Source organism: Ipomoea nil, unplaced genomic scaffold (genome assembly GCF_001879475.1).
Source record: "Ipomoea nil cultivar Tokyo-kokei standard unplaced genomic scaffold, Asagao_1.1 scaffold2939, whole genome shotgun sequence".
NCBI classification, from domain to species: Eukaryota; Viridiplantae; Streptophyta; class Magnoliopsida; order Solanales; family Convolvulaceae; genus Ipomoea; species Ipomoea nil.
Genome location: NW_017619367.1, coordinates 240,409 through 384,587, shown reverse-complemented (window position 1 = coordinate 384,587; position 144,179 = coordinate 240,409). Strand labels below are relative to the sequence as shown.

Sequence of the window (144,179 nt, the reverse complement as noted above, 5' to 3'; positions counted from 1 at the left end):
ATGTTTTGTTATACGCTTTCTCCCCTTCCCAATGTGTTAACGTGGGTTGCATGTGCTTGCTATGTGTTATGTGTGCATGATACCCCAATTCGGTTGCGATCGGATTGGTTATTCCTGAGCTGCGGTTCAGAAGCTGGCTGCGGTCAGATTTACACTCTCGGGCTGCGGTCCACCGTTTGGTTGCGATCAAACGTTTCTACATGAGCTGCGGTTCATACTTTCCTGGCTGCGGTCAGATGACATACTCTTGGGCTGCGGTCCACTGTTTGGTTGCGATCAAACTATGATGAGCTGCGGTTCATCGGTCGGTTGCGATCGACCCCTCCGTGTTGCGATACGGGGCAGGGTGCTTCGGGGCCGTGTCAGAGCTATATGCGCTGACCATCATGTATGGGCATGCGATTGGTCCTGTGGCGCCAACAAAGTGTGCTATGTGATGAGATATGGATGAGTTGTGATTATGAGTATCTTGGGGGATGTGACTATGGGATTTATGCTGGGGATTGTTTATGTTGGGTTATGATTATTAATTGTGCTCAGCTTTATCTGTCTTGCCTGTTGTGGATTGTATACGCTTGTTATAACTGTTGCTTGTGTCTAGCCTTATCTGTCGAGTCATTCCCGGTTTTAAAAGCTAGAGTTCGTAGGATATATCTTCATGCTTAAAATGGTTTTCGTATATCTATATATATCTCTATATGTATTGTATTTCAACGCGTTGGAGTGGGTTACCAGCATCTCTCGCTGAACAGATATATTTGGCTTTCAGGCACAGAAGAATAAGTCACTGGAGCGCGCTAGAAATTGGAGCGTAGAAGTAGATAGTCTCCCTTTCGGCCTGCGTGCCATGCTTATGCATTTACATTATCAAGGATATTAGTTAGTTAGCATGTGCACCTGAGTTCTCTAGCTCAGGTGTGGCATAGCACCCCGTACTCTTGTATTACGTTTTGGGATTTAATGAGATTTCGCCTTTATTCTATAAGTTTTAAATGTCTTGAAATTTTCGGGGTGTTACAGTGGTGCAGCGAGCGGTGCGTGTCCTGCTGCTGTTCGGTCGAGCCTTCGCTGGCTGTGGTTGTGATCTGGCGTGGCGTCGTGGTGGCAGCGGACGGTCGGGCGTGTAAAAAAAAAACGGTTTTGGACCAAACTGTTGTCTTTTATACAAAAGAAGACAACACTTTTGTTAAAAACTGTTGTCTTTAGAGAACAGCTCCTAATCTACGGGGCCACGCCCAAAACTTTTTCACTAAAGATCAACCCGTGGTTTTTACAATTACAAGGCTCAATGAATTACAAAATTAGGTTTACCACTTATTTATACATTGACCATATAAAAACAACTCTATGAAAAAGTATAGAATACAGTTTGAACTAATTCTACCAATTAAACAAACTGTAACCAACTTGGATTTTAACACAGCATGTACTGAATAAAGTGGAGCTAAATTCTCCAGATAGTACACCAATCCTTCCTGTCTGAAGTTCCCTAGTAGGTTGTATCGTCTTTCAAATACTCATTTGTAGCACCTTCCAAAATGACATTGCTCTTTTTCTAATTTTGGAAACTTCAATTTTTTTCATTACATGAATCCCAATTTATAGCAAATGTCACCATGAAATTACGCAATTTAATTTCCCAATTTCATGCCTTATACGTCCACGTACAGCACACATGCATACACGTTCCACATATATTCCACAAATCATGCTTTATTCCATTTCTTCCACAACTCACGCACAATTTCTCATGCATGCAATTTCCATTTCTTCCCCCCCTCACGTTTGTTCACTAATTTCATACATGCATTAATTACCATTGTTTTCTTTTCCACATTCCACGCACATAGACATGCATTCCTTAATTTCCTTAATTCATTTGTAGGTTTAACATATGCCAATACATATATACTAGTAAGTACAGTACGTAATATATATATATATATATATATATATATATATATATATATATATGGAATTAGAATCATATGAGAACATGTGCTTAGGTGAAAACGTGAAAACACATCATGTGCATCCATCTAATATTTTTAATAGTCTAGATTAGGTTAAGTGTGTGCAAATGCGCATTAAATGTGTGCAAACAGGATGTGTTTGCACACATTTAATCCGCGTTCGCACACACTGGATCTAATCTAGAACATTAAAAAATATTAGATGGATACACATGATGTGTTCTCACGTTCTCACCTAAGCACATGTTCTCACTGGAACTCTACCATATATATATATATATATATATATATTTAGTACTAACAATCTCCCCATTTGGCATATGTTAATCAAACACCTATACAACGACTTCTCCCCCTCAGCTTTTACTTTCTCTCCCCCTCAAATCATAAACACATCAATTTCTCCCCCTTTGTGCATTCATTCTCCCCCTTTTGAGAAACATTAGCCAAAGGTAATTATTGATGCCATAGCAATTAGTATTGAACAATGCAAGACCAGTCTAATAAGAGAATTCTAGTGATAGAATGTAGATAGAGTTTAACGTTGGAGAAGGGTAGTGGTGTATCAACACTGGAAAGCTTGCACACCGGACTCTTTTTTGGCCCTTGTGGATCCATATTAAGTACCGGGTAGCCCTCTTCCAGGTAACGGGTGTACAGGAGAGGTATATCAACACTGGAAAGCTTTCACACCAGATTCTACTTAGGTCTTTGTGGAACCATAGTAAGTACCGGGTAGCCCTCTTCCAGGTGAGCAACTTGAGGAACATCGAACACTTGGTAGCTTTCACTCCTGGTCGTTCTAGGGTTCTGTAAAACCGTAGTAAACACTGGGTAGCTTTCTTCTAGTTAATGAGGCAGATTACTGACACAGCTTTCACTCCGGGCTATTCTAGGGTTCAGTAGAACCGTAGCAGACACCGGGTAGCCCTTCTCTAGTTAAACAAGATAAGCTTGCATTGGTTCAAAAATGACATATAAATCTAAAGTGTAGTGCGTAGTCGGAGTGGAGAACCAAGAATAAGAGATTTTTATTTATAGTCGAATGTGGAGGGAGAATAAATGGGCAACAGGCATTTCAATCGTGTTTAGAGTGAAGCTAACCAGATGAACTATTCACAAACTATCAAAACAATGCTATAAAGAAAGACTTGCAAAGAGAACAACACCATTGCGTAAAGCTAAACATTACCAATGAGCAAAATCTTAATAGAATTGTTCTAACGATGAACTTGTGGATCCAGAAGACGTGTTGACGGGACCAGGGTTGTGCTCATCATTTTCCACCCATCCCTTCAGCTTTAGTAGAATACTTCGAACTTGAATCTCTCGATCGACTACCTCCCATCTTTGATGAGAAAGAAGACATAGTTCCTTTTATAAGAACTTGACTGCCAATTCTGTAGCATTAGCAGTGGAAGAGGGTCCCGCTTGATCAGAAAATTCGGGGACATCCAGGTCATCAAAGTGTGAACCTCTGAGAAGGCGCTGATCTACCTTTATCATGGACGACTCGGCTTCGTAAAATCCAGACAGATTCTTTTTAAAACCCTGCATCACTAATAAGCCATAGATAAGGTTAGGTAGAATAAGATCCTTCCTACCAGCGCTGCCAGTCCTCGCTCCAAGGATCTGATCAAATAGGAGCTGACCGAGATTAATTTTCATGCCACAGTCAATCTTGAACAACAAAATCGCCATCGATCTCTTGACATACCCACGCTGAGTAGTAGGCATCCAATTTGAGCAGGCAATCTTATGCAGAAACATGAAAGTTGAAGTCAATTCTACAACCTTGATGGAGTCCTTAGACACCCAATGGGTCTTGTTCCCACCAGTCAGTCTATAAAGTATCCATGTTTTCTGTAAAGCCATCATCATAATCAAATGATCCAAAATAATCATTAATCATTTTAGGATTAAACTCGTAAAATCGACCTCGTATATAAACTTTCCCTTGACTTGTTAATTCTGGCACAAGATTAGCATAAAAATCAAACACCACAGTCCTAACAAAATGATTAACTTTGGCAACAGTATGCAAAAGCTTAGTCTTTTCAAGAGTTTGAATTAATAAGCCAGTTCTAGCATTGAATTCTTCAACATGCAATTTCCGTTGCATATGAACTGTTTCGTAAACATATCATCCCAAACAAATTTCAAAGTAGCATAATAGAAAAGATACAAGAAGGGATGTTGTAACTCGTCTGACAAAGAGCGGGAGCCCGAAGAGTCATTAATGTCATCAACATGATCATGATGTCCATAATATAACGGAGAAGCTGAAGTGTACATCGGAGTGGAATTTTTCGGCGACCTCGACGGAGTCCGAACAGCCACAACTTGGTGTCCTTTCGAGCGTGTCACGACACGGTTACGGGCAGCGACGGTAGAGGCAATTTGAGGCAATTTTCCGGCAGCTCTAGTTGTCGGTGATGTTTCACGAGTTCGGTGAGGAGGCATCCTGGCGATGGCGGTTGGGCGCGGTGGTCGACGGCTTGTGGTTCGAAGACTACAATGGTGGTTTACAGTAGTGAGGCAATGAGGATGGAGGGTGGTGTTAGCTGGTTGACAGGGGTGGCGCTGGGCTTGGTAGTGGAGGGCGGCGGCAGTATTTGTAGTGGAGGACGGCGGCGGTAACAGCATTGGAGGAAGGCGGTGATATTTGATGGTGGTGAAGGCAGGTTGAGGGAGTAGCTTGTGATCGGAGATGATAGCAGTATGAGGAAGGTGATGAAGAAATACAAACGAGCGGGGAGTATATATATACACAGTACGCAAGATTGGTTAGGAAAAATGGGAATTTTAAAACAAAGAGACGTTGAGCTGAGAAAAAAAAAACAAAGAATAAAATGCAAAAAAATGACAGAGTCAAAGGTTTATAGGAAAACAAAAATTATGTTTGATTTTCTTTTTCGTCTTTGTTTTTATTTTATTTTAAACAAAAAATAAAAGTGGTACAAAAATACGGAAGGTATAAGATAGATTACTGTAATGCACACAAACCAAGTTTTTGTCGTAATCCTCAACTTGTTCCCATCCAGTGCTTTCATGAAAATATCTGCAATTTGACTTCCCTTAGGCACATAATCTAAGCACACGACGTTATCTTCTACCAGTTGTCTAATAAAATGATGTCGAATATCTATGTGCTTTGTTCGAGAGTGTAAGACAAGATTTTTTTTTATGCTTATGGCACTAGAGTTGTCACAGGAAAGAGTGATTACCTGTTGTGCAATTCCATAGTTTGCCAGCATTTGTTTCATCCATAACAGTTGAGCACAACTGCTTCCTGTAGCTTTGTATTCAGCTTCGGCTGTCGACAGGGATATCGAGTTCTGGTTTTTGCTTAACCAGGATACAAGATTTGATCCTAGATATAAGCAGCCTCCGGAAGTGCTTTTCCGGTCATCAACATTGCCTGCCCAGTACGCATCAGTGAATCCTACAAGTTGTGTACTTGACTCCTTTGAGTACCAAATTCCAAAATCCATGGTCCTTTTTATGTATTTTATGATTCTTTTCATCGTAGTGAAATGCGATTCTTTTGGATTTTCCTGGTACCTTGCACGTGCCCCTACACTGGAACTTATGTCAGGTCTACTGGCAGTTAGGTACAGTAAGCTTCCGATCATGCTCCTGTATAGGCTTTGATCGACAGGTTTTCCATCATCATCTCTATGCAGTTTCATGTGAGTGGGAAATGGGGTACGAACACTCTTGCTAGTGTCAAGGCCAAATCTTTTCACAAGATTTTTAGCATATTTTGTTTGGGAAACAAACATACCTTCTTCTAATTGTCTAATTTGTAGACCAAGAAAGTGCGTTAGTTCACCAACCATACTCATTTCAAATTCTTCTTTCATCAAGTCGACAAAATTGTTAGCATAATGATCTGAGGTGGAACCAAACACTATATCATCTACATAGATTTGAGAAAATAATGAGATCAGTGTCATACCTTTTGATGAACAGAGTTTTGTCAACACTCCCTCTTGAGTAACCCTTTTTGATGAGATACTCTATTAATCTTTCGTACCATGCTCTTGGAGCTTGTTTCAATCCATATACCGTCTTCTTCAGTCTGTATACATGATCTGGTTGTTTGGGATCTTTGAACCCTTTTGGTTGTGTGACATAAGCTTCTTCTTTCAGATATCCATTCAAGAATACAGTTTTGACATCCATTTGTTGCAGTTTGATGTTCATTGTACACGCAACTGAGATTAGAAGTCTAATTGATTCCAGTCGTGCAACATGTGCGAAAGTCTCCTCAAAATCAATTCCTTCCATTTGATTGTATCCTTGAGCTACCAACCTTTCTTTGTTCCTTATAACAACCCCATTTTCGTTGGACTTTTTCCCGAAGATCCACTTCGTGCCAATTATGTTCACATTCTCCGGTTTTGGCACTAAGTCCCAGACTTGATTCCTCTCAAATTGGAGTAACTCATCTTCCATGGCCTTGATCCAACATTCGTCTTGTAGCGCCCCATTCACATTCTTCAGTTTTATCAGTGAGATGTAGCAGGAGTATCCCAACATTTCACGATAGTTTTTCTTCTCCTTTACTCTGGTTTGAATTCTTTTGCACTCATATCTCCGATCACATTCTCTGGTGGATGGGTTTTCCAAGTCCGGGTTGATGTAGTTTTTGTGATATCGGCATGTCCTTGTGCGTCACCTTCTTGATTTGATGGGTTACAGTTTGTACTTGCTAGTTCGTCATCCTCTCTCTTTTGTGGTTTGGATATTGCATCATCGATAGTAACATTTGCTGACTCCATGATGGTGTTGGTTCTTTTGTTGAATGCTCGATATGCCTTGCTATTCACCGAATATCCAAGGAATATTCCTTCATCACTCTTGGCCTCGAACTTTCCTCTCGGATCTCTGTCATTCAAGATGTAACAGACACTTCCAAATATGTGAAAGTATTTCAGGTTTGGGGTCTTGCCTTTCCATATCTCATAAGAAGTTTTCTCAATGTCTGTTCTCAAGAAAATCCTGTTAGTGATGTGACAAGCAGTGTTCATGGCTTCTGCCCAAAATCTTTGAGACAAATTTTTCGCAACTAGCATAACTCTAGCCATTTCCTGTAAAGTTCTGTTTTTCCTTTCCACAACCCCATTTTGTTGTGGAGTTTTTGGAGCACAAAACTCATGCAATATGCCACGTGTATCACAAAAACTACTGAAATATGCATTTTCAAACTCACGCCCATGATCACTTTTAGTTCTAACAATTCTTCCTATAGATCTGTTTTTTTTCTTTTTGTAACCTTAGGCATAGTTTTATAAAAAACACTAAAAGTGTCAGATTTTTCCCTTAAAAAATCAATCCATGTAAATCTAGAAAAATCATCTATACAGACAAACACATACCTTTTTCCTCCAAGACTCTCAACTTGAGTAGGTCCTATGATGTCCATATGAAGAAGTTCAAGAACATTAGTGGTTGGAATGTGTACTGGCCTTTTGTGAGAAGCTCTTGTTTGCTTACTGTAACACCCCACTTTTCTTAATCTAAATTCCCAAATACTTATCCTAATAAGATAAGCTAAGCAAGAAATAAAAGAAAGATTTAATACTTAAATCAACTAAAACCAACCAAAGGGTGTTACCACCACAGTCACCACCCACGGTGACTGCACAAGCTAAAAGAGAGGATAAACTAAACAAGTCACTTCATAAAATAAAACATAAAGCTTGGGGTTCAACCCCGGTGTCCAGCACCAACAAAAGTTCGAACTAAGTCATGAGTCAACAACAACTATCATCAAACATCAGTATCTAGATAATAACATCCAAGCAGATACTAACTAGAATCTAACAACTCATCTACGCACTACAGCTACTCGTGCGCGCTCAATAACTGGGCCCACCTGAAAGGGGTTACAAAAACAATTTGAAAATAAACCTGTTAGCACGAAGCTAAGTATAAAACCACTCAACCCTGTAAAGTATAGAATATAGGTTTTGAAAATCATTTGGCAAACACACATAGTTACAAGTATTTCAACACTTAAACAACTCAACAACTCATAAATAAATCTATATACTTGCAACCTAGTCAACATATAATCAACACAATAGTCATGCTTTAACAATTACAAGTAGACATAGCTCAATATATAAACTCGTGTTATCATGCCAAACAATAAGCAATAATAAGATATACAACTCGTCATAATCTAAATGCAACACATGCAAAACAAGTGAAAGGAAAAGCCAAGATGCAATAAGTACAAATATATAATCTCACGCTCAAAATGTATACTTTTTCATTGGAGGTTCCTGTTGAGTCACAATAACCCACTTTTCTCTTCTTTATCTTCGAGTCACATAGACTTGCTTTCTCTTCTTTCTCTTTGGGCCACACAGACTCACTTTCTCAACTTTCACTTTGAGCCACACAGTCATGGGTGAGGCAGGAACTTCACCACGTGTGAATGGACCTGTCCGGGCTCGGCATCTAGCCGACCTAATAACCATCTCGCCAACGGAACCACTTTCTCGGGTTCTATGCTCAATCTCGGTGGAATCAGGTATCGTACTTGTTAGTGTGCACACCCCCTAACCGGGATACCAAGCCCGGTGGGTAGTATCCAACCTAGTAACGTGGGAATACGCTTCGTTACTCACATCGGACCGCAATGTCCATTTCCTTCTCAAACTTCCTTTCTTTCACTTCTCCTCCGAAAGGACATAGTACTAACGGGCCTCCAAAACCAATTTGCCTCACAATAGATACATATAGGGATATGTCTCATGCAACAACTTTCTCCCAACTTTGAAAATCAAATAACGTGCAACTCTCAATGCAAAAATGATATGATTTTCCAAAATAGATATAGGTTTTTGAAATAGAACCTAGGCTTACTTAGAGCCAATGATGCACTTGAAATCAATGAAATGGACTAACACAAACTCTTCACTATAAACCAACTCAAATCTCATCCACTGGAATTTCATGAAACAAGCATTGGAAATGTAAAATCTCAACATATGGCAAAACTTCTCAATAAAATGCCAACAAGTGTTTAGGCATGCTTCTTAATCAAACAACAAGTATTGAACATGCTTCTCAACTCATAAAATATAATCAGATGCTTTGACACACTTACTGGAAAGGTTTAAAGGCAATATCAACAATATCAGCATACTCAAACTTGGCAAATTCAGCTATAAATCATGCTTTACAACTCCAAATTCAACGAAACGAACTTCTACGAGTGTGTTGCAATGAGCCCGAGTGTCCGAGCCTCAAGGGCCCACGAGTCCCGGTCCGAATAACGCATAGTGGAGCCTCAAAGGGCCCAACCAGTACTGAGAAAAGCCTGGCAGAGCTTGGTGGCGGGGCTTGGGAGTAGCGGTGACTGGCAACGGACCATTTCATGGTTCGTTGCCATGGACCGTCCATCAACGAGGCTGGCAAACGGACCATGGCGCAGTCCGTTGCCTAGCTCCGTTGAGTCCACTAGTGCACCATCTGTGTAACACCCCACTTTTCTAACTCTTAATTATAGCTCTAAACAGTCATTAACAACATTAAGCAGCGGAAACAACAAATAAACAATTAGTGGGAGTGTCACCGCCACAACCACCACTCCGTGGTGATTGCACATGCTAAGGGGTAAAACTATAAATAAAGTAAAAGTCTGGCATCCATCATAAAAACCGAAATATTAGGGGGAAAAACATCACCCCAATAGTTTACATCATCCTCGAAACCATAATATCAAAATACGTCTAAATCCATAACAAAGATCCAAAATAAACTAGAGTTTAGATATCTCTATCTACGAGACTAATCTAACTCGATCTCGTCACACTGCTGGGTCCACCTGAAAGGGATTTTGCAAGCAACAAATAGACAAATAGGAAAAACACCCGTTAGCACGAAGCTAAGTATAACCACACCCAACCATGTAAAGTACTATAGAGTATACTTTGAAAACATTTGATTTCACCGGTATACATCAAACCCATCTCATATACATCTTTAGATCTATCAAGTACTTTCTAAATGCTTGCACCCTATAATATCAACTAGCATGCTCATAGACATAAGACTATTCACTTAGGTTCACAACATTATAATTCCTCAAATACTTATCAAACAATTCATACTTACAGATAGGATCATGCTAATAAACCATATAACGGGTATGCTCATGCTCATATGCAATCTCGTGCAACTATATACTCATACTCATAAGCAATCTCGTGCAACAATATAGTCATGGATACATACATACATACATATATATATATATATATATATATATATATATATATATATACATATATATATATATACTCATGTACACTCGTTGTAAAAATAGAGTACTTTCTGTGGAGGTCTAGTGAGTCTCTACTCACTTTCTTTCTCTTGAGTATCTACTCAATTTCTTTCTCTTGAGTTTATCTAGACTCGCTTTCTTTCTCATGAAAATCTACTCAATTTCATTCTCTTTAGTCTATCTAGACTCGCTTTCTTTCTCGTGAGAATCTACTCACTTTCTTTCTCTTTTCGCTCGTAGACGGCTCAGGGTTTCACCGTAGCGTGAGTTGCCCCCATCGGGAACGGAGTAAATCCGACCCGATATCTTCTACCGTCTACGGAACTAATCTCGTGGTTCGCGCGCTGTGGAATCAGGTATCGAACTTTCAATGTGCACACCCCCTACCAGGATTCCAAGCCTGGCGGGCAGTTTCCAACCTCGTAACGTGGGAATACGCCGGGTTACATACATCTGGGATCGCAATGTCCATAAATATCTCCCGAGAGGACATAGTCCAAATGGTATCCTCCAAAACCTCACCAATATATGTAATACATAATATATCTCTCATGCATCAAATAATGCTAATCTCCACTAAAACCATCATAACATACTCATTTTAGATTCAAATTCAACGAAATCAAAGCCAAAACGTGCGTCAAGACGGTCCCGAAGAGCCGAGCCACAAGGGCCCGTAAAACTCGGCCCGAAATGACACGTAGCTGAGCCACAAGGACCCGACCACTACACAGATTCTCCTCAGAACCAAAGTCAGGGACCTGGGACGGGACTCCTCATGGTCCGCCCATTGTATCCCGTGATTCCACCAGGACTAGGCGGTGGCCCTCCTCTAGGGCCGTGCCCTAGTCCCCTGCCACCACGGCTCCAGCCGGCGGCCGTCCTGATGGGCCGCGGCTAGGGCCGTGACACTGATCTGGTGCACACTGTGTTGTGCACTAGAAGGTTTTTCATCTACCAAAAACAATCCAAACAAGTCCAAAACAATCTCAACAACTCATAGACAAATACTAAATCACTTCTAAGCATAAACACAACAAAATCTCATAGTTTCTACTCATTTCTACTCAAAGCTAATACTTCACAGAGCCAAATTTTAAAGAGGAATCCATGGGGTTATACCTCTTGTAGCCTTTCTTCTAGCTTGGATCTCTTCTTCCGCTCTATCTAGCTTGGGTCTCCTTCACCACCTATACTTCCAATACATCATACAACCTTAGCCTAGAGTCTCAAAGATTAAAAGAAACTAGAAGAGAAATGAAAGCTTGGATTGAAGAAGGAGATGAACTTACTGTGATGTTGTTTTCTCCCCTTTTCTTGGCAGACAAAATGCGTGGAGAGGCAAAGAAAGAGATCAGGGAATCAAGATGGAATAATGGAGTTTATATAAGGTTCAAAACCCTAGGTTGATCATCGATGATTGGTTGAGGGCAAAGGAGTAATTTCATAAGCTAGAAGATGAATCAGGAAAGGGATTTGGATGTCTTGTGGTCCACCATGCAACATGAACCATAGGCTAGAAATGCTATTTTAAATACTTTGGGGTTGAAAATGAATTTTCTCAAAATTCTATTTAGATGAACCCTTGTTTAAAAATCTTTTCAAATACTCCCGATCTCACTCAGATAAATCTCTCAATTAAAATCTTGGTACGCGAAGTACCCGAAATTTAGGAATTCTCGAAATAGAATAAATTTTTGGTGTCGAATTAATTCAAAATGTGACGAAAATATTTTATTCAAGCACCGATTGATCGTGAGAATTTTTTAGTGGAGTGAAAAAGGCTGTTTTGAAATTTCTTAATACCGGATTATAAAATGAAATTTTGGGTTGTTACACTCTATCCCCCTTAAAAGGAGTTTCGTCCCGAAACTTAGAAGAAACGGGTGGCTTAAGATCTTAAAAGAAAGGGTGATATACTCGAAAGGTTGAAATTTTCTGTTGGAACGCTTGGGAAAGATTTAGGAATCGTTGAGTTCTTATCTAGCTCTACAAGCCTCTAAACATCTACTCAAACAAAACTGCTGATTAACTCAAAGCTTAACTAGTTACCTTGATCAAAGCTTCCAGATGAATCACCTAGCGGCATGTAGCTCGGATCCCAACCGTAGGGAGTCCATCTTTGCACATTCTCGATCCCCATCCTTTGCTCTATGACTGATGCCAGTTGATCAAAGTTGGAAAATCCGTAGCACACTTGGGCACTCAAACTGTCGAAACGGTTGTTGTTCACAGCATATAAATCTTCATAAGTAAGTCCTTGAGGCCCACTCATGTAACCCTGTGATACTCTCGGTTGAGTAGCGGTAACTGGTGCTCCTTTCTGACTCATACCAACTCCCGAATCAGTTCCCATGGCAACCCCTTCTCTACTAGCCTCAGCCATGTGTCCGGCTTCAATTCCAACATTCGACCACTTTCTTTGGGGTACATTCAAACTAACCACCAAAGTCATTCTCTCATCTAAGGGCTTCTTAGTAATGTCAGCTAGGGACAGGTACTTGTTCTCAGCAATCTGATACAACTCATAATATTTCAAATTCGCGGCATTCAAAGCCGACCTAGTGGTTCTTTGTATCCTTTCTCCCAACTTGGGTAAATTCATCTTTTTGAAAACCCAGCTTAACATCATGCCATAGGGTAGATTCTTCCTGTTCTTTGCCTTAAAGTAAGCCATGTGCTTAAGTATCAAAACTGGAAAATTAATAGCACGACCAAACCTCAACATAAAGGCAATGGTACACGTCCAACTACCAATTTCCGTAGAGTTGTTCCTACACGGGAACAAGCACTCTTCTATCAACAACACTAGCAATTTCTTCTCTCCAGTCAAAGTAAGTCTTTCGGGGCGATATTCTTTAGGGAACTCTTCCCTACTCCCGGTCATGTATCTCAAATACTCTTGATAAGTCAACCCTGCGTGGGCAATCCAATCATCCCTGTCATACATATCCAATCCATCCAACGGCAAGTCAAACCAATTTGACAATTTTTGTGGTGTCAATTCTACTTTCGTACCTCTCACATTAGAGACAATCAAAGTCACTCCCTTCTTATGTTTTGTGGATAAATTCTCATAAAATTCAATCACCAAATCAGGATAAATTTCTTCATGAATTCTTAGGAATTTCCTCAACAAACCTCGATTTTCCAATATGCTATTAAAATCTTCAGAAAAGAATTCGGGAAAATAGGTTTTACCTCCTATTACAGAGTAGGTAGGTGCTTCCTGACTCGTTCCTTCTACTTGTTGTTTTCCTTCACCATTGTTGTTCAAGCTTGTTGTTTTGATCTCGTTAAAATAGCAGTGGGTGACCCAACTAGTATTTTTCTTGTACATAGAATGACTTGGGGAAAACACTCTTGAAGTTCCCTTGATGAAAGACGTTGATTTGGAGAAGATAGGTTTTTGGTTGGGGTTGAGGCAGTGAGCAGCGAAGAAGAGGAGAAGAAGAAGATGGTGCAAATTGGTCTTTGCTTTGGAAGAATCAGCACAAGGGTTTTAGGGGGGTAGGGCTTGGCAGAGGCCCTCTCAATGGGTCGTGCCACGGTCCGTTGTCAGCATTGCTGACACGGCCCCCAGGTCACGGACCATTACGTGGTCCGTGACCACGCTCCGTCGCACGGAACAGGTTCCGTTCCGGCCCGTAGCTTAGACCCACCACTGGGTCGGGTAACCGGGTCGGATCCGGTTCGATCCCAAATTAAAATCGATCCTCCGACTTTGTCAAATCTTTAAATCGGGTCAAAATTGAACGTAGTCCTCGACTTTAATTAATCCCGATTTCGTTGTCAATCCTTTGACTTTCAAATTCCTCCCGGGGATTGCTTAAGTTGAATTCTTACCCACATTCTTTCCTCGTCATATACTTCTTTTCTCGTTTTCACTTTTATTTCGGTACACATTTCTCTTATTTAAATCTCAATTGCTTCTTAACGATATCTCATTCTTATTCGTGTCCACCTTCATTCTTCTAATTCTCCTGTTCGTTAATTCATACCACTCAAGTCTAAGCTTTTTCCCCAAAACTAACTTAGTTAATTTCTAAATTCCCAAAATCCTTAGATTGACACATCTTTTAACATTTTGCAAAGACTTGTAACAACTTCTCAAGCATGCACCTCTAATTAAGCATTCAAGCAAAATCAACACACTCATTCCAAGTTAGAGTGTTTCCTTTCTCGAGATTGCGATCTCCGGCCTGAGTCTGCCCCATGACCATGATCCTTCCTGGTCCCGCTCTACCGGTACGTCCTTGCTGCGCTTCGCCCCGTCCGTGATTCCCATTTCTGTGCGGACCTCCTCTCGGTGGATAGCCATATCCCATAGCTTGATTTGGCGCCTGGTTGATCGGACCTCTGGGTGGCTGGCTTGGGATCATACCATGGGATCCCTCCATCCTTGGGGAATGGCACATAGCAATTCTGTGACCCGGCTTCCCACACCGGAAGCAAACTATAGGCGATCCTCCACAAGTGGTCTTAGGATGATCCTTGCTACATCTCGGACATACCCATGTCCCCTCTCTCGGTGGTCCTCCAGATCCAGCTGCCTATCTCATGGTCATGTTCCTCCTTTCCCCACCTCTATGGTCAAACCTGCTCGTCGGATTGAACCTGTGTCCGTTGTTCGACTGTGCTTCCATTCCTTCATTCTTTTTCTTCATCCCTTGCATGGCGTCACGGTGCAACTGTTGAATCCTGGAGTAACCAGTAGCTGCCTCATAAGCTTCATTAAATGTAGCAAATCTCACCACGGAGAAGGATTTCTGAGCATCAAATTGCAATCCTCGGATGAACTTACGAGCCCTACTCGCCTCATCTGGTACCAAGGTAGGAGCAAATCGAGACAGTGCCACAAAGCAGGAATGATACTCCTGAACGGTCAAGCTCCCTTGCTCGAGATGTAAAAATTCCTCATACTTGGCAGCTTTGACATGCTCTGGGTAGAATCTTTCTCTCAACACCATCTTGAACATTCCCCAGTCAAAACCTTCCCTTGCCTGGACAGCCGGTCCCTCCATGACCCACCAATGGTCAGCCTCTCCCTGTAGATAGTATACGGCAGCCTCTACTCGCCGATCCTCTAGGCATCCTACCACGTTAAACAACTTGTCGAACGTGCGGATCCAACTCTCAAGAACTTCCGGATCCTCCTGACCCAAGAAACATGGTGGATTGCGCCCTGTGATTTTTCTTGACACATCACCGCCACCGTTATTCCTGTTGAGTACGGCAGCTCCTATGGTCTGGGTCAACTGGGTGAGCTGGCGCAGACTCTCAGTCAAATCCGTAGATGACGACGCTCCAGGTCCTGAGGAGCGAGGAGATTCTTCTCTGACTCTTCGCGGCGGCATCGCAAAACCCTTAGTACATGACCAGAACAGATCATTCTTGTTAGCACGACTAATAAGTTAGCTGACTCTAACTTCTCTATTCTTGACAAACTTGCAACAAGCAAATCACGCAAGGCAACAAGGCATCTCTTCTCATCTACTTTAACCGCTTAACAAAACGACTTCTCTTCTAAGCTTTAAATCGCAAACTCTTGGTTTTTCTCTTGTAACTTCTCACTTTAGTTATCTACTTTACTCGAAACAGATAACAAGGCATAACAAGCACATTGATAAATCACATAAGCAAGGCACAAGTATAAACTCTTATACTCTTTACAAGGCTTTCATTTTCAAACTTTCAACTTTCACCTTAACTCTTCACTGAAAACCTCTCTACTTCACTTTCAAAAGATCTATAAAAACACTTTAAACACATTGATAAAGCACAAAAAATATAAGCAAACACAAAGGAACTCACGAGCTCATCGCGTTCCTAACCGTTACTTAGAGTTTCTCTTAACTCTGATTCTCATACTTAGCCACTGAACTTAGAGTCTTTCTTATCTCAATCTTCTTAACTTAGGGAACTTTCCCTAACCTTACCCTTCTTAGGATTTCCACTTAAAGTTCTATTTTAACTAGTCTTCCTTAAGACTTCAACTTAGAGATCTTTCCTTAAATTATCCTTTCAAGGACCTTTACTTAGAGCTTTTATACTCAATCTTAAGTGTCGAACTTCCTAAGACTCCCGCGGTTCGTACCGCTCTGATACCAATTTGTAACACCCCACTTTTCTAACTCTTAATTATAACTCTAAACAGTCATTAACAACACTAAACAGCGGAAACAACAAATAAACAATTAGTGGGAGTGTCACCGCCACAACCACCACTCCGTGGTGATTGCACAGGCTAAGGGGTAAAACTAGAAATAAAGTAAAAGTCTGGCATCCATCATAAAAACCGAAACATAAGGAGGAAAAGCATCACCCCAATAGTCTACATCATCCTCAAAACCATAATATCAAAATACATCTAAATCCATAACAAATATCCAAAATAAACTAGAGTTTAGATATCTCTATCTACGAGACTAATCTAACTCGATCTCGTCACACTGCTGGGTCCACCTGAAAGGGGTTTTGCAAGCAACAAATAGACAAATAGGAAAAACACCCGTTAGCACGAAGCTAAGTATAACCACACTCAACCCTGTAAAGTACTATAGAGTATACTTTGAAAACATTTGATTTCACAGGTATACAACAAACCCATCTCATATACATCTTTAGATCTATCAAGTACTTTCTAGATGCTTGCACCCGATAATATCAACTAGCATGCTCATAGACATAAGACTATTCACTTAGGTTCACAACATTATAATTCCTCAAATACTTATCAAACAATTCATACTTACAGATAGGATCATGCTAATAAACCATATAACGGGTATGCTCATGCTCATATGCAATCTCGTGCAACAATATAGTCATGCATATATATATATATATATATATATATATATATATATATATATATATATATATATATATATATATATATATATATATATATATATATATACTCATGTACACTCGTTGTAAAAATAGAGTACTTTATGTGGAGGTCTAGTGAGTCTCTACTCACTTTCTTTCTCTTGAGTCTATCTAGACTCGCTTTCTTTCTCGTGAGAATCTACTCACTTTCTTTCTCTTTAGTCTATCTAGACTCGCTTTCTTTCTCGTGAGAATCTACTCACTTTCTTTCTCTTTTCGCTCGTAGACGGCTCAGGGTTTCACCGTAGCGTGAGTTGCCCCCATCGAGAACGGCGTAAATCCGACCCGATATCTTCTATCGTCTACGGAACCAATCTCGTGGTTCGCGCGCTGTGGAATCAGGTATCGAACTTTCAGTGTGCACACCCCCTACCAGGATTCCAAGTCTGGCGGGCAGTTTCCAACCCCGTAACGTGGGAATACGACGCGTTACATACATCTGGGACCGCAATGTCCATAAATATCTCCCGGGAGGACATAGTCCAAACGGTATCCTCCAAAACCTCACCAATATAGATAATACATATATATCTCTCATGCATCAAATAATGCTATATACATGCTCATGATTTTCAAAAATAATACTCGGACTCACGTTGGCCCTTATGCATTTTTGAAATATGACTTATGTGAAATGCCAAAATGCTCTATAACATGCTTCTAAATCATGTATAAAAACCATGAAATACTCCAGAATATATCATCATGCTCGGTTTGCAACTTAGCAAATTCTATTCATTCTATAAACAAAATGTACTCCATTTCACCTTGATCAAGTATTCATAATCTAGTCATGCTTTCATAATAAAACATATTCTCAAATGATCATGATTCTTTACTCAACAAAAACATCATCAGAACACTTAGTCAAATAACTCATCATACACAGTGAACTAGCAAGCGTATACTCTGTGTAGCAAATCTCCATTAAAACCTTCATAACATACTCATTTTAGATCCAAATTCAACGAAATCAAAGCTAAAACGTGCGTCGGTACCGAAGAGCCGAGCCACAAGGGCTCGTAACACTCGACCTGAAACGACACGTAGCTGAGCCACAATGGCCCGGCCACTGCACAGATTCTCCTCAGAACCAAAGTCAGGGACCTGGGGTGGGACTCCTCATGGTCCACCCCATGTATCCCGTCACTCCACCGGGACTAGGCGGCAGCCCTCCTCTAGGGCCGTACCCTAGTTCCGTGCCACCACAGCTCCAGCCGGCGGCCCTCCTGATGGGCCGCGGCTAGGGCCGTGATTGATCTGGTGCACACTGTGTTGTGCACCAGAAGGTTTTTCATCTGCCAAAAACAATCTCAACAACTCACAAACAAATACTAAATCACTTCTAAGCATAAACACAACAAAATCTCATAGTTTCTACTCATTTCTACTCAAAGCTAAGGCTTCACATAGCCAAATTTTAAAGAGGAATCCATGGGGTTATACCTCTTGTAGCCTTTCTTCTAGCTTGGATCTCTTCTTCCTCTCTATCTAGCTTGGGCCTCCTTCACCACCTATACTTCCCATACACCATACAACCTTAGCCTAGAGTCTCAAAGATTAAAAGAAACTAGAAAGAGAAATGAAAGCTTGGATTGAAGAAGGAGATGAGCTTACTGTGATGTTGTTTTCTCCCCTTTTCTTGGCAGACAAAATGTGTGGAGAGGCAAAGAAAGAGATCAGGGAATCAAGATGGAATAATGGAGTTTATATAGGGTTCAAAAACCTAGGTTGATCATCAATGATTGGTTGAGGGCAAAGGAGTAATTTCATAAGCTAGAAGATGAATCAGGAAAGGGATTTGGATGTCTAGTGGTCCATCATGCAACATGAACCATAGGCTAGAAATGCTATTTTAAATACTTTGGGGTTAAAAATGAATTTTCTCAAAAAGCTATTTAAATGAACCCTTGTTTAAAAATCTTTTCAAATACTCACGGTCTCACTCAGATAAATCTCTCAATTAAAATCTTGGTACACGAAGTACCCGAAATTTAGGAATTCTCGAAATAGAATAAAATTTTGGTGTCAAATTAATTCAAAATGTGACGAAAATATTTTATTCAAGCATCGATTGATCGTGAAAACTTTTTAATGGAGTGAAAAAAGCTGTTTTGAAATTTCTTAATACCAATTTATAAAATGAAATTTTGGGTTGTTACAATCTTTGTGCACCAGTTAGCAACTTCTTCCTTGAAAATGCAAAACCAGTGCAAAGCAACACTTCTAAACCACCACAAACCATCCATAAATCAACCACAACACACAAATGGCTCAACCACAACAAGTATTTAGCATTTCTACACAACTAAGTCTCAAAATAACACTTAACAGAGAATGAAAATGGTAGTTTGGGAGTCCTTGGTTTATACCTCTTCTTGTTCTTCCTTCTTGCTTGGATCTCAGCCTCCTCTCCACTCAACTTCCACCACTTCCTTCACCACTTAAACGCCCCAAACATACAATACAAACTAAGGCTAAGAAATCCTAGAGATTGGAGGTCAAAAGAAAACACTAGAAGCAAAAAGAAATGAATGGTGAAGGATGAAAACATACTGTGAATGTTTCTCTCCTCTAACAGACAAGGTTTGGGAGAGGCAAGGAGCGAGATCAGGGAATGAGAAATGAATAGTGTGGGTTTTATAGGGTGCAAAACCCTAGGTAAATCTCCAATGATTGGTTGAGGGTGGAAATGGAAATCTTGGCTTGTTTTTAACAAGATCAGACAAAGGTTGAAAGGTTCATGGTCCACCTTGCATCATGGACCATAGTCTAAAAAGTAACTTTTGAGTAACTTTGGGGTCAAATGTTTTGTAATTAAACACTTGGTTCAGGTTTCTCAGATTCCTTTCCAGTTTCACTCAGATTGGCTTCTCGTGTCACAACATGGTACATAAATGTACCCGGAAATTTAGGATTTCTGAAATAAAATAAATCTCGGCGTTGAATTTATTTAAACACTTGGCTCAAAATATTTAATTCAAACACCTTTTTCGAAATAAATTTTGGAAGAGTGAAAAATGGCTATTTAGGAATTTTTTTTAAAAGAATTTGGAAAATTAAATTTTGGGTTGTCACACTTACCACGTTGGCATGGTCCACAGACGTGTGTATCACCTTTAAAGTCCAACCGAGGTACACCCCTCACAGCTTCAGAACTTATGAGCTTATGCATGTCTTGGTAGTTCAAATGACCAAGTTTATAATGCCACACCTCACTCTCACCTGTTACAGAACTATTGCATACAATAGCATATTCGATTATGTAACAGTTTTCAGAGGTTCTGACGCCTTCCATAACATGTCTTTGAACTATACACTTTACACTTCTCCTTAGTGAATCTAACTAGCAAATTTTGATCACACGACTGACTAATACTAATCAGATTAGCTTTCAATCCTTTAACTAAATAAACATTATCAAGTTTATGCATACATTCTGTGTCCAGTGTTCCACGTCCAACAATTTTGCCTTTTTCAACATCACCAAATGTGACATGTCCAGCATGTTCTTCAACTACATCTTTTAGAAAACCTTTGTTACCTGTCATGTGTCGGGAGCAACCGCTGTCAAAGTACCATGATGATGCCACATTTGCTGACATCGCTATCTTCGTTGTCAGACAGGTTTGCTTGGGTCGCCACACTTTTCGTGGTTTGTGTTGTTTGCATTGCCTCCAAGCATGTCCTTTTTTGTTACACCTAAAACAAATCTTGTGAAAGAACCTGTTAGTATACCTTGTGACGTCTAAGTTTCGTCATTGCATCTTTCCTGACACCCATGCTTGTTATTGATTTCCTTGCCCGCATGTGAAGCTAGACCTGCTTTGTTATGATTATTTCCTCCTACATGAAGAATTTCATATAGACTCTTGGTGCCTTTGTTTAACATTCTCACACGTTTTTTGAAATTCTCCAATTCATTCTGTAGGTATTTTTCATTTGACACTCTAGCAACCAAGTCAGCCTCGAGTTTTTCTACTATGACTTTTAGAGCAAAGTTTTCCAATTCTAAGGATTCAACATTCTTAGTTAATATGAGATTCAGCTTACTTACCTTATACCAGTTCTTGTACATATCTTCATATGCTTCAATAAGGTCAGCATCCTCATTTTTAGATTGTACTGCACTATTTTTCACTCCTTCATCTGCATTTGTGAAGAACTTCTCCTAGTTCGCACGTTCTTCAATATCATCAGGATGATACATGCTTCCGTGGAATGCAACAAAATTACTTGTCTGGTGTTCATCATTGTCAGAATCTTCATCACTTCAGGTAAGTATATAGGATTTCTTTCCTTTGTGGTTTCCACAATATGCTTGCATGTGTCCATAGCCTCCACATTCATAGCACTGGACACCCTTGAGTTTAAAGTCTTGACCTGGAACTTTTGGCTTCTGAACATTTCCAGTCCCATCTCCTTATTACTCATTTTCATCTTACCTTGTCCCTTGGCTTTCTTTAGCATTTTGCCAAATTTCTTTGACAGCATAGCCATGACTTCATTCATTTCTATATCTGAGTCATCTCCTGTTGGTACCGCGTCGCCGAATACAACTCCTTTGTTATCCTTGTTTAGGTACCTGTCTTCCTCTTCCATTTCTAACTCAAAAGTCTACAAATTTCCCATTAGAGCATCTAGAGTTAGAGTTTTTAGATCTGCTGATTGCTTGATAGCGACAACTTACATCTTGAACTTTGGAGGCAGGGATCTCAGAACTTTGCGAACCAGTTTTTCTTCTTCAAATGGTTCACCCAAGTTCTGTGTGCTATTTTCGAGGTTCTTTATCCTTGCACTGAACTCAGAGACTGACTCAGTTTCTTCCATCCTTAGACTTTCATACCTAGACATGTGCAACTGCAGCTTTGAGACTTTGATGGAGATGAGCTAGGAGTTGTGAACTCCAAAGGTGTGAAAGTCTAAGACGATGGATGGTAACTTTGGGCTATGAAAGATATAAAGATAGTAAGAAGCGTTGTCAGTAAGTTGTGGGTCCCCATGAGGTGTGAAGAAGTTAAGGAAAGAACTAAGCAAAAAGGGACAAGTAAAAGAATGTAAATTTAAAGGAGGATAAGTTATGTGAGAACTTAAAGAAGAATGTTGGTAATGAGAATGAAACAAGAAGCAGTTGAACTTATGATAGAATGATTGGGTAATTGAAGGAATGAGATTGGCAGAAGTAAATCTAAACGATTAGCACAATCGTTTAACTTTCTTGAAGAAGAATGAGACTTTGCATCGAAGGACTTCTGAAAGGATGAACGTGGCTAAGGCAAAGAAGAAAGTAATGTTAAGAGTTTGGTATAAAAGCAACCATGTTGGGATTGAGTTGAGCGCTTCCTAGAGGCATAGTGTGCGGAGGACACTAGTACAAACTCCACTGTTAGATAGTAACTTCCGAAGCTGTTCCCGAGCCAGGTTCCATGGATCCACGTGTTTGCGATGGTAAATATTAGTAAGAAGGGGAATAATCAAGTCGGAGTTTATCGAACTATAATGAGTTTTGGAAAAATCTTAGTAAAAGAGACTTATAAGTTGGCACTGATGACTAATGTAGACAAAGATTTAAAGTGTAGAGGGGTGTATGATTGTATTTCTTGTGTGGGAATCCCTTGAGGTAGAGAAGGTGAACAAGGCTAGCAAGAGATAAGTAACAAGTTGAGAAAAGTAACAAGGATAGTTAAGTAGTATCAAGAAGTTTTATATCGAAGTGCTTGGTAAAGGGATAAGTTATACCATGGAATTAGTAAGGAAGCCGTAAAGGAATACACCGAACCAGATTGAAAGAGAATTTCTACATTTTGGTCTACAATAAAGAGAACTAAGAGTGAGTTGGATCACATTACGTGGTCAGGAGGGTTGATATATCCTTAAGATGAGTACCCATGTATGGTATGAAAGAAGGACTACGACATTAGGTCTAGTATAATAATAGAAATCGAATGATGAACTTGAGAAGTGAAAGCGGTAATGAAGGTTGATTTTGTTTGCTATCAATAGTTAAAGGATTAAGTAAACGATGAGGAAGTGATGACGTCAAATGAAAGGAGCGAGGTAGTTGAAGTTTATCAACTACGATCAGAGTGAACGTAGTAGTGTTATGAGAATTAGATCTCATTACGTGTAACCTATCCTTGAGGGGTGAGAACAGTAAACAGTATGTAAGGAAGTATATAGTAGTTCAAGCAAGAGAGGTTGAGATCAGTTTTAGTTCGAACTTTGTCGGTATCTGACCCTAGTAAAGACGAGCAAGATGCTACTGAATAAGAAAGAAAAGTGTTTGTGAAACACTCTCAGTTTTCATGAGAGAAAACATAGAAGTTCAAATGTGGAGACCAAAGAAGTGGTAAGAACGATAAGAATAAGAGAAGTAACAAAGAAACTTTGAGTTAGTGAATTCTAGCAGTTAGATTAAGTTTAGCGCCTTAGTTGCTTCGGTGCTTGTTTGGAACTCAGAGATTCCATTTCTTCTTAGTATTCCAAGAGAAACTTCTAAGCCAATTCTTGAGATCCTTACCATTTTTTTGAAAGCTTCCATTTTGAGAAAATTGATCCGTTCCTTCTAAGTTTCGGGACGAAACTTCTTTTAAGGGGGATAGAGTGTAACAACCCAAAATTTTATTTTATAAATCCAGTATTAAGAAATTCCAAAATAGCTTTTTCACTCCATTAAAAATTTTTGCGATCAATCGGTGGTGGAATAAAATAATTTCGTCGCATTTTAAAATTAATTCGACATCGAAGAGAATGAATTCTATTTAAAAATCTCTTAATTTTCGGGTACTTCGCGTACCAAGATTTAAATTGAGAATTTTATCTGAGTGAGACCGGGAGAATTCAAAAAGGATTTTTGAACAAGTGTTCATCCAAATAGCTTTTGGGAAAATTCACTTTCAACCCCAAAGTAATAAAAGATAGCATTTCTAGCCTATGGTTCATGTTGCATGGTGGACCACAAGACATCCAAAATCCCTTATTGATTCATCTTTTAGCTTGTGAAATTACCCCTTTGCCCTCAACCAATCTTTGTGAATCATCCTAGGGTTCTGAACCCTATATAACCCACCTTATTTCATCTTATTTTCCTGATTTCATTCTTTGCCTCTTCCTCACCATTTGTCTGCCAAGAACAAGACGAGAAACAACATCATAGTAAGCTTGTTCATCCTTCATTTCTAGTCTCTTTTCTCTTCTAGTTTCCTTTAGTCTTTGAGGTTCTAGGCTAAGGATAGAAGGTGTGTTTGGGAAGTGTAGGTGGTGAAGGAGGCTCAAGCTAGGTAAAGAGGAAGAAGAGATCCAAGCAAGAAGATTAGACTACAAGAGGTATAACCCCATGGATTCCTTCTTGAAATTTGGCTCCGTGAAGCCTTTGTATTGAGTAGAAATGAGTAGAAACCATGAGATTTGTTGTGTTTATGCTTAGGAGTGATCTAGTATTTGTTTGTGAGTTGTTGAGATTGTTTTGGACTTGTTGGGTTTAAGTTTTGCAGATGAGAAAGCCTTCTGGTGCACACACAGTGTGCACCAGATCAGACCAGCAGCCCTAGAGGAGGGCCGCCGGCTAGAGCCGTGGTTACACAGCCTAGGGCATGGCCCTAGAGGAGGGCCGTCGCCTAGACCCGTTAGAGTAACGAGGCTCATGGGGCGGACCATGAGGAGTCCCGCCCCAGGTCCCTGAGTATTGTTCTAATGAGATTTTGTGCAGTGGCCGGGCCCTTGTGGCTCAGCTACGTGTCGTTTCGGGCCAAGTGTTACGGGCCCTGTGGCTTGGCTCTTCGGTATCGTCTCGACGCACGTTTTTCCTTTGATTTCGTTGATTTTGGATCAAAAATGAGTAAGATATGAATGATTTATTGAAGAATTGCTACACAGTGCATATTATGCTAAGTTCTCTGTGTTTGAGAAATTGTTGACTATGTGATCTGATGATTTTTTTCTTGAGTAATGAAGCATGAGCCTTTGAGAATATGATTTATTATGAAAGCATGACTAGATTGTGTTATTTGATAAATATGAATAGAAGCATATTTATTGAGTAAAATGTATAGAATTTGCTATGTTACAAACCGAGCATGATGTTAATTTCTTGAGTACTTCATGATATTTCATAAATGGTTTAAAAGCATGCTATAGAGAATTTGGCATCTCACATATTTCATATTTCTAAAATGCATAAGGGGCCAACGTGAGCCCAAGTATTATTTTCAAAAACCATAAGCATGTGGTATATCGTTCTTTGATGTGTCGAGAAGTAGTAGAGTTGTTTGCAAGCATGAGATTGATGCATGAGAGATATATTTATGTATTATCTATATCGGTGAGGTTTTGGAGGATACCGTTTGGACTATGTTCCTCTCGGGAGATATTTATGGACATTGCGGTCCCAGTATATGTAACGCGGCGTATTCCCACGTTACGAGATTGGAAACTTCCCGCCAGGCTTGGAATCCTGGTTAGGGGGTGTGCACACTAATAGTTCGATACCTGATTCCACAGATGTAACACCCCAGATTTTCAAGAATTTTAAAACTTATATAATAAAGGTAGAATCTCCTTAAAATCCAAAATACGATACAAAGAGTACGGGGTGCTATGCCACACCCGAGCTAGAGAACTCAGGTGCACAGGCTAAATTCTAAAACCTCAATCAGTATCAATACAAAATCATGGCACGCAGGCCAAAAGGGAAAACTATCTAAGCTATGCCCCAAGCTTCTAGCGCGCTCCAGTGATCTACTCTTCTGTGCCTGAAAGCCAAATATATCTGTTCAGCGAGAGATGCTGGTAACCCACTCCAACGCGTTGAAATACAATACATATAGACATATATATAGATATACGAAAACCATTTTGAAGCATGAAGATATATCCTACGAGACTCTAGCTTTTAAAACAGGGATAGACTCGACAGATAGAGCTAAGCACAGACAACAGTCATAGCAAGCATATACAGTTTACAACAAGCAATACAGGTAAAGATAAGCACAATTAATAATCATAACCCAACATATACGATTCCCAGTATAAATCCCAGAGTCACATCCCCAAGACACTCGTAACAACAACTCATCCATATTTCATCACATAGCACACTTTGTTGGCGCCACAGGACCAATCGCATGCCCATACATGAGGGTCAGCGCATATAGCTCTGACACGGCCCCGTAGCACCCTGCCCCGTATCGCAACACGGAGGGGTCGATCGCAACCGACCGATGAACCGCAGCTCATCATAGTTTGATCGCAACCAAACAGTGGACCGCAGTCCAAGAGTATGTCATCTGACCGCAGCCAGGAAATATGAACCGCAGCTCATGTAGAAACGTTTGATCGCAACCAAACGGTGGACCGTAGCCCGAGAGTGTAAATCTGACCGCAGCCAGCTTCTGAACCGCAGCTCAGGAATAACCATTCCGATCGCAACCGGATTGGGGTATCATGCACACATAACACATAGCAAGCACATGCAACCCACATTAACACATTGGGAAGGGGGGGAAAACGTATAACAAAACCTACGCGTGATCCTTCACATACTAAGAATAGTCCTAAGGGGTACATACTTCTTTCACCTAGGTCAACGGGATACCAATTCAACTAGCATGCAATATATAAGACTCATACAACCTACGAACGGTACCCGAAATATCAAACTAGACATAGGCACGATAGACGGAGTCCGTTGGGACACCACTGGGGTCGGGGGAACATCAAACGGGGAAGCCAAAATCCCAAGGGTGGGGTACCAACCAGCGGGTAGCCGGTGGGTGAGAGTTCACTCGCCGGCGGCAGCCTTCTCGGGCATCGGGTACCCGGCGGGCAGCTGCCCGCTGCCGGCGACGCCATCTTTAGCCGTGGGTAGGTGGCGGGTCCCCTACCCCCCACTGACTCTTTCATCACCAAAAACGCCCCGGGAACCTTTGTGGAACCCGGAACCATGCTTAGACACTTTTAAACATAATTGACAACAACATGTAGACAATTACGGATCAAAGCGGGGAACATACGGCACATAACCTATCATGCTTTTCTAAACATAATTAACACCCAAACATGCGATTTCCCACCCAATACACCAAGAATAATATCATACGATACAACCTAGGGTTCTAATTACTTTTAAATCAACAAGGACACAATTCATCTTCTAATATCAAGATTCGGTAAGAATATCACATAAACATCAAGAATATCCTACAATCATCAAGAACATCATATAATCATCAAGAATGTCATATAATCATCAAGAACACCATAATTATCAAGAACCTCTCATCATCAAGATCACCCATGGAATCATCTCACCAATCATCAATAATAATATCACAAATCATCAATACACAATAATATGGGGAAATCCTAAGAGGGGAATCATAGCTATGAAAATAGGTTTTGTTGAGACATGGGTTACCTCTTAGCCTTAATTAATTCCTTGGCTATGAAGGGTCTTTCTTTAAGCTTTCTTCTTTCTTGATTTCTCCTAGGGGAATTCTTGGAATTCTTGGTGTGGTGAGAGATTGTTGTGGTGGGAGTTCTAGGTGCCTCCTTATGTTCCCTATTTATATATCTAAGAGTATTACTTAGGGCCTAATTACTATAGGTTTGCTAACTCTATTCCTTTTAGGACTAAGGATTGGGCTTAGGGATAAGGGCCCATGGACTATGGTGGGCCTCTCCTAATTAATTATTGTGATTTAATTCTTTCTTTTGGGTAATTGGTTAAATGATTAATTGGTTTTAGGGATCGTAACACGGGGTGTTACAACAGAGTTGAGCCACGAGATTGGTTCCGTAGACGGTAGGAGATATTGGGTCGGAAATTATGCCGTTCCCGATGGGGTAATTCACACTTCTGTGAAACCCTAAGCCGTCTACGAGTATAAGAGAAAGAAAGAGATTCAACAGAGACTCAAGAAAGTGAGTCAATAAAGACTCGAGAGAAAGAAAGAGAGTCAAGAGAGACTCGAGAAAGTAACAAAGAGACCTCCAAAGAAAGTACTCTAATTTATAAAAGAGTGTAAGAGTATATTATTGCACTAGAATGCATATGAGTATGAGTATATTGTTGCACTAGATTGCATAAGAGTGTATGAGTATATTATTGCACTAGATTGCATATGAGTATGAGTATATTGTTGCACTAGATTGCATAAGAGTATGATTATATTATTGCACTAGATTGCATATGAGTATGAGTATATTGTTGCACTAGATTGCATAAGAGTATGATTATATTGTTGCACGAGATTGCTAATGAGTACGAGTATATTATTGTTGCACTAGATTGCATAAGAGTATGATTATATTGTTGCACGAGATTGCATATGAGTACGAGTATATTATTGCACTAGATTGCATATGAGTATGAGTATGAGTATATTGTTGCACTAGATTGCATAAGAGTATGATTATATAATTGCACGAGATTGCACATGAGTATGAATATAATGTTGCACTAGATTGCATAAGAAGTATGATCATAATGTTATACGTGATTGCATGCGAATAGAGCATCGTAAGAGATTGTATAACGAGAAGTTTGACTTAAGATATTCCTTTGAGCAAGATTATCGTGTTGTAGTAGAAGCTCTACTTATCAAGGTATAAGATAAGAATGTGAAAGCATGTAATTACCTGTTATATGGTCTTTTAACATGATTAAATCCGTAAGCATGAATTGCTTGTTAAGTTACTTAAGAAGTTTATAAGCTGTTGAATCTATGTGAACAGTCTTGTACATACATGAGCATGCCAGCTGATATTATAGGGTGCATGCATCTAGAAAGAATGTGATAAATCTTAAGATGATTTGAGATTAGCTTATTGTTATAAAGATATCAAATGTTTTCAAAGTATATGCTAGAATGCTTTACAGGGTTGAGTGTGGTTATACTTAGCTTCGTGCTAACGGGTGTTTTCCTATTTGTCTATGTGTTGCTTGCAAAACCCCTTTCAGGTGGGCCTAGCTGTGTGAAGAAGTCGAGTTAGATTAGTCTCGTAGATAAAGATATCTAAACTCTAGTACCTTTGATCTTATGTATGGATTTTAGTTTTATCGACTTTATGTTTGAGGATTGATGTAGACTATTTGGGGTGACGTTTTTCCCCCTTAAGTTTCCAGTATTTATTTTTAATACCCGGACTTAATCTTATTTCTAGTTTTACCCCTTTTAGCCTGTGCAATCCCCAAAGAGTGGTGGTTGTGGCGGTGACCCTCCCACTACTTATCTTCTAGTTTTCCGCTGCTTAGTTTATGTTAATGACTGTTTAGAGATGTACTTAAGAGTTAGAAAAGTGGGGTGTTACACACTGTGAATCACATTCATAGCTCTATTGTTTGATGATGCTTGCTTCTTCTCATCATGTGTCCATTGGGCCAGTGGTTTTTTCTTCTCTTCATCTACATCCATCATCGTTGGTGGGGTCCACACATTTTCCACTGCATCCCAACATTCTTCATCCAACGATTTTATAAAGGCTTACATCCTAGCCTTCCAATAGGCATAGTCGCTTACTCCTTTCAACAACGGTGGTCTTGTAAATGAGGAACCCTCTTCCATTGTGCAAAACAATACTCGAGTATCCCTAGGATCTCGCTAGCAAATTGAGTGACACTGCTCTGATACCAATTGAAATTATGTAATGCAGATATGTAACACAATATGTAAAAATATATGAAGCGCCAAATTAAGTACACAGCTGAATTTTTTAACGTAGTTGGAGAACACCTCTTAATCTGCGAGGCCACGCCCAAAACTTTTTCACTAAAGATCAACCCGCGGTTTTTACAATTACAAGGCTCAATGAATTACAAAACTTGGTCTACCACCTATTTATACATTGACCGTATAAAAACAACTCTATGAAAAATTATACAATACAATTTGAACTAATTCTACCAATTAAACAAATTGTAACCAACCTGAATTTTAACACAACTTGTACTGAATAAAGTAGAGCTAAATTCTCCTGATAGTACACCAATCCTTTCCTATCTAAAGTTCTCCTTTTAGAGTATTTCAAATACTAATTTGTAGCACCTTCCAAAATGACATTGCTCTTTTCCTAATTTTGAAAAATTCAATTTTTTCATTACATGAATCTCAATTTATAGCAAATGTCACCATGAAATTAGGCAATTTAATTTCCTAATTTCATGCCTTATACATCCACGTACAGCACACATGCGTACACGTTCCACATATATTCCAGAAAGCATGCTTTATTCCATTTCTTCCACAACTCACGCACACTTTTTCATGCATGCATTTTCCATTTCTTTCACACCTCACGTTTCTTCACTAATTACATGCATGCATTAATCACGATTGTTTTCTTTTCCACATTCCACGCACATACACATGCATTCCTTAATTTCCTTAATTCATTTGTAGGTTTAACATATACCAATACATATATACTAGTAAGTACGGTACGTAATATATATATTTAGTACTAACATCCAATGTTGCAAAACACGTTAGGCGCCCCCTAGATGTCGTGGGGGCGCCTCCTAGGCGTCGTGGGGGCGCCCCCTAGACACCGAGGGGGTGCATAGCCGCCGATTTTTTTATTTTATTTTTTATTTGTTTTTTATTATTTTTTATTTTTTTAATAAAAAAATTAAAAATTAAAAATTAAAAATTATCAAAATTCACTTATGAAACATAAGGTTCCCATAGTTATTTCTTACAAACTATTTATGTAAGTGGTTATAAAATTGTTCGCAAGATTGTTTAAACCGTCTAAATACATAAAAAACTAAAATTAAGAGCTAAAGAAGTTTTTTTTTTTTGAGAAATTAGTGGGAAAAAATCGCCTTCTCGGTTGTTTGCGGTGTATAGATCTCGAAAAAATACGCGATTTGAAAAAAAAATTTATCCAAAACAGACAACCGAGTCAAAAGATATGCCTCGACAAAGTTTTAAACCCTAAACCTTAAAAAAAAAAAAAAAAAAAAAAAATCGATCGAACCGGCCGGCTAGGCGGTCTAGGCGGCCGCCTAGACAACCTAGCCGGCCGGCCGTGGAGGAGGTCGATTCCGACATTCCTCGCGGCGGCCGGGGGCCGCCTAGCGCCTAGCCGCAATTTTTGCAACACTGCTAAAATCTTCTCTGCGTCAAATATACTTGCGTCTAAGTGGAAAATGAGAAAGAAGAAAGCAAGATAATGAAAAGATCATTTTGCCCCCTAAACTAACGGATAAGAGACGGATGAATAACATAAGGACAATTGTAGGAACAAATTAGAAAGTCAAGTGTATTTTTCGTCCAAATTAAAAGTTGATGACCAATTTTGAAAAATCACAATAGTCGGAGGACCATTGCTGGAAATAATTCGTGAATAAACTGTGGTGATGACCTTTTTTGTGCAAAAAAACAAGAAAGAGAGATAAAATTATACAGATTTAAAAAGTTGGATATTTATGTGTAAAGTACCATTTTTATGGTAATCATTTTTTTAAAAGGGCAATGGCACAATTGTTATGTCGTGGAACCTTGTCCACCTTATAAGGTGGACACAGTTTCACTACGAAGCTTTTTGGCAATTTTGGAATAAAGGTGCCGTTAGCGGTCACGGTGACACCATTTTCCTCCACCAATCAGATTTTTTTAAAAAAAAATTGTCAAAAGAATTCAGCGACATAAAAAATTGTGAATATAGAGTTCTGCAGTTGTGAATATAGAGTTCAAAAATTATTAACATAGAGTTCAAAAATTATGAACATAGAGTTTTATAATTATAAATATAGAGTTCTGTAATTGTGAATATAGAGTTCAATAATTGTGAATATGGAGTTCAAAAATTACGAACATAGAGTTCAGTAATTGTGAACATAGACTTCTAAAAGTTCAAAAATTATGAACATAGAGTTCTATAATTATGAACATAGAGTTCTATAATTATGAACATAGAGTTCTATAATTATGAATATAGAGTTCAATAATTGTGAATATGGAGTTCAAAAATTATGAACATAGAGTTCAGTAATTATGAACATAGACTTTTGAAGACAAACGCTGTTAACGGTAACGGCGAAAGAAAGTAATTTCGGTTTCGAAAAAATGAAACCATTCAATTTCAAATTTTAGTTCGGTTCGGTTTAAAAGTTCCGTTTCGGCTCGAATTTGAATAGTAACATTCCCTAGTTATCTTGCGAATATAACTATTTTTTTTTTGAATACTATTGACTCTATTACAATATAGTATGTGTTCTATCCTATGAGCTTCCCCCAAGGGGAGTCACAGAAGCGCCATTTGAGCACAAGATGTTTGACGTACATATAATTATATATACTTTTAAAGCCAACAACTCATAATGCATTAGCCATACCAGGCTCAAGAAAAGGAGGAGGAACATCCCTCCATTGTGTTCGTGCCAAAGAGGCAGTTACATGCTTTGCCATAACGTGGGCAGCCTGTAAAGCATCCCTACGAACATGATTTACTACTGATCTAGTCATAGTGGAAAGCAAATGATTACAAGAAAGCAAAAACATAACCAAGATAAGTACGAAAGGAACTAGCATGCGTAAGACTAGAAACCAAAACCAAGCTATCCGTGTAAACTGAGACCATTGAGAAGCCATTATTCCTTAGCCACGATAATGCCTCACACAAAGCTAAAGCTTCCGCCAAGAGGGGGTCATACGGGCAAATAAGAAGTCCATTCCCTGCCGCCACAAAGGTTCCATCGACCTCCTGTACAACAAAACCAAAAGCTGGAGCATGATTCGATCCATGGAAGCCCGCATCTACACGACAAATCACGCCACCATCCAAAGCCGAACTCGGCCCTTGGGGCGCATGTGATACACGAGTGATGCTGCGGTGATGCTCGCTTGCAATCCAAGAATCCCACCTAGTCGTGAACCGCTGAACCACCACAAACGGCACCGGCAAACGACCATCCCAAACCGCCTCATTCCTGGCAGTCCAAATATCATATAACAAACCACAAATCCTCCCCTGTGCTTCTGAATTGTAAGTGGCCGAGGTGCCAAGCCATAGCTCCGTCCATTGACCAAAACTCCTGCCGTTAAAAGAAGGAATAAGCAGTTGAGATATGTTCCATACACGTGTAGCAAAAAAACAAGAACATAAAATATGCATATCATTCTCCTCCTCCAATCCACAAGCTGGGTAAATATTAACCAACTCAACCCTTCTATTAATCAAATTGTTGAGAGTTGGCAAGTTGTCAGACAGAGCTCTCCACAGAAAGTTCTTCCATTTCGGAGGGACCTGTAATTTCCATAGATTACCCCACACAGGCAAACAAGGTCCATTAACTTCTCCCAACCTCCTGTAACCATCCTTAACCGAGTAGCAACCTCTCAAACCCCTGCCCCAAAACCATACATCATCACACTCCATACTAACAGGAAGTTGTTTAATGAGCAGCACATCGCGTGGGGCAAACAGATGCTGAATAAGATCATCAGTCCACCCATTGGTGGTATTATCAATCAAGTCTGAAACCAGTAGATCCTGATTCAAACCCGGGTGATTAGAGGCCACATAGGGATCATTAGCATCAGGTAGTTAAGGATGAAACAAAACCCTTGTGGTCCTGCCATTGCCAATTCTTCGCCTGCATCCTGATTTTAGCAATGCCTGACCTGCGAAAATACTCCTCCAAGCATAACTCGGGTTACCACCCATTGTAGCTTCAAAAAACGTAGATGTAGGATAATGCCTGGCCTTAAATACCTGAGCCACAAGGGACCCAGGACTGGTTAATAACCACCACCCCTGCTTAGCTAAAAGTGCGATATTGAACTCATGCAGGCGCTTAAAACCCATACCTCCAAACTTCTTAGGCACGCACATTCGGTCCCAGGACATCCAGTGAATGCTACCCTGTGAGCCTTTTTGTCCCCACCAGTACCTATTCATCAATCTTTCTAGAGCATTACACAAAGTAAAAGGGAGTAAATAAATGCTCATTGTATATAGGTAGGCATCGCCTGAGCCACACTCTTCAGAAGCACCTCCTTCCCTGCCTTGGATAACAGTCTCTTGTTCCATGAACCAAACCTCTGCCTCAACTTCTGCTCAACATATGCGAAAACCGCTCTCCTATTCCGGCCTACAACAGAAGGCAAACCAAGGTACTTGCCGAAATCATCAGCTTGGGCCACCCCCAAAGCATTCGCGACCAGGTCCCTATCCTCCACAATTGTATCACGGCTAAACGTAATACTTGATTTCTGGAAATTAACTGCCTGACCCGAGAAAGACTCATAAATTCCCAGACATTTCCTCACCTCCAATGCCTCCTGCAAGTTAGCCTTAAAGAAAAGCAAACTGTCATCTGCAAAAAACAAGTGTGAGATAGATGGTGCCCCCCTGGCCACTCTACAACCATGTAATAGCCCTTTAGCCTGTGAGTCCTGCAACAACAACGATAAACCCTCGGCACAAATTATAAACAGATAAGGAGACAAAGGGTCTCCTTTCCTGAGCCCCCTCGTGGGCACTATTTCCTTAGAAGGTTTCCCACTGACTAGCACCCTGTACCGCACTGTCTGCACACACATCATTACCAACTGGACCCATCTGTCATCAAAACCCAAACCAGTCATCATCTGCCGCACAAAAGGCCATTCCATCCTATCATAATCTTTCGCCATATCAAGCTTTAAGACCGCCCAACCAACCTGCCCCAACTGTTTCCTCCTCAAATAATGACCCACCTCAGACGCAATTAGTATATTATCTGAGATCAGCCTTCCAGGTAAAAAGGCACTTTGAGAAACAGAAATCATACCCTCAAGAAACGGTTTCATCCGGTTAGCAATTATCTTATACAGCACATTACATAAAGCTATTGGTCTTAAGTCAGACACAGATACAGGGGAGCATTTTTTGGGTATCAATACAATATTGGCATCATTCAAATTAGCAGGAAAAGACTTCTCAAATAAGCAATGAAACACAAAATCAGAAACATCCTTACCAATAACATCCCAGAAGGACTAATAGAAGCCTGGGTTCATGCCATCCGGTCCCGGTGATTTATCCTTTCCCATAGAAAATAAAGCACTCCGTACCTCATCCGGCTCAAAGGGTCATAACAAATCATCATTTTGTTCCCTGGTTATACAAGACCGCATGGTATCCACATTGAAAACCCTTGGACTCCCGCCCGAAGCAAAGATTTGCTTATAATAACTGGTAACCACCGGTCCAAAGCACTACCCTCCCTCCAAACACCACCATCATCTTTAAGCCTCTGGATCACATTCTTTTTCTTCCGGTACGAAGCATACTTGTGGAAAAACTTAGTATTCTTGTCAGTCCCCTAGAGCCAGTGCTGCTTAGCACGCTGCCTCCAGAATGCCTCCTCCTAGGCTAGAACAACACCCAACTGCTCATCAAGCTACCTAAACCGAGCCAAAGAAACAGGGTCACGGCTACCCCGCAAGCCATTCATCTCCTTCTTGATACCCTCTATCCGTTTTCCATACTTATGATGCCGATCACCACCCCACCTCCTCAGACCCCGACCACATACACCAAGTCTAGCCTGCAACGTCAAACCCGGGGTACTAGCCCACTCCCTCTCCACCACTTCCCTGTAACCACCATCCAGGAGCCATGCATTCTCGAACTGGAAACCCCGGGACCTCGGCACATGTACCACCCCAACTATATCCAGAAAGAGCGCTGTATGATCTGACGAGTCAGTTCGAATATTAAAAAACCTCGCCCTATCATACTCCTGTAGCCAGTCCATATTCGCCACCACCCTATCCAAGCGCTCCTCAACCTAGCAAGCAGTCCCTTTTCCACGCTCCCACGTGTAAGGGTATCCAATCATGGGCAATGTCATCAAACCACAGTCTTCCAATGCTTCACCGAACCCCTCAATCAAACCAACAGGATGTGACAACCTACCCCTCTTATCTGACTGCATCAACAAATCATTGAAGTCCCCCAAAACCACCCAAGGAAGATCATAAACCCCCTTGAGAAATCTTTGAAAATCCCATGCAGCCCTCCTCCTGTCCCTCTGTGGATACCCATAATAACATGTTAATCTCCAAAGAGGCTTATCTGGCAATGACACCTCCAAATCAATGTGGTTGTGCGAATACTTAATCAAACGTGTACCATTATTCTTTGCCCATAAAAAACACATTCCACCCCTCTGACCATCACTATCAATCGCAAAACACCCCTCAAATACCAGTTTTACACGGAGCCTCTCAGCATGACTCCTATCTACCATTGTTTCCATCAAAAAAATGAACTCGGCCTTCTTCTTGGACACTAAGTCCACCACCTCCTGAACCGTCCGTGGATTACCCAAGCCACGGCAGTTCCAGAATAAAGTACTCATCGAGAGCGGCGGGCCTGGTCCCCAGGTCCCACCATATTGTTATGAACTGTTTCCACCTGCATCCCCCTCCCCTCACTCACCACCTCACCCCCCGGCCCCCTCCGCCGCTTTGGATCAACCCGTAAACCCAACTCCTCCCCCTCGGGTCCCTCAACCATAGCAACAACCAGAGACACCAGCACCGGCACCACTCCCGAACCCGAACCTTCAACCCTGGCGTGCCCCGCCACCAAACCGCAATCCTCCCCCCTCACGGCACCCCTAACCCGCAAGCCCCGAGCTTGGCCACCACCCACCGTAACTCCCCCATAACCAATCTCCCTTCTCCTCTCTTGACCGAGCTGGAACCACTTATCCCCCAACACTTTAGCTGCACCCATACCCCCGCCTTCAACCTAGAGCCGTACAGATATTGCGCCGGCGACATAGAGGACCTACGAGCCTCCAAACAGAACTTGTCAATATGCCCCAGCTTGCCGCAAAAGAAGCAGAAAACATTCAACCATTCATATTTGAACTCAATCCACACCCACGACCCGTCGCGCAAAATCATCTTCATGCGCCGTTTAATAGGATTTGCTATATTAAGACGTACACGAATCCTATAGAACACAGACCATGACCTTACAAAATTTCGATCATCAACTCGCAGGAATACACCAACGAAAGTCCCCCACCTTCTCCAACACTTTTTCCGTCCGATATCCCGTTGGGAGCTGAAACACTTGCACCCAAAGGTCGACTGTATTCAACTCCACCGTAGCCGGATTATCATCACCTTCTAACGGCTGACAGAGAAACATAGAATTCTCAAAAGCCCAGGGCCCCTCCTCCAGAACACGCCGTCGATCAGCCTCATCAAAGAAAATAAACAGATAAAGCCCCGGCTGAACATCAGTGATTTCTATCCCCATCAACGGGCGCCATGCAGACGCCATAACCATCTTCATCATCTCCACCTTCAGATTACAGTCAGTCAAGAACCGTCCAACGATAGACCACGTGTAACACCCCCCAAACAAGCTAGATAAAAAGCCTTAACACATGCAGATCAAACAACAAAACTAGCACAGCAGAAGATAAAACGAGAACTGGATAAAAGAAATCCAAATGGGGTGTTACGCCACGTCTACCAAACACGGTAAACGCTACGACGGTCAATCTGCAAGTGTATACATCTATCCCAAAGACATCAGTCTAAAACTACATTTGGCGCACCCCCACAAAACAAGGATCAAGGTACTAAGCTACCAGGCACTAGACATCACGCTCATCTAAACTTCACCGGTTTTCCTTCCTTCCTTCTCCGGTTTTCCTCATTGTCCGAATCACTTTCTTCAGCTTCGACGGCCTCCGGTACTTCCACTTCCTCTTCTTGGTCTGCTTCCTCCTCAACTTCTTCGTCACCACCCAAACTTTGGACTGCGAGGCTCAACTTCCCGGCATGGATTCCAAGCTCAGCAGCTAACTCCGCCCGTTCATCAGGTGCTTTCCTTGCAACCTCTTCAAGCGTGATGTACTCATCATCATCCAACTGAAAAAGATTACAACTCCGGAGATTGGTGATATCCAACACCATCTTTCCCACGGCCTTCGGGAGGCAACCGTCCACACTAACACCTTTCTTAACCAAGATCCAACTCAGCACCATCTCATATGGTAAGCTCTTCCGATTGTGATCCCGGCAAAACACCATGTGTTGCATCATCAAAGCAGGCAGGTTAAACTTAACCATGTTCTTGAGGCAAAAGGCAAAGGTGCACTCCAACTTACCCAACAAACTGCTTTTGTTGTTATTAGGCAACAAACAATCCGACACCAACATCACCAAGATCCTTTGCTCCGCAGACAACCACTTCTTCTCCGGCCTAGAGGCTTGAGTGAAACCACTCGTACGGCCCAACAGGTAGCTCAAATAGTCACGGTACCCCATGGTATCCGTACTAATTCAAGAATGACCACTGTACTGAGCCACTCCGGTAGCTGGCAAACTCAACAACTGAGCCAACCTCTTTTCAGATAACACAACCTTCACACCCCTCACCTTAGAGGTGATCTCCAACTTATCACCCTTCTTTGTCACAACCATGTGAAGATAAAACTCTTTCACCAAACTCGGGTAAGTCTCGGCCCTTATGGCGAGAAACCCATCCAACAAACCTTGATACCTATGCATATCCAACAAGGAACTAGGAAAAGATTCCGGATCAAAAGCTTTACCTTCAATGACAAGGTAATGGGTATCCACCCATTCCGCTTTTCTTGCAAAACTTGACCTTCTAGGCATGATTGAAGATGACCCAAAGCTCAACAAAAAGGACCCAAGGCTTTTCCTCTTTCTCCTCTCTCTCTCGCTGCTCTCTCTCGCTCTCTCGCTCGGCTTCCCTCTCTCGGCGGCACAGCTCCGGCGACGGAGATCGACAGCGACGACTCGGCGGCGAAGGGCGGTGGCTCGGCGACGAGTAGGTGGTGGTGGCGGGTTGCAGGTGAAGCTACGGGGGGTGGGGTTCGGCTACACACACAGGTGGAGAGGGAAGAAAGGAAAGGGAGTTTGGAGATTTTAGGGATTTGGGAGAAATTGGGGAAAAAGATTATTTAATTTGGGGATTTGGGTAAGGTGGAAATTTGTGGTTTAAATGGAATTAAAATTGGTTAGGTTTCAAGAAAGACAATTGGCTCAAGTGGTTTAGAGGTTGGGTTGACAAAGATTAGGCTCGGGTTTGAAACTCTTAAGTTACAATTAAACATTAGGCTTGGCTTTAAAGCTACACAAGGAAAGGTTTTTGGTATGAATTTTGCTATTTCCAAATTCAAAGAATACTTGGAAAATTTAGGGAGTTCACAAGGAATTGTTGTAAGAACAACCAAGTATAAAGATTGTAGAATTGGCCCAAATCGCAAAACATGACAAGGATGGATTGCTAACTTCACAACGAAGCTTATATACCAAACTAAAGGAATCACTTAGCAAGAAGAGTCTACACTAAACCCCAAAAGAGTTGCTATCAAAGAAAGGCATACCAAAGATTGCCAAGCAAAAGACAACTACGAAACACAAGGTAACACTCAAGACACAACGAACACGATGATTTTGGAAAAAGAAACAAGGATAGGCTAGAAGAAAGGGGTTACCTGCCACTTCATCCTCCATCAAGCCCTCTGACTCAGCCTGAGAACGCGCCATCACGAAAACCCTTCCAGGTGGCCTAGCTCCGACTGCTCCGCGACCCGAGCTCCCTCCCGATGCTCCTCCGGCTCTCGGGGGTAGCGGCAACGCTCTCTGACCGACAAGCTGGGGACACTCCGCGACTTTGTAACCACGATCCCCGCATCGGAAACACCTAAACGCCTGGCCATGACAATCTTGGCCTGCGTGCACCTTCCCACATCTTCGACAAACAACCGACTTAGCTTGATCCCGATGCTCCACCCTGATAGGTCCTTGAGAAGAAGATGACACGGCCTTGACTTGAAAACTCGATCGGGGCTTCTTGAAGGTGGAAGAACCTCCGCTCTCAACCCTCTTCCTAGCTAGCTCATATGATCATTTCTGAAGCTGCTGAACACGATACAGATCCGGGACACTCAGATACGCATCCTTAAGGGAACTTGGCCTACTCACCGTCAACACTTTTCTTGCCTCATTATTCAGACCGGCAACGAAACTCTCAACCTTAGCAAGCTCCGTAGGCACAAGAATCCTCGCGAAGCGCGCCAACTCCAAGAACTTCTTGTGGTATTCGACCACAGATAAGGACCCTTGCTGCATATGAAGGAACTCATTAAACATGGCGGCTCGCACATGCGCTAGGTAGAACCTCTTGCGCATTCTGTCCTTGAGCGCGGTCCAATCAAACCCAGGCTCTTCAAGGAAGGTCGGACCTTCGTGGACCCACCACAAATCAGCTTCTTGGCAGAAGTAGAACGTTGCCAGTTCTACTCTTCTCTCCTCGGGGCAACCCACAACGGTGTAGATCTTATCAAACACCCATAGCCACTCTTCCAAGACTACCGGGTCTTCTTCGCCAGCGAAGGTTGGCGGTCGATGACCCGACACCAAACGTCTTACATCTCAGTGCCCAGCAGGGGGAGGAGGCGGCACAGCTTGGTTGTTGTTCAGCAAGGCTTCACTGAGCGTCTACATCGTCTGCGTCAGCTGATGGAGATTCTGAGCGAGCTGCTCGTTCGTCGGGGTCTCCGGGGTGCGAGCGCGGGGACGAGGAGGCATCGCAAACTTCTACAACAACAACGAGGTTACCAAAAGAGAGCAAACAAGCAAGACAGAAAGCAACACATAACTCACCGCGCAACCTAGAGTCCTAAGCCTAACACTTAGCTTCTTAAGGTCGCATAAAGGTCTCAAAACACACTTAACCACTTAGAAAGTCTAGACTTAACCCTTTCTAGGCTCAAAACCAAAGCTCTGATACCAACTGTAACACCCCACAAACAAGCTAGATAAAAAGCCTTAACACATGCAGATCAAACAACAAAACTAGCACAGCGGAAGATAAAACGAGAACTGGATAAAAGAAATCCAAACGAGGTGTTACGCCACGTCTACCAAACACGGTAAACGCTACAGCGGTCAATCTGCAAGTGTATACATCTATCCCAAAGACATCAGTCTAAAACTACATTTGGCGCACCCCCACAAAACAAGGATCAAGGTAATAAGCTACCAGGCACTAGACATCGCGCTCGTCTAAACTTCACCTGAAAGATACAAAGATAAACATTGGGACGACGTCCGGTCAGCGATAATTGCTGGTAACCCACCAATACATGTGAAATATCATACATAGATAGATATAAGTGGTAAAACCATTTTCGAAACGGAATACATAAGTATATAAGTCAAAAACCAAGATCAACAGTCAACACAAGACTCATCACTCACAAGGATAACACGGGAACACAACCCAAACCACAAAGGTTAACCACAACGCAAAGGATAAAGACAAGACCGATGGCAACACATGGCAAAGCAACACATGCCTCCGTGACTACACACGTCACGAGAGAAGAACACACAACACCGACTACACAAGCCCTCGCAACATCACCCATCACAAGTTGTTATGCCTTCCTTATGCTCTGTTCCAACCTTATGGCCACCCCCAACCTTATATCTTCTTCCAACCATTACCTCCAGGACCCCTGTACTTCTTAGTCCAACCTTATTCCCCCGGGACCGTCGTCCCCCACCAACGACCACCAACGAGACCACCAATTCATAGTACACAAGGTACCGTACACGGCAACACATGCCCGGATAACACATGTTATCCCCCAAAAACGTGAACCTTACACAAAGGCCACAACTCCATAATCACGTCACGGCCACCACGAGGACCGCTGCAATACCTTGGTGACTAGTGTCCCATACCACTAATCGTGCAATCCAGGTAAAGCCACACACGCACCACAACTCACCAAGAGTCAAACAATGGATCACAACGAAGGTATGAAACATACTCAATCAAGGAACGGGTCACAGCCCAACAACATCGACGATGAATAACACAAGTTATCATCAACCAATCGGAAGGTACAAACCACACACACGCTAGCATTAAGACAATAAACTAGCATGCTTAACAACAGAGAAACTCAAGATAGTTCCGAGGAACACACAAGACACCTCTTGGTCCAACGAAACATAATGTTGAACACTTAGCACGATTCAAGACACCAAAGTCCTACATGGATACCTACCATATAGTTCTAGACATACGAAACATCAAGAAGACACTCAAATAGTTCCACAAAAGAACATTGGGAAGTCAAAAGACCAAATACCGAGTCAAACGGATCACGCGGAACAAATCCCGAACAAACTCCGCCATGTACCCGCGGGTGGACCCACGGGTAGTGCCCCACCCGTGGTTCCGCCCGCGGGAACATATTCCCACAGGGCTTTGTACCCGCGGGTAGGCCGGCGGGTGGTGCCCCGCCCGCCGTTCCGCCCGCGGGAACACTCCTGTTCCACAACAAATCCCTTCGGGGATTTTCTTCTCCAAACACAAATTCAAGTCCAAAACATGCCAAATCTCACCCAACACAACAAAATGACTTGAATCATGGAAAATACCAAGCAATGGCACAAAGGAACCCTAAACACAAGCTCTAGATATGCAATATCACAAGACAAATGCATAAACCCTCACATTTCATAGCAAAACACAAGTAGAATCCAAGAAATCACATATAGGTAAGCAAAATAGGTTTTGTAGAGCATGGGTTACCTCTTGTAGACCAAAAGACTTCACTTTACACCACAACAAGCTCCCCACAAGGCTTACTTTCCAAACCCACGTCAAGATTAAACCAAAAGATCATAAAGATCCTACCTTTAAGAAAAAGACAACTAAGATGGAACCAAAAACACAAGATGGACTTAGATCTTACCCTCCTAGATGCCCAAATAGGTGAAAGATTGAATCTTGGTAGCAAATATTGGAATCTTGACAAGGGTCTCAACTTGGCTTGGAGAATAAGCTACACTTCTTTTCTAGAGAGAAGGTAGAGCTAATTTCTAAGAATTGTAAGGAATGAAATGAAGAAGTCTTCTAGGTTAGGTTACAATACTAACTCTTGGTGAAAAGTCAAGAATACCCTTACTAACCTTTAGAAAGTGTAAGGAACAAGGGAACTCCCCTCAAAGCTCAAGGTACAACACAACTTTAAGGTTGACTACTCAAATACTAGTCCTTGAGTATTAAAAATCAGGATTTTAGGAATTAATTCTTCAAATAAAATAGGATTAATTACTCAATTAATCCATGGATTGAATGTGGATTTGTGGGGTGTCACACCACGTTCGACGAACATCGCCGTGATCAACCCCTCCCGCCGGCTCAACCTCAAAACGAACCCCCAAATCTTCGTCCTCCAGCGTTATTTCTGCCGTGCCGTTGATTAAGCCTTGGACGTCCATGCCACACTGATGCAGACAGTACGCGAGAAGCAGTCACCGTTGAATGCTGCCGAAAACCCTAGAAATCAGGGATGGAACGTCGGAAACCCTAAAACGCAGGGATAGAGACATATAATTATATTTATTTTCACTAAAATTTTTTATTTGGAAAAGGTGAACAACAAGTCCACAATGTATACTTCAAATTTCTAAAATTAAAATAAGTCCAAACTAAACCAATATCTCTCCACCTACGTCTGTTGTCATTAGCTATTATCATACCAACTTTTCCTTTCGACAATGCTACAGCGAGCATGAAAATTTCACTCTTTGGTATAGCCCAACAAAAAAGGTTTTAGAGGCTGGGATGGTATTTGATGACTACGAGGAATTGAAAAAAGTTGTGACCCTAGTCACTATGAGTCAAAGAAAACACTTTAAACACTGTACTACTAATAACTAATTAAAAATGAAAAATATGTTTTTGATATTATTTAATAATTAATATAATTAATTTAAAATATAAGATAATTGTAAGTTTTGTCCATACTTGTTGGTCATGCTTTTCGTCCCAAAGTTATAACTAACGTTGCAAAATTCATCCCTTTTCTAACAAAATATTAGGGACAAAATTTACAATGTTAGTATAGCTTAGGGACGAAAAGTGAGCATGACCTATTAGAAAAATGATGAAATTTACAACGTCAATTATAATTTATGGACAAGAAGTGCACGACCAATGTCAATTATAGTTTCAATTGTGATATGTCATATGTTCTTCTTCTTGGTTTCTTCGTTAATTTTTTATAATTCATAGCACTCGCCATTGTATTCTTCGTTAGGACTTGTGTTTACAATAGACTAGAACTCTGTTCCTTTACATGATAGACTAGGACTCTACCTCTTCTTATCATATATATCCTTTGTACTGCTATTCACGTTATTATCAACGAATACAATCACATTCATCTAGTATCAGCAATCCCGGGTTCTTTCTCTGTTATTTTCTTCCCGATAGACAGTCAATCTAGCAACGCTGGTGTCTCCTCTGAGCGTACCCTCACGGCTCCGGGAGTCTCGACTACTACGGCAAACCTTACCCTCTCAGCTGCTCACCATTTTGTTTCGGTGAAGCTTACATCTCGCAATTTTTTGTTCTGGAAGACTCAGTTAGTTCCATTTCTCAGTGGCCAGGGTTTACTTGGCTTTGTTGATGGCACATACCCCTGTCTGTCTGTCGTTGCTGCCCCTTCGGCTGCTGCCCCTTCAGGGTCGGCCGAGGTTTACTCCGGCGTGACTGACTCCTCGGGCTCTCGTGTGGCGTGGATTCAGCAAGGCCAGACAGTCCTTTTCAATGCTGATCTCTTCTCTCTCGGAGGAGGTCATGCATCTTGCTGTGGGGCGGTCTACTTCTCGCCAGGTTTGGCAGGCGGTGGAGCGTGCTCTTGGGTCAACCACTCGTGCTCGGAACCACCAGCAAGGCAACGAGTCCGTCGCTGATTACATCAGCCGTGCGCAGGTCATTGTCGAGGATCTGGCCTTGGAGAGTCGTCATGTTACATTGGACGACCAGAATTTATATGTGTTTCGTGGCTTGCGATCGGAGTATCGGCCTCTTGCAGTGACTCTCACGACCGGCGAACTGGTCACTCTCACCTAGCTTGCAGATTTTTTTATTGTGCACGATTTTGTCTGTGCGGATGATGGTGCTGTTGGGGGGAATCCGTCTGGTCCGGCAGCAATGGCCGTGCAGCGTGGAGGCCGGACTGGTAGACAGAACGGACGTGGCAATCGCGGCGGCCGTCGGCAGCGCGGTCGTGGTCGCGGTCGATGAGAGTTTACGGTTCAAGATTTTGATTGATTATTTGAAACAGTTACAATAGAAGAGACCTATAGGAATAGCTAACCTGGTAAGTCTCCTATACAATAGGCTAAGCTAAGTCAACTAAAGCTATATCTACTAATATATTAACTATACAATATAACATTATTAACACGGCCAAGGTCGTGGTAGCGGCCGTTATATTCCGCGTTGTCAGTTTTGCAACGCTCAAGATCACACCGCTCACACCTATTTTCAGAGATATGCTCAGGATCCGGCTCCTCAGGCTCACGTGGCTTTTCAAGCAGGTGATGCTGGTTTCCCGGGTCCTCATGGTTGGTTTCCCGACACTGGTGCTACAGACCACTCCACCCCATGCGCCTCGGTGATGTCCTTTGTGGCTGAGTATAACAGCCCAGACACGCTATGTGTTGGAAATGGTGCAGGTTTGCTTATTTCTGGTTTTGGTCATGTTTCGTTAACCATAGGGTCTCGTTCGTTTCAATTATCTAATGTTTTACATGTTCCTAATCTTTCTGCCTCATTATTATATGTTCGTAAATTTGCTGCTGATAATAATGTCTTTTTCGAGTTTCATCCCGATGTTTTCTTTGTGAATGATCCTATATCCAAGGCGGTTCTGGTTGAATTGGAATTGGTCAAATCCTTTAATCTATAAGCATTATGTATTATAGTGTTTTTGCATTCTGTGTGTTTTTGCATTCTGTTCATATGTGTACCCGTAGGCACATGAATGTGCAATCGTAGACAAAATATTGTGCATCTAAAGGCACAACATTGTGGAATCGAAGGCAAAACATTGTGCACCCGTAGGCAGAACATTATGCACTCGTAGGCACAACATTATGCACCCAGTTACCCGTAGGCAAAACATTATGCAGTAGTAGGCACAACAATGTGCACAATTTTAAACCTTATGATGCACAAGTTTGCACTTTAGGATGCATAACTTTAAACATTTGAGTGGATAACTTTGAACCTATTAGTGCAAAACTTTACATGTATAACTTTAAACCTTCAGGAGCATGACTTTGAACTTTCAAGTACATAACGTTAAATCTTGAAGTGCATAACTTTGAACATACATGTGCATAACTTTTAACCTACGGGTGTGTGCATAACTTTAGACCTTCAAGTGCATTACTTTAAACATTCAGGTGCATAACTTTGAACCTAGTTTGGCCGACATCAGTTGCAGGCTTGCAGCGATTGGGTTACATTCTCTTTGGACGCCATTGATTATATGTATTGGTGCACAAGATACACTCACGAGTCACGCATGATGATTATCTTATGTGTTCTTCTCGCCTGTGAGTGATCAATTGAGATGCAAAGACATTAGAGAGGGTGTAGTGGAGAAAATGACAGTGGTGAAGATACGTTGTTCTGTTTTGTTTTTTTTTTTTCTTTTCTTTAACCCCTTAGTCCCGCTAATTAAAAGTGAATCAACTGCCTAACAAATTTTCAATCCATCAACTGAGATTGATACGCACGTTTCACCTTGGAGAAGCTGCCCTTGATCTCTTATATATATATATATATATATATATATATATATATATATATATATATATATATATATATATATATATATATATATTCTAGCAAACACCAATGTTGATCCCACGAATATTAACAAAATGACATTTTTAGTCCACATGTATAATTTCTACAAATTTTCATCCACGACTATTATTTTAGTACCAATTTTCATCCATGACTATTGTTTAGTGCCAAAATTCATCACGTCGGTCACTCATTCGCAGTTTTCTTCCTCATCCTACCTTAATTTGAGCATGTGAACTGTAAATTGAGATAGATCTTATGGCTTAAAATCCATTATTCATGCTCAAATTGGGATCTTAATTTGTAAAAAACGAAAATACCCTTAATAATTTCATATTTCGACATATATTAAACAGATGGGTGACCGGTGTGTTGAATTTTGGCACTAAAACAATAGTTGTGGATGAAAATTAGTACTAAAACAATAGTCGTGAATGAAATTAGTAAGAAGAGTTAATTCCAGCAATAGTCCTAGACTATTGTGATTTTCCAAATTTGGTCCTCGTCTTTTAATTTGGACAAAATAAAACCTTGACTATTAGAATTGTTCCATCATTGGTCCTTCCGTTAACCAACCGTTAAATAGATGTTAGTGAAGGGCTAAAAAAGTAATTTCCCTTGCTGGGTCATTTCCTCACCCGTCCAAATCCCCCCTAGCCAATCTGGAGCATGAAGCATTTACTAAAGATGAGAGCACTAGCAGGTGAGAGCATGAAAAATCCAATCTGGAATTCTTCTCTCTTGAAAATGAAACATTTACTCCAGAAACTTCACATCGACGGTGGCGTAATCGATCACCATCATCACCGCACCACCGCCCACCACCGTTTGATCTGCCGCGGTTTAGGGAACCGGACTCCGCTTTGGAAGAACACAATGTTTTGAGATCAAAGAAGAGTGGGTTTTGCGTGTACGACACGAGGGGATTGGACTGCGACAGAATGGATGAGGGAATGGAGGATGTTTGGTCATGGATGTCGGATGGTGTTCGACATAACCAGCCATGTTGCAAGGGGAGTGATGATGATCGTGGGATTAGCAACTATGGAGAGATGATTATGGAATCCATGGGGCGTTGTGCCAAGTCTTATTGTAAGATGAGAGTTAATTGTGTGCTGGTGGTGGCTGACATGGAAGAAGCTTGTAAAGATTTCAGTTATGGTGATTTGAAGCATGTTGAAGCTATAAAGATGATCTTTCACTCCCCCATCCATTAGGAGATCAAGTGAGTTCATCTTCTTCTTCACTCCATTTTATAAACTTTTCATTAATGTAACAAAAGCAATAAGTGCATGCAGGGGCCAGAAGTAATTAAAACAACTAACGTAAGTAATCTGTTATCTATGGTGTAAAATGGTGGTAGATGAGAACCCAATGTTGATACTGACACATAGCGACATGTTAACACGGAGGAGAGGGTGGAAACCAGGCTGAAGCTATGCAAATGTGTGGGCATGTCGAAGACGACCACGACATAGCGTGTCTGTCGGAGGGTGGGATTCTGCGGGAAGAAGGCAATCCGGTGTCGGCATTTGTATGGTGAGAGGTGTTCATTGTAACACCCCGTGTTACGGCCTTCAATCCCGGATTAATTATTTAATTAATCCCGTTAATAATAATTAAATATGATTTAATTCGGTTAGGTTTCCCTTTAATTAATTAATAAAGGCCCACCATGAACCGTGGACCCTTGCCTAAATTAGAGTCTTAAGCCTACTAGGAATAAAGAAAGTAAACCTTTTACTATTCAGATTATGATTAGGATTCTCTTTAATTAATTAATATGGTCCACTATGGACCATGGACCTTTATCCCTAAAACAAGCCCTTAGTCCTATAAGGAATAGAATTAGTAAACCCATACCATTCAGGCCCTAATTAGGAGTCTTAAATATATAAATAGGGATATAGGAGGCACCTAGATCTTTCACCACAATAATCTCTCACCACACAAGAAGTTCCAAGAATCCCCTTAGGAGAAATCAAGAAAGAAGAAAGCTTAAAGAAAGATCCTTCATAGCCAAGGAATTAATTAAGGCTAAGAGGTAACCCATGTCTCAACAAAACCTATTTTCATAGCTATGATTCCCCCTCTTAGGATTTCCCCATATTATTGTGTATTGATGAATTGTGATATTATTATTGATGATTGGTGGGATGATTCCATGGGTGATCTTGATGATGAGAGGTTCTTGATAATTATGGTGTTCTTGATGATTATATGACGTTCTTGATAATTATATGGTGTTCTTTATGCTCTTAATGATTATATGAGGTTCTTGATAGTTATATGATATTCCTACTGAATCTTGATTTTGGAAGATGAATTGTGTTCTTGTTGATTTAAAAATAATTAGAACCCTAGGTTATATCGTGGAATTCGTATGGTATTATTCTTAGTATATTGGGTGGGAATTCGCATGATTGGGTGTTGATTATGTTTAGAAAAGCATGATAGGTTATGTGCCATATGTTTCTTGATTTTGATCCGTTAATTGTCTACGTGTGTTATCAATTGCGTTTGAAAGTGTCTAAGCATGGTTTCGGGTTCCACAAAGGTTCCCGGGGCGTTTTTGGTGAAAAAGAGTCAGTGGGGGGTAGGTGGGGGTAGGGGACCCGCCACCTACCCGCAGCCTATTTGGGCAACGCCGGCAGCGGGCGGGCAGCTGCCCGACGGGCACCCGCTGCCCGGAACAGTGCCGCCGGCGGGTGACCCCTCACCCACCGGCTACCCGCTGGTTTGTACCCCACCTTGGGATTTTGGCTTCCCCGTTTGATGTTCCCCCGACCCCCGTGGTGTCCCAACGGACTCCGTCTATCGTGCCTATGTCTAGTTTGATATTTCGGGTACCGTTCGTAGGTTGTATGAGTCTTATATATTGCATGCTAGTTGAATTGGTATCCCGTTGACCTAGGTGAAAGAAGTATGAACCCCTTAGGATTATTCTTAGTATGTGAAGGATCACGCATAGGTTTTGTTATACGTTTTCTCCCCCTTCCCAATGTGTTAATGTGGGTTGCATGTGCTTGCTATGTGTTATGTGTGCATGTTACCCCAATTCGGTTGCGATCGGATTGGTTATTCCTGAGCTGCGGTTCAGAAGCTGGCTGCGGTCAGATTTACACTCTTCGGCTGCGGTCCACCGTTTGGTTGCGATCAAACGTTTCTACATGAGCTGCGGTTCATATTTCCTGGCTGCGGTCAGATGACATACTCTTGGGCTGCGGACCACTGTTTGGTTGCGATCAAACTATGATGAGCTGCGGTTCATCGGTCGGTTGCGATCGACCCCTCCGTGTTGCGATACGGGGCAGGGTGCTGCGGGGCCGTGTCAGAGCTATACGCACTGACCCTCATGTATGGGCATGCGATTGGTCTTGTGGCGCCAACAAAGTGTGCTTGTGTGATGAGATATGGGCGAGTTGTTGTTATGAGTGTCTTGGGGATGTGACTATGGGATTTATACTGGGAATCGTATATGTTGGGTTATGGTTATTAATTGTGCTTATCTTTATCTGTCTTGCCTGTTTGTAAACTGTATATGCTTGGTATAACTGTTGTCTGTGCTTAGCTCTATCTGTCGAGTCCATCCCTGTTTTAAAAGCTAGAGTCTCGTAGGATATATCCTCATGCTTCAAAATGGTTTTCGTATATCTATATATATGTCTATATGTATTGTATTTCAATGCGTTGGAGTGGGTTACCAGCATCTCTCGCTGAACAGATATATTTGGCTTTCAGGCACAGAGGAGTAGACACTGGAGCGCGCTAGAATCTTGGAGCGTAGAAGTAGATAGTTTCTCTTTCGGCCTGCGTGCCATGTTTATGCATTTACATTGTTGAGGATATTAGTTAGTTAGCCTGTGCACCTGAGTTCTCTAGCTCAGGTGTGGCATAGCACCCTGTACTATTTATATTATGTTTTGGGATTTAATGAGAACTTACTTGTATTATATAAGCTTCAAAAGTTTAAAAATTTCGGGGTGTTACAGTTGGTATCAGAGCCTAAGTTTGACCCTAGGATAAGACTATTAAGACAGACCTTAGGACATTAGGCTTGAACTCTAGGTACTTAGGAACATAGGATTCAGGAACCTTAGGACGCGCGGTGAGACTGTGAAACCTACACATAACCTCCCCTCACTTTATCCCTCTCTAACTTAAAAGAACTTCCCCTACGCTTACCACACCAAGGTAAGGGTGCAGCACACTGACTCATCATTACAATAAATATTGGCCCTGAAAACCAGTAGCATGGCACCAACAAGAAGACAATCAAGGATCCCACACTCCTCGAAGAATGAATCCGAACCTTCAACAAAATCCTCGGGTTAGTGGAATGCCCAGAGGAACGCCGCGTAGAGATAGCCTCATTCTACTTCAAGACACGAGGCTAATCTTTGATAAATCCATGAAGAACCTACTTATGGGCAACAACCGGGGGTTCAACTAGGAGTGCCTAGGGGCACGGCTACGAGGACAATTCCACCCCGCACCCATAAGGGCAACCATGTACGAGGAAATTCTCCACCTAAAACAAGGGATGGCCACCATCAGGGAATACCACAAACAATTCCTCCAGCTGGCTCGTTTCGCGCCTGAATTAGATCCTACAGAGACAACCAAGATAAAGAAGTCGGTGACAGACCCCAAACAACGAAACCCAGAAGGCCCTAATTGTAAGCAAACCCCGAACACCCAACGAAGCCTAGACCAGTAAACGCCAACTTCTACGAACGGGGAAATTCAGGAACAAATCCGAAAGAAGAAGTAACAGAAGTGGGAGACCGCTCCCTCCAGCATGAGCAAACCCTTTCGGAACTGGTTAAGAATGGGCGCAACTATCCCAGCCTGGAGACTGGGAACGCCAATTAAATGCAAGAAAGTAAAGTAGTACGTAAACAACATCTTTCCTTAATCGTTAGCACGAATTGTCGAAAAGGGCTCAATATGACAAGAAGAGGCAACAGACACATGGAAAGTATCATACAACTAGAGCCTCCCGGCGATAAGGGTCTTACCTTGGAACAAGGACCTTGATGGTTTTAAGGCACCGTAAGAAGTACATGTAACACACAAAATCGCCAAAACACCATGCGCCGTCAAGGGCAGTCAATCAAATGCATTCCAAGGAAGAGAAATGCATCGCCAAGCACTTGGTCACCAAAGGATTGAACAAAGGACGAGCGACAAGCCGAACACCAAGAAAAACCAAGAAGGCTTAACATTAATCAAACAAGGAAAAGACAAAGTTGGCTTATAACCAACTACCCGATGAAGATGACGAGGTCGCTAAATTGGAAACCGGACCCGACCTACTGAAGGGAAAGAACATACGAGAGTCTTGACTCATCTAGAACTCGTACTTAAGGATCAATAACACTGTACGATGGGTCATCCTATGTATTCGAGTCCCTTTTATTATGCACATGGGCATGGGGCTTGTCGGGACTGGAATCTGTGTATTCTTGGGATTTTTCCCGAAGGAATTCACCCTTCATAGTCACCTTCCCACGGGTCCCCAACGGGACCTTGATGGGACCCCAACGGGTCCTTGACGGGACCTTGACGGGGCCCTGACAGGAGCTTGGCAGGCGGACGACCGCCCACCTCGCGCCCACTGGTATAATGTGCTGATTTCTTAACTCCTCATTTTATTGATTCATGGCGCACTTGTGTGCCTCGATTGATGAACGCGAGTCTTGGGTAAGGAACCATGGGTCGCCCAAACATGGTGTCATCGGTAAAAGACCTTGACACACAAGACACCGTCGGAAAAGCACAACTGATTGCATTACACGTGGAGTTGAAGTTGGACTCTACGATGCAACCGACTAGGGATGATTGGCATAAAAGATTGTGCAAACCAAGGAGGCGAGTTGGGAACTCGTGCTAAGGACTCACAAAGGCCTTACAAGTCAAAATGCTAAGGATGGACTGGGACTCCTTCAAACCATGGATATCGTTCAAGCAAATCAGAGGACTCCTTACAAGTTGTATGGAATCAAGAGCGACGTAGTCCGTGGTGCTAGGCAAAAAGTAAAGAGCACATTTGTGCCAAGATCTCAAGGGTCATTAAGGACCCACAAGGAAATGAGATGACTCGTAAACTCATCGTGTCATTCCACAACGAGATTAGGTAACCAACTGCGCTTCAAGAAGAAAAAGATCATGCAAGGACACCTTCATCATTAAAAGTAACACAAAAGGGCACAACAAGCCGAACCTCGGGGAAGACATGAAGTCTTACTAAGAATTTCATTCCCTAAAGAGGAGATGAAATTCAATAAGGAGAGCAAGTCAACCCAAAGTTTATCAACTCCCAAGAAACTTTGGGAAGAATTTGGGAAGTGCGCCCTAAGAGATTGGCTTGGTTGACCAAGCTTGGTCAAGACCTTGGACGCATTAAAGAAGTAAGTGTTAAATCATCACGGGAGATTCCCTCAAGATAGGAGAGAAGGACGAAACTTTAGCCTGGGAAGCAAGGTCTAACAAGGATCTTAAAGTCAAGCAAGTGCCAACACCAAGGAAGAAGGATCATCAATTCGTCAAATACGTCGTGATCAAAGAATCAAACCAGAATAGTCACTTAAGATCGAGAACCCTTAACCCATCCTAGCCGAATTCCTTTCCCTCCCTCGGAAAATCGGCCCCCCTCCTTATTTCAAAACCCTTTCTACCCTTCAAACCACATTCTTGATTCCCTATTTTAACGATTCCATACAAGGTGGCAACCTCACACCCTAAGTTGCAACCTTGAAAACTTTGATCCTAATTCCTGAATCCACTTTATCCTCAAGTTTGAAACTCACTCTCTTAATCCATTTAACCCAATCGTTCCCAAAAACCCAGTACACATAGATATACTATTATATATTCTCCCCATAGAAAACATTCTCTCTATATGATCACCATATTACTTTTGACTCGTTATCCCTGAAATGATTTCTAAGCTTCGGGGACGAAGCTTCTCGTAAGGGGGGAGAGTGTAACACCCCGTGTTACGGCCTTCAATCTCGGATTAATTATTTAATTAATCCCGTTAATAATAATTAAATATGATTTAATTCGGTTAGGTTTCCCTTTAATTAATTAATAAAGGCCCACCATGAACCGTGGACCGTTGCCTAAATTAGAGTCTTAAGCCTACTAGGAATAAAGAAAGTAAACCTTTTACTATTCAGATTAAGATTAGGATTCTCTTTAATTAATTAATATGGTCCACTATGGACCATGGACCCTTATCCCTAAAACAAGCCCTTAGTCCTATAAGGAATAGAATTAGTAAACCCATACCATTCAGGCCCTAATTAGGAGTCTTAAATATATAAATAGGGATATAGGAGGCACCTAGATCTTTCACCACAATAATCTCTCACCACACAAGAAGTTCCAAGAATCCCCTTAGGAGAAATCAAGAAAGAAGAAAGCTTAAAGAAAGATCCTTCATAGCCAAGGAATTAATTAAGGCTAAGAGGTAACCCATGTCTCAACAAAACCTATTTTCATAGCTATGATTCCCATCTTAGGATTTCCCCATATTATTGTGTATTGATGAATTGTGATAATATTATTGATGATTGGTGGGATGATTCCATGGGTGATCTTGATGATGAGAGGTTCTTGATAATTATGGGGTTCTTGATGATTATATGACGTTCTTGATAATTATATGGTGTTCTTGATGCTCTTAATGATTATATGAGGTTCTTGATAATTATATGATATTCCTACCGAATCTTGATTTTGGAAGATGAATTGTGTTCTTGTTGATTTAAAAATAATTAGAACCCTAGGTTATATCGTGGAATTCGTATGGTATTATTCTTGGTATATTGGGTGGGAATTCGCATGATTGGGTGTTGATTATGTTTAGAAAAGCATGATAGGTTATGTGCCATATGTTTCTTGATTTTGATCCGTTAATTGTCTACGTGTGTTATCAATTGCGTTTGAAAGTGTCTAAGCATGGTTTCGGGTTCCACAAAGGTTCCCGGGGCGTTTTTGGTGAAAAAGAGTCAGTGGGGGGTAGGGGACCCGCCACCTACCCGCGGCCTATTTGGGCAACGCCGGCAGCGGGCAGCCGGGCACCCGCTGCCCGGAACAGTGCCGCCGGCGGGTAACCCCTCACCCACCGGCTACCCGCTGGTTTGTACCCCACCTTGGGATTTTGGCTTCCCCGTTTGATGTTCCCCCGACCCCCGTGGTGTCCCAACGGACTCCGTCTATCGTGCCTATGTCTAGTTTGATATTTCGGGTACCGTTCGTAGGTTGTATGAGTCTTATATATTGCATGCTAGTTGAATTGGTATCCCGTTGACCTAGGTGAAAGAAGTATGAACCCCTTAGGATTATTCTTAGTATGTGAAGGATCACGCATAGGTTTTGTTATACGTTTTCTCCCCCTTCCCAATGTGTTAATGTGGGTTGCATGTGCTTGCTATGTGTTATGTGTGCATGTTACCCCAATTCGGTTGCGATCGGATTAGTTATTCCTGAGCTGTGGTTCAGAAGCTGGCTGTGGTCAGATTTATACTCTTGGGTTGCGGTCCACCGTTTGGTTGCGATCAAACGTTTCTACATGAGCTGCGGTTAATATTTCCTGGCTGCGGTCAGATTACATACTCTTGGGCTGCGGTCCACTGTTTGGTTGCGATCAAACTATGATGAACTACGGTTCATCGGTCGGTTGCGATCGACCCCTCCGTGTTGCGATACGGGGCAGGGTGCTGCGGGGTCGTGTCAGAGCTATATGCGCTGACCCTCATGTATGGGCATGCGATTGGTCCTGTGGCGCCAACAAAGTGTGCTTGTGTGATGAGATATGGGCGAGTTGTTGTTATGAGTGTCTTGGGGATGTGACTATGGGATTTAAACTGGGAATCGTATATGTTGGGTTATGGTTATTAATTGTGCTTATCTTTATCTGTCTTGCCTGTTTGTAAACTGTATATGCTTGGTATAACTGTTGTCTGTGCTTAGCTCTATCTGTCAAGTCCATCCCTGTTTTAAAAGCTAGAGTCTCGTAGGATATATCCTCATGCTTCAAAATGGTTTTCGTATATCTATATATATGTCTATATGTATTGTATTTCAACGCGTTGGAGTGGGTTACCAACATCTCTCGCTGAACAGATATATTTGGTTTTCAGGCACAGAGGAGTAGACACTGGAGCGCTAGAATCTTGGAGCGTAGAAGTAGATAGTTTCCCTTTCGGCTTGGGTGCCATGTTTATGCATTTACATTGTTGAGGATATTAGTTAGTTAGCCTGTGCACCTGAGTTCTCTAGCTCAGGTGTGGCATAGCACCCTGTACTATTTATATTATGTTTTGGGATTTAATGAGAGCTTACCTCTATTATATAAGCTTCAAAAGTTTAAAAATTTCGGGGTGTTACATTCATGTTTGATGGTGTTTGCGAGAGTGACCGCCAGAGAAAGGAGGAAGAAGAAGCTAACGAAAAGATCATTTTAGCCCCTATATTAACACCTAACAAACTGTTCTTTTAATGGAAGGACTAATGCTGGAACAAATCTGATAGTTAAGGGTCTATTTTGTCCAAATTAATAGACGAGGATTAATTTTAAAAAATCGCAATCATCGGAGGACCATTACTGGAATTAACTCTTACAGGGCGCTTAGTTGGGAGTAAGGAATTAGGGTGGAAAGGAATTGCAATTTGGTGGGAAAAGAATAAGGTGGAAATAAAGTAGGAATTCAAATTACATTGTTCGGTAGGGATGAATAGAATTATTGGGTAGGGAATGAAAGAAGTGATATAAAGACTAAAATGTTCTTGTGTAATAATAATAGTAGTAATAATTAAGGGTACTTTTGTCATTTCATTCCTTTTTCCTTTTCCCACAACCACCGAATTGCAATTCATAGGAAGGTGTCCATGAATTACAATTCAGCAAAAGGAAGGAATTGTAATTCTGTGGAATTACAACTCCTTCCAACCAAACAGTGTAATTGTGACTTCCAGTGAATTACAATTCAACTATAGTCAAATTACGCTCAACCAAACAGGCTATTAGTAAGAATTAGACATACAGACCAAAATTATCATTTTGGCTTATACTCTGTGACCAAAACTGGTATTTGCTCATTCTGGAAACACCAAAAAATCAATCACACTCTCTTAAAATTCATATTCTCGAGAATCAAGAACTATACGCAACAAGAGACAATTAGTGTAGTAGTGTAGTTGTCCCCTACATGATCTCATCGTCATCGACGAAGAAAAAGTCAGACAATACAGCAGGAGTCGCTAATCCAAACGGACAGCCATGGAAGCCATTCTGCGAAATCCAGACCCATCTTCGCTCGCTTCAGTCTCTGGCGTTAATCCTCGACGCTGCTGCAACCGCCTCGCCCATGTCCGGGTTCCCACTGAGGGTTGGGTTAGCCGAAGGAGGAGTAGGAGTAGGTTCTCCGTGTCCTTGACTATCAGGGCGGTTCAAGATTCGACTACGATAGAGGAACTGGATCCTTTTGAGTTGAAGCTGAAAAACCCGGCCATCTCAACTTCGTATCGGAATCCCGAGCTTCACGAGCCGAATCAGACCGTGTTGGATGCTCAGGCTAAGGTCTGCACCGGCCCGACCCAAACCAGACCTCTCAACGAAGACCAAGCATTCAAAGTCTTCCAAACCATTCTAAAATCAGGTAATTCCACTGAATGTTAGTAATTATTTTCTCCAATTTTTCTTGAATTTGTAACTGCAAAGTCTGTCTTTTGATTTGAACAATTATATAGAATAGGGAAAATTGCATATTTTGTCCTTCTTATACCCATTGTACAAATATATGCTTGATCATCTTTTATGCATGAAGTGGCGATTTAAGTCTCTTGGGGCTATTTTTACCACCAATTTGTCAAGTGGCTGATTTGGTCCTTCAACTACTAAAATCACCATATGCATAACTTAACTTAGGGGTTAAAGACGGTCACACATATAACTTAGGACTAAGTCTGTAGCACGGGTATAACTAGAGGATCAAAAAATGCAATTTTATTTTCCCTATCGAATATGCAAAAGTAGTTTTGAAGTTGTTTTAAAATGGTAGCTAAGGGAGGGCTGAAAGATGAAGAGGCAGTATCAAAAGCACAACTTGGGGCTTTTTTTGCTGGAATGACTATTAGAGCAAATACCTTTCCGGAGGCAACACAATGGAGTGATGGGGAAAGGCGAGCTATGGATGTTTTTTGGCCCCAGTTGATTCGGGTGCTCCCTCCGGATATTATCTTTATAGCTGATCCGGAAGGTTCATTAATGGGAATTGGCAGCTCAATAGGTCCCCGGTTTGTTGGGAATAACACTTCTGAAATGAGACTAGTGGGCGCCTTAAGGGAAGTTTTGGCTGGAGGTCATCTTGGATATGAGGAGGTTCAGGGTGTTCTGAAAGATGTTCTTCCCCTGCAAATGGAAGAGGGTGCATTGTCGGGTGTGAGAGAGTCATTGCTTTCAGCATTTCTGATAGGGCAACGCATGAACAGGGAGTCGGATCGTGAGCTGAAAGCTTACTGTCTTGCATTTGATGATGAACTAGGTAATGCCTTTCTGTAGCAAGGACTTGGTATTGGCTTCTTACTCGAGTTTTGATAATTGACATGTATGTATCGAGTTAATTTAACTTATGAAAAATGCCAGGCCCTGCACCTGTTGCTGATGTTAACTCACTCACCCATTACGGTGAACCTTATGATGGAAACACCCGCTATTTCAGAAGCACACTATTTGTTGCTGCTGTTAGATCCTGCTATGGTGAATCTTGCTTGCTCCATGGTGTGGATTGGATGCCACCAAAGGTAATTTTTCTTTGAACAGTTTATTTTGAATGCTTTACCCTTTTACCTTTACACATGCCATTCTTAAAATTTTCTTATAATAAAATTAGTCCTTGATTGTGACAGGAGACAGGAACTAATTTCATTAGAAAGAGAAATAATTCTTTGAAAATGGGGCATAGCTTTGAGTTGTTGCTATTGTTGAAAGAGAAATAAGACTGACTAAAGTTCTAGACATAGGAAAGCATCTTAGGGTGTTTATGTATATTGTTCATCGTAATCTGAAATTTGTTGCTATATTCAGGGTGGTGTCACTGAAGAACAAATGCTGAAGTTCATGGGTGCATATACCCAGTTATCACCATTGCAAGCCAAAAAGCTTCTCGAGGTTGTTTTCCAGGGTGTTTATGTCTATTATTCAAACAATCTGAAAGTTGCTATATTCAGTATTTGTCCTCCAAAAATTTTGGCTTTTTTGACCTCTTCTCTCTCCCACCCTTTTGTATGTAAACATTCAGTACTAGCGTTTAATGCATCGAAGTTGTTTTCCAGGACGACAAGGTTGGTTTTGCTTACGTAAGTCAGCGTGAAGCCCGTCCATCTTTGTGCGTAAACTTAATACTATCTCAGCAATCAATTTTATTTCTCTTCCTTAATGGAAATTATTCTGATTTGGCTTATCTAATTAGATGTGAATTGCCTATTTGTTTCTTGTTGCTTAATCTCCTAATAATGCAGCAAATAATATCACTCATATTATCTCGCAGACATTCTTTAGTTGGATTGAGGGAACATATAAAGAAGCGCCCACCATTGGCAACTTCAGAAAAGGTTCAACAAATTGTAAGGGTAAGATGAATCTTAAATCATTGAATTCCAGTACATTTGAATCTCAGTTAAACTGTAGTTTTGAGTTCTCAAACAATATATTGGCATTCCAGAATTCAGTAGCTTCAGGAAAAGCATTGTGTTGTGATAGAATATATTATTATTGATGAAAACTCTTGTACGGAGTACATAACAATGACTCATAAAGACCCTTTTTATATGGATTGCATGTAATCATATTCTAACTAGAACTCTAACACATAGTTCTACTCACACTCCACCGGTGGAATTGTAATTTCAAGGTGAATTACTATTTTTCCCTCTTTATTATTATTATTATATTATTACTATTATTATACAAGGGCATTTTAGTCTTTATTTACTTCTTCCTTTTCAATTCTCAATCATTCTATTCCTGCCTACCAAACAGTGTAATTTGAATTCCTACTTTATTCTTTTCCCATGGAATTACAATTCCTTTTCCACCCTAATTCCCTCCTTCCAACCAAATGCCCTGTAAAACTGCTTTGTGAAAGGACTTGGTTGGGAGATTGCCCAATCCAAAACCACCCTCCTGACTGTCTTTACTACTTTTTATCAGTTGTTTTAAGAACTCTTCTAAGATTTGCTACTGTGATTTATCTTCTTATTAGGCACAAGGAAAGGAAGCAATTGTTGCCAGCTTTTATCATGAAGGTTATGAAGAGCCACTACTAATGCTTATGAGAAGGAGAGGTGTTCATTCTGGTTTAGTGGTGAAGGTATGTAAATCTCCGAAGCTCCGTTACCCGACTCCCTTGTTCCAGGGGCTGTGTTGCCCTTCTTAGTTCTCAAAGGCCAAAGCTTCCAGCTTCTGTTATTAATATATCTGACTTGGAAAATATAACCATGGCAGATTTGGACTTCTAAATATGTCCTTTCACTAAGATGATTGATTAGTTGAGCAACTTCAGAAATGGAATTTGAAAAAACATACATAACTTATCGTGATGATTCAATATTCAGGGAGAGGAAGGTGCACTGTCAATGACCACTAAATCACGATCAGTAAATGCATCAAAGGGTTTACCGGTGAATTACTGTTCAGGATTTCGTTCAGCAAATAGGACACCTGCTAATGTAGCTGATGGTATGTGCTTGTTACTAATTTTATTACTTTTTATTTATTTATTTTTATTATTTTTTTTTTTTTACGACTACAATCTAACCCTATCTAGGGTAACTGTTCCACAATATGCCAACCCTTGAACTGTGATGGGACTCAACCCTGTGACCTTCCATTTGAAATGGTAACAGTGATGCCATCAAACCACAAAGTACTTGGCTCTAGTTTATTAAGAGCGAAGTGATAAGTTTTCCTAATTGATTATCTATAAAACAGATCTGTATCCTTAATGACTGAGATTTTATCTTCTCAAAGTATGTTGAAATGTTGTATCTGAACTAAAAAAATTTGTAAACTGATTGTATCTTGGTTATCTCGATGCACTCCTGATCTTATAGTTCGTGTTATGTTATTGCAGGTGTATCACGTGAGAGTTTTAAATTTGTGGTGAACGCAGAGAATTATGGCTTTGAACCCACTGATACTCCAAGAACTGATAGATCGGTATGGCTCCATGTATTTCTCATTTTGAATGTTTTACATGTTGCCTATGTTTGGTGAAACTTTGCTGTTGACTTCAAAGTTTTTTGGAGTATTTAATACAAGTTTTATCTGCTTCAGTGATATCTTAAACTATGATTATCTGCTTTCTTTAATTTTTATATATCTTATTTTCTCCAGTTATTAGTACGTGATATATTTTGCCTTTGAAAGAGTGGAATTTGTTCTAGTTGGAGAAAAGGTTTGATTTGGTTGTGATGGTTGAGCACAACGATGCACATTTGAACTTATCTATGGAAAATGTTAATTGTATTCCCAAGAGTATTGATTGGATGGAACTAACAGCATGTTTGGTTCACGGAATGAATTTTGAGGGAATAGGATTGTTATTCCATAGGGAATGGAATAGGCAAGGAATAGAACATGAATTGTATTCCCGGGAATAGCTCATTCCCACGAACAAAACAAATTACCAAACAACGGAATAGGCTTGTTCCTGGGAATGTCATTCCATTCCACTATTCCAGGGCTATTCCGTGAACCAAACATGCTATTAGAACTAAAAGAAAATAAAGCGAGCCATTCCTTAGAGCCAATAATCAATTAACAGATTAGGGGATAGGGAGGTAAACGGGAACATGTGTAGTACAACTCCTTACCAATAGTAATTTGCCAATTTGGGGTGGGAACTAATAAGTTTTGAACAGCGGCAATTAAACACATATAACTTTCCAGCAGCTTAAAGACAAAAATCTAAAGGTGAATGATAGTAAGGTTTACACACTTGCGAAACATTTCAGGTTGCAAGGAATGTAGAACTGGGTTTAGCTGCTTTACGAGGTGAGAAAGGTCCAGCATATGATCGAATCGTCTTGAATGCTGGAATGGTTGACCATTTCCTTGGATGTGAAGGTGCCGAAGACATGTCTGCAGCCCTGGATAGAGCAAGAGAGGCCATAGATAGCGGTAATGCCTTAAAGCGACTCTTGAGGTACATACAGATATCTAATAGAGTGCGATGAAAGTTGATGCATACAGTGGTGAACATTCTTCCGGTTTTTTGCTGCACCTTATGTTCCATTCATAAACCATGTACACTTTGTTTCACAACTATGAAAATGAGAAAATCATAGTTACATATTTTGTTTTTTTTGTAAAGTAGGTTCTCTCCACTTTGTTGTCAACCTACAAACACGTTTCTGAGTTTTTGACAAAGATGTAAGTTGTTTCAGGACAGGTTGAATGCAATTGTTACACCATGGCCATGGTTCATATTGCATTGTGAATCTTGATACAAAAATTCTGCACTTTTAGTTAACACATTCTGTATCTATAGTTAACAGTTTTTGTACATGTAAACAAATAACTTGATAATTGCTGACACATAATATGATAGCTACAGATACAGAAACTATCAACTGCAAGTACAGAATGCGTCAACTATAAATATAGAATCTTAAGGTTATTTTTGGACCAGTGTGTACAATGCAAGGTAGACTCTGCCGGTTGAATGGCGTAGAGCTTATGTTATTGTTATCATGCTTAAGTCCCGGTTTCATTCTTTAGTGAATACAGTGTCTGCAGTTGCTAAAGAAATTTTTATGAAACATTTACAAGCATCAATTTATTTTACTATTGAATTGATGATTACAGTGAATATCATTTTAATATTTTAGTATTTTCACCCGTGCGATGCACGGAATTGATTTGTTATAATATATTAAAAATATATGGGTCGTTATATAATTATTTAAATTATAACATCAAATATTATATAGTGCAATTGAAGATATGGTATGGATCGTTTATGTTTGTTGATGTTATCATTGTTTGAATTCGAGCAAATAATTGTTCAAATTAATAGCTAATGTGTAGAAGTACGCATGCGGTGTTATAACTTTAAAGATTTTATATATTATTGTTTAAGATTTTTATAAATTAGACAAATGTGCTCGTTATCTCGCAACTTAGTTATAGTAATCAATTGTTATCCTAGTTCATTTGCATAGAGGATATATTTTTGTCAAGATATATAGCAATTTTTTCATTTTAGAAAAACAAAACATAATATCAACAATTGTATTTACACATTATTGAAAATCTCTTTGTAGACGAAATTGGTTATCGCAACACAATCTTGTCCATCCTCGTCTAGAGCTAACACTTTCAGGCCATCAGGATGGGTGACTAGGGGGAAAGTCACGTACAATTGTCCGTGATTAAAGACCGTTTTTTTAACAAATAACCCTACGTGAGTTAGTGTTTGGCCTTGTTTTTTGCTGATAGTCATGGCATATGCAAGTATCAACGGGAATTGTTTACGCTGGAACTTGAAGGGCAATCTCGTATCAGAAGGAGTGAGAAATAATCTGGGAATAAGGACTTTGGTTCCTTCATGAGTCTCATTAACTATTCTGCTTCGACAATGTGATCTGCCAATCTTGTGATGATGAGCCGCGTCCCGTTACAAACATCAAGAGAGTGGACTATGTTCCGCAATAACATAACAGGTACACTAACCTTTAATGTCAATGAATGATTAGGAAGACCCGACAATCTCAAACTATTTAAGAATTTATAAGTGTGTATTCTAATAGATTTTCATTGTCTGATTCTGCCTTACACAAAGAGTCACAACTTAAATATGTTTTCCTTCTGCAGTATTTATGTCGCACATGTACTGATTAATTTGATCAATGATATCTAAAGTCAGCGAGAGGATCGCTCGGCCTTCTAGCTGTGATCATCAAGCATGTCATATCTCGAGCTTGGTAATGTGCTTTCCACTATAGTTGCTATGGGATCATGTCCACACTTCAACAAAAACCGTGCCGAAATATCGATCTCAAATGAACCGCCGTTTACAACCTCTGCAATCCCATCTCCGATGTCTGTAATCCATTTTAAAAACTAATCAATCGTTTGTCTATCTTCCTCTTAAGCTAATGTCCGTAGTCTCAAGTTCTTTGTGAGCCTTAATACCTTGCAATTTGTCCACGGGTATGAAGAATTAATAGTTGCTCCGACAACTACTGGTCTTGTTACTTTCGGAATAACAGGTAGGATATATCTAAAATTGCCGCCCAAAACTATTGTCTTTCCACCAAAAGTCTTTTTAGCACTACCCAGTATGGCGAACCTCAATAGATCACTCATGGTTTTGTCAAAAGCCTCAAAACAGTGTTTGTGTCATTAGTGTTTCATCCCATATTATAAATTTGCTCATTATTATAAGCTCAGCAAGGTCAACGTCTTGCGATATATTGCACGTGGAATCTTCATCCAAAGAGAGTGGTATAGCAAATATGAAATGCGTTGTCCTGTCTCCCAACAAAAGCAAAGATGCTATTCCACTGGAAGCAACATTCAGAACTATATATATATATATATATATATATATATATATATATATATATATATATATATATATATAACATCCCAGACTATTACTTTTTGGACACTTTTAGTCCTTCTCATATTTTTTTCTATTTTTAGTAAGGGCATTTTAGTATTTTTATATTTTTCGTTTGTTATTTTTTTGATTTCAACTGGTTTAATTGGTTTAAAACTTTAGGTAATCTCTGATTTTTAGTAACCATATTTTTTAACCGGTTTTTAGTAAAGTCCTAAATCAATTAAAACGTTTGAAATTGAAAAAAATAACAAAAGAAAAATATGAAGAGACTAAAATGTCCTTACTAAAAATAGAAAAAATCATAAAAAGGACTAAAAGTGTCCAAAAAGTAATAGTATGGGATGTTAAAGGGCAAAAACGATAGTCTGGTACTAAATTTGAAATTGCCACCAAAGACAAGGGACCTCTGGTGGAATTAACTCTAATTAGTAATATACTTTTTAAAGTTTAGAGTACATATTCTCAATACTTTACAATACAACTCAAACCTATAATAGTCTATTAATAGTCAATATTCCCTCTTATGTTAGACAGTTATGTGGTTTTGGTTGTAGCGAGACTACAGTTATATTTTTTATGGTGCGTAGATACCGGGGATTGCTTCCCCTTTTGATGTTTTATGAGCTTAGAATCCAGTATTAGTAGTTTTTGTTTAGCCTGTGCAGTTATTCATGAGCGGGTAACTGTGGCGATAACATTTTCCCTCAGTTTATGTTTTGGATTCTATCATAGTGTATGTTAATCCTTTGACTTTATCCTAATTAGAATGTTTAATTTATGGGCTTTAGAGTTTAGAAAACGAGGTGTTACAGACATAGTTCTACATCATAATTTGCCACCAAAATGGGCAAATTATATCGTGCACCAGGGTGTACAATGCATTGTGCGTCCTGACCCAAAACGACGTCGTTTTGTTTTTTTTTTTTTTTTAGAAATTCCGTTTTCCGTTTCGGCAGTTAAATTCTAAAAAAAAAAAAAAAAAAAAAAAAAAAAAAAAAATCTTTGTTCCGTATGTACAGAATTGTATAATAGAATACACACAAGGTTGAAAAAATCGCAAGGCTCCCTCTATGCGCCTAGCGCCTAGGGTAATCGGTGCCCGTTTTATTTTTTGGAAAAATCACACTTTTGGTCCCTCAATTGTTCCCCAATCTGCAATGTGGTCCCTCACTGTCAAATTTATTCAATTGAGTCCTTCAAATCTTTAAACTGTAGTCAATTTGACCCTCCGGTCAAATTTCTCTCAAACTAGGGTTAAATCTTAGGACAAAATGGTAATTTCGCTTTACCCTCCTTACCACCATTCTTATTTACACGCGAGCAACAGCAGCGAGCAATCCAGCGAGGTCTGGGTCTCCTCCGGCAGCTTCCTTTTTCGTGAGCTGTGGCGACGACGGTGAGAGGTCGGGATAGCGGCTCCTCCGGCGAGCTGTGGCTACGACGGTGAGCAAACAACGCAACTCTCCTTCCGGCGACGAACGAGTAGCAGCGAAGATCAGAGACCATAGGTGGATGGATTCCTCGTCGATTTAGCCATTGCATGGAAGATCAGAGACCATAAGTGGTGTAGGCCTCAGACGATCAGGGCCGTGCGACGATGGATCCGATCATCGACGAAGTTATCCCGATTATCAGGGCCGCCGCCGATGGCTCTAACGAGAACGGAGTAGAAGTACTGGAAACCATCGCTGCAGCCGATGCGGCAGGGATGCTACTTCCAGGGCCGGTCCTATAGTTTTATAGGCCCGGGGCAAGTGAAATAAAGGGGCCCCAATACGATATTTAGAAGTTAATATAAATTTTTATAACTAAATTTTAAATGTTAGATACAAGTACAAAAATACTATTGTCAACTAAATTGAAATAAAATTTAAAAAATTTTAACATTTTACAAATACAATACTAATACAAAATTAATTATGACAAAAAACTTCTATGAGCTTTCCTAGATGCAAAGTCATTAATGACCTCTTCAAGACTAATATTGTCTAAGATATCATTCTCAATACACAATATTGCCAATCCATTTAATCTTTCTTGTGACATTGAAGATCTGAGGTATGTTTTCAATAATTTTAATTTTGAGAAACTCCTTTCAGCAGAAGCTACCGTCACGGGTATAGTCAATAGAATCCGATAAGCAATAAAAACCGTTGGGTAGCAATCTGCAACTTTAACAAATTCAAGAATCTCAATTGCTGACATCAACTTTTCTGGCAAAGTCATCTGTAACACTTTTAATTCAGAAAAAAAAAATCATTTGAATCAACATCGGACACATTGTTATGAGAAAAAGTAATTGCAAAATTATTACAACATTCAATTAATTCATTATTATCTAATGACTTCAATGTTTTTGAATCATACAAGAATCCAAAAATATTTTCAAATGTCTTTAATTGCTCAAATCTAGTATTCAATGAAGCAATTGTCATATCCACAACAATTAGAAAATAATTAACTCTAAAGGATTCCTCAGGTGATTGCATTTCTTCTTCATGATCATTTTCGTCAAATTGTTTTTTCCTAATAATACGATGTTTAATTGGAAATGTAGGATCTATATTCATCTCACATGCAATACCTTTGGCAATATCTATACTAGAAACAAATCCTTCATTTCTATACTTTTCAAAAAAATCTAGTACACCTTTAATTTGATTTTTAGTAGTTTCAATGCACATAGATTTTGATTGTAACATTTTACTTACCATGTTAATAGCAAATAAAATTTCATACCAAATAACAATTCCAAGTAAAAATTCAAAACTCTCAAGTGCACTAACCAAGCTATCCGCTTCACTCTTTGACTTGGCATCATCACAAGATTTAGTTAATTCTAACAAAGCTAACCTTATCTGAGGAGCTTGAAATCTAATAGCTTTGACACTTTTTATTCCATTCTCCCAACGTGTATTGCACAAAGATTTTACAGTTAGGTTTGAAACATTATCAAGTAAAACTTTCCATCTTTTAGGTGAACTTGAAAATAAAACATATATGTGTTGCATAACTCCAAAAAAATGAAACTGCTTTAATACAAGAATGTGTCATATCACTAACAGTAAGATTAAGACTATGACAAGCACATGGCATATACAATGCTCTCGGATTTATTTATAGTAATCGTTTTTAAACACCTCGGTGTTTTCCTTTCATATTAGAACCATTACCATAACCTTGACCTCTCACATCATCAATATTAAGACCTAGATCTTTAATTGAATCTAACAATTCATTAAAAAGTCCTAAACCAGATGTATTGTTTACTTTTAAAAACTCTAAAAAGTACTCTTCTATTTTTATTTTATTACTAGACATATTAACACATCGTACTACTAAACTCATTTGTTCTTGATGACTCACATCTGGGGTACAATCAAGAATTATAGAAAAATATTTAGCCTCTTTAATAATATTTATAATAGAACTTTTAACACATTGGGCCAAAATAGAAATTAACTCATTTTGAATTTTGTGACCAAGATAATGATGATGAATTTCATGATTTTGAATACGTCTAATATGATCTTGCATTATCAAATCAAATTCTGCAATTATCTCAATTAATCCCAAAAAATTACCATTATTATCATAGTAAATTTTTTCATTAGATCCTCGAAAAGCCAAATTATGTTTTGAAAGACATTTTACAACAGAAACTATGCGCAGCAAAACTTGTCTCCTTTTGAGATTTCATGTTGTAAATCTTTATCAATAGTTTGATTATTATTTAATCTTATTTTTAGTTCATTCAAATTTGTCATATTAGTCATATGTTCAATACTATTCTCATGATCTTTCAATCTCTCACTAAAATGCTTCCAATCTCTTAATCCATCATTTGCTAAAGCACTTATATTGTTATTAGATTTGAACAACTTACAACAAAAACAATATACTTTATCCACATGTTTTGAGTAAACTAACTATTTTCGATCACTAGTTTCTCCATTACTCAACTTTCTAGTATAATAAGCATATGAGAAATGCCTAGAGTTATTATCTAAAGGAAACACAATATTTAAATCTCTTATAGGCCCCTTTTCAACTAAAATATCTTTTGATTTATTATCAAGATTAGACCAATTTCTAGGGTCATAAATATCAAAATAAGGAGTACTTTTTTCATTAGATTGTTCAAGATTATCTACGATTGGTATTTCTAAATTTTCATTAGATTGTTCAAGATTATCTACAGTTGGTCTTCCTAAATTTTCATTAGATTGTTCAAGATTATCTACGGTTGGTCTTTCTAAATTTTCATTCGATTGTTCAAGATTATCTACGGTTGATCTTCCTAAATTTTCATTAGATTGTTCAAGATTATCTACGGTTGGTATTTCTAAATGTTCATTCGATTGTTGATTAGAAGATCCTACTATTTTAATAAATTTATTCATAGATCCTTTTTGTGAGTTTATTAACTGCTCAACTTGTTTTCTTTTTTTTTTTTCTTACTTTTTTCACTTCCAGATAAATATTTTTTAGGCAACATTGTATATAAAAAAAATATTATAAAATTGATCTTAACAAAAAAAAAATGAACAAAAGCACCTATGAAACGTTTGCACTTGTGAACCAGTAAGTTTGACAGTAGACAGTATTTTCTCGGGCTTCTTAAATCAGGGTTTGGTGAGAATGCAGTACTTTCTCCTCCTGCAACAACATATTGTATAATATGTCAATTACAAGTCTTATACTTAAGTTCTGTCATTTAAAAAACAAAAAACAAAAAACAAAAAACAAAAAACAAAAAAAAAAAACAAAACAAAAAAAAAAAAAAACTACTAAACACATTAGAAAAATTTTGTTTACAGTAATTCTAATTCTAATTAGAGTAAACAGGGTGCCCATAATTGACTTAGGATTTGTAGAGCAATTTTACTGTATTCAAATCCTAAATCCTAATACCCAGAATAATTTAGGATTTGCAAATGCCCAGAATCTAGGATTTTACAGTAAATAGAATGCCCAGATCTCCAAATCCTAATACATAGAATAATTTTACTGTATTCAATTTAAAATCCTAATAATTTTACTCTATGTATTCAATTCTAATTCAATCTGCAAATCCTAAATCCTAATAATTTTACTGTACTCAATTCTAATTCTAACTGAATTGAATTCATAATTTACTGCATTTAGATTTGTTTAGGATTTAGAATTAGAATTGAATTGAATATTAGGTAAAAAATTTGACATAAATCCTAATTCTAATTACAGTAAAAAATCACAAATCCTAAATTCCTAATTCACTTTTTTCTAATTCACTGCATACTAATTACAGCAAACAAATCACAATACCCAGAATTGCATATTTGCATAATTGCATTATTAATAGAATAATAGCAAAAGAAAAATTTACAAGTAGTTGAAATAAGAAAATACCTTTACAATTAGGGTATTAGGTTGTGAGCTCATGAAAGTGAATGGTGATTAGGCAAAGGTGGGTTGTGGAAAGCCTGGTGGTAAATGGTAATTGAAGGCGAATTTGCAGCAGATGGTCGGTGAAATTGAGTGTCGTCAATGGTGGATGATGATTTGCATATTGCAGTTTGATAGAGTGCCTAAGTAGATTTGCAGATTGCAGTTTGCTTCTAACTTCTGAGCTTTTTATTGATGACTCCATTTTACCGTTGAGAAGGCCGGCAACGCTTGGACTCCGGCGTGGACGGTGGGTGCAAGAGAGACAGAGAGTCTGCGCGTCTCCTCGTATTCTTCGACAGTTCGACTCAGACTCGACTTCCTATCCTTGTAAAGTCTCAGAGATGCAAACGGCAAACAAATAACAATAATTTTTTTATATATATAATACGGTCCATACGGAGTGTATATATATATATATATATATATATATATATATATATATATATATATATATATATATATATATATATATATATACTATGGGCCCCTAGGTAGAGGTGGGCCCTGGGCAAGGGCCCAGCCTGCACTTGCCCAGGGCCAGGCCTGGCTACTTCACTGCATGCACAGAAGATCCGCGGTGGTGAATGTGTTGCGGATACCTGACCGGAGCCTCTTGAATCGGGCGAACAAATTGTGCAAAAATTCTTAGATGATTTGCGTCACGCAAGGTTCTCCTCCCCCTACGCCGGTGATTTCACGCTTGGAGGCCAGCGTTCTTCCTACGACGTTGCCTTCCACATCCCAGGTTGTTTGCCAATCAGGTATGCTCATCATTCCTCCTTCGAACTTTATTCTAGGTTCGACATAGCCGGAGCAAATTCTAGCGACGCTCCCGCTTGAAGGTCGATTGAGGAGCTCTTGATACTCCAGAACAACTTCGCCGGGAAAATTCGTGATAACTATGTGAACTGCACAACCCTTAGGCGTTTCCGAGTAAGCAAGAATTCCCTTTCCGGCAAAGTTCCGTCCGGAATTTGGGCACTGCCAAACGCATATATCATTGATATTTCAAATAATGGATTTGAAGGTTCCATTACCTTGATGTCGGAAGAGAAAAGTCGTTGATTCTTCAAAACAACAAATTGTCAAGCGATTTGCTGCCGGAAGTTTCAAGGGCTTCTCCTTCATGAACTTGGAGTAACTAAAGCTATTGTGAAATTACTAAATGTCCATGGATTTAACCATGGTTTGAAAGAAATCTAACTGAAGGGGCAAATTGACTATGATTTAAAGGATTAAAGGACTCAATTGAATGAAATTGACAATGAGGGACCACATTGCAGATTGGGAAACAATTGAGGGACCAAAAGTGCGATTTTCCCTTTTTTAAAAAAAAATTTAAAAGTTAAAAAAAAAACAAATTATTTAAACTCCCGCCTAGACCGCCTAGTCTATGGCAACGTACTCAGTGCCTAAAGCGCCTAGGCGGGCAACCGCCTAGAACGGCGATTTCGCCGAATTTCTAAGCGTCCGCCCGCCGCCTAGCGCCTAGACGCGATTTTTGCAACCTTGAATACACATAATCTAACATAATACATAATACACATAAATTCTTAACATAAAACACATAAACTCTTAACAGAATACACATAAACACAAGTGTTTAAAAAAAAAAAAAAACTATAACGAACGGAACTGTGTCCGTCACGTCAACTCCCCACCAACTTATAAAACGACGTCGTTTTGGGCCAAGGCGCACAATGCATTGTGCACCCAGTGCACGATATAACGATTGACCAAAATGCAATAAAGTCATCGAACTCAAAAAGAATGCAATTGGATCACTGAACAACACAAAATTATACAATTAGATGCAAAATGACCTATTTACCTGAAAGAATGCTGACGTGGCGGTTATCGATTTTTAAAATAATTTTAAAATAATTTTAAATAAAATAATTAATTAAATTAATTTCTTAAAAAAAAAAAAAAAAAAACCTAAAACTGTTGTCGTCTCCATGGCCGGGGACGAAGACCTTCGTCTCTTGCCATGGAGACGAAGATGGACGTGTTTTTTTTTTAATTTAAATAATAATAATATTATATATTTTAATTAATTATTTTCAAAACCGGTAATCGCCACTTCAGGTAAGCAGGTCATTTTAGATTTGATTACATGATTTTGTGTTGTTCAAGGATCTAATTGCTTTGTTTTTTAGTTCGATGGCCTAATTACATTTTAGTGTGCAGTTAAGTGGCCTATTTGACTCTTATTTCTTTTTCTAAAACTAATTTTATAAGATATTGCCTAATAAACATTTATCTGGAAGTGAAAAAGAAAAATAAAAACAAATTGATCAATTAGTAGAATCACAAAGAGGAGCTACGAATAAATTTATTAAGAGTGAATACCCAAAATGGTCCCTCGACTATAGCTAAATTCACAAATTGGTCCTTGACTTTCAATTTCAACCAATTAAGTCCTTAACTTTATAATTTTGACACGATTTGGTCCTCCATCTATTTGAACGTCTGTTGACCGTGATCGACAATCTCCAGAAGAACCTTTAGCTCTCGTCGGAGCACGTGGAGGCCTCCAGGATGACGTTGCACTGGTTCGGAAACACATCGTCTTCTTCGCTCTGGTACGCACTCAACTACATTGAATCCAAAAGGAGGATGAAGAAAGGCAACCGGATTTGGTAGATTGTTTTCGGCAGTGGATTCAAATGTAACAGTGCGGTCTGGAAATACAACCAGAACCTTAAAAAACCAACGATGGGCCATGAAATTACATATATATCCTCAAAAATTACAATCAACAAACGGTTAAATAGACAGAGGACCAAATTGTGTTAAAATTACAAAGTTAAGGACTTAATTGGTTGAAATTAAAAGTCGAGGACCAATTTGTGAATTTAGCTATAGTCGAGGGACCATTTTGGGTATTTACTCATTTATTAAAATAGAATGATCTCTAATAAGAATTTGGAAAGACTAATGGCCCGTTTGGTTCACGGAATAGGCTGGGAATGGCATAGCATTCCCAGTAACAGACCTATTCTTATGTTTGGTAACAATGCCTATTACTAGTAATAATGTTCCTAGTAATAGCCTATTACCTCAGATGAGGTAATAGCTATTACCAGGGCCCCCCTGGTATTAACTTATTCCTGAGTCCTCAGGAATAGAATATTTTTTTTTTCAATTTTAACCTTATCTTTCTCGTCGTTCTCTCCCTACGTATCATTCTACCCTTCCTCGATTCCTTCATCATCGATTCAAAGTCAAGCAATTTTTTCTACCACATCAAATTAAAGCATCATCAACATCAAAGTCAAGCAATTCTTTCTGCCACATCAAATTAAAGCATCAAACAAAAGTAATTTTCAGAATTTTATTTTTTACCAATTAAATATTTAATTAGATATATATATATATATATATATATATATATATATATATATATATATATATATATATACACACACTACTTAGTTGACGGAGGATATGCTAATAGTGAGGGATTTTTGGCACCATTTAGAGATCAAAGGTACCACTTAAATGAATGGCGTCAAGGTCATCAACCGACAACTCCTCAAGAATTCTTTAATATGAAACATGCAGCTGCTCGTAATGTCATAGAACGCTGTTTTGGATTATTGAAAATGAGATGGGCTATACTTAGAAGCCCATCATTTTATCCTGTTAGAATACATAACAGAATTATACTTGCATGTTGTTTGCTGCATAATTTTATTAGAAATGAGATGAATGTTGATCCTATGGAAGAGGAATTCGTACAAAGCAACGCCATACATAAGATGATGATGTCACACAAATAGAGCCTTCAGAAGTTTGGAATAATTGGAGGACAGAATTAGCAAATGACATGTTCAATGAATGGATATCATCTAGAAATTAAGGACATGTTCATTGATGTTTGATTTTGTGATTTGGTGTTTTTTTGTAATGTGGTTTATGAACAATGTAATGTGTTTGAGTTTGATGAATAATTTATTATTTCAATTTATTTGTAGTTAAGAATGGCTTCTTCCCCTACATCTGCAACCATTGGATCTCAAAGTGTTAAGCAAACAAAAAGAAAGTGGACACCCGAAGAAGACATTATATTAGTGTCCTGTTTGACTGAAATGCATACTGTAGGAAAATTTAATTCCGATACAGGGTTTAAGACAGGTTATTTATTAGAACTTGAAAGAATGATTTTGCACAAAATACCAAATTGTACCATAAAAGTTAAGCCACATATTGAGAGTAGAATTAAAACTTTGAAAAAAGAATGGAGCATTATTCATGATATGATGCAAGGTAAGAACACTAGTGGGTTCGGTTGGAAAGATCAAAAGCACATGGTGTATGCTGAAGATGCAATTTGGGAGTCATACTTAATTGTAAGTACTTACTTTTTTTTTTTGTACTTTCATTTATTTTTATTAATGTATACATACAAATAATTTATTTATGTTTATTATAGAGTCACAAAGAAGCTGCCCATTTTAGAACAAGAAGCTTTAGGTTTTATAATGAGTTATCTGCAATATATTCTAAAGATCGTGCAACTGGAAAAGATGCACAGACAGTAGATGACATAGTTGAAGAAATACAAGATGAAGAACAGAATGATATAAGAGCTTACACAGAAGATAGTGCATTTGTTGGTTTGGATGATATTGATTTAACGAGTACACAACCTGAGCCACAAAATGATGGTAGAAAAAGAAGCAATTCAAGTAAGAGAAAGAGGAGCCATGATGAAGCTATTGAGATATGTGTTGCGAATATGCTTAATGCTGCGAAGCTAATAAGCAATACAATGTCAGAGGTTGGTAAGAATCTGTCTGATGGTCTTCAATATGATCGTGATATGGATATGTTTCAGAAGCTTGAACGTGCATTAAAAGAGGTTGATGGTTTGTCAAATGATGAAATGGACCTTATTTCGTTTAAGCTCACTGATCATCCTAATAAAGTAGCTTTCTTTCTCAGTCTTGATCCTGATCGAAGACTACAATGGATCAGAAGATTCCTTGCTATCAATTAATCATTTTATGAACATTGTAACTTGCATTGGATTGTTTTGAGTATTTTGTTAAAAATAACATATGTTATGCTTCTTTTGAATATTGTTAAATGTTCTTTACAAAAGTTTGTTATTTATATGACTATTTTGTTTTGAGTATTAATCACTTGATATGACGACGATGATGATGATGATATATAGTAGTTGTTGTAATAATAATAATAATAATAATAATAACAATAATAACAATAATAACAATAATAATAATAATAATAATAATAATAATAATAATAATAATAATAATAATAATAATAATAATAATAATAATAATAATAATAGTTTTTGTACAAGGGCATTTATGTCTTTAAACATATATTCTATTCCTATTCCTTAACCAACCAAACATTAGAATACACTCCCCAATGTCTATTCCTTTAGCGAACCAAACAACAGAATACAATTCCTATTCTATTCCTTACCTATTCTATTCCCTATGGAATAGCATTCCTATTCCCTCTAAATTCATTCCGTGAACCAAACGGCCCGTAAGTATAGATAGTCTTGGTCAAGAAGGCCTATTGGCGGTTGAGAGTGTCAAATTTGTATTAATTTCAATGTGTAAAATTATAAGTTTTTAGTCCTTAAAAAAAAGTTTATAGTATAAAGTATAAATTTTAACTTTATAGATCTATAAATAATATACAATTTAACACTTATGCAAACCTGTAATAAAATTAAACTTAACGTCCCTTGACTATTATACATGAATCACATTTGATCATTGACTATTAAAATTTTCTTATTAGGTGCATGACTATGTAATTTGTATCACATTTGGTCTTGCCGTCCAATTTTCCGGTCAACTATTGCCGAAAGTGCTCTTTTCGGAAGAAGCAATGTATCTTCTTTCGGAACGAGCACTTCTGGAAAGAACACTACATTTGCTTCTTCCGGAAGGAATACTTTTGGTAATAATTGGAAGAGAAATTAGACGACAAGATAAAATGTGATACAAATTATATAGTCATGCATCTGATTAGAAAATTTTAACAGTTAGGGGATCAAAAGTTAAATTTATTCATTAAAATTTTAAAAAGTATAAAGTATAATTTATAGACTTACATAATATTTTAAAAATTAATTTAAAGTAGGTTATGCCAAACTTTCAAGTTAATGCAACACGGTTGAAATGAGTGTCAGACTATACGAGATCAAATGAGAGTCACACCACACAATACATTCGAAATCACTATCACTACCTTTTTGGTTCCATTATCACTATCATTTAAGGATTTATTCAATCATGACTTTTGTAGAGTTTTAAAGATTTTTAAAATGATAGATTTTAATAAACTTTGATTGACTTTTATAGAATCGTTCAAAACTTTTTAAAATTTTATAAAAGTCTATATAAAAAACTTTCATAAACTTTTATCAATTTTTATTTTAAAAACTCTACAAAAGTCTATAAAATTCTAAATTGAATACATCTTTACAAACTTTCAATGATTTTGATTCTTATCATTTATAATTTTCATCGAAAACATTTGTAATATATCATAAAATTCTTCTTATTATATAGTTCTTCACAAGCATCAACATTCTCAACATTATTATTTTTATCCATAGTATGCTGAGACTTATATGCTAATTACTTATATATATATTATTAATAAACATCAATAAAAAAAAATCCATTAGAAATTCATAACAATATTGAACAATAAAATTTATAATAAAAGAATTGATCAAATAAAATATTTAAAAATATAATTACAAGTAGCATAGAATAAAAAAAATAAAAATCTAATATTAATAATATATACAAAAAAATTATACTTGATATATTGCTAGGCATCACGCAAAGAACTATTATTTACAATAACAATTTGAGACTGCGAACAACAACAGGGTGCTACTGTTTGCAACCCCAAATTGTTGTTACGAACAGTAGTTCACTATTCGTGGTAACCTGTTGTTAAAAAAACAAAAGAAAAATATATATTACGAATATAAACATAAAAAAAATTAAAATATATAAGTATTTATATGAATATTATGAAACATATACTAAAATGTAATGATGAAAATTTTGCTTTGTTCATGTATTTAGGGAGAATTAGAGAAAGTTGGGGATAAAAAATCATAGAAAAAATAAAAGTCAATATAAACAAGCAATAATGAAGTAAAAATAAGATTATTTCGAATTTTAAGATGAAGATTCTAAAGTTTAGGAGAGAGATAAAAATTGGTAGAGTTTAGGTATGAGGAAAATATAGGATAATGAGAAAAAAAACAATTTTATTAAATTTAGATAGGTTTATAAAGTTTAAATAGGGAGAAAAAATAGAGTTTAAATAGAGAGAGAAAATATTCAAAGTTGTTAGAAAGAAAATTTTAAATCTTGGGGTTGATGGTTGGATTTCAACTATATATATTTGAGAAGGAAAAGTCTAAAAGTCTTAAAATTAAAAAGTCTACAAAAGTTCATAACTTTTTGAATACCACGTGATTTTTAAAGACTCTTTAAAAGTCTTAATCGAATACCACACGACTTTTAAAGACTCTTTAAATCTTGATTGAATACCGCCTGACTTTTAAAGACTCTCTAAAAGTTTGAATTGAATACCTCCAAACTTTTAAAGTTCATAAAAGTCTTTAAGACTCTATGAAAGTCATGATTGAATACACCCCCCTAAGGGGGCGTTTGGTTCAGGTTATATAACATAACCAAGGGAATGTGACATTCCAAAGCTCACATTCCAGTGTTTGGTTCATATTATCTTAGGGAATTAATCTAATATTCTCAAGGAATGTCACATTCCCTCCACATAGGATTTTGAAGGGAATGTGATTCCCTTCAAAATCTTAGGTAATGTAAGATAACATTGGTTATGTTAGTTTATTTTATATATATATATATATATATTATGTTATGTTAGCATATAAAATAATTTTGTTTCTCAAATTCAAGATTTTAGTTAATATTTTAAAATCATGTAATTATATATGATACCGTTATCTTATTTATTTATTTTAATTTTTAAATTTATTAAAATATATGAAAATATGTTAAGGATATTATAGTGTGTATAAAAGATAACCCTAAACCAAACATCATTATATTACATACCCCAATTTTAACCAAACATTCTCAGTAATCTAACATTCCCAGCAATCTAACATTCTCAGTAATCTAACATTCCCAGCAATCTAACATTCCCTAAGGTAATCTGACATTCCGTGAACCAAACGACCCCTGAATGTTTAATACAAGAAAGGTTATTAGAAAACCAATTAAGATGACCAGTATGAGAACTAGCAGCTCTAACCAACACATGAGCAAGCATACCTCATTATTAATTACCCACAAAGGTGGCTACAAACTGTCCATAGGATTAGTTTAACATAAAGAAAAAAGATTTAAAATAAAGAAAAAAGATTTACCTCATTTTGCGCCCGTCTTTAGCAGGTAGAGCTGTCAAAACGGGCCAGCTCGGCCTATACGGGCTGGCCCATCTCAGGTTGAACAGGAAACGGGCCGGAACAGGACAGCTCATTTTTACACGGGTTGGGATTTTCCCAACCCAGCTCGTCAGCCCGTTTTTTTTTTTTTTTAATTTATACATTATTTATTATTTATATGATAATAAATAAAAATTTTAATATCATATCACCTAAAAATCAAACCCACAACCTTTAGGATAATAACTAAGACTATATCTAACCAACCACATTAAACTTTATAAACAAACCATGAATGCTAATATATATACACATAGACATACACACACACACATATAATTAGATTTTAATTTTTAATATATGATTATAATTTATTTAATTTATATTTAATACTAATATAGTTTACATGCAATAATTTTTTATTTTGTAATTATAATATTATTAAATTATAAAGTTTATAAAATATATACTTTATAACTTTATATAATTTATATAATAAATAATTAAACTTTATATTAATATTTATATAGATATACACTTAATTTTATTAATTAATACTTGTAATAAATAAATAAATTATTGTATATATAACACTTGTCAATGATGTAAATAAATATATAATTATATAATGTTCAATATGTGTCCTTAGCATAGTTAGTTTTATTAGTAATATCTTAAATGAAAAGTTAAGGGTTCAAATCTTGTTACCAACAACATTTTAAAATATTAATATCATACCCAATTAACCAATTACACAACAAATTTGAGAGGGGGTGGGGATACAGGCCGGGTTAGAAATTCTCCAGTCCATCCCGTCTAAAATGGCAAATTATGCCCTGGACCCGTGTCCACATTGAATTGTGGACACGGGCCCAAAACGACGTCGTTTTTTAAAAAAAACGCGTCATTTAGTTAAAAAAAAAATTCGCGCGCGTTTTGCCGTTAATGGCGTTATTTTTTTTTTTGATTATGAATATACAGTTATGCCGTTATGAATGTACAGTTATGCCGTTATGAATATACAGTTATACAATTATGAAATTATGAACACAGAGCTCTAACATTATGAACTTACAATTATGAACATATATAGTGATAAAATTATGACCATGGAGCTTTAAAATTGTGAATATAGAGCTTCGAAGATTATGAATGTACAGTTATGGAGTTATGAATGTACAGTTATAGAGTTATGAATCTACAGTTATGGAGTTATGAATCTACAGTTATGAGATTATGAATCTACAGTATGGAATTATGAATGTACAGTTATTGATCGAATTATGAACAAAGAGCTCTAACATTATGAACTTACAATTATGAACATATAGTGATAAAATTATGAACATAGAGCTCTAAAATTGTGAACATAGAGCTTCGAAAATTATGAATGTACAATTATGGAGTTATGAATATACAGTTATGGAGTTATGAATGTACAGTTATGGAGTTATGAATGTACAGTTATAGAGTTATGAACGTACAGTTATGGAGTTATGAATGTATAGTTATTAACATATAGTAATAAAATTATGAACATATACTATTACAATGAAGCAGTCTGAAATTTAAAAAAAAAAAAAAATGAGATAACAGTGCCTAACGGCACTGTTACCCGTGTCCAACAAGCATGCTGGACACGGGTCCAACGCATAACGATTGGTCTAAAATACGGGTTAAACGTGCCTAACCCGACGGGTTGGTCCGTTTTGACAGCTCTATTAGCCGGGCTTTGGAGACTTGAGTTTAGCAAAAGGGAGGATTTTGGAGACTTGAGTTTAGCAGAAGGGGCCTAGACTGGCTAATTGCAGAACTCACAATATATCTCTGCAGTATGTCACATGGGACTCACAATTTAACTCTGCAGTATGTCACATGGGACTCACAATTTAACTCTGTAGTATGTCACATGCATAGAGTCCGACGCAGCACACAAGGCCCGTGCAGTGTCCTAGAGCCCATCATACCTCACGGAACAACAATAGCTCCCGACCAGGTGCCCCTCTGCAGTATGTCACATGCATAGAGTCCGACGCAGCACACAAGGCCCGTGCAGTGTCCCAGAGCCCCTCATACCCCACGGAACAACAATAGCTCTCGATCAGTTGTGCCCTTCGAATCACATCGGTCATCTTCATAATCAAGTCCAAGACTAACAACAAGCTTCCCAAAATTAAAAGGGTCAGCATGCTTGACTCGGCCAGACCTTAACGCTTAAGATAGAACAACTACATTTGACAATCTAACCAATTGGTCCATTCATTCCTTGGGTCTTAAAAGAGTCATGAAAAATAGTCCATAACAAATAGTTCTAGAGGTGAAATCTTGATATTAGTTCAATAAAATTAGGATCAACAAAAAAAAAAAAAAAAAAAAGGAAAAATGGGATTTCAGCGGCACAAGCCACAACAATTTGGTGGCATGAGAGCGTTATTTGTGTGATACGCTTTCACTGATAAGACAAAACCCGCACCCCCACCTTTCCAACACCCTTCACCTTCACCGACGTACCAATGAAGCAGCAGAAGCAGAAAACATGGCCGTCCAAATTCGAAACTCCTCGCTTCACCGCCCTCCCTTTCGTCAAGAAACACCCCACCCGACCTGACCCCGGCGGACCCAAGAACAACTCCTCGAACCCGCCGCCGTTCCCCGATCCCTGCGACGACTACCACCGCTGCCACCAAGACTACTCCCATCTCCCCTACGACGTCCTGATGAAAATCGCGGCGACTTTCTCGTGGACCCACCTGCGCACGGCGTCGCTGGTCTGCAAGTCGTGGAACGACGCGCTCCGCCCTTTGAGGGACGCGATGGTGTTCCTCAGATGGGGGAAGCGATTCAAGCATGGGCGTGGTGGGGTGAAACCCAACTCGGCCAAGGCCCTCGATTGCTTTCTCAAAGGGGCGGCGCGTGGGTCTACTCTCGCAATGGTGGATGCTGGGCTTTTGTACTGGGAGATGGGGAGAAAGGAGGAGGGAATTGCTTGGTACAGTAAGGCTGCTCAGCTCGGCGACCCTACTGGGCAGTGCAATTTGGGAATTTGTTACTTGCAAGGTATTCAACCTCAATTTCCAAAACAAGAAAAATGAATTTTTTAGATTAGACTTGTGAATTCCAACATCTTAATTACTACTTGCTGTTGAAATTGAGGGATTATAGGTCAGGCGGGTGGAGAATAAGCACCACCCGCCAGTTAGGCGGAAGCAAAATATGTGAGAACCAAAGAACAAGAGAATATATTATAATGAAAGATTACAATAGATTGTCTCTCTTAATGTATATTCTATATTTCTATGGACCTCTATATATACTAAACTAGATACTAAATTAGTCCTAATAAGAATAGGAAACCAAGACAACTTTCCTTATATTCAACACTCCCCCTCAAGCTGGAACATCGGGAAGTTCCAAGCTTGGATTAAAACAAGCACTCTACCTCACTCAAAATTACAAATGAAAATTAAATGCAACTAGAGGATAACAATGCGAGATGGCTTCGGAGGGACAATGCAACCCTTGGGAATGAACACGCCAGGGGCAAAGCTTGTCACGAACATCCTTGGGAATGGAGGCACCAAGGGAAAACACGAATACCATCACAGCAACATAAGCACTCTAGGATGGATGACTTCAAAAGAGATTGCGCTATGTCTGACCCTTCCTTGGGGATGAAGACGAAGGCACCAAGAACGGAGCTGAACACAATCCTTGGGAATAAAGACGAAGACACCAAGGACCCTTGGGAATAAAGACGAAGACACCAAGGACGAAGCTAAACACGATCTTGGGAATGACCCCACCGAGGACGGATTGAACATGAACCTCGGGAATGAAGATGAACACAACAAGGATAGAGTTAAACATGAACAACCTCCCGATAACACAAGAGAGTGGTAGAGGCAAAAAGGGAGCAAAGAATAGCAAAGGACGCAGTAGAACCCATAGTAGATAAAATGATAGTAAAGGATAGCACACCGATGGTAGATAGTCACACTCCCCCTTACTTGAAACATGGGAAATAATCTAAGGCCTTTATAGTAGTGCTGAAATTGAACATCCATGGGATAAGGCATACCGGAGATAAAGAAACAAACACGGTTATACCAAAACACAAACACCATGGGAAAAGTTCGGCAACAAACCCAAACAAGCCTTCAAATTTCACCAACAAGTCGAAAGAAGGGCAAAACAACAATCTGAAAAATCTCGCCGGAGGCACACTCACGCGCCGGCGGTGGAGGAAAGCGATGAAATTTTTCAGATAAGGTTGCAAGAGGGAGAGGAATCCATTGGTGTAGGAGGTGAGATCACAAAATCACTGGAGAAGAGGAGATCTGACCGGAAAAACTAAAGCAGTCTGTCGGCGATGGTGGCGCGTGACAGCGCGTGCGGCGGCGGATGGTGACGAGATTCCAGGCGTAGGCTCGCGACGATGATCCGAGAGGTCCTGTGGTGTAAGATTTGGAGAACAACCACAAGACATGTCGGAACAGGGGAACACAGTCACTGGTTCGCCGGAAAATAAGTGCTGCCGGAAATATTGGAAGAAAAATAGCCTAGGAAAGTAGGCTCTGATACCATGTTGAAATTGAGGGATTGATAGGTCTGGCGGGTGGAGAATAACCACCACCCGCCAGTTAGGCGGAAGCAAAATAAGCAAAATATGTGAGAACCAAAGAACAAGAGAATAAAGAGAATATATTATAATGAAAGATTACAATAGATTGTCTCTCTTAATGTATATTCTATATTTCTATGGACCTCTATATATACTAAACTAGATACTAAATTAGTCCTAATAGGAATAGGAAACTACTAATAAGAATAGGAAACTAAGACAACTTTCCTAATATTCAACACTTGCTAGCTATGGTTATTAAGGGAAATGTATAGATTTTGGGTACAGGGTAATTTGTAACATTTTCGTTCAATCAACCTTTTGGTTGGACGGACTATGAGATTGCTTGGGCGACTCAGACTCTTGGACCGATCGAGGTTCTAGGAGCTTAGGATTAGTCTAGAGTGACAGTGGCACTTGTCTAAAGCCGACTCTTGGACAGTGGTTCTGGCCTCTGGGAGCTTAGGATTAGTCTAGCGTGACAATAGTTTTGAGAGCTTAGGATTAGTCTATTGTGAGAGTGGTTTTGGGAGCTTAAGCTTAGTCTAGCGTGACAGTGGTGGTTTTGAGAGCTTAGGATTAGTCTAGTGTGACAGTGGTTCACAATTTACCAACTCTTGGACAGTGGTTCTAGGAGCTTAGATTAGTCTAGCGTGAAAGTGGTTTTGGAAGCTTAGGATTAGTCTAGCGTGTCCTCTGGAGGTTAGAATTAGTCTAACCTAATGTATCAAAAAAAAAAATTATGATATTCATGAGTAAGTACTTTATCTCGAAATATGCCACGCCATTCTGTCTGGCCAAACATTACATGATACCCTATGTTTCAATGGAGGTGTTGGCCTATAGATAAGAAGCAAACAGAGAGAAATGCCACTGTATTTCAAACTATAGATATCATTGGGGTTACAAGGAAGCTAAGGGCATCAATTTAACAATCAGAAAGCAGGATATGGATAGAAAACCGCCTGTTTTATACCATTTTGAATGTTTAGTGATGTACTTCATATCGTGTGTAGGTGAGACTCCAAACTCCCAACAAGCTGTTAAGTGGCTGTACAAAGCTTCTGTTGCTGGCCATGTTCGTGCCCAGTACCAACTTGCACTGTGTTTTCATCAGGGTCGTGGTGGTGTGCATAAGAATTTTCAGGAAGCGGTATGAGAATTAATACAATCTTGGTCATACTTAATTTGTATTCAACGGTGCGTTCTTAGTTAATTTGCTTTCTTAGATATGATCGATAATCTACTGAAGCACAAAGAGTCAATACCGCATCCACTGATGTTCGAACCCACAACCTCCCCATATGGGAGAGCAACTTGGTGCCACCAGACCACAAGGTCATTGGCACCGATACAAAGACTTTAATTTTGGGATTTCTACATATTTATCAATTGCATTATTTAGATATACTTGGAAAAGAAGCTACCACCTACTCTGCAATTATGCCTTTCCTCTGCCAATTTCTTTGTGATAAGATGATCTATCTAGTGTATTTGAAATATAAGGTGGAACTCATCATTTCTCTAAGGAAAAAGTGTCAAATATGCCACTGAACTTTATCACTTTTGTGCAATTAGATCATTGAACTTAAAAAGTGTGCAATTAAACCATTGAACAAGTAAATATGTGCAATTGGGACATTTTTCTAATTTTTCTCAGTAGAATCCGATCATATTAATTACATGGTATGTACTAAAAATTGAGCTTTCCTTTGCCATACTAGTTGGAATGAAAGATTGAAATGTTTTCAACTTAAATTGCATTAAAAGAAACCATAAAAATGTCTCAATTCCACAAATTTTGCTTCTTTGATGGTTTGATTGCACACTTTTCAAGTTCAGCGACTCAATTACACAAAAATAATAAGTTCAGTGACCTATTCGAGACTTGTCCCTTTGTCTAATAATGATTCTCCATTTTGAATTTTGATCTCTGCACAAACAAATAAAATAGATGGAGATATTGTCAAGTAAAGGGTGGTTGGTCTTTGTGTTGGTCTGACTTCCCAAAACAATGAAGTTTGTGATGGGGTCTTTGTCAGGCAAAGTGGTATCTGAAAGCTGCTGAAGGTGGATATGTGCGCGCCATGTATAACACTTCGCTGTGCTACTCTTTTGGAGAAGGTTTAATGCAGTCTCATAGGTTAGGGAGAAAATGGATGAAGAGGGCTGCTGATCGGGGTCACAGCAAGGCTCAGTTCGACCATGGATTAAGTCTCTTTTCTGTAAGTGATACACCCAATATATATATATATATATATATATATATATATATATAGGCAAAAACTTGTGTGAGACCATCTCATGGATCCTTATCTGTAAGACAGGTCGGATCAAAATGAAATGTAATACTTATACTGAAAATGTAATACTAATTAGGAATAAAGTGTCCCTTATAAGGGAAAGTGTGATACTTTTGAAGAAAAATGTGATACTTTTAAATTTTCTTCAAAAAGTATTACACTTTAATACTTTAATTTAAAAGTATCATATTTTCTTCAAAAAGTATTACACTTTATCTTATAAGTAACAAACTAGCACTTTATTCGAGATTAGTATTACATTTTCTGTTGACCCGACCTATCTCAGGAGAGTCACTCATCTATATGTATTGCATTTGATTGATGAAGAGGCAGCCATGAGCCAGCTGTGTTAGTTGTGATTTGTAGTTTGTAGTAGTATAGCCAAATTGCTTGAATGGTTGTTTGTACTACAGGAAGGGGATATGATGAAAGCTGTGGTGTACCTGGAACTTGCGACTCGTGCTGGTGAGAGAGCCGCGAATCATGTCAAGAACGTCGTACTTCAACAGCTATCAACATCTTCCCGCGATCGAGCTATGCTAGTGGTTGATAATTGGCGCGCTTTGCCTTCCACGCGTTGATTCATCATACTTTCCACTCGGTCGAAAGGTTATGTGACCTACCAAATCCTCAAACCTTAGGGTAAAAGGCAAGCACTCAACTCTTGTCATATGTTTTCTATAAGCTTCACTTCTCCCACTTGTCTCTCATCTTGAAATGACAATATATCTGTAATGTAATATATACCTGTTGTCTTCATTAAAGACGAGTAAAATCACCAACAATAATAGCTTGACATCAGTTTGTAACGAGATTTTAGGGTAAAAGCACCCCCCCGAGATGTAGGGTTTCCCTCTCCAAAGATGATCCAAAGTGCAATAAAACTTAAATGCTAGGTGTCTGAAGACCTGTAAAGGAGGGAAATAATGGTCCATGCTATAATAATCTAGCTTCATTCGGTCATGCCTATTTTTACCCCTCTAATGAGTAGCGAAAACTGTGAACACGAATTGCTTTCAACTTCAGGGAAATTATAATTGAAATGCCCATATTTTTACACTTGTCTGATCGAATATAAAATTAAAATTTGAGACTCGTTACATACAACACTCTTTTATCTCACAAATTGAAGAAGCAAGCGAAGAGTGAGATTGCAACTAATAAGAGATTCATATCGGAAGATTAATTCATTGGAACATACTTGGTAAGCACCTTGGGTTAACCAAAATTTATTTCCATGAATTATATTATTTCTTCCTTCATTATGTTGCAAAAACTCATCTTTCACTTCCAATTTTCTCTAATAGGAATCATGGAGTTCTTTTTAGCTGGACCATTTTCTCAAAATTCTTCAGGAAAAACTAATATCATTGTACAACCAGTATTTTAATCTCTTATTCCATCATCTTCTTTGTTATGATTCTAATTTAACCAGTTAGGCGTATAGCTTTCTTGATGCAACGTCAATGATAATTTAAGGACAAAAAGTGAATATGATCAACACTTAACAAATTTTACAATTACCTATAACTTAAGGACAAAAAGTGCAATTTTTCTAAAAATATATATTGAATTATACTCAAAATTATATATTTCAAACCCCTCACTCTACAATACATAAGAAAATATTGAATTGCACTTCCATATAAATTTCTACATCCAAAATTATATAAACTTGTTAAATGTTGAAAAAGCTGAAATTCCATTCAAATATCATCAAATAAGAGGGTGGTATGAGATGGGGAAGAAGCAGACAATGCAGAAGGCTTCACCGTTACAAACATCTCAAGACATATGATTTATAGCTTGAAGGTTAAGGGAATGGGAAAGGCAGAATTATGCAAAGAGAATTCCATCAAACAAACTATTCACTTTGAACAAAAGTGTCCATTTTCAATTTAAACCCCCCAAAAAAAACACAATAGATGTGCACAACTGGTCCCAGGGGTATTCCCCGTGTCATACGTAATTGAGAGTAGAAATAAAGGTGGGCAGTCTATCCTCAGATAATACGCTCCAACTCCCTGGCATAACTCAGTGTTTGGTTGATAAGTTGCAGAGATGGTATCTCTTTGCAAGGTGCGGAATCTTTTACTTTCTGGAAGATAACAAGTCTGCCTTTTATCTCCCACTCGGGGTGTTCCTGCAAAAGGTAAATGTAGAAATTGATTCAACAATCAATTGGATGTAAATACAGAACATAAGGGAGTGTCCATCAACCGGTATGGAACTTATGATTAAGTGAAAATAAAGAATAATGGAGATAAGAAGTATACCTCCTCAACATATTCAAGGAGTTCTTTGTCCGAGGAGAAAAGTAACATTTGCCGGGCATCACTTATTGAAAGAGAATCGTAAGCCTTTTCACTACAACCAGCTATCTCATCCCTAACCAATGGCAGCCATATTAGACGTATATAAATAAAGTAATAATGCACCATATCGAACTCAATGAATAAAGGTGCATGTTCTATAAATAGACATACTGTGACCATTATGGAACATCCTTAATTAGGAGCAGTAGAATTCCTTCAAGGGATTTCTTATTATGTACTCATATTACAAATTGGTTTACAGAAGATACACTGTATTTACACAGAAATATGCATTTGAAAGAAAGAACACAGTTGGCGTAAAAAGTGGCAAAGTGCTAAGAGAGATTTCATTCTAGAAATGCAAACAAAAAATCAAGGTAGTACCTGACTACAGCTACATCAATAGATATATTACTTGTGCTAGATAATTTCAATAGTTCAGGAATGTAGAGAGATTACCTCACCGTCTTGGCCAGAAGATCCATGAAATAAGCATAGGCTTCATGGGGCACTGCCTGTCTGGCACTTAAGACACGGTTGTAAGCTCCTTCCATAAATGATTGCTCCAGTTCGACAGCATGCTTAATACAAGGATTCTCCAAGGCATTTGGAGAAAGCAACTCCAATTCGGTGTGAAATTCAGCAATTCTATTCTGCACAAGTAGTCTCAGAAGATTGAGACCTAAAATTGGGTATTCCTGTGGGGATGGTGGAAGACGGTTGCTGCTCCATCACAAAAACAAAATGACATATATCACAGTTAATTTAAATGACAAGAAACTACAAAAAGGAATCAATAGTCATGACTACAAAGCCTCTAGAAGAAGTTTGGTAAAGGGACAATACTTCCAACTTAATTATGGTTGCAGTAAAGGGTAGAACCATGGATTTAAAAATTAAAATAAAAATAACTCCTAATTCCCATCTTTCCTACCGATTTGACAAAGTTACAGGCTGCATGGATATTAAATACAATTGAGATGCCAATAATACTATAATAGTTACCGTGCATCTGTGTAATAAGGTTTCAGCTGAAAGAAATCTCTCTCAAAGGCATCCTGATCCTCCATCTTCACAGCTAAAACAACTGCATGCTCATATATATCCCCTGCAATAGTTACATGGTGTTATTTTTTACATAAACAAGGCAGAACCAGAAACCAAAGTTCAATCTTGAGAAATATCTAGCATAACAATCCTTCATGTAGGCAGAGCACTAGTTATCACCATGAATCTATACCAGAAGGATATCAAGGAAAAACACTTCAATTTCTTCTAGAGATTCTACATAAGATGATCTTCAGCAACAAGGTATTATCATAAATTCATAATTACGGATGAACATTATGATACATCAGTTTTTGAAAATTCCAAATTTTAATCAATGGCTAGCTGCCTAGCTTGCTTACCCTTAAAATAGTTAAAGGCAGTCTTTTAAATTCTAGAATCATGTTACTTTAACACCTGAAAGTTTCATCACACTTATTCCCCCCTCTATCACTACAACCTCGTACGACACAGCCACTCCTTCCCTTAAACCAGAACATCTTAAGTTCTGGCATAGCTATTATGCATACAACATATCGTAGTAGTTCATAATTAAAAACTCGTGTATTAAAGTAATGGGAAGATCTTTATTGAAAAAAAAAATGCAAAAGTTCAAGCAAAAAAGCAAGCTAAGCTGTCACAAAGCAACTAGAAAAGAGAACTTACTTGCAATTGTCAGCTCTTGAACTGCATTTGGTGTTTCTCCAAAAAGGGGAGGGAGACTCTTAAACTCAGTTAGCATAACCTGCAAAAATATGAAGTAAAGGCTAGTCAAATTAAGGTATTCAGAATTCCATCCCTTCTCTCCACTCAACATCAGCTGAAAAGATGTGGCAGTGACGCAGTGTAGTAACTAGTAATCCATGTTTCCAACTTATTACACAGCTTGCCTTTATCAAATTGGGATTATAAAGAATTACTATCCTATTATCCTAAACACAATGGATTAAGGAAAAGACAACCCAATCAAATAATTAAAACTTTCTGCTGAAAATCAATAGCTTAATGGCATACAGAAGTCATTCTTAAACCGATACACACATTACAATGCACAAATGTGTATACATTGAGAAATCCTAGTTGTTAATATTAGCAATTGTTACCTTGAGCTGGGAGAGAAGTCTGGTGCAGGTATCGAAATCGTTGCTCGTAAAAGCGGCTTTGAACCGCTCGAACGATTGAGAAACCTCCGTGAGCTTTGGATCCATCTCTCTCTAGCTTTCTGATCTCCCTTCGTCTTCGTCCCCCCCAACGGCAAATGCTACTCTTCTTTGTCTACAAGAAAACTCAGCTTTTTCTCAATATCTGATTTGGGCCAATCCCATTGATTGGGTAATTCGGCCCAATGTTTAGTATTGGACTGCCATGTCATTTGGTCTTCGTTTTAGCAGTTGTTATATTATAGACCGCGGTGCATAATTGATTATGCACCGCGGCCCATATACGGCGCCGTTTCATTAATTAAATGAAACGGCGCCTTTTAACGCCGTCGATTACCTTTCAGCGCGTTGTTTCCTCTTTTTTTTTTTTTTAAAAAAAAATTTAAATATAAAAACGAAAAAGGGAAGTCTTGTCGTCACTTCCTTCCCAAACAAGCCACACTTACCATCAACACTCTCCCCGAGCTAGAACTTCAACCGCCATTTTTTACTTCTCGTCTCCATCGCTGTTCCTCTTCGTATCTCTGCATATTTCAGTTCATAACTTCAACAAGAAGGTAATAAAACTAATGTATATAATGCGATGTTCTATTTACCTACAAAGAAAAATATGTTCTATAGTACATTCTATGTGTTTTTCAGACATTTCGGAAGCAACATTCATGTTTTGCATCACAAACATGCATTGAGAAACACATGTAGTCAAAAAAACTATAATCTTATTGTAAACCCTAAATAAGAAACACATGTTTGTCTTTTTCATATAATGTGGTCCCAGATGTTTGTGTATAAAATAAAACTGCAAAGTGTGTTTAATAATACGGATTGTGTGGTCCCATATATTACATATGAAACTACTATATCCAAATGAAACTCTATTTCTTCTTAAATTAAACTGTAGTTATCTTCAACTGAAAGCGTAGTGTATAAGAACTGAAAGTGTATTGTATAATAACTGAAAGTGTATTGTAAATGAACTGAAAGTGCTTATCTCTGTGTCTCATTTCGTTTTAAAAGATGTTCATTGACACTACAGTATTATTTCAACTGAAAGCGTAGTGTATATTAACTGAAAGTGTATTGTAAATGAACTGAAAGTGTATTGTATATGAACTGAAAGTGCTTATATGTGTGTCGCGTTTTGTTTTAAAAAAAATGTTCATTGACACTATACTATTATTTCAACTGAAATCGTAGTGTATAAGAACTGATAGTGTATTGTATAAGAACTGAAAGTGCTTATATGTGTGTCGCATTTTGTTTTAAAAGATGTTCATTAACACTATAATATTATTTCAACTGAAAGCGTAGTATATATGAACTGAAAGTGTATTGTATATGAACTGAAAGTGTATTGTATATTAACTGAAAGTGCTTATATGTGTGTCTCATTTTGTTCTATAAAATATTCATCATTACTACTTATCATACTGTTGTAGACTATACCTATGCAAATGAAGAAAGCCACAAGAAAGCAAAAAACCAAGGTCGTCTTGGACTCACAAGCAGCCAAACCAACGCCACCAGCTCAACCAGCACCTGCTGCTGAAAAAACAGCAAAGAACGTTGAAGCCACAAGAGAACCTGCAAATAAACCACCAACACCTGAAAATGAACCAACCATTCCATCTGAACCAGAACAAACTGTGCAAGAAGAAGATGGACAGGAAAAGGGACCACCTGAAAACGAACCAGAACCAACTGTTCAGAAGGAAGAGGGGCATAAAAAAAGGGCACCCAAGCGCAAATCAACAGCAAAATCAACAAAGAGAGCTAAAGCCACCAAACAATCTGCTCCTGCTCCTGACACAAACCCAACTGCACCAAAACCAGCTGCTCAATGATCAAAAGACAAGGGACCAGCATTACCCAAGCGCAAAGCAACAGCAAGCCCCATTCCTGAGAAGAAAATGCACAAGAGGATAAAGAGATCTGCAATGAAGAGTGAGATGAGTAAAATGCAATATCTACAAACCAGAATGTCACCAAGGTATTTTCGGACCCTCGTTTCTTCTCTATCACCAGATCAACGCAGAGCAGTTCAAGATATTGGGTTTGCTGCTATGTTAAACTTGACCATATTTGACTGGGATAGCAGACTAACTAGGTATCTTGTTGAACGGTTTGATATCTATGAGTGCATACTGATGTTGGAAAATAATGACATGCAACTGTCGGAGGATGATGTACATAGCACAATGAACCTTCCCCAAGGAAAAATCCCTGTGATTGAGGCTCCTTCTGAGAATGAATCTGGTGAGTATAAGAAATTGTTGGCAGCTTGGAGACAGAGGTGGGGAATAACAAAGGGTTCTCCGGTGACAAATACAATGTCAACGGCCATTATTGAGAGGGGAAACAGTGGAGATATGTTCAAAAGAGACTTCGTTGTGCTGCTTGTATCGAGCTTGATAAAAGGCAACTAGAGCACAAAAGCAACCTACAAGATTTTATACTCCATGCTTGATGTTTCAAAGCTGAAAGACTTGAATTGGTGTCACTACACATTCAGATCTTTGATAAATGTTGTTGAATCTTGGAAGAATAACAAAGAGAGCTTTTTCACCGGTCATTCACTATTCTTGCTGGTAATATTTTAGTATGCACTTATAATAATTTTCTCATTAATCTATACGCTATGTACTACTACAATTACTGATAAAATAATTGCTAATTATAAATTTTATTCTTTCAAACACAGTTAACATACCTTGACAGAGTACAATACAAGGGTGAGAAGATTCAAAGGAATTACCCTGCAATAACTTCTTGGACTGAAGAAGCAGTTAAACAAAGAATCAAGGCAGAAATATTGTCTGGAAGATTTGGACGGGGAAAGATACTTGACAGATTTCAACATCAAGAGCGTGTGACCAGGGAAGAAAACATACCTGAAATGAGTTGTGGTCCTGTGAGAGGCAGCCAATCAAATGAATCCCTTGGGAGGATTACATCTGTACTGAATAGGATGGCTGACACAATTGTTGAGTTTGCTGGGGTGATGGCTGATATTGGAAACACAAGAACTGACGGAGAAATAATTAATCACTTTCGGGAACATTGCTGACATGATTACTTCAGTCCCTTCTTCACAACCAGAACGAGATGAGACTTTATTGTACGATGATGAGCTTTACAATCATCCAAGTTTCCTTGAAGCAATCAATGCTCTTGAACAGGCATTCTACCAAACCACCAAAGACTAACCGACTCAAGCTCCTGCTAAATCACAAACACCACATCCGATTCAAACACCAAGTTTTGACCTTGGAATTAGCCCTATACAATCATCACAAATCCCTGAAGAAATGAATGATACGCAAGCACACGATGATACTGAAACCCAGAACATTGCAAGTGATATTCAAGAGGACAGTGAGAAGACAGACTCTGATGAACCACAACTGGAAACCCCACCACCTGGGACTGAAAGCAATCTGTTTGATAGGTATGCTCTAACCTATTATATCTACGCTGCTTCCATGCATTTTCAATTGAAATGTAATCTTTAATAACTGAAACTGTATTATTCATGAAGTGACACCGTATTGTATGCAAACAGACACTGATTAGCATGCCTGACATATATATATATATATATATATATATATATATATATATATATATATATATATATATATATATATTTGTTGTATTTTAATAACTGAAACTGAATGTATAATTAATGATACTGTAGATGTAGATAACTGAAACTGAATTGTTTATCAAATGATACTGCATTATGTGCACTGTATCTCTATGTGCTGATACATGCATGATCCTCCATAAAACTGTAGTTTGATTGCTGAGCCTGACATTGATGACAACAATGAGGATGTTATAATTGATAAGACAAGGAGAATCAGAAACCTGCCATTGCGCCTAAGGTCCCCATACTGGACAACAAATGTTGAAAAGCTGAAGAATGTCGGTCCAAAGGAAAAGTTGATTTCAGACTATGTTTTCCTTGACCCAACAGAAGAACAACCATTAAGGTATAAAGCACACTTAACACACACTCTATTATACAATTTTTAATGCTAACTACTTTATTTATATACATTTTCAAATATGACAGTGAACAATTGTTTGCCCATGAGGGATACTACATCAATAGAGAGCAATTCCAGACCTTAAGAAGTGCTGAGATTGAGAGTATATTCTTAGATGTTTGGTGTCTAAGGCTGAATATGTTGGATCCAAGCCGTGGAATATGTTGGATCCAAGCCGTGTAAGCAAACACCATTACTATTTTCACATTATGCATGTTTACTTATGAATAACATACTTTAATGTAAAATGTATACTCTACAGCTCCAACTTGACAGTCCAGCAGATTGGGCACCAAACCACCAATCACATAGACAAGATGACTTTGAGCAGTGTCTAACCACCGAAATACAGAACATGGGGAATGTTGATATTAGTGATGCAAAATTGGTAATCATTTCTTTTTCAAATATTATATTTACAGTTAAACATACTACTACTGTTTTCTAATTTTTTTTCTTTAAAAAACATTAAAAAATCAAAACAGGTGTTCTTTCCCATTTACCGGCATCATCACTTCTTTGTCTTCTACTTAAATTTCATTACATCAAAGCTTGAAATCATTGACAACCAGCCACTCCTCAAAGGGCTGAAAATTCAAAGCAAGTATGGTGACTGTCCACAATTGCTTGTAAGTCATCTAATTACTTACTTCAGAATTCAAAACCAATTCACCTATAATGCATATCTAATTATTTCTGACATGCAGCAAAATACATTTGCATTATACCTTGGAAAGAATGGAATGAAAGATATGCAGGCAAATGTGAAAAAACTGACTGTTGACCTGGTTAAGATGGGTTGGAGATCATCAGCTAACAAGATTGACTGTGGTTTGTACGCAATGAGACATATGGAAACCTACATGGGGGATCAGAACTGGAAATGTGGATTTGTTCCAAAGAAACAGGATCAAAATGTATGTACATATAATACTTTACATATTTCTACTACTCAAATTCTCTGACACAAAACAGAGTTAACTAATGTGTACCAACAAAATGCAGGATCTACTTGATGTCTCTACGAGCAACATATGCAGCCAGAATTATCATGATGCCAACCAATCAGTACAAGGAAGAAGTCCTGAAGAACGCCAAGACAGTATTTGAAGGCAACAAATAGATGACTATGATAAACGGAACAACTAAAAAAATGTGAATGTTTGTTTTGATGTGACAAGAACATAAGTCACCTAAATGGTGTCAATATTTTTAGGTACCAAATGACAGATTCCATTGATATTTTGGGTAGATGTTCATCCTATTTACAAGTTTGTTGACTGAAAGACAATGTTGTTTGGTTGTAAAATTTGGTCACTGAACACAATGATGGTTCTTAACATGAAGTTTTTTGGGTAATCAATAATGATGCAATTCCATATGAATGTTTTTTAGTTTCAGTATATTACACGTACACTTTCAGTTCGTACCCAATACAGTATCATTTCATCACACTTATAGTTTCATTTACTAAGATATGAAAATATTAAAGACATTATATTCAGTTTCATTTTGCATAAACTAAAGTATCATTTATTAGACACTACAGTATCAGTTCATTATCTTTATAGTTACATTATAATATGGATGAAAATGTGAGAGACATACTGTTTATTTTCATTTTTCATACACTGTAGTATCATTCAATATACACTACATTATCATTTAAAAATAACTAGGACTTCATTTAAAAACATAAAAAAATAATATGTCAAACGTGCAGCAGAATTTCATACTGCAAAAAGTGTAATACCCGGTATTTTCCTATGGTTATGCTTCGGGGATGAAGCATCTTTTAAGGAGGGTAGATTGTAATACCCAGTTATTTTATACGTATTATTTTGACATAGATATTATTTTAACCAAAACTATATTATTTTATGAGATCCAAAACTATTTGAAACTAGTCTACTATTATGTATTATTTTGTGACTATTACTATTTCTTAAGATCATATTACTAATATGGTATAACGCTTAATTTAAATCCTAAAACTAGAGTTATTAAGTCGTAATGCAAGTTTATATATTAGATAAACTTAAAGTTTTAGTGTATATGTATATGTTAGCTCCGTATAGCTGAAGTCTCAATATATATGCATGTTACATATTTTAGGTCGTATATAACTTAATATCTATATTATTACTAAACCTTATTATATTAAGCTTTTAAGTATTTTAGTTCCCTACAACTAGAATTATTATTTATAATATAAGCTATTAGTTAAGTATTTAGGTAGGAGTCTAATTGTTCCCATCCTCATCAGTAGCTGATTCATTAAATCCTCCCCTTCATCATAATCATTAGTCGTTACTCTCATCGTTTTCCTTTTTCCCAATATCACCGAACACAAAATTAAAGAGAAAAATATACATAGCTGTCTTTTTTTTGTCATCGCTGGCTTTGTCACCGGTCTTCTTCTGTTATCATCTGACTCTGTTCGTCGTAGGATTTCATTCAAGGATTTTGTTGATTCTGGTTCGAGGTAAGATTTATGTTCACTAAAATCCTTTTACCCCAAATCAAAAATTGATTTTTCTAATTGTTTATGTGATTCGTGATTTTGAAAAATTGATGATATTTAGTGTTGTAAGTTATTTGATTATGTTATGTGAGTAGATATATGAGTTTAGATGTTTTGAAATCCCTACACATGTGATATGGTGATTTTGTGGTGGTTAAAAAGGAAAAATTTTACACAACTTGATCATTGCCTGAGAAAATTCTGACTGGCGCAGCTGGAAAGAAAAATTCGTGAAAATTGCTTCCTAAACTTCTTTTTTCTTGAAATTTTTTATGGATAACCTAGACTTGTTATATTTGATGTTTGTAAAAGTTTTGGTTAAAAATATGTTTAGATTCTTCCAGAATAATTTCGTAAAGTTTAGGCAGTGTTCTGCATATTAAATTACAGTCTGGCGCTGTGTTGAGAAGAATTTCGGGAAAAATACTTGTAGGCCTTGGATTGGCTTGAAACTTTTTGTGTGTAGACTAGACTCTTTTTACTACTTATCTAGAAAATTTCATATGAAAATACGTTACCAATTTTTCTCAGTAAATTCTGCAATTCAGGTCATAGTTTCTGAAAGTTTTTGTCAGTTTCTTATTTGACATATTGAGAAGTTGCTTGCTTGTGAAATATAATTATTGTTATCATTCTTATAAATATGGAGAGTACAAATTATTTGGTATAAAACTTACATTTAATTAACTTTGGTCATGGAGGATTTGTACTTGAATTTTTATTGTGAGGTTGGTCTCTCACATTTGATTATGGAACCAGTGTGGGGTTGGTCTCTCACATTTGGTTATGGATCTTGTGGGTTTGGTCTCTCACATTTGATTTTGGATTATTATTATATACCTTGTGGGGTTGGTCTCTCACAATCGAGTTCGTTCTACCCATTGGGGTTGGTCTCTCAATGGGGGTATGCATACTTAAGGGATTGATCTCGTGCCAACTGGGTTGGTCTCTGGTTGGTTGGTTGGTTTTGGTCACTGGGGCCGAAGTAATGATCCTTGCCTTGTATTTCTCCTCCTCATTGACTTGGTGGATAATAAAGGATTAAATCCTAATGTTGAGAAAAGTGGTAAAATGTGGGTTTTGTGAAATTTTATGTGAAATTATAAATTATATTTATTATGTGGTTGATTTGTTAATTGGTAATTAAATGTGAAGAAGTGGTATTAGGGAATGTTGCAAGTATGACATGATTAAGGGGTTAATGTGGAATTATGTGCTCCAAGGTGTTATGTGTTATGTGAAAAATGTTTTATAGGGTGGAGTAAGTCTTACCGGCTGTTGTATGCTGAATTTGTTCCCCCTTTAGTTATTTTGCAGGTAATATGGCACGAGTATCTGAAGCATGAGAGCGAATCATCTGTTAGCGCTTTGAATATTTATTTTTATTAGCTAATTTAGAAGTTGTTTCTAGACAATTGTAATATTACACTCAATGAACTAGTATTAGTTTTGGGTTGGTTTAGTAGTGTTGTTTTAGCCTGTGCGTTTGGATATAGATAGGTTGTGTTATCTAAACGTGGCGGTAGCATCCCTTTTGTTTTGTTTAGCTTCCGCAATTAAACAATGAAATTTTAATCAAATAAATGCCTTTTAATAAATTAATTTGATTTTGGAAAATGGGGGTGTTACAAAAAGCTATGCTACCATAACAACACACATACTATCTAATATCCAATCCAATCAAATCCAATATTACAATGATTGTAATTGACCTATCAACTAGGTTTAACCAAACCTAACTCATGACTGCCGCTAGAAGGATGAACAAAATAACCACTGCCAACAATATTAGCAACAACTCCTTCAACAGATGCCTGCACTGCAGCCTTTGTATTCATTTCAGCAACCTTGACACCCAACTTCCGCCCTCTCACTTGGTTATACTTTTTTCCGATTGTGCTAATATGTCTCCTATTGCGTTCACCTTTCGCCCTATTACGTGCTAGATTTTGAATTACACCAGATGTCCGTTGTTCACCATCTTCAATGACAATAAGACCAATATCACCTTCAACCTTCCTTCTAGCATCCTTAAAAGCATTTTCACACACTTCCCGAGCCCTGCAATTTGCTTGGCTGGATAACAATCACTGCTTATTATTCTATCTTCAATACCCTTTTTCGTCCATCTTTTGATAATGTACTTATCCGGTATTGCTGCAACACAGTGGACATTAAAAATGCGTAAAGAATGGGAGCATAAAATACCCATCTCTGAAAACAACATGCAGCTACAAGATATATCCAAATCATTCACTTTGAAACACACTTCATGACGAATGAGATCAACATCAGGACGCCACACATGATACTTTATCTCATTACCACTTCCCCCCACAGATTCTTGATGGCATGAAGTCCCTTTCACAAACTGTTCCTCTAAAAGATAATATATCTCAATAGTGTATATGTCTCTAGCATGTGAAAGGAGCTTCACATGATTCATCGCCATAGGTGCCAACCCTTGTGAACAACGCACGTTTTCACCGTTTTCCCTACTTCTCCACTCAGAAACTACACTAACAAATGAATTATAAAAATCACACAACACAGCTGTTTTTGATAATCTTCTAGATATTGAATGATTCGTAGACTCGCTCCTTTGAGATGATAAAATACCACCAGAGAAATATTCTTTACTAAATGCAGGACACCATTTCTCCCTAATAGAATATAGCTTATTTAACCACACATTTTTATGGCACCCATATTCTGTCATCATCCTGAAAAAAATATAAAGAAAAAAAAAACATGAATTTAAACCTATACTGTATATTTCTAAGTTGATGATCATATTTCTAAGTAGAGGGGATATAGGGAATGCCGAATAAATCCAGCTGAGCTCTACAAACAAATACAATCATCAACTGTTAAACACTGACACGGTATCATTTCATCACATAAGCAGTATCATTTCATACAACCTATAGTATCATTTAATAGTTCAGGTACTGTCAATCAACACACAGAAAACAAATTCACCAGAATATAAAACACTAACATAATATCATTGTGAAAAATCAGTAAAAATACCTGGTCCAATAAAATTCAAATTCAGCTTCGGTGTCAGTGTACTTCAACAGAAAATTTAAAAGCTCTAAGAAACCCTTTTTATTTCTCAGACTTTTTATGTGCTTCTTCGAATTCTCCCCGATGTGCCATATACAAAGTCTATGATTTGAATTCGAAAATACTTGTGCGATTGCAGCAGCCATGGCAGCACACTGATCAGTCATTATTGTTTGAGGATGCTTACCACCCATTGATCGTACAAATACTTTGAACAACCAAACAAACGACTCTATCCTCTCATTGAGTAAAAACCCACAACCAAACATCACATTCATGCAATGATGATTCATGCCTACAAAAGGGGCACATATCATATCATACCTATTTGTACGGTATGTTGTATCATGTACAACTAAATCACCAAACAAGTCATAATCAGCCTTCCTTTGACCATCCCTCCAGAAAAAGTTACACAGCATTGCATCCTCATCAAGTTCAAATTCAAAATAGAAATCAGATTCATCCATTTGTCTCCTTCTAAATATCTCAATCAAACTATTAGAATCAGTGCCATCTAAATGCTTTGCCGAATCTGAAGATATCATGTTATACGCATCCCTAGGAGTAAATCCAACAAACGATGACCCTCCTGACTGACGTTTTAAGAAGCGAATACCATCCGATAAGGGGACCCCACTCCTCTTCATGTTTTTTAAACATGTCAGCTGATTCTCAGACACTTTCCTATGCGACCTAAGCATATAACTTGATGAAGTCGGACACAGGACATGTTTATGCTCCTTCACATGTTTAGTAATGACCCAATTCCCATTTGAATCTATATCAAATTGACACATTGCATTACATCCAGATCTAGTAACTATCTTTGAGTAACACCTATTAGGAATATCTGGTATTATTCTAAAACCAGACTTAGAACAACAAAACATTTTCGTCTTCAAAATCCAAGTACCAGTAACATAATATTGTTTGCCCTTTTTAGCACTAAATCCCATACGAAATGCATAATCATTGTATATACCAAATGCATCTTCTATTGATCCAACAGAAAGTCTCAACAATTCTTCATTATCTGTGATTTTATTAAAACATCCCTTTAATATTTCTACTGAAACTATAGATACTACATTGGTATTCTACTGACACTAGTGTGCATTAAAAATGAAACTGACTACCATGATTTTGAAAACACAACAAATTCAAAATCAGTTAAGAATCGAACTAAACATGTAACCTGGAATAGCTAACTCTTCAACAATAACATGGTCAGATGTACCATCAACAGCAATCGAATGGTCAACATCATCTGCAACAAAATAAAAATATAAATTGACACTTCAGGTCACTACAACAGAAACTATATTGTTCAATAAACGAAACTACAGCGATATCAACATGAAGCTGCGTAACATGATCCTGAATAATGTATAACTCAAATAAGAACATGAACAATAACATGAATACATTTAATACCTGGAATATACTCATTATCGTCGATAAAATTTGTACACGGAACATCAGATGCAATCGGCGAAATACATTCGCCAGCGATCGGAATATCATCTTTACCTGCAACAAAAAAAAAACCATAGCATATCTACCAATTACACTCAAACAATAAAAACATCACACAAGACTGCAATACATAATATAATGATATACACCTGTAATTACTGAACTGTTCTCATCAACGATCATTAAATTCGAATCAATCTCCTCAATCCTATTTGTAACTACTATTTCATTCATGTTTCCGAACATAGATAACAATACAATAATTCGACCGATACCAAACGATAGCAATTCGACAAATCGAAACAGGAACAGATCGAAGAATCTTAAGAAAAAGAAAAGAAAAAGGAAAGAACGACAAATCTAATAAAAGGAAAGAAATACGAATTCAAAATAGGGAAATAACGACGAATGATAGAAATTAGCCGTCCGGAAACAATTAACGGCGACGTCTGAAACGCGCCCTAATTAATGATAAACGACGTCGTTTCATACCCTCGGTGCATAATGGATTATGCACCGCGGTGCATAATATAATTTGCGCATTTTTAGTATTCAGTCCGTATATAGTCGGCAAATTATATCATGCACCGCGCATCAAAACGATGTCGTTTTATTTAATGAAAAGAAACGGAATCTGTTTCTTCCCGTTTCGCAAAAAATAACTCTATTCTTCAGTTTCATTTTGTATACACTGCAGTTTCAGTTCAACACAACTACAGTTTCATTTCGATATAACTACAGTTTCATTCAATATTTATACACTCAAATATGTGAAAATGTTATTTAATTTTATTTTATATATACACTATAGTTTCATTAAAATACAACTACATGATCATTTTGATATAATTACAGCTTCATTGTACAATATATACTCAAATATGTGAAATGTTATTCAGTTTCATTTTATATATATTGCAGTTTCATTTCACCACAACTACAGTATCATTTTGATATAACTGCAGTTTCATTTGATAATATAAAAATAATACGTGAGGCAGTGTCGATTTAGATACACTGTGGTGTCACTCCGTTAACACTAACAGCGCGTCATTTCTTTACTTAAAAAAACGATGCCGTTTTGATGCGCGGTGCATAATTGATTATGCACCGCGGTCCATGATATAACGACTAGTTATATGCAATATAGACTATAAAAATCAATTTGCTGGAAAAAAAATACACTGGTAATATATTACAAATATACAAAATTACAAATACAATACAATAATTTATTTTATTTATATATATATATATATATATATATATATATATATATATATATATATCTTTATATATATAAAGCAGAATCTTTGTTTCCCTCCAAAACTATGAATGGACATTGGAAAAATGGGCTGCAGCAATGGATAGATTTGGCCCAAAAATTAAAAAAAAAATGTAATTATATATTGGCCCAACATGTGTTATATTAAAACTTTTATTTTTATTATGTTATATTATTTAGTGTAAAAAAATTCCCCCCGCCCCCTAAGTGTGAATGCATATTAATAGATTTGTAAGATCATTATTTTTTTTTTGTAAACCGCGAGGTGGTCCGGGTCTTTCTTTGTCCGTTTAACTTTGTAAGGTCATTATTGCAAATCAGATTAGCAATATGAATGCATTTGTTATCTTAACATTTAAATATTACATTGTATAGCTATACTTACATTTTTTAATGAAACTAATTCAGCTTTGTATCATAACGTTACAACGATACTTATAAATTTTTGTTCGTGCATCGCACAGGGCATATTCATTTAAACCTCAATTATAATTAATTTGACTATTGATAAATTTGTTAAATCAATTGCTTACATTTTTAATCAAACTAATTTTGAGATCAAAAACTCAAGTACGTTTTTCTATTTCCAAAACCATTTCTTTGCTAATTCAGATGATGTCAAAAAATTAATTGATAAATTTGTTAAATTAATAATAGCTCGTGCATCGCACGGGACAATTACTAGTATATATATATATATATATATATATATATATATATATATATATACACTGTTGGAAAAATAGTTTAAAATGCCATGTTAAGTGGCTATTTTGTAGTACAATTATCAGTATGATTCACTTTCGAATTGAGTCGGGTCAAAGTGGATTCGGGTTCTTCGTAATGAGACAAAGAGATTGATATATTCTACGCTCAAAACAGATAATGGATGGATGAAATATTGATTCTCAAAGTAGACCCATTAAGTTGGAAAAATGAAGGGAAGATGATTTGCCCCACTATTGTTTTGGGAAGAGGATTTGCCCCACTATTTATACAAGAGCTCTTTTAAGGCTTATTGAATTGTATAGCATAGATGCTCTCTCTTTCGCACAGCACAAGGAGATGCAAATCAAATCTCAAAATGAGATTGAAAATGCTTGACTCAAGCCTAAGCATGTGTGCGTTCGTCCCCTATATAAGAGAGGGTAGAGCAGCAGAATTTTACAACAACTAAAATCATATTTTTCCAGCCTCAAAACTCTCTGCTTCTACTCCTTTCTTAGCCTACTGTGTTCAGAATCTTGCTCTAGTTCGCCGGGTTCACTCGTTTGGGTGCTCAAACGTTGAACCGTAGTACGTTTTATCTTGGGAAGTCTAGGCTACAACACTCCTAGCACTTGTGGGAGGTAGCAAATAGGATTTTAAGAAAATAATGATCGCTTAACTCGTACTAAAAACCCTACACCAAACACAAGCATATCTCTTCATCCTTTCCTTCTCCTTTTTCTACAGAAAAAAAAATCTTTATTTTGTAGGATTATTATTCGGTTTTACCAACGGTTATCCAACATATACTGGAAAAAGAGCCAGCAAACAAAAAAAATTATTATTAAATTAAATTTAAAGGTAAGAAATTAAGAAAATAAATTACCTGCCAGCGCCGAGCAGTGCGACGATGAAGAAGAAGAAGAAGATCGAAGACCTCGGGTGAGAATTTGAGGAGTGAGAGCGAATGAGAAATATTTTGATTAGGTTTAGATCTGAGGTCACTACAAGGTGCTTAACATTTATTTATTTATTTATGTATCTTTACATACTTTGTTTGTAACTAGTTTGTTCAAATATTTAGAAAGACATAAGATCAAGGATCTTTTTGACCGTGAAATTAACAAAAGTATTTTTTTTATTAAAAGAATATAATAAATGTACATATTAAGATACAAGACTCCTGGACAGCTAGCAAAAAAATCACTGAATATCAGTATTAAAAATGAAATGCAGAAGATCTGGTATTGACCCTAATTTGGTCCTAGTATGCAAAGATTTTCTTAGAAAAGATTGGGAGGTTAGTTTCAAGTTCAACCACATCTACTGGGAGCAAAGTAAAGTGCTTGATGCTCTTGCAAGATATGTGCTTCGTAATGAGCAAGGTTTAAAGGAGTTCATAAGTCCCCCAAGAATGATTGAGTTGGTTTGAAGAAATCAAGTTGGTCAGGTAGATCATCGTGCGGTAATGAGTATCGACAACTGAATTTACCTTTTTGGTGGTCCCCTCTCTTATGATAAAAAAAAAAATGCAATGCAGAAGAAAGGAAACAATTACCTTCCGTTTGGTTCGCTGAAAAATATTTGAAGTAAAATGGAATTGAAATTTCATGAAAAATAAATTTCAAGAAAATAGATTTTACAGCACGTTTGGTTCACGAAATGAATTTTGAGGTAATAGGAATGATATTCCATAAGGAATGGAATAGGAATTGTATTCTATTGTTTGGGGTTCGCGGAAGGAATAGGCTTTAGGAATTATATTACAGTGTTTGGTTGATTTAAGGAATATAAATGAAATATGTTTTAAAAGACATAAATACCCTTATAAAAATATGTGATGGTGGCGATGGTGGTGGCGGTGGCGATGGTGGTGGTGGCGGCGGTGGTGGTGGTGGTGCTGGGGTGGTAGTGGTGGTGGTGGCGGGGGCGACGGTGGTGGTGGTGACGGTGACGGTTGTGGCAGTGGTGGTGGGGGCGGCGACGGTTGTGGCGGTGGTGGTGGTGGTGGTGCTACTGCTGGGTGGTGGTTCTGGTGGCGGTGGTGGTGGCGGCGGCGATGGTGGTGGCGGTGGTGGTGCTGGGTGGTAGTGGTGGTGCTGGGTGGCAGTGGTGGGGGCGACGGCGGTGATGGTGGTGGTGGCGACGACGGTGGTGAAATAGGATAAATTTATATATAGGATAAAAAATTAGGTTATAGAAAGGGGTAAAAAAAGAAAATAGATTCTAAAATCTATTCCTGAACGTTCAGTAATAAGCTAATACCAGGGGGCCCTAGTAATAGCTATTACCTTATTTGAGTAATAGGCTATTATACCAGGAATATTATTCCTGGTAATAGAAATGGTTACCAAACAAAGGAATAGGCCTATTACTGGGAATGCTATGTCATTCCCGGCCTATTCCGTGAACCAAACGAGCCTTATTGTTTGGTTGGTGGAAAAAAATTATTAGGGATATGAATTTCATTGTTTGGTTAGGTTTATAATGGTAAGGAATAATGAATATAAAGACAATTATATCCCTACACAGTAATTAAGAAAAGCTGGCAAGGACATAATTGTCCTACTTGTTTTCTATGGAAAACAAAATACCAAAGTGGGGCCGTGAAAATGTTTTTTGTGAACCAAACAAAGGAAAACCTCAAATTCAAAGAAAACATTTTCTTACTAAAACACAAAAAATGAATATCACCCCCACTAGTGATCAAACACATAACTTCCTATTTAAGAGAACTACTTCATACCACTAAACCACAAGGTCATTAGCATGCCCATACCCAATTTAGTTAGCCGAATTATGTCTGGAGTCCCATTATTCTGTAGTGGGAATGGATGATTAATTTTCACCCAACTGCTTGGTTTCAATTCTATGTACTTGGGAATTATAAGGGTTTGTGAATACCAGTGCTATTCAGAACCTTAGAGTTGAAGGGAGAAATTTAGCCAGTGCCTGATCAATAAGTTGAATTGAGTTTACATAAACTGATAAACATCAGATATGGAAATTTAGAATGCAGTGTTGTTTCATTTTTGGATAGTGAGGTTTCTTCATTCAACATTGCTACTCATAGCCTTAAACAGGGCTAGAAAAGAGTCCACCAACGCTATGGTTGGACACATAATAAAACAGTATTACAAACAAAGATCACCAAGCCGAATGAACAACAGAATTGGTAAACAAAGTTTAAACTCCAAAACCACAAAATATGACTTAAAACATGGCAAATGCACTTCAAGAATCCACCAACGGTACGGTTGCACATATTATTAGACACAAATCAACGGATATAAAACAAGCAGAAGCAGCTACAGCTTTCCCTTCAAAGCTTTGCAACCAAGCCAGGATGGCATGGCTTTGTAATCACTCCATTTTCCTTGGGATCTGGATCCGCGGAGCTTGGGGGCACATCTACTGCTGGTGAGCAATTAAAGAATCCATGCGGCTGCAACGAAAAACAATTAGGGTTAAATTCCCAATGCACACACATTGTGCTTCCTTGTAAGCTACATAGTACAGTATTTTATACAAAGGAATCATCAAGTTCAAGTGTTGAATACCATGAGCATGAAACCAATGCGCTCCACAGGCATTACCGGCCAGTCTTCCAGCCGAGGAACATGAGTCACTCCAAAAACATACCTGTAGATTTTTGACAGTCAAGTCAGATACCATATCACATTCATATAATTGTGAAATTGAAAAACCACATTTAATACTTTATAATTGCACTCATTGAATATTCTTCTATGTATTTCTCTGTCTTATCTTTGTATAGGCAGGCTATATAAGCCAAGAAAATATGCACATTGTGCAGCACCAAGCTATAAACATGCATGATGGTCATAGTAGTTTGGAAATTTAAAAAATAAATAAATAAAAAGAAAGACGAAACACTTGTGACTTATCCTCCACCAATATAGAAATTAACTTTGAATTTTATCATGTACAGAGAACACTAACCAAAGAACAATGTCGGTTTCTTCCAGAGGTCGATTCTGTTTAACCCAAGAAGCCAATCCCTCTCCAACACGTGGATTCTGATTAGGAAACTCTCCTCCAGGAAACATCTCATTACGTGCATACGGTGTAACCCATAGATTGTGTTTCAGGAAAGCAGCTCTTCTCAGAAATTTTGCCTCTGTACCAGCTAATGGTAAACAGTTCGAGCCAGGTACAAGCTTGTAGCCTGTTAACTGTCCAGTGCGATTGACTGTTCTTGTGTTCTTGATCTAATTGTTGACATAACATATAATCCAATGTTATTGAAGTACTTCTATACTACAAGAATTCTCGTTAATTTTGTAAAAGGATGCAACATTTGAACCAAACAGCAGTATAAGATGTCAAAAACCACATTTAAATTTCAAGTTAAAAGGATAACCACACTCACAGAGACAAAGCTCAATAGGATTGACAAAATAGATCCTTGTCAGTATTTACATGTGAACAGACTTAATAATGTATTGGAATTTACAAAATACAGGTTTACTTTGTGGGATTAATATGTAACTCAAAAGAGTGGGAACACCCAACCACTACACATTAGCAAAGGACAGAAACTATATCATGAATCATTAATATGTGCTACTTTAAGAAGTAATATGAGTTTCAAAAGCTTGAACTCTTTTAAATTACCAGATCAAACAGGGGAATAGCTACACTAAAGAGAAAGAAGTCTTACAATCCAGTGCCGAGCAGATAAAGGATTACAGTCACGCATGGCTTCCAATTCAGTTTTGAGCAATCTCTCTTCTGCGTAAAATGCATTGTTATGGACATTATTCTCTCCAGGCTCTTCAACTTTAACATTTGCCTCAACCACCTACAGAGTACAGAGGAACAAGAATTGCATTAAGCATATAATAATATTAAGAGTTATAGAAGTCGGGACTGAATCTGATGTGACTACCAAATCAACAATCAATAAAGAGTGCATAGACTCTGGTCTGTTTCTTTCCAGACAACGAAGATCACGATTGATATATAGACAAAAGAAAACGTGAATCAGTAGTGACATACATAATCCACAGTAGTCAGATTTTCAAATATATTATAATACAATTAAGCACACAAGTCACAAAAGCTTAATTTCAAAGAATTGATCACTCAAGGAAAAAAAAAAACTATTTTACTAGCTCAATCATCCATATGCTTGGGGACTAAACAATAGATTAGCTGATGAAGAATAAACAAACCTGGTTATGTGCTTCTCCAGGCTTGCAATCAACGGCCATGTCCATACGAGCCACAAAGAAGTGTTGATGAACAGGTGCATATAGACCAGGAGCAATAGTGGTCCCATATTTTCTTACTTCCCCTGGCTGCAAAGCTCCAAGACTGAGAATCCCTGTAAGCTTAACCTCAGCTTCAATTTTCCCATCCTGTGGTGGAAATGGTAAATAGTCTTTGTAAAATGAAGAACTCAAATCTCAGAGGCAATAACAGAAACATTTATTTTTCTATTGAACAATAACTAAATAACTTGCCTGATAAAAATGCCAGAAGAAGCCATATTCATAGTTAGCCACAGTACATATGAAAGATACTGTCAGCCGTCGCGAACGCCTTACTTCAGCTAAGCCCGTTCTCCAGTCTTGATGCTTCCACAAGATTCCATGATCCTCTTCATGCATGCAAACACAGTTTTCAATTGTTTCGACACCTCCAGCAAAATTTGTGAAGTGTGCATCAAAGTACTTGATGTAGCCTAAGCAATCACAACCCTACAACCAAAGTAGAACTTTTAAATTGTAACTAACATCAATTTATGTTCAAAGCTAAGTAGAGATGCATGAGAACATAATCTATGAATGTCAATAGAATGCACTTCAACCTTCTTTAGCGAGTGAGCATTTTTACCAAGGCCATCTTCCCCTGCATCAAATGCATTTTTCCTGTAGTGAGGATCGTTTGGATCCCCATAAGGAACTACCATCTCAACAAAGCTTAACCTGTGAGCCACAGGCCGACGGCCTCTACTACCATCAACATATGCAACTGAGTAGATAACTAAACCTTCTCTGGGGGTGAAGCCAATGCGAAAATTCCACTGCAAAACAGATTTCAATTAAACAGATATTAATTTGCCCAGTGTGGAGAAATAATCAGAGGTTAAGCTGCCAAACTAATCAAGTACCTTCTGCCACTGAACAAAGTGTCCATCGACACGGAAGCTAGGACCTTCTGGTTGAATAATATGTAGAGGTTTTACATCACTGCGATCAACCCCTCCTCTGGTTTCCCCAGGAGTATAATTTCTCAATGGATCAGCAGGGGGTAGGGGAACCAACTTACGATCTTCAAACTCTATAACAACCATATTTTGCATATCAACCAGTATGTAAAGTCCTTCAACTGGACGAGCATAACCATTTTCCATTGGACAATCACTCTCGGTTCTACAGAAAATAAGTGGTTTTGCAAGTCTGCGACTAGGTGCATCAGCTTCACTGTAATAACCAACACACCTGAAGAAAAAGGTGAATTAGTAGGCATATATGACAGACTCACAAATGTTTGGGTAAACAAAATGCCAAAACCTACCAGGCATCCACCATCACAAGATCCATATCCACAATACCCCTCTTTTTCATTGCCTCCCGAAAAGGAGGGAAATCCTTCACAACAGCTTCACATTCAGCATATTCAGCAGCATCCTGAAACACACTCCAACAAAGAGATATACAAAAGCATATTAATGAAATCCTCTAGCTTTTATATGCATGAGAATTTATATTTTCTATTTATTAAGTTATTTTCAGTTGGAATACGGAAAGCCTATAATTGGGTATATTGTGAAGCAGACATCAAAGAGACTTCCACTACACACAACACATGCACAATTGCATTCACAAAGGAATATAAATCATTTTTATGAGTAAACCTTTACAGCATATATGCAGCACTCAATCTAGTGAGTTATGTACTCCAATATTTCTAAAACCAGCAGATACATCTAGCTAATGAACAATGTGACAAAATTAGTCTGTATATTTAACCGTAAAATGAGTCACATACCATTGAAGGCTGTACATCAGGCACAACCTTTGACGAAATGACTTTACCCCTATGGTGGCCACCCCGAGTTACAGCATGCACCTCAGAGAGTTCAACAATCCAGAAGCTGGTCTCATTTGACTTCTTATTATAAACTACAAGTCTTGCCTGCCTTGGAGGAAGCTTACTGGGAATTACAGGACCCTTTTTAGTCCTGGGTAGTAATGATGGCTGAAATGGAGGAAAGAAGTAGGCATCTGCTAATGCAACCACATTCTTATCAGGTTCCACCAATGAAACTTCAGCAAACCGCATGCTATCTCTCACCTAAACATTCCAATCACAGTTAAAAGATATTTACACAACTAGACTTAATGAGCAAAATCAATAATGTTGTTCAAAAAACAACCTCAGGAGTTGCCCCAGCTGCCCTGACAGTTGCCACAGCCACTGAGATCTCAGCGGCAGTTAAAGGATCTAATGGATGGCGGCTTTGAGCCCTCATAGTGTTTGGTAGTACTGAAACTAGCAAAACAACAAAAAGTATCTTAGAGCAGAGATCATTACAACTTCCCACCCAAAACTCTGCATAAAAAAGAGTGATGACACTTGCCCTAAACGAATCAACTCCGTTACTTCCATTTTGATGATAAGGAATAAGAAAATTCGTATTAAAAGAAATATAAAACACAAGAACTAAAATATTATAAGAACAAAACAAATAAACAGACCAGAAGTTCTCTCCAATATCAAAATACAATAAATTGAAAACAATACTTTCCAATTGGTGAGGAATAGAGAAATGGAAAACGAGCTAGAGAGATTTCACTTACTGAGAAGTACAGATCACACAAATGTTGAATATTTTTCATTTTTTAACAATAAAATTACGGGCAAAAATGTTCCAAAATCAACAATTTCATAGTAACACCAAGGAAAATCACTACTCCGTATTATTTCTTCAAAAAGTATCAGTATGATCTTAACACGCTCAGTAACGCGCGCGTGTGTGCACAGAAAGAGAAGTCATCCAATGCATGCATCTAAATCACCAAGTACAGCTAGAGAAACAGTATACAGAACGTGAAAATGGATGTATACCTTTAGCAGAAGAAGCAGGAGGTTGTTCAATGGAGTCGATCACGGCCGCCAGGGGAGAAGCGGCGGCGACAGCTTCCCGCTGGCCGATCTGGCGTTCGACGGAGGAGGTCCATTCCTGCAAAACATCGCCGTCGGCAGCGGCGACGACGGAGTCATTTCTAGATTGGAGCGTCGCTTTTTCCGGAGTTGAGGCCATTGCAATGGATTTGCGAGCTCACTGTAACCGCCGTAATACTGATCGCCGTAGAAATAGCAACAGCTCTCCTCTGACATACAGCGAAGAATAGTGTGCTCCACTACCACTTTCACAGGAGGATCACTCCCTTCCGCGCCTCCCAAGTCTCTATCTCTCTCTGTTGTATTCAAGCAAAGGTGGAAGAAAAAATTGAGATCAAATGGAGATGAACAGAGGGAAATGCCCTGCCCTGACCTGCTAAAAGTGAAGTGATCCGTACTTCTGGGTTTTTGGAGGATGTGTAATGTGTATGTATAGGCGAGAAGAGCATATGCACCCTCAATTTATTACCATATATTTTATTTACAAATTTGTACTTTTCTTCCTAAAACATTCTCGCTGAGTAAATTCAGTCGTAATTTTTTGTTTATTGCAAATGTGAACTTATTTACCATTAAAAAAAAAAAATACTCCGTAAATTATGATTACAGTCCCTATACATGTTACTCCGTAAATTTGAATGGAAACTAATAAATATCTAAGAAACTAACAATACACTTTTCCAAATATTCATAACGCCTGCAGATTCATAATATCTATACTGTAGATTCATAATTTCTGTACTGTAGATTTATAATTTTTAAATTATATAATTATCAAATTATAAACATATAGTTCTGTGATTTATAAAAACAGAGTTTAACAATTGTGAATATGAACATCAAAAATTATGACCATATAATTTTATAATTATGACCATATATTTATAAAATTATGAGTATATCATAGAAATTATGAATATGGAACCGTGCATAGGCACATTTCCACAGCATAATTTGCCGATATATAGTGAGTCTTGATATAAACCAACCCAACAATCAATTCATAATAATTAATAATATAATAAAGAAATTTTGAGGTTATTTTCAACTAGTATTTGCGCCCGTGCGTTGCACGGAATGAATTTGTTATAAAATTTTAAAAATATTTATATCGATATACAATTGTATAAATTATAAAATTGAATATTATATAATATAATTGAAAAATTGAGTTGCACCGATTATGTTTTCTGATGTTATCAATGCTTGAATTCGAATAAATAATTGCCCAATTAATAGCTAACGTGTAGATATACGCATTCGGTGTTGCAACTTTAGAGATTTTATATATCAGTGTTTATAATTTGTATTAGGGAAAATGGCACTTTTTACCCCTGAGTTATATACTTATAGCACTTTTTCCCCCTCAATTATTTAGGTAAGCACATTAGCCCCCTCAATTATTCTAAAAGTGGTGTTTTTTCCCCCTGATATATTAAATTGACATTTATACCCTTAAAGTAAACATTTTATTTATTTTACTACTCCAACAAATTATTGCGTATACGTAGGGATGACCACAGTTCGATTTGAATTGAACCGGATACTAAAGCAATCGAATTAATAGTTTACGGTTATAATTCAGATCTAGAACCCAATATTTAAATGTCAATTTATTAAAATTATGTATCAAAAAAATTGAATCTTGAACCGTGAACCGGCGATTCCGGATCTGATTCGCGGTTTTGAACTGTCTTTATTTTAAAATTTTATTTTTTATTTTAAAATAATCTAAATTCAACAATAAATGTATTTTATTTTTTCAGTTCAGAACATGAACCGTCCGTTTCGGTTCACGATTTTAATAAACTCTAAATATCGGATTTCGATTCTAAATTGTAATTGGAATATTTCGGTTTGGTTGCTATAGTGTTTGTTTAGTTTGAACCAAATTATGGTCATAATTTGTTGGAGAACAAAATAAATTAAATATTTAGTTTAAGGGTAAATATGTCCATTTAACATTTCAGGGGGAAAAACAGCCACTTCAATAATTTAGGCGGAAAAAATGCTATAGGTATATAACTCAGGGGGAAAAAGTGTCATTTTCCCTTTGTATTAATTGGGCTAATTAGCTCGTTGTCTAGGAACTCAGTTATATAAATTATTTATACGGAATATATATTTTCTATGTAGATCAGCTATATAGCAATTTTGTCATTTTTGTATATAAAAAAAAAACATAATATCAATGGCTTAAATTATACATTATTGAAAATCTCTTTATAGCTAGACGACATTGGTAGTAGTAACGGAATTTTATCTATCATCGTCTAAAGTTAAAACTATCAGACTATCAGAATGGGTGACTCGGAAAAAAGTAACATACAATTAACCGTGATTAAAGACTGATTTTTTTCAGTAATAACTCAAATATTATATAATGCAATTAAAGATATGGTTTCGGCCGTGAATTTGTTGTAATTTGTTGTAATATATTACCTAATATAATTGTCCTACTAATTGATTCCATGCTACTATGTATAATTCATATATTTGAAGACTTGTTAAAGCTAAATACCTATTAATTGCTTTAATAATAATTAAGATAATTTTTAGTCAATCAATATTCAATAGTACTAAAAGTATTACTTTGAATTTTTATAAATAAGATATAATATTATTAAACCAAAATAATTAAAAATAATGTGTCCATAGTACAAAAGATTTTATAATAGTAATTTTTATTGCCTAATAGAATATGTCAATTAATTAAACATTATTTATGGAAGATTTTACTTTTATTAATAGTATAGATATAAAGTGGTGTAAATAATAATTAATAAATTATTATTTCGTTATAAAATTACACCGAAATTATAGTATAGATATAGATTGATGTAAATTATTATTTCCTTATAATATCACTGGCTTGAATTACACATTATTGAAAATCTCTTTGTAGACGATATTGATGGTAGTAACAGAATTTTGTCCATCCTCGTGTAGAGTTAAAACCTTCAGGCCATCAATTTGTATTTTTTTAAAATATAAGATTTACACATGTTATTAGGGGTTAAAAAAATATTTTAATTTTTTTATTAGTAAGTATTTTTATTTTTAAAATATTTTTCGACAACACAAACACTCCCTTAGTCTCCCATCAAAACTTGATAAAGAAAAGTCATTTCGTTAAGAAAATTAAAACTAATTAAAGTAAACTAATCATTCTATATTTATTTGTAACTGAATATTAATTTCATTTTGAAATCATTGGTTCACATATTTGAATTATTTATTTTTTCTTTAATTATTATAAACAGAAATGATATTATTAAAACTTTCAGGCCATCAGGATGGGTGACTCGGGAAAAAATCGCGCACAATTGATTGTGAGTAAAGAATGATTTTTTAAGTAATAATCCAACGTGAGTTAGTGTTTGACCCTGACTTTTGTTGACAGTCATGACATATGCGAGCATCAACGGGAATTGTTTATGCTAGAACTTGAAGGTCAATCTTGTATCAGAAGGGTTAAGAGATAATTTAATGGAAGATTTTACTTTTATTAATAGTATAGATATAGATTGGTGTAAATTATTATTTAATTTTATTAATAGTATAGATAGATTAATTTCATTTTGAAATCATTGCTTCACATATTTGAATTATTTATTTTTTCTTTAATTATTATAAACAGAAATGATATTGTACTAATTAATTTATGGTATTTATCAATTTGTATTTTTTTTTAAAATATAAGATTTACACATGTTATTAGGGGTTAAAAAAAATATTTGACAATTTTTTTTTATTAGTAAGTATTTTTATTTTTAAAATATTTTTCGGCAACACAAACACTCCCTTAGTCTCCAATCAAAAACTGATAAAGAAAATTCATTTCATTAAGAAAATTAAAACTAATTAAAGTAAACCTAATCATGCTATATTTATTTGTAACTGTATATTAATTTCATTTTGAAATCATTGGCTCACATATTTGAATTATTTATTTTTTTCTTTAATTATTATAAACCAAAATGATATTGTACTAATTAATTTATGACATTTATCCAATTGTAATTTTTAAAATATAGTGTTTTACTCGTTCGTTGCACAAAAAAAAATTGTTATTAAGAATTTAAAATTGATAATAGACAAAAATAAAAAGATGTTAAATTGTACAATATAATAATATAGTTGGACTTTTATATATTTGGTCAAGTATCTATTTTCATAACATACAGAATTTAAATTTTGTATGGTTAATATAATCTCTAATCATTACATATTTTGATACATTTATAGAAAAATTCACATAATTAAGTTGATTTATTCCTAATTCTATTTCATATATATTATAATTCTAAAAATATGAATAATAGCTAAAAAAAAATTATATATACTTAGAAATCAATAAAATAAATGTAAATTTTAAATTTTGTATGAGTAAATTTAAACTCTAATCAGACGCATTTCCTTATATGATTGTATAATACATTATATATACACATAATATTTATTAATATGTATATATGAAAATTATATAATATAATATCATTAATTATAATTTATATTGATAGATTTTATTGAGCGGTTAGCATTATTAGGATTGTTAGAATAATTCTATGTTAGTTTCCTATCATTTAGCTCTTCTTTGTGTATATAAAGCCTGTAACCTTATTCTCTAAAATACACTGAAATAAACACTATTATGTGCACTCATCGATTTATAATTAAAAATTACATTTAAAAATTAAAAAAAAAATAACATTTATATTTTGTATGACTATTTAGTATAGTGCGTAACTGTATGTATGTATTTATCTACAAAAAAAGTGTATGTATGTATATTTTGTAAAATTTATAAATATTCCATGCATTGTTAATTTTATAATTTTATTTTCTTAATTATATTTCATATTTTATTAATTATAATTTAATAAAATTACCACAAATATTTCCACGGAAGAAATATTATATTCATTATTGAAAAGGGGTTATAATTTAAAAAGTAAATTATTAATTAGATTATCTAATATAATTGTCCTACTAATTGATTTTATGGTATGTATAATTCATATATTTAAAGACTTTTTAAAACAAAATACCTATTAATTGCATTAATAATAATTAAGATTATTTTTAGTCAATCAATATTCAATAGTACTAAAAATATTACTTTGATTTTTTATAAATAAGATATAATATTATTAAACCGAAATAATTAAAAATAATGTGTCCATAGTACAAAAGATTTTATAATGGTAATTTTTATTGCCTAATAGAATTTGTCAATTATTAAATATTATTTATAGTAATTATGTTAATTTTACAACATCAAATAATATCTCAAAATCAATTTAGTACTTAAAACTGAAATTACTATACAACAATATTTTTCTTCAAAATAACAAATGATGTGTAGTGTTGTAATATTGACTACTATTATAAATAAATAAATAATTATAAACGTTTATTATACGATTGCGAATTTGCGATGGGAGCATATATATTTCGTCATGGTTGTTCGCTCTAGGCTCTAGCGTTTCTTGAATTGCCATAATGTCCTTATTGTATTCCATATTTGGATAACAACGAAAGAATGCAAGACAATGTTCCTATTGTAATCCAATATTGGAAAACAATGTAAACCTTGTATCGCATTGCCTGAAAAATAAAATACAATTTTCTCCACATAATTTGTCCAAAATATAATTATAATCCGTAATTCAATATTAATACAATTTCACAATACTACTATGTATACAACACCAAAAATTTCAAGCCAAGTATTTACATAACACACGAGTTCGACAAATCAAAACTCATTCTCAATATTTCGAGAATCACCACTCACAATATTATCATTTATCGATAAATGTATTTGTGTTCACATGAATAACATATATCATATAATATCAATATATACAATACTCGGGGAAAATAATAATTTTGGTGAATATAAAATCTTACCCTCGAAGACAAACTTTCTATCAACGTAACCTTAATAGCATCCTAACCATCTTGATAAGAAACCTGTGAATCAAATAAATTCAATAATAATAATAATTGAAACATATTATTCATTGATCATCATCATCAATCTCAACAAACTTAGATTTAAACAAAAGAATTTGGAGAGTAGAAACAATTACCTGAAGTAGAGATTAAGTGAATGAGTTTTGCTAGGATTGAAAAAGACGTAGGAATAGATTGAAAATCATGAAGAACCAGTAGTGTGAGGGAAGATGAATGAATGCCAAAGTCTATAAATTTGTATTTATAGGTGAAAAATAGTAATTCGAAAGGAAAGTATAATAATTTATTTAAAAAATATAGAAAGTAAAGTAACTAAGGTAATAAAATTATTATTATTATATGTAGATTAAATTAAATATTAATTGTATATAATGTCTATATATATCAGAGGGAATATTTACTATATTTAATTATTTAATTATTCTTTTACTACCTAATTTATATATTATTATTAATTAATATCAATATATATATATATATATATATATATATATATATATATATGAATTTACATAAATGACACTAAGTTTTGGGGGGAAAATTGGTTTGGAGGATTTTACTTTTATATATATATAGATATAGATTCTAATAGCTATTGTAATTTGAAAACTATAATATATTTTAAAAGTTTTAGGAGTCAACAACCACAATGATGATGATATCTTTGCATGAGATTTGGACACACCTTTTCCAATTATTTTTAAAGTCGTTTTAAGAAAAATGTTCTCACTAATTACAGTGTTATATATATATATATATATATATATATATATATATATATATTATTTAGGGACGGAGCTACAGTGGGGGCAGCTGCCTCCTCTCTTCCCACCCTCACCCCACATCTTATATATAACCTTCGTATGTATATATGTATACTAGTCTTTTTTATGTGCGATGTACAAAAATATATACTCAAAATTTATATTTTTTTAAAATAATTAACAAATCTCTACTAATATATATATATATATCTACTATACTAATAAGAGCCCAAGAGAGTTAGGCCTATAATGGGTAGAAAAAATGACGGTCACAGATTTTAATCAAATGAATGGCTAAGATTGATCAGATTTAAATTTTACACTAAAATTCCCTAAAATACCCACACACCGTTACTAATTCCGTTAAAATTTTAAGAATTGACGTTAGTTCACCGTTAACTTACTCATTGATTTCAATAGAAAAAGGTCTTGCGGGTGCAAATTCTATATCACGCCATCTACAACTACAACTGTTATTTACCATAGGAGGGTTCGCCGACCTGCTGCCCTCTCTGCTTCGCCGGAACCAAAAACCACCGGTGAAGGCCCCAACCTCGCCGGATCTGTTGCTGCACCGCCAAATCTGCCTTACTGGTCCGTCACCGAAAGGAGTTACTGCCCCGTATGCTCGTCGTTGTACCCACTACTCGTCGGAGAAGAACCTCGCTGCTACTCACTACCGACGGTTACTACTTAGCCGCCAAGTCTCGCCATCTCGCCTCACAGTAGTCACAGCAGCGCTGGTCTAAACAAGATTAGAAGAATAAGACATAAAAAGACAGAAAAACCCTTCTAATTCATGGTCAACAAACGGCTTCATTGACGGAGGATCAAAACTATCCAACGACCAATAACAGTGTCTACTAAGTGGCAATTTTTATTATGGAGGATGAAAAGTGTCAATGCCTCAATAAGTCTAGGATAAAAAATGGCATTAACTCCAGAATACAATACAAGAATATTTAATTATGGTTATATTATTATTGTGCCTCACGACCATTATATACTAACAATACTTGAAAAGAAACTAATAATAATAATAATATAAGTGATAATAATAATATCTAAAAGTAATTAGTGTTAATAATAATAGTAAGAATATTAATGTAAAAGTTGTAACATAGAATAAATTGTAATAATTAATAACTATAGTCTATGATTAAATTTGGAATTGTCAGGAAAGTTAAACGACCTCGGGTGAAATTAACTCTTAAATAATTATATATCAATTTAAATATTCTTAATATATTACAACAATTCGATTCCGTGCATCGCACGGGTGAAAATACTAGTTGAGATTAATAAGAATTTTGTTAAAATGTTTTGTTGTAACCGATGTAAAGGGGATTGTGGAGTGCAATGGCCATAACTTGATTGAAGTTTGCGTAAAAGAGATGGACAAACAAATTATAGGACTTTCACATGACTAAATCAGTAAATTGTGGACATTACCAGGGTGTTGGGTTGGGAAGAGAAAATTAAAATAGAAAAGAATTGTAATTAGTTAAAAAATTATTATATTAAAATCAGATATTTTTGAAAAATAAATTGCTAATAGTTGTTCTGCCCAATAACTTTGTGAATTACAAGGAGTCAAAACGCTGCTGTTTAATTATGCAAGGAAAATTTACGGTATATACTATAGGCGCCTTTCCATATCCCAAGAGTGATTGATTACATTAGATTAAAGTATATTAATTATGGCTCTTTTAAACTTGCATATATATATATATATATATATATATATATATATATATATATATATGTATGTATATATATATATATATATATATATATATGTATGTATATATATATTTTGCTGCAGATGTCAAAAGATTAATTGATAATTATGTGTCCACAATGCGTTTATTCAAAAAAAAAATATTCATTATCAATAAATTAACTAAGAGAAAATAATTTTATTAGTTATATTGTCTTTATTTTTCTTCAATATAAAAATTTTTTATATTCAAATTTATTAATTGATTATATTCTCTACATTATCCTTACAATGTCTTTATTCAGTGAAAAAAAATTATTAATTATCAATAAATTAATTAAAAGAAATATTTTCATTAGTTATATTGTCTTTATTTTTCTCAAATGTAAAAATTTTTACATTCAAATTCATCAATTGATTATATTCACTATATTATCTATTATCTTTTTTCTGCACTATTTTTCTAATTAAATATCAAAGTTATAATACAAAATAATGCTATATATTTATTTACCAAGTATTTTATTAATACCATGAAAAAATTAAAAAAATAAATTAATAAAGCCAACCATATTAACTACTTGAGAGATTTTGTGACAAAGAGAGTATTCAAATCACACAACAAATTGAAGTGAGAACTACCTCGCAATGTCCTTGTTTGACAATCAGCAGTTAGGGGTTAGCGTTAGCGGATTATACTAGCGGATTTGACCAGCGAATTTATTTAATTATTAACATTGGGTAGAAAAAATGACCGCCAAATTATTAAATCAAATGAATGGTTCATATTGTTCAGGTTTTAACTTTTTTCTTTTAAGATTTTCTAATTTATCTTTAATTATATGATTATCCATTTAATTTTTTCGTTAATTCACCGTTAGTCTAATTCTAATATTAAAGTCTAATATAGAATTATAACTACACCATTAATCTAATTATAATATTAAAGTCTTAATAGAACTTAACCACAAATCCAAATGTCGGAATCTCCTCAAACAATATTAGTATATATTTAATATTTTATGCCCTAATTTTTATTTGTTCTCCCTTATGTCCCGTATTTGGTTTCAACCATACTTATACAATTATTTTATTGACAATTATAATCAATCTTGACTATATTATCTTGCATTTGTAAACTTAGAATTACCTATTTAACCCGCACCGGCTTAGCTCAATGGTTTTGAACCTCGGCGGCAGCAGTGCGGGAATTATTTCAAAGTGGGCAGATTCCTTGTCCATAATGCTCTGTCGGGTCGGAGTGTGGGGGGTCCTTGGGGTTGGAGACTCAACCTTTGGGAGAAGAATTACCTATTTAAATACGCAAATTCAACATTCAATTATCTATGCATGAACAATTTCAATATAATCCTGCCTTAATATACTTTAAAGTACTTATTTAAAAAAAAAACATTGGGCATTATCCCAATCGCGCAATGCGCGTAAAAAACTAGTATATATATATATATATATATATATATATATATATATATATATATATATATATATATATATAATCACATTTATTTATTATAATAATTCAGTATATAATGTCTACAAATATTATTATCATTAAAGAATATAAGAATATATGATGGATGCATGTGCATGACAACAATAATGGAAAAGATAACGGAAGTTATAACGGTAGGCTATTTTTGTCCAAAAAAATATATAGTACAACTCTAAAAGCACAATGTACAAAATGATTAGCATTAAAAACATGGACATAAATGAAGGATATAACTTTGATTGAGACTAATTTTGTTTTTAGATATAGTACATGTTTTAGTATTAGTATTAAAAAAAAAATAGATAAATGTCAACAAGAAGTGACTTAGATTAGTTGACAAAGCACGTGTTTGGCTATAATGAAGGTTAGGGGTTCAGATCCTTTGTCACGCACACACGCACACACACATACATATATATTTGAAAACCAAATGCAATCATTTTATTAAATCAACGAAGCAATACAAGTAGGAATAGAAGAAATCCAACAGCAATGAGCAGTTTGCGAACGAGCCGCACTAGCCAAAGCGTGAGCAAACTTATTCACTGATCTAGAAATATACCGAATAGACACTACTTCAAAGTGTCGTTTATACTCTCGACATTCACGAAGGACACAACCTGCATAGGAAAAATCTGGCAAAAAACCATTCATCAAGTTGCAAACCACCTGGCAATCAGAAATTGATGACCACCCTACAAAGGCTTCTCTCTTTAGCCCACGATAAGGCTTCTTTAATCACAATAGCTTCATCAAGGTGGGCATTATTCAAACATCGAATTGGTCCACTTTTAGCCGCAACATAACCACCGCTATCATCCATAATAACCACCTCATATCTTGCTTCACCCACATCCTGGAATAACACAACATCAACATAAATATTATTGGACAAAGTCGGGGTAGCCATTCCATGCACCACTGTACCACCGTGCATACTAGATTGCGGCTGATCCGTGATTCATATATAATTATTTTATATTAATAATAATGAGATGTGTAATTTATAATGTGTTTTCTATTCAAATTATTTTATCAAATTAATTATGTTTCATATTTTGTTATGAATATTTTTATAAAGTTTCGATGTGTTTTATTTTTCGCTCATATCCAACAATATGGCGCGATGAATTTATTCCGCTTCTAAGCGTTGCCGCGTTTTAGCGATGTTGTTTCCGCTTTTAGGCGATGCCACGCGATGTATTTATCCCGCTTCTTAGCGATGCCGCTTTTTCAGCGATGTATATACCGCCTTTGGGCGATGCTGCGCGATGTATTTATCCCGCTTATTAGCGATGCCGCTTTTTCAGCGATGTATATACTGCCTTTGGGCGATGCCGCGCGATGTATTTATCCCGCTTCTTAGCGATGCCGCTTTTCAGCGATGTGTTTACCGCCTTTTGGCGATGCCGCTTTTCAGCGATGTGTTTACCTTCTTTGTGCAATGTTTTACCGCTTTTTTAGCGATGTGTATGTACCGCTCGTTAGCGATATCGTTCCCGATCGTCGACGTGGTAGTTGTAGCCGGGTGCACTCACATCGCGGACCCAGTCGAGGCATTTCCCGACCGCGATGTCGTTTCCCGATCGGCAACCCGTCGTATCCGCTCCCTTATGCTGACGATTCTTACACCTGCGGGAGTGGGGGCTGCGCCGGCCCGAGTAGCACATTCGTCGGTCAAAACGGTCGAATCACGTTCATTTCTCCCGAGTAGCGTCTCGCCCGAGAAAATTCAATCTCTTGATCGTAAGCAGATCCAAACCCGTAATTGGTTAGATAGATCTCCAGATCGCAGTTGAATCGGTAACCCAGTCGTGCCCGGCAATCCAGTCTTTGAACCTGTTGGGCTCGACCTTTCGCAAGATGCGTTGCAAGTCCGACCACTGGGTCGGGCGCTCCCTGTTGGTCCACTAGACTGTGTTTAGCGTTGCACTCTTTTTTCCTTTGGCTAAAGTTTTTCCCACTGGGTTTTTTATTAGCCTAAGCTTTTTAACGAGGCAACCGGCATATGTCACGGACCGTAGGACCCGTTTTTCCAGCCCGAACCCTTCCTCGCTAACTCGTCGTCAGAGCACGGGCTGTGGGGGCTTTATGATAAGTTATATACTCGGGTCCTTGCCATCGCTTACAGTCGGGTCGGAATCTCGCGGTTCGGGTCTTGGCCTACGGGTCGGGGTCAAAGGTGACGGGTCAAACCCGCCACCTCAGTGGCCCTATAAAAGGGCCTTTGGCCCTTCAAGTGAGGGATCTTTTTCCATTTTGGAGCCATGAACTCTCTCTCTCTCTCTCGGCTCCCTCTCCCTTCTCTCTATAATATAGACAAACATACAAATATTGATATGAATAAAAAGACCACTTTCACCTATTTCTTGTGTTCTTCCTTCTTATTTGTACATTCATATACGAATATATACATATTCTAGTACATACAACCGACATCCGGGAATTAGTACTATAATATATATTCATATATATATATATATATATTTATTTATTTATTTATTTATTATTTGTTTGTTTCTTTGTTTCTATTTATTTTAAGGTGATAATACATCTTAACGTGAGAACATGCGCATGAGAACTGTATAATATGGAATTGATTAACAGAGTCACAAGATACAACAAATAAATACAAGAGAAGAGTTACAATACGACAAGGACACAGAGTCCTAATACTCCACCTCAAGCACAGAGTAAGCTAGAAACCTGTAGCTTGTCTTGAAGAAACGCAAAACGAGGTCCTGGGAGAACAGTAGTGAAAATATCTGCCAGTTGGTCTTTAGTAGAGATAAAATTAACCTGTATATCACCAGCAGTCACCATGTCTAGAAAAAAATGATAATCAATCTCTACATGTTTGGTGCGAGCATGAAATATAAGATTTGCACACATGTATGTAGCACCGAGATTGGCACACCATAATTTGAGCACATGAATATTGTAAATACCAATTTCACGCAGCAATGATATAATCCAGATTACCTCAACACACACATCTGCAAGAGCCTTGTGTTTAGCTTTAGTGGAAGACCGAGCCACAGTCCTTTGTTTATACAAACCCAAGATACAAGATTTGAACCAAGGAACATGATAAGTGCTAATTCTTAGTACTTTTATGTGCATAGTTGATATCAAACTCATATGATTTCATGTTAATTGGAAGCTAAGTATGTGCCTATTTGATTCCTTTGTGTCATTTAGGTTATTTGGAGGCATTGGTTGTAAATTCATGTAAATTTGAGCTCAATTGGTTGTGTTTTGAAGTCATCTTGACAGAAAGGCAAGTTCCGGGAGTCATTAGAGGTCAAGAAAATGAAATAAAGCGAGTGAAAGTATCATGACATGATCCGAGGACCCAAAGGAACCAAGGAGACGAAGAAATATGCATTTTGAAGTGAAAAACATGGGTCATGATGGTGGTCACGCCGTGATTGCCAACGTGACACCATTCTGCTTTGTACTTTTTTCTGTCAGACAAAATCTCAGTAATTTGAGCATATCTCGATCTAGGAGTGTCCAAATAATGTGATTCAAGTGGAATTAGAAAGGAAACTCAGAGAGCTACAACTTTCATGAAAACCACAAAGGCTAGTTCGGACGTTTACAACGTGAAAAATTGTTTAGAAACCAGAGATACTGTGCAGAATGAGTGGTCAGGTCAACGTCACACCGTGACCGCCACCATGACCAGCAGAGACCTGCAAGGCTTAGGCCTAGTCACGATAAAGGTCATGCCATGACCTCCATCGTGACCAGGCATTCTGGAAGCAGTTAAAAGGACGCGATTCCAAAAGTATAAAGAGTCTTTAGGCGTTATTTTCATACTATCTTTCAATTTCCAATCTCCCTCTACACCTTCTCTCCATCCAAACCCTTTAGAACAAAAAATTCATTGTATTCCATCATCTTTTGGAGAAGATTTAGAGGGAGATTACCGTATGTAATTGTAACTTTCACTTTCAATTTCAGATTTACATTCTACAAATTCAATAAAGTAAGGATTTCTATCTATTTCTTATTTTTGTACTTTACAAATTACTTTTGAAGTCAAATTCATTGTGCATTATTTCAATTGCTTTTAGTTTGTTAATTTCATTATGAGTAGTTAAATTAATTAGGGATTTAGATTGAATTGCTTTGTATGAATGTCAACATGAATTAAATTGAAAAACTTAGGGCTTGCAATGTCTCTAGAATGAATGTGATTGTGAAATTGGAGAATTGTTTGACTCTTGTTTGGTTAGGGCCCAACGATGCAAGAGGCCATTGGATTTGGTGCTTCACCTATGAAAATAGGGATTCACCATAGCCAAACATGTCACATTTCTAACTTACTCTTGAGAAAGGGGAGTTAGAAGGAAATGAACACACAAGATGTTTGATTAATTGTCTCACCTAGTCTAATTGCTATGAGAATGGGATTAGAACCTTAGTGAGAGTCCGATGTCCACGAGAGTGGCATTGGCATTGACTTAACTTCCTTGCATTCGTTGTTGAACATTGTTTAGCCTAGAATCTTAAAACACTAAGAAACATTCGTACATTGCTATTTGATCTAAGTCCTCTCTTTTATCCTTGTCCACTACTTAATCATTTAGTTGTTTTAAATTGTCTGTATGCAAACAAATATTCCATTTTGGTTAGCTTTCAAACACTTAATGATGTTGTGTTTAACCCCTCTCTACTCAATTCCCTTATAGCCATTCCTAGAGGAGACACTCACTAACACACCACCACTAAAACCAAGTTTCAGAACACATCAAAATCACTTGTGGACTTACGATATTCAAGACACGCAGCCCAGTCAGAGTTCGAGAAAATATGAAGATCATTTGTCACAGACTTACGTATACTCAAACCAAAGTCAATAGTGCCTTTAACATACCTCATCACGCGCTTCAATTGAACCCAATGAGATACCGTAGGAGCATGCATGTGCTAACACAGTTGGTTAACAACAAAGGACAAGTCAGGACGGGTAACAGTCATATATTGATAAGCCCCAACTAAGCTTTGGTACTGAGTAGGATCGTCATACAACTCGGTGGACTCAGGCGCCAATCGTGAAACAGGAATGGCAGTGGCTAGTTGTTTACAATCTGTCATCCCAACACGCTTCAGTATATCAGTCATATAGCGACGTTGGGAAAGCAACAATCCACCAGGCTCTCGTATGGTTTCAATGCCAAGGAAAAATCCAAGTGCTCCAGATCACGAATTTTAAATGCTACATACAACTTAGACAACAAGACATTTACCAAATTATGGTCACTGCCTATAACAAGAATATCATCTACATACACCAATAAGTAAACATATGCAGAATCTTGTGAGTAATAAAATAGAGAGGCATATGTTTTTTAAGCCTTGAAACCAATCGATAGTAGAAAAGTATGTAAACGATGAAACCAAGCTATAGGAGCCTTCTTAAGACCATAGAAAGAACGTTTCAACAAACAAACATGATTTGGAAATTGCTTATCAGTATATCCTGGTGGTTGATGCATATAAACAGTTTCAACCAAGTTACCATTCAAAAAAGCATTATAAACGTCCAGTTGACAAATAACCATCCATTGGACAAAGCTAAAGAAAGAAGTAACCTGACAGTTGTGGGCTTGAGCAATGGGCTGAAAGTATAAAAAAAAAAAATCGTGACCAGCAACCTGATTAAATCCCTTCTATACTAAGCGAGTCTTGTGACCCTCTGTAACACGCCTGATTTTTACCACATTTTTAAAACTTAATTCGAAGATAAACAACTATTCATCAAGACCAAGCAACAGCAGAAGCTTAAATAAAACCGGAGAGATGTTATGCCACACCCATAAATCATGGATGCACAGGCTAAAGACTATCAAAAGCAATAAACAGTATAAATCTAGGCACACAGGCCACTAGTCTAGGAACACAGGCCAACAAAGGATAAACTTCTAGCATGGGATCTATACTATCTAAGTCCACATCTAGCGCGCTTGGCATCTACTCAAAACCTGTAAAAATCAAGGGATAACACCCGGTCAGCGAACATTGCTGGTAACCCATCAATACGCGTTAAATAACATAATATAGATAGATAATAAACAAAGTCATTTGAAATGGGGAATACATTACATATCATTTCAAAACCAAGGAAAGGAAGTCAACATCAAAGACCATCACACTCTCAACAAAAACGATGATCATCAACCTCACAACAAGGATAAGACTACAACCAACATAGAGAACACAACTCGGGATGTAACCTACCCATCACAAAGTAGAGTACACTAAGACATGCTCATAAGCAAGGAATTCAAATCCACCAATGACAACTTCATGTCATCAGTTTCAAAGTTTCAAGTTCAATTTCCAAGTTCCAACCTTATGCCCTGTTCCAACCTTATGGCTACCCCCGACCTTATCACAGTTCCAACAGTTACCTCCTAGTGCCACCTTGTACTTCTGAGTCCAACCTTATATCGCCGGGGACCGTCGCCCCCCACCCCCCCACCCACCCACCCACTTACACCGCCAATCATTCACCGCCGAACTCTCAGTACACGAGGGTACCATTAATTATCATATCACAAACCACCAATCATGTGAGCAAAGCTCAAGTCATACACCACCAATCACATTCATAGTCACACATAATCATCATTATCATTAAGAAGACTAAGGCCCATCAATGGCCCCAATCAAGTATCAACAAAGGGTACAACGATTTGCAGACGATCACACCATAGGAATCAATCAAGAGATCACAATAGAGACATGAGACATTACTCAACAACGAAGGATATAGTCCAACACCAAATGATTGTCAACACAAGTTGTCAATCCCAATAAGAAGGAACAAACTACACATGCTAGCACATCAACATCAAACTAGCATGCTTATCAACCGGGTAAACCAAAAGTAGTTCCAAAGAACATTCAAGACTCACGTTAGCCCAACGAATCACAAATTGGACCCTTAGCACGATTCAAGACACCAAATCCTAACATGGATTCCTAACACATCGTTCTAGACATACGAAACATCAAGAAGACTCACAAATAGCCCATTAAAGCAACAACGGGAGGTCAAAACATCAATACCGAGAAGAAAGAATCACGAGGAACAAATCTCCAACCATCACCAATATGGTACCCCGCGGGTGGGGCCACGGGTGGGCCTCCACCCGTGGTTCTGCCCGCGGGTACACACCCACATTAGGCCGGTTCCCCGCGGGTGGGGCGGCGGGTAGGCCTCCACCCGTCGTTCCGCCCGCGGGTACATACCCTGTACACCAAAATTCCTTCGGGAAAAATCAACAACAAGGCCAAGTTCAAGTCCAAAACACCCAAAATCTCACACACGACAGTGATATGACTTGAACCCAAGAAATAGCCAAGCAATGGCATTCAAGAAACCTAAAAACAAGCTCTAAATATGCATCATCACAAGATCATGCATCAAATGTCACAAATCATCACAAGAACAACAAGTAGAAGCCAATAATCATTATTATCAAGTGAAAATAGGTTTTGTATAGCATCGGTTACCTTTGTAGCCTAACAACTTCTTATTTTCACCCTTAAAAGCCTTTCTTGAAGCTCTTCTTCCACACGAACTTCTTACACAAACCAAAACACAAGAAAGAACCTATCTTTAGTTAAAGACACTCAAAAGAAGGTTAAAAACACCAAAAAGCTAAGAATCTTACCCTTTCCTATGCTCAAGAAGGAGAAAGTATGAATCTTGGAAGAAAATCTTGCAAGGCTTGGAAGTTCAATTTCTTGCTTGGAGAAGAAGCTAAATTATTTTAAAGAGAGGCTAGAGTGTTTGAGTTTTAGATTGAAAGGATGAATGAAATGAGAGTGTCTTGCTAGGGTAGCTTGAATCACAATGCATAGGTGAAAAGACATTTTTACCCTTACTAATGTTGGAAAGACAAGGGAACAAGGGTACAACTCAAGAAGCACAAGGTACACCCTTTTGACTTAAGTGACTAGTCAAAATCTAGTCCCTCGACTATCAAATTTCAGGATTTTTAGAAATGAATTAGCAAGGAAACTTGGATTAATTCTTCAATTAATCCTCGATTAGTGTTTAGATTTACGGGGTGTCACACACTCAATTGAACCATTAACCTTTCATTTTTGTGTGGAAAACCCATTTGTAGCCAATGACATTCATATCGGGGTGAAAAGGAACCAAACACTATGTCTGATTCTAAAGAAGAGCATTAAACTCTAGATCCATAGCCACACGCCACTCCGGGTACCTGACAGCCTGTGTGTAATAAGTGGGCTCAGAAGGACAAACCTGAGTAGTCAAAACTATTGGGCCAGCACGAGACATGCTCCGAGTAACCATTGCATGAGTCTGTGCTATGGACCGTGACACAAGCTAGCGTGACATAAGAACAACAGCAGCTGATGAAGTAGACACCGCAGTGGCAGATGAAACAGATACCTCAGTAGCAGACGGAGTGGAGGAAGACTGCAAAGAGGACACTGCCCATGGACTAAACTGAGGAACCGAAGATGCCTTCAAAATTGGTTTAGCAAAAAAAAAAAAAAAAAAGAAACATTGCTTCATCAAATCGCACATGCCTACAGATATAGATTTTATTAGTGTAAAGGTCCATGCACCTATAACCCGAAATGACTCTAGCTAACCTAGAAAGACACATGGTGAAGACCGATGACTCATTCTATGACGGTTATAAGGACGTAAGTGAGGATAATACAAACAACCAAACACTGGCAAAATAAAAATAAAAAATAAAAAAAAGATGGATGGGACTTGTGCAACATATAGTGAGGACTGGAATTATTCAAGACATGAGAGAAAATTTTATTAATTAGATAGACATAAGACTCAAATGCAAAGTTCCAGAAGCGAGACGGGACAGATGCATGAGTCATATGAGTAAGTCCAGTTTCAACAATATGCATGTGTCAGTTCAACACGGCCATTCTGTTCATAAGTGTAAGCACAAGATTGTCTATGCTTAATACCCAATTGCATAAATAAAGAATGCAACTTTTTGTATTCAGCACCAAGATTATACTGTATATACTTAGTTTTACGAGAAAAAGAACGCTCAACCATGACACGAAAACACTAAAAAATAGCATATAAATCAAATTTCAAGCGCATTGGAAAAAAAAAAACAGGTATAATGAGAATAGTCATCCACAAAAAGAACAAAATATCGATTTCCACTAGATGAAATAAGCGGGTTTGGGGCCCAAATATCAGTATAAATTAAATCAAGAACATCATAACTAGCATACTCAACACGTGGCAAGGGAAAACACGTAAATTTTCCCCAGTTGACACACAAAACACAAAGAAGAATCACTACTAATAATACGATTAGACCCATTAACCGGACAGAACTGTAAGACACGACTAAGAACACGTTGATTTGGATGACCCAAGCAATTGTGCCAGATCGACTTTCAAATTTAAGTATTCGTGATCCAAGTTAACCACTTATGATCCTTCAACTTTTGAAATTTAACCAGCCATAGTCCTCTTGAAAGGACCATTGCTGGTTAAAATTTAATAGTTGAAGGACTATGAGACCACGAATGGTAACAATTTCAAAGTCGAATGACCACGGATGATCAATTTAAAAATTTAGGACTAAACATAAAAGTACAATACTCGGAGGGTCTTAGACGGTATGCACTCTACAATTAGATATGATTTTGATATTGATACTAGATTTAAATTTACAACAAATTAAAATTTTGAATATCAATTCAATAACACGAATAATTGAAATGAGGTGTTGGGAGTGAGTAATGATAAACTTGAGTTATGAGGGTTCAATAATTAGATACCTCAAGTGTACACGAAAGACTCATGCATGTCTGCAAATTGCCAAATTTCTATCTCTTTCACTTAATGAGAGGAACCCCACCACTCCAACCAAACTCCATGGACGGATGTTGGAAGGTCCCTTTCACCTTTTTCATTCTTTTTCTTTTTGGGCAGACAATCATCCCAGGCCAGTACAGCTAAATTACAGATTAAAAAGCCAAACACTTTCATGGACTGTATAATATTGATAGCTAGCTATATGCAGATCTACTTCTATGAAACGTTGTTCCACTGATATTATTACTGTGATCCCATCCATTTTTAATTTTTTCCTCAATTTTATTGGCTGGTACATGGCTATTGTTTCTGCATTTCTTTTTATGATGTTTGTCAACTGAATTGACATGGGATGGGACATTTTCAGTGGATATTATTATTCATCTGATCTCTTCGTTCTATTGATACTGCCTATAATTAATTCAGTGGAAGCAAGAAATTAGGAGGAAAGTAATGGTAATTCTGTCAAAAAATAATAGAGTATTCAAATTCAATTGGTACCAAGACTATGTGGTCTAATGGTATCCGAGTTGGACTTTCATTTGGAAGGTTGTGAGTTCAAGTTTCAGTGGAGGCGTTATTGGTTCGTTGTACTTACAGTGGGTTGAGAAAGTATATGAACAGATACTACATTGTAATAGGAGCCAGTAGCTGTAAGTAGGCATATATAATTACTAAGAAGTGACATATATAATGACAAAAATGTCATTGTATATAATAAGGGGTAATTTTGTCAATTTTCTCCTTTTTCCTTTTTAATCTATTGCTGAATTGTAATTCATTGTGGGGCGAGGGGAGGGGACATATGAATTCCAATTTAATAATTTGAGAGAATTGCACTTTCCTCCAACCAAACAATAGAGTTTTGATGGCCAAACAATTCCACTGGAAATGAATTGTAACTACTGCGTACCAAACATGACATATCTCTTAATTACGCTAGCTGATAGCATTTATGAATTATGATTAACTTACGTAAGAAATACTAGTTGTAAATACGCACTATATGTGATTGAATAATGTTTAATGAACAACAAAAAGCTAGTAAAATTAAATGATTAAAATAATTAAATAAATAAATAAAGAAATACATAAATTTTATAAATATTAGAATTAGAATTTTAATTTTTTATGGAGTATGATAATAATAATTATTATCTAGCATAAATTTAAAAAAAAAAAAACTAGTTTTTAGCAAATGCAATTTGTTATTCTTATAATTTCTTTTATTATAATTAGATTTTAAAACCGATACTATAATAAATGAAATCAAAATATTTTGTTGACAATAAGCCAATGATGCATATATTTCACATGTATAGAAACTACATAAACACACGTGTTTGTATTTTACACAGTGAGGACCGGGGAAAAGAAAATTTAAAAATATTCAGGATAAACTTGGTAAGAAATTATAAATATACAATACAAATATAACCAAATAAAAACATTTAATATCACTTATATCACTAACATATTTTTAAATCCAACTAAAGACTAATGTTAACTAGCTTGGTTGGCATGTGTGGTTATACATTTTTGTCCCTTAAGAGAGGTCGCGAGTTCGAATCCCCTCTCGTATGAAAAATGCGAACGGGGATTAGCTTGAGTATGGTACAGGTATGCAAAAGGGTACGGTAAAATTAAAGAAAAAAAGTGCAATTAAACAACACAGAGAACAATCACTTATCATACCAGTTAAGGTTTTAAGGATTAATATATAATTGTCTCGTAATGAATTTTTCAGATTTAGATATATTATTTATTTCTTAATTACGTAAATATGATCCATTTATAATTAATCTACATACTAAAGATAATATATTGTTTATTTATTAATTGTGTTTATATGATCTATAATTAATTTATGTAGGGTGCAAAAGATGTATAATTATTACATTGTCACAAAATTTAGGTAATGTTCTCTCACAATTTTTGTGCATAATTTTCAACCCTGAAGGTGTGTTGATTATGAATTTTCAACATAGAGCATGAGGGTAGTACAACACATGTGGGTGCATATATCGTGCATGGGTATAGGGTATTGCACCACTACTCATTAATTATAATTTGAATTGAATTTAAAAAATTGTGATACGTGTTTCTTGGGTTTAACTAGGCACAAGGATTCAACCATGGTGAATCGACAACACTGAATTAGTATTGAATTGATCTATAAGTTGAATATCGATTTAATACAGTTTTTTAGAATTTTTAATATTTTAACTACGCCTTTAATTTTAAAATTTGAAACTTGAATTTAGATATAAAAATTCTATTCTGGATAATGTAGAAGAGTCTGGTCCCAATTGTTATACAGTGGACCATAATCGTCGAATGAAACTGTAATAGAATTAAAATGATACTTTAGTGTTACTATAATGAAACTAATGTGTGTGAAAAATGAAAATAAAAAATATAGCACATTATTATCAAATGAAAATGTAGTATAATTAAAATTATACTTTAGTATTACTATAATGAAACTAGTGTGCATGGAAAATAAAACTCAAATCCAGCGCCATACAATAACATATATTGTCAAATGACATGAAGTGCAATTAAAGTAATAATTCAACATTACTATAATTAAACTAGTGTGTGGGGAAAATGAAACCAAAAAATAGAGTTCAAGCAATAATGTATATTATCAAATGAAACTATAGTATAATTAAAATGATATTTTAGTATTGACGTAATGAAACTAGTGTGGAGATAAAATGAAACTAAAAAATATAGCAATATTGTCAAATGAAACTGAAGTGTAATTAAAATGATACATATACTTCATGGTCTATGATGCTAACATAAACTATGGTCCACAGTAAAATTTGTCATCAGGTCCATGACCATATATGAATTCAAGAGGATTATCATCATTTGTGTTAAAATAAGTAATTCAAAATATGTCAATGTAAAATTATATAAGAGAAGTTCATTATAGCTGATATTAAAATTAATATCTGCACTTTTCTAAAATAATTATCTAAATACTTATTGTAATTGATATGGTATTAGGTGGTAGATACTACTTTTGGTTGGAATTACTCTTAGTTACATTAATATGTTCTATGGTTAACGTACATATGAAACTTATATTACTTACTAGTTTTTACACGTGCATTGCGTGACTGATTTAATGTCCAATGTTTGTATTTAAATAAGTAATTCAAAATATGTCCCATATTGCACTTTTTAAGAATAAGTATCTAAATACTTATTGTAGTTGGTATGGTATTAGAGCATCCTCATCAGAGGATAATATGGGGATAATAGTACGCAAATATGCACCTCAACGGATGGCAGAAGGGGAGAATGAAGAAAATAATCCTCCTGCAAAGAAGGGGAGGATGTCCGTGACTGATTTAATGTCCAATGTTTGTATTTAAATAAGTAATTCAAAATATGTCCCATATTGCACTTTTTAAAAATAAGTATCTAAATACTTATTGTAGTTGGTATGGTATTAGAGCATCCTCATCAGAGGATAATATGGGGATAATAGTACGCAAATATGCACCTCAACGGATGGGAGAAGGGGAGAATGAAGAAAATAATCCTCCTGAAAAAAAAAAAAAAAAAAAAAAAAAAAAAACACAACGCAATTCCGCGCGTATCGCGGAACTGAGGAGAAATGACTGCACGCGCCCGGAGGCGCGTTAGGCGCGCCTGACGCGACTGATTTCTTTAATTATTTTTTGTTTTAAAAATCAGTTTTGGTTTTTTTTTTCCTCCCGTTCCCACATTCTCTCTCCTAATCACTCTTACATTATCCCCCAAATCTTCCCAACTAATGTGGATGCTCTTAGGTAGTAAATACTACTTTTGGTTGGAATTACTCTAAGTTTTTTAATTCATTTTTAGATATGTTTGTCATTGTCTTCGTCTCCATTGCTTGTCCGTGTTTTTTTTTTTTTTTTTTTTTTTGTTAGTATTCCATGTGCAATTGTGTTACTTGTGCTAATTTACAAAAAGTATATATTTGAATCTAAAATAATAGGTCAACATTATTATTGTTATTTTTGGGTGATTGTTGTTTTAGTTTCATTATTATATTGAATTTAAAGGTGATGGCTTTATTATATGAGTTGCAAACATGAATAGCACATCAGGGTATATCTTGGTTATGTATGATCTATAAGTAACCACATAAAAATTATATATTACGGAGTATTAATTTTTTAAAATCATATTCATATAATTTATAATTAGCTCTTGTGTGAAAGATGTATATATAATTGCATTGTCACAAAATCCAGGTATTGCTTTACCGAATTTTTGTGCATAATTTTCAAAACGTGTCTTGATTATGAATTTTCAACATAGAGCATGACTGCATGAGTACAACACATGTGGGTGCATGGATGTTGCATATAATTTGAATGATGTGTGATACATGTTTCTTAGGTTTAACGAGGTGCGACAATTTAGATAAATCTTATCAACCAGCTTGATTGGTAATTTAGAGCTGTCAAAACAAGGACAAATTATATCGTGCACTAGGGTGCACAATATATTATGCGTTCTCGCCCAAAACGACGTTATTTTGTATTTGTTTTTTAGAAATTTTGTTTTTCGTTTTTGCCGTTAGCTTCTAAAAAAAAAATATCATGTTTTGAATGTATAGAATTGTATAGTAGAATACAACATAATACACATAATCTAACATAATACAATAATACACATAAACTCTTAACGGAATACACATAAACTCTTAACAGAATGATGAGGATACGATATATCTGAATAATAGAATGAATGAGTCTGTACAAGAGTATATTTAGTAGAGAATAGTAAACCTATTACAAGAGGAATACTAATAATAATAGACTCCTAATACTCCCCCTCAAGCACAAGGTTGGCTAGCAACAACATTGAGCTTGCCACATAGAGTAGAGAAACGCGGACCAGGCAGAGCTTTAGTGAACACATCAGCTAGCTGATCCCTGGTGAAAATAAAGCTAACATGCAGCTCTTTCTTCGCCACTTTGTCACGAACAAAGTGATAGTCAATTTCCACATGCTTCGTGCGAGCATGAAATAACACTGGATTGGAACAGACATAGGTCGCACCCAGGTTATCACACCAGAGAGTAGGAGGAACAGCCAACGAGATGCCAAGCTCGTGCAACAGAGAAATAAGCCAGGTGACTTCTACAGACACATCAGCCAGTACCTTGTATTCTGCCTCAGTAGATGAACGAGAAACTATACGTTGCTTCCGAAAAGACCAGGGAATGAGATTACCACCAAGAAAAACCGCAAAACCACACGTGGATTTCCTGTCAGCCGGATCACCAGCCCAGTCTGAATCCGAGAAAGCATGGATGGCAACAGAGGAGGAACGACGAATAAAAAGACCAAAATGCAGAGTACCTTTAACGTAACGCAACACACGCTTGAGCATAGCCTAATCAGTGCCGATTTTTAGATTTTTGTGGCCCTGTTCTGGTAAATAAATGAGGCCCCACAAAAATCACGATCTTTAAAACCAATATCTTATTTTTTTCTAATAATAATAATAATAATAATAATAATAATAATAATAATAATAAAGTGGTAAGATGTTACCGTGCGCAAAGAAAAAGCCAAAAGACATATTATGGAATAAATTATAATTATAACAACAACAACAACAACAACAACAACAATAAGAATAATAACAATAACAATAACAATAACAATAACAATAACAATAACAACAACAACAACAACAACAACAACAACAACAACAATAATAATAATAATAATAATAATAATAATAATAATAATAATAATAATAATAATAATAATAGTGTGCGCAAACTCGCAATGCAAAAGGATTAAAAAAAAAGGGAAAAGCCAAAAGACATATTATGAAGCACAGAAGTTTCGAACCTTTGACCTTCAAGTCAAAACACAATAAATAAACATTCTTACCATTCCTTCATAAAGCCTTTTAAAGTTAATTGAAAACTTTCAATTTTTATTTCGAAATTAGCTAGGTAAAAATTAAATATTAGACCACTAAAATTTGGGGGCCCCTCTAAAATTTGAGGCCCTGTGCGGTAGCCCAGCTTGCATAGCCTAAAATCCGGCCCTGAGCTCAATGCTCAGTAGTCGGAGAGTGCATGTGCTGATAAACCCGATTCACAGCAAATGATAGATCCGGGCGTGTGACAGTAAGGTACTGAAGAGCCCCAACAAGACTACGATACTGTGTGGGATCCGCATAGAGAACCACAGAATCAGAAGATGGGCGAGACACATGAACTGGAGTAGCCAACGGTTTACAATCCACCATACCTGCACGATTCAAAATATCCCGCATGTATCGCTGTTGAGAAAGAAACAAACCGCCATCCTGGGAGACCGTCTCAATGCCAAGAAAGAAAGACGGAGCACCCATGTCATGAATCTTAAATCCTGAGGCTAAGTCAGCAAGGAGCCGAGTAACAGGAGAAGCATCAGAACCCATAACAAGGATGTCATCAACATACACAAGCAAATATAAACACACAGAGTCACAAGTATAGATGAATAAGGAAACATCAGTATTGGACGGATAAAATCCAACCGACACCAAGAAAGCATGCAACCTATTGAACCACGCTCGAGGAGCCTGCTTAAGACCATAAAGTGACCTCTGCAACAGACACACATAGTCCGACCGTGACTTGTCTTCATAACCGGGCGGATGCTGCATGTAAACCGTCTCTGCAAGATTGCCATTGAGGAAGTCATTATGGACATCCAACTGTCGAATGGTCCAACCGCGAGAGACAGCTAAGGAAAGGAGAAGCTGCATAGTGGTCGGTTTAACAACAGGACTGAAAGTCTCAAAAAAGTCCTGCCCTGCCACCTGATTAAAACCTTTAGCGACTAACCGAGCCTTGTGTCGTTCTATCATTCCATCAGCCTTGCGATTTGTCCTGAACACCCATTTGCACCCTGAAACATTCATGCCTGGCGTGCGACTAACAAGACGCCAAGTGTTATTCTAGAGCAAGGCATTGAACTCAAGATTCATGGCCTTACGCCATTCCGGATACCGAACCGCCTGAGAATAACATGTTGGCTCAGGAACTGCCAGAAGTGCAACATGCTGAGTCGGTCCCTGAGAACGAGTCGCCATAACATGAGACCGGGGTGGAACATCCTTCACCGAACGACGGCCCCGCTTGGCTCCGGTAGGTGCACCCGCGACCACACCACCCGAGGCACGGCAGTCATGGTCCGAGAGCTTGAGTCAGCCGCACTGGAATCCGCCACCAACACCGTATCAGGTTCCGGTTCAACGCTACACACATCGGAGCCAGAGTCGACCCGAATGGCACCAACACCCCATGGAGCAACCGGACGAGAGCTGGGAACCTGAGAAGGCACAAAATAAGCAAACAGATGTATGGTCTCATCAAACCGCACATGGCGGCAAATGAATACCTTGTTACTAGCAGGATCAAAGCAACGATAGCCACAAAACGAGGACGGATAACCAAGAAACACACACGGGGATGACAGGTACTGCAACTTGTTACGATTGTATTGACGCAACAGAAGATAACAGAGGCCGCCAAACACGCGTAAAAAGGAATAGTAGGGATTAGAGTGGTGCAAACGATAATGAGGACTAACATTATATAAGACACGAGTAAGCATTTATTGATAAGATAGACCGCAGTCTCAAAAGCATAATCCCAATAGCGCTGTGGAACCGAAGCCCGAGCCATGAGAGCCAGACCCGTTTCCACAACGTGATGATGCCTACGTTCAACTCTACCATTCTGCTCATAGGTATAGGCACAAGACTGCCTATGATTAATACCCAAGGAGACAAAAGTATGGTGCAACCGCTTATATTCTCACCTAAATCGGATTGTATAGAGACAATCTTGCGACCATATGAATGTTCAACAAGTGTTTGAAACTGTTTGAAGATAGCATACACATCAGTTTTTAAACGCATAGGATAAAACCATACATAACGTGTGTAGTCATCAACAAACAACACAAAATATCAGAAACCATTGACAGAAAGAAAATGCGATGGACCCCAAATATTAGTATATATAAGCTCTAAAACATGCGACGTAGTAGTATTGACACGAGGCAAGGGAAATCGAGACGATTTCCCGAGCATACAAGCACGACAAGACACCGAACGATCACTAAAACTAGAATCAATAGAACACGAATTTAAAATTTGCCACAAGACACGAGAATGCGGGTGACCCAGCCAACCATGCCAGACTTCAGAGGAGACACGAGAGGCCACTAATGCAGCGGGACTCGAACGAGAAACATGCCAATAATAGAGACCCCCCAAAGCTTGCCCTCTATACAGAACTTCCTTGGTTGAACGATCCTTCACAAAGAAATAATCAGAGTGAAATTCAAAAAAGACATTATTATCTTTAGCAAAGCGTTGTACAGATAATAAAGACGTAGAAAGCCCAATAACATAGAGAACATCAGATAACCAAAACAGTGTTTTAGAAGAGGCTACCGAAGATGAACCAGTACCAACAATAGGCAAACACTTACCTTCACCAACGCGAAGATGATCCGAGCTGTTATAAGAATCCGTTGAGGACATCAAAGACGGATCCGGGGTGGCATGGTTCGACGCACCAGTGTCGGGAAACCATTGCTGAGTGCCAACCGAAGTCGCATCGTTAACGGAGTAGGCAACATGTGCCCTCGGCCCCGGAGCCCCATCGTACCGGCGGTAGCAAGAAACAGCCGAGTGCCCCTCGTCGGAGCAGATCTGACACTGGACAGCGCCGGCACCACCACGACCGCGTCCACGACCCTTGCCGCGATTGCCGCCTCCACACTACTGCCCGCCCGAGCGTCCTCCACCACGCTGAATCGCCATGGCCACCGGAGCAGCAGCAACGTCGCCAACATCATCCACACAAATAAAAGCCTGAGAAACAAGGAAGTCAGACAAATCGGTCAGAGACACCGGAGCACCCCTTGTCAGCGACGCCACCAAAGGATGATACTCGGACCGAAGGCTGCGGAATATGTACATATTCTGATCCTCTAGCGTCACATGATGGCCGCAAGCGCCAAATCCTCGATAAGCACCTGCGCACGGCCAAGATAGTCCAGAATGGAAGCATCCCCCTGCCGCAACCCCTGTAATTCACCCACCAACCGGAGAGCCTGGGCCCTAGTCGTCGAGCCAAGCGTCTATTCAATCGCCAACCATAGATGCCTAGAGGTCGACTTACCGATAGAGAGATGCATCATCTCGTCGGACAAGGACGAGATTAACAAGGAGAGCACGACCTTATCTTGACGAAGCCACGCACTCCGAGCAGCGGAAAAGGCAGCAGGCGAAGACACGGCAGCGACGACGCCATCGGCAGGTGGCACGACGAGCATCGTGAGCGGCGGACACGGGGAAGTACCATCAACAAAACCCAACAACCCTTGGCCATCAAGAAAAGGGAGAAGCTGAGTACGCCAGAATAAAAAGTTGTGGGAGGTCAACTTAATAGAGACGAAGTGATGCGCCGAGGAGAAAGAAACCCCCGACTGCAGCGGTGCGACAAGAGCAGCCTCGGAAACAGTCCGTTCGGAGCTACCAACAAAACCGTCATCAGTACCGAGATGCGCCATGGAGAGAGATCAGAAAACCTGTTGATACCAGATGAGGATACGATATATCTGAATAATAGAATGAATGAGTCTGTACAAGAGTATATCTAGTAGAGAATAGTAAACCTATTACAAGACGAATACTAATAATAATAGACTCCTAATAAGAATATACATAAACACAAGTGTTAAAAAAACTGTTACGGACGGCACGGTGCCCGTCGCGTCAACTCCCCACACAACTTATAAAAATGATGTCATTTTGGGGCAGGGCCCTAGTGCACGATATAACGATTGCAAAACAAGCCAGTGGGGCAGGCCAAAACAGTCCGCTCACAATATAATGATTGCAAAACAAGCCAGTGGGGCCGGCCAAAAAAGTCCGTTCTTTGGCGGGCCTAGGTTTTGCTGACCCCCCCGGCTCTGCCCCTGGCCCACGGGCCTCGCTACCCGACCTTTGTTGTTTGTTTTTGTTTTTCTATTTTTTTTTTCTTATTCTTGAGTTGTTAGTTTGTTGCTTTGTTAAGTTTTACACTTTTACCATTTGTACACTATAAAAATAATTAAAATAACTTGTTACATAAGTACTAATATAAATTTTAAAGCATCAAACAATAATTCTAAATTTCATCAAAATTCTTTCTCATATGGAAAAATAAATATGGTCAGCACTTTACCAGTTAATTGGGTTGGACCGGTACAAATGATGTATGATACGAGTTTAAATGTGGTTCCTATAGTTAGAACATATTCAAAGCAGCTCGTATTCTAATAAATATATGTATATCCTATCACCTATCAAATTAAAATATGTTGGATACTTATAAAATAAATTTAAAAAGTATTTATATTTGAATGCTATCTAAGTTTAAATATAATAGTTATAGTTATAGTTGTCGAATGAAGGTAGTATTTAAAACATCATATATATTTAAAATTGGGTAAAACTTAATTTAATTGGTAAAGGTTAGAAAATGACATAAAACCAAAAGCAGGATATAAGAGGTGTTGAAAGAATGCAAAGTTGAGTATGTTAAGCATATATGATATATGAAAATAAATGTGTAGTCCAGTCAGGTGTTGGAAGAATGCAAAGAACTATCAGAGCTTAGACTATTAGTTGATATGCAGCACATGTTTCAATTTGGTATCAAAACTAACCTTATTTCAAAAGGCATAGGTTACTTGGAGCACTTATAAACTAATTGGCTCGCACACATAAAGGAGTGTATCAAACATATAATATATAAACATAAAGGTACAATCCAACTATTAACTTAAATTTTAAATTGAGATACATTACATGCTTCAATTCAGTATCATTTTAGGACTACTTTACTGGTTAAATTATCATTAGGAGTTGGTAAGTTACAACTAACCATTTATAATTTGCATATTCATCAACTATTTAAAGGTTGATAATGCCATGCTTGAATTGAAACACTGAAAAATGACTAAGTTATTTTTTAAATAAAGATATGTATAAATGGTAGTCTAACTATCAACTTAGACCTATAATATATATGCAGTTAACATATTATGTGTTTGTACTTAATATATTATGTGTCTTCAATTTATTTACATACAGATAATTTATTAACCGCATACACATAATTTTTGGATAATGATCCACAATACAAGGTGGACCATGGTCCATGGTATAACAATTGGAGTTTTGCATAGACAAATTATTTTGTGGATTTGAGTCTAAAATACACAATATATATACATGCTGAATGTTCACAATTTTATAAAAGGTAAATTGTGAACATTTAGTAGGTAAATTATGAACATTCAATATATAAATTGTGTATTTTGGACCTGGGTCCACCTTGCAATATGGACATTGGTCCATGGTATAACAAATGTTTTGCAATCGTTATCCTGTGTAACTGTGTCCACCTTGCAAGGTAGACACAGTTCTATGTTCATAATTACTAAACCATATGTTCATAATTATAAAGTTATATATTCATAATTTTTGAACTTCATATTCATAATTATTGAACTCTATATTCACAATTACAGAACTCTATGTTCATAATTACTGAACTATATATTCATAGTTATAAAGCTATATACTCATAATTTTTAAACTTCATATTCACAATTATTGAATCTCTATATTCATAATTACAGAACTATATGTTCATAATTATATTCACAACTCTATGTTCGTAACTATAGAACTATATGTTCATAATTTTTGAATTATACATTCATAATTATGAACAGTTTTGGAACCGTGTCCACCTTACAAGATGGACACGATTCCACGGCATAATTTGCCCCTGTTTTGTATATTAGTTCAATTTACCAGTTAAATTAAAAATTCTTTTTAAATATGACCTTTTTTTTTTTATAATATCCAGAGTTGAAGTATAAATATCTCAATTTATGAATCAAATAAATAATTTAATTGGACGATTAAATTATTTATTTATCTCCAATTGAGCGTCATGGAAGATCTACATTCAAAGATAACATCAACATCCATGATCCATGTATTGTATAATCTTAAATTATTATTATTATTATTATTATTATTATTATTATTATTCCAGATTCAAGCCAAATGCCCAAGGTATAAATTATGAAACACCAAACATTTAAATGGATAAATAAATCACTTGCGAGTTGTCGTTCTATGTTCTTATTTCCTAAGATTCTATAATATATTCCCGTACTTAAAGTTTAAAAAATTTATCAAAGGTGATAAGACTTCTTGTGCGGTGAGAAACATAATGTATAGGTTATTGGAAAATAACATAAAATGATATTTTAAATGGCTATTTTGTGGTACAAATATATGTGGGGTTCACTTTCGATTTGAGTCTAGTTAAAGTGGAATTGGATTCTTTATAATGAGACAAAGAAATTGATATATTATACACTTAAAACGAATAATGAATAAATGAAAAATTGATTCTCAAAGTAGACACATTTGAGTTGGAAAATGAGGGTGAAAATTGGAAGAAGCATTTGTCCCATATTGAATAAAAAAAAAAAAAAAAGAATTTACACCACTATATATACAAAACTTTTTTAGATAGAAGTTGAATTTTATAGCATAAAAACTTTCTCTTGAACCCAAGATGGGTACAAATCAAATTTCAAAATAATGCTCAAACCTTGAACTTGCCCTATCCTCCCGTTCTTATGCTCATAGGCAATTTACCTTTTTCAGTCTTTGGCTCTCTATTATAATGTAGTATTACCAATAACGGCTCCACTGAGACTTGAACTTATAACCTTCCAAATGAAAATCCAACCCGGATACCATTAGACCACATAGTCCTGGTTATAATTAATCTAAATAGTTTTAAAAGTTTAAAATTAATCTAGTTGAGAAATATAAGGTATAAAAAAAAATATTTGATTCTCATTTTCTATTCACAACTATTACTTTCACACTTAAAATCTTGATATAAATACTTATATTGAAATACACAAAATAAATAATAATTTATCAACTACTCCATATCAAAGAGTAAAGTTTAGGACATAAGATTTGAGAGTTGAGAATTCGAAAAAATAATACACAGAAAGACAAAAATTGGGAGTCAGCAGTGGGCAGTGGGAGAATGAATACAAGTATACAAGCATCCAAATATGCGGTGACGTCTTGGTTAATGTGTGTGGGCTGTAAGCCACTAAC

General features: G+C 37.3%; 7 protein-coding genes across 10 annotated transcripts; 2 read left to right on the top strand and 5 right to left on the bottom strand.

The window, feature by feature from the left end:
- Positions 1–32,655: 32,655 nt before the first annotated feature.
- Positions 32,656–33,981, bottom strand: LOC109162342. The gene is made up of 2 exons (XM_019311064.1): positions 33,889–33,981; positions 32,656–33,666 (listed from the first exon to the last, which is right to left on the bottom strand). Exons 1-2 carry the CDS (start codon positions 33,979–33,981, stop codon positions 32,656–32,658), a joined length of 1,104 nt encoding a protein of 367 aa, XP_019166609.1.
- A 140-nt stretch (positions 33,982–34,121) lies between these two features.
- Positions 34,122–35,917, bottom strand: LOC109162341. Its single transcript, XM_019311063.1, has 2 exons — positions 35,585–35,917; positions 34,122–35,093 (listed from the first exon to the last, which is right to left on the bottom strand). Exons 1-2 carry the CDS (start codon positions 35,915–35,917, stop codon positions 34,122–34,124), a joined length of 1,305 nt encoding a protein of 434 aa, XP_019166608.1.
- Positions 35,918–56,956: 21,039 nt separating this feature from the next.
- Positions 56,957–62,687, top strand: LOC109162366 (anthranilate phosphoribosyltransferase). Of its 2 annotated transcripts, XR_002051078.1 has the most exons (11): positions 56,957–57,521; positions 57,924–58,406; positions 58,508–58,665; positions 58,949–59,032; positions 59,197–59,249; positions 59,412–59,493; positions 60,126–60,233; positions 60,478–60,601; positions 60,996–61,081; positions 61,879–62,314; positions 62,583–62,687. XR_002051078.1 is itself a non-coding variant. In XM_019311089.1 (10 exons), exons 1-10 carry the CDS (start codon positions 57,143–57,145, stop codon positions 62,098–62,100), a joined length of 1,779 nt encoding a protein of 592 aa, XP_019166634.1. In that variant the 5' UTR covers positions 56,957–57,142; the 3' UTR covers positions 62,101–62,337. The 2 variants fall into 2 exon arrangements, 1 of the variants encoding a protein (XP_019166634.1); XM_019311089.1 differs by lacking the exon at positions 62,583–62,687 and having other exon boundaries at positions 61,879–62,337.
- Positions 62,688–80,782: 18,095 nt separating this feature from the next.
- LOC109162360 (F-box protein At1g70590) lies at positions 80,783–107,957 on the top strand. Of its 2 annotated transcripts, XM_019311082.1 has the most exons (6): positions 80,783–81,429; positions 84,010–84,146; positions 85,036–85,218; positions 85,710–85,913; positions 104,956–104,961; positions 107,947–107,957. In XM_019311082.1, the coding sequence occupies exons 1-4, from the start codon at positions 80,886–80,888 to the stop codon at positions 85,875–85,877; spliced, it is 1,032 nt and encodes a 343-aa protein (XP_019166627.1). In that variant the 5' UTR covers positions 80,783–80,885; the 3' UTR covers positions 85,878–85,913; positions 104,956–104,961; positions 107,947–107,957. The 2 variants fall into 2 exon arrangements, with proteins under 2 accessions (XP_019166627.1, XP_019166626.1); XM_019311081.1 differs by lacking the exons at positions 104,956–104,961; positions 107,947–107,957 and having other exon boundaries at positions 85,710–86,092.
- LOC109162361 (26S proteasome non-ATPase regulatory subunit 8 homolog A-like) lies at positions 86,975–89,920 on the bottom strand. Its single transcript, XM_019311083.1, has 6 exons — positions 89,762–89,920; positions 89,325–89,403; positions 88,617–88,719; positions 88,071–88,334; positions 87,573–87,684; positions 86,975–87,439 (listed from the first exon to the last, which is right to left on the bottom strand). The coding sequence occupies exons 1-6, from the start codon at positions 89,864–89,866 to the stop codon at positions 87,299–87,301; spliced, it is 804 nt and encodes a 267-aa protein (XP_019166628.1). The 5' UTR covers positions 89,867–89,920; the 3' UTR covers positions 86,975–87,298.
- LOC109162340 (protein FAR1-RELATED SEQUENCE 5-like) lies at positions 98,110–100,885 on the bottom strand. The gene is made up of 7 exons (XM_019311062.1): positions 100,777–100,885; positions 100,662–100,733; positions 100,380–100,499; positions 99,428–100,244; positions 99,014–99,117; positions 98,539–98,908; positions 98,110–98,455 (listed from the first exon to the last, which is right to left on the bottom strand). The coding sequence occupies exons 1-7, from the start codon at positions 100,883–100,885 to the stop codon at positions 98,110–98,112; spliced, it is 1,938 nt and encodes a 645-aa protein (XP_019166607.1).
- LOC109162359 (primary amine oxidase-like) lies at positions 105,937–111,513 on the bottom strand. 2 transcript variants are annotated; one of them, XM_019311078.1, is made up of 12 exons: positions 111,036–111,512; positions 110,344–110,459; positions 109,956–110,261; positions 109,482–109,594; positions 109,075–109,405; positions 108,772–108,987; positions 108,425–108,661; positions 108,134–108,319; positions 107,620–107,760; positions 106,899–107,167; positions 106,496–106,577; positions 105,937–106,380 (listed from the first exon to the last, which is right to left on the bottom strand). In XM_019311078.1, exons 1-12 carry the CDS (start codon positions 111,229–111,231, stop codon positions 106,258–106,260), a joined length of 2,316 nt encoding a protein of 771 aa, XP_019166623.1. In that variant the 5' UTR covers positions 111,232–111,512; the 3' UTR covers positions 105,937–106,257. The 2 variants fall into 2 exon arrangements, with proteins under 2 accessions (XP_019166623.1, XP_019166625.1); XM_019311080.1 differs by having other exon boundaries at positions 106,258–106,380; positions 110,344–110,453; positions 111,036–111,513.
- Between the last annotated feature and the right edge of the window lie 32,666 nt (positions 111,514–144,179).

What these genes read in the sequence shown, in the direction of transcription:
- LOC109162342 (XM_019311064.1), bottom strand. Translation starts at nt 33,981, where the DNA reads ATGGGTTTTAAGCGCCTGCATGAGTTCAATATCGCACTTTTAGCTAAG. An exon ending in CTGGGTCCCTTGTGGCTCAG is followed by an intron (nt 33,667 to 33,888) that starts GTATTTAAGGCC and finishes GGTTTGAATCAG; the next exon opens with GATCTACTGGTTTCAGACTT.
- LOC109162340 (XM_019311062.1), bottom strand. Translation starts at nt 100,885, where the DNA reads ATGTTATTGTTCATGTTCTTATTTGAGTTATACATTATTCAGGATCAT. An exon ending in TGAAGAGTTAGCTATTCCAG is followed by an intron (nt 100,500 to 100,661) that starts GTTACATGTTTA and finishes ATAAAATCACAG; the next exon opens with ATAATGAAGAATTGTTGAGA. An exon ending in TAAAGAATATTTCTCTGGTG is followed by an intron (nt 98,909 to 99,013) that starts GTATTTTATCAT and finishes TTGTTAGTGTAG; the next exon opens with TTTCTGAGTGGAGAAGTAGG.
- LOC109162360 (XM_019311082.1), top strand. Translation starts at nt 80,886, where the DNA reads ATGAAGCAGCAGAAGCAGAAAACATGGCCGTCCAAATTCGAAACTCCT. An exon ending in GGGAATTTGTTACTTGCAAG is followed by an intron (nt 81,430 to 84,009) that starts GTATTCAACCTC and finishes TATCGTGTGTAG; the next exon opens with GTGAGACTCCAAACTCCCAA. An exon ending in ATAAGAATTTTCAGGAAGCG is followed by an intron (nt 84,147 to 85,035) that starts GTATGAGAATTA and finishes GGTCTTTGTCAG; the next exon opens with GCAAAGTGGTATCTGAAAGC.
- LOC109162359 (XM_019311078.1), bottom strand. Translation starts at nt 111,231, where the DNA reads ATGGCCTCAACTCCGGAAAAAGCGACGCTCCAATCTAGAAATGACTCC. An exon ending in CTTGTGATGGTGGATGCCTG is followed by an intron (nt 109,406 to 109,481) that starts GTAGGTTTTGGC and finishes CTTTTTCTTCAG; the next exon opens with GTGTGTTGGTTATTACAGTG. An exon ending in ATGCTCACTCGCTAAAGAAG is followed by an intron (nt 108,662 to 108,771) that starts GTTGAAGTGCAT and finishes CTTTGGTTGTAG; the next exon opens with GGTTGTGATTGCTTAGGCTA.
- LOC109162341 (XM_019311063.1), bottom strand. Translation starts at nt 35,917, where the DNA reads ATGGACTGGCTACAGGAGTATGATAGGGCGAGGTTTTTTAATATTCGA. An exon ending in TGCGGGGTAGCCGTGACCCT is followed by an intron (nt 35,094 to 35,584) that starts GTTTCTTTGGCT and finishes TTATTTGAGAAG; the next exon opens with TCTTTTCCTGCTAATTTGAA.
- LOC109162361 (XM_019311083.1), bottom strand. Translation starts at nt 89,866, where the DNA reads ATGGATCCAAAGCTCACGGAGGTTTCTCAATCGTTCGAGCGGTTCAAA. An exon ending in CCTTATTACACAGATGCACG is followed by an intron (nt 88,335 to 88,616) that starts GTAACTATTATA and finishes GTGATGGAGCAG; the next exon opens with CAACCGTCTTCCACCATCCC. An exon ending in CTTCTGGCCAAGACGGTGAG is followed by an intron (nt 87,685 to 88,070) that starts GTAATCTCTCTA and finishes GCCATTGGTTAG; the next exon opens with GGATGAGATAGCTGGTTGTA.
- LOC109162366 (XM_019311089.1), top strand. Translation starts at nt 57,143, where the DNA reads ATGGAAGCCATTCTGCGAAATCCAGACCCATCTTCGCTCGCTTCAGTC. An exon ending in TGGATTGGATGCCACCAAAG is followed by an intron (nt 58,666 to 58,948) that starts GTAATTTTTCTT and finishes TGCTATATTCAG; the next exon opens with GGTGGTGTCACTGAAGAACA. An exon ending in AGGTTCAACAAATTGTAAGG is followed by an intron (nt 59,494 to 60,125) that starts GTAAGATGAATC and finishes TCTTCTTATTAG; the next exon opens with GCACAAGGAAAGGAAGCAAT.